Source organism: Salminus brasiliensis, chromosome 6 (assembly GCF_030463535.1).
Source record: "Salminus brasiliensis chromosome 6, fSalBra1.hap2, whole genome shotgun sequence".
In the NCBI taxonomy this organism is placed as follows: domain Eukaryota; kingdom Metazoa; phylum Chordata; class Actinopteri; order Characiformes; family Bryconidae; genus Salminus; species Salminus brasiliensis.
This window is the reverse complement of record NC_132883.1, coordinates 40832579-40976757: the sequence shown is the minus strand read 5'-3', so window position 1 is coordinate 40976757 and position 144179 is coordinate 40832579. Positions and strand designations below refer to the sequence as shown.

At 41.3% G+C, this 144179-nt stretch overlaps 6 protein-coding genes across 7 annotated transcripts; 2 read left to right on the top strand and 4 right to left on the bottom strand.

The window, feature by feature from the left end:
- The first annotated feature begins 13768 nt into the window (after positions 1-13768).
- nkx2.7 (NK2 transcription factor related 7) lies at positions 13769-17584 on the top strand. The gene is made up of 2 exons (XM_072681100.1): positions 13769-14033; positions 16962-17584. The coding sequence occupies exons 1-2, from the start codon at positions 13769-13771 to the stop codon at positions 17582-17584; spliced, it is 888 nt and encodes a 295-aa protein (XP_072537201.1).
- A 21561-nt stretch (positions 17585-39145) lies between these two features.
- On the top strand, positions 39146-40025 carry nkx3-1 (NK3 homeobox 1). The gene is made up of 2 exons (XM_072681099.1): positions 39146-39275; positions 39601-40025. The coding sequence occupies exons 1-2, from the start codon at positions 39146-39148 to the stop codon at positions 40023-40025; spliced, it is 555 nt and encodes a 184-aa protein (XP_072537200.1).
- A 13803-nt stretch (positions 40026-53828) lies between these two features.
- Positions 53829-75284, bottom strand: slc25a37 (solute carrier family 25 member 37). The gene is made up of 4 exons (XM_072682423.1): positions 75045-75284; positions 60789-61017; positions 60598-60654; positions 53829-59159 (listed from the first exon to the last, which is right to left on the bottom strand). The coding sequence occupies exons 1-4, from the start codon at positions 75225-75227 to the stop codon at positions 58612-58614; spliced, it is 1017 nt and encodes a 338-aa protein (XP_072538524.1). The 5' UTR covers positions 75228-75284; the 3' UTR covers positions 53829-58611.
- Positions 75285-83212: 7928 nt separating this feature from the next.
- On the bottom strand, positions 83213-97931 carry entpd4 (ectonucleoside triphosphate diphosphohydrolase 4). 2 transcript variants are annotated; one of them, XM_072682421.1, is made up of 13 exons: positions 97690-97931; positions 96740-96848; positions 95817-96014; positions 95300-95505; positions 94759-94909; positions 94560-94663; positions 94364-94423; positions 92013-92167; positions 90725-90891; positions 90268-90592; positions 89497-89582; positions 89226-89387; positions 83213-88954 (listed from the first exon to the last, which is right to left on the bottom strand). In XM_072682421.1, the coding sequence occupies exons 2-13, from the start codon at positions 96745-96747 to the stop codon at positions 88723-88725; spliced, it is 1854 nt and encodes a 617-aa protein (XP_072538522.1). In that variant the 5' UTR covers positions 96748-96848; positions 97690-97931; the 3' UTR covers positions 83213-88722. The 2 variants fall into 2 exon arrangements, with proteins under 2 accessions (XP_072538522.1, XP_072538523.1); XM_072682422.1 differs by having other exon boundaries at positions 92037-92167.
- A 1372-nt stretch (positions 97932-99303) lies between these two features.
- On the bottom strand, positions 99304-104411 carry chmp7 (charged multivesicular body protein 7). Its single transcript, XM_072681098.1, has 11 exons — positions 104203-104411; positions 103010-103300; positions 102369-102540; positions 102086-102271; positions 101307-101440; positions 101031-101079; positions 100801-100920; positions 100539-100637; positions 100377-100434; positions 99905-100121; positions 99304-99591 (listed from the first exon to the last, which is right to left on the bottom strand). The coding sequence occupies exons 2-11, from the start codon at positions 103294-103296 to the stop codon at positions 99579-99581; spliced, it is 1335 nt and encodes a 444-aa protein (XP_072537199.1). The 5' UTR covers positions 103297-103300; positions 104203-104411; the 3' UTR covers positions 99304-99578.
- Positions 104412-105943: 1532 nt separating this feature from the next.
- lgi3 (leucine-rich repeat LGI family, member 3) lies at positions 105944-130485 on the bottom strand. The gene is made up of 9 exons (XM_072682420.1): positions 129827-130485; positions 123416-123487; positions 120782-120853; positions 115938-116009; positions 114936-115007; positions 114656-114825; positions 113991-114155; positions 111451-111541; positions 105944-110047 (listed from the first exon to the last, which is right to left on the bottom strand). Exons 1-9 carry the CDS (start codon positions 130045-130047, stop codon positions 109318-109320), a joined length of 1665 nt encoding a protein of 554 aa, XP_072538521.1. The 5' UTR covers positions 130048-130485; the 3' UTR covers positions 105944-109317.
- Between the last annotated feature and the right edge of the window lie 13694 nt (positions 130486-144179).

The following is a 144179-nucleotide window of genomic DNA, read 5'->3' as shown; positions in this document are numbered from 1 at the left end:
ACTGAGAGACCAGTGTGACTAGTATGAGTAGTATCATGACCATGCCAGTTAACCATCTTATCCAAGGTGGTTGACCATCTTAACCAAGCTGGGTGACCAGTATGACCAGACTGATAGACCAGTGTGACTAGTATGACTATGCTGGTTGACCAGCATGACTATGCCAGTTGAGTAGCTTAACTGAGCTGGTCGACCAGCATGACTAGTAAGACCAAGCTGGTAGTAAAACTGAATTATACTAAGCTGTACTAAAATACACCCATATTTCTTCCAAATCTTTGTTCACAGGTTACAGCAATGTGACCTTTTCACCACTGCACACAGCCACACAGCTTCATAGTAAAAGGACATTTCAGGCAAACACACAGATCTCTATTCAAAACAAAAGGTGGCTAAACGTTGGCCAAATAAATCTGATTCACAAAGCAAAGAAGTAGATTTTCACTACAGCCAAGAGTAAAAAAGATGAGATGATTCAATCCAAGACCTGGTCACAGACTCTAACAGGCTTTTCATTACTGCGCTGCTATTTGTGGCTGAAATATCTAAACAAATATGTTTCGATTCTAAGCTCCCCCTAATCTAATATGACGGCTCCCACTTACCACCGCACAGCAGAGAGCCCATCTGCAGTCCTGTGTAGTTACTGAACTCTGTCTCAAAAATAACACACATGCACGCACACAAGCATGCACGCACACACACAAGCAAACTAAAATCTGTGTCCATGCTGGCACGTTTCCACAATTCAATCCATTTAACAGCGGAAGAACAGCAAGTAAACTATTTTGGGCCTTTTTTTTGGACCGGTGAAATTATGTAACTGACTGGGCCCAGATGTCCACAACAAAACCCCAAAAATGCTGACAAAAGTCCACAGCCTCTCTCCCTGGAGAAAGATGACTCCATTCAGAGGTGTGGATGTGCCTGTAATGAGACATATCCCTGGATATTGAACAACTTTAAACAGCTGGTTGCTCTCCCACTCAAAAAAAAAAAAAAAATAGAATTAGGTTAATAGACTGGATTAATGGATTTTACCTAATGGCAGAATGTAACTTTGCAAACAATTGTAAAGCTAATGCATTGTTCACATTTTTAGGAAAATTTAGGAGCAAAATAAGTATGAAAAGTATGAAAAGTAGTGAACAAAAGTATCACATAACTCCATTTACATCTACTTATATGTATATATAGACATCTATTTATCTATCTATCTATAGACATCTAGGTAGATAGATAGATAGATAGATAGATAGATAGATAGACATAGATAGATGGACAGACAGATATACACAGATAGATTGATAGATAGATAGATAGATAGATAGATAGATAGACAGACATAGATAGATGGACAGACAGATATACACAGATAGATTGATAGATAGATAGATAGATAGACAGACAGACACAGATATATAGAAAGATGGATAGATAGACAGACAGACAGGCAGATATATAGATAGATGGATAGACAGACATACACATATAGATAGACATATAGACAGACAGACAGACAGACAGATAGATAGATAGATAGATAGATAGATAGATAGACAGACAGACACAGATAGACAGAGAGACAGACAGACAGACAGACAGACAGATAGATAGATAGATAGATAGATAGATAGACATACACAGATAGACAGAGAGACAGACAGACAGACAGATAGATAGATAGATAGATAGATAGATAGATAGATAGATTTCTTGTGTGTGTTTACAGAGATAAGATTGGTGACAGTCAGTTGGTGTTTGTTAGCAGTGGTATAAGTTTGTTATAAGTGATTAATCATGTTCGTTTGATTTCTCACCTCATCTGTTCCTTTAAGTGCTCTAACTGCTTTACTACAACTCAAAAAAAGTCTCTGATCATTTACATTCATCTAAGACATGCCTTTCTGTGTCTGTGTTTTTGTGTCTCTTCTCTGTAGGTATGATGCAAGGTACCAGAGTGTCATCATTGCGCTATGCACACACACACACATACACACACAAGCACGCACACACACACACACACACTGCCACAAGAGTAAATGACTCGCCAACTCAGCAGTAGTGTGAAGTGGGCCGCAGGGGGAGACAGAGAGGAATAGATAATGTCCTGTTATCAACTAAATCTCTGGCATCTCGCTGAAACTGGAGAGAGGATTTCTCAAGCCGGCCTCTTATCTTCCCAATTGCTTTTTTAAACACATTATACTCTCTCTAACACTGTCAAGCATCTCAGCTCGGCTTTAAGCCTATGACAATGCAGCACTTCATCTGGGAAGTTAACTTGTGCAATAAACCATGAGATCTCACAAGTATGCGCTGCCATCTTCCACAAGGACTTAAATCGGAACCCAGTTACAACTACAGGATTATACAAAGACACCCTACTACTATCCCACTACTCATATATATTTAGACCTGCATGTTTTTATTTATTTATTTGCACATATTGCTGGGTGCATTTGCCTGGTCCTACTTTGCACTTTTGTATCCGAACAGTCAAATCACATATCACCTCATATCACGCCTGAATTTATTTAAGTACTGTGAGCATGTGGCTCCTTTTGTAGGACTTATATCATATCATATTATTTCATATCATGTCATATCATTTATTCATGCAGTTCCAACAAGACTCCAATTTCCCAGTACAGACAAGGCCACTTGGCCAGTCAGCAAAGAATGCTTTATGGAACTATTATTATATTGCAATATTATGTTTTGCAGTATTGTAGCAATTTCTTAAAAAGCAGTATTGGTTATTAAATATTAGTTTACATGTACAGATTGGTGGCTGGCAGTGGTTCTTTTTGTGTTGTGTTTGAACCACGATCACTAGATGGCAATGGCTCTTCTGAACTTTTATTCTTTTATTACTACTTTTATTATTTTATGCATTTGGTGGAAGTTTTGTTTTTGATTAAAAAACGCAATATATCGTTTACCTCATAGTATCACAATATATCGCAATATATTTAATTATGACCCCTGTATCGTTATACCTATCATATCTCCAGGTTCTCGCCAATACACAGCCCTACTTGCAGTTATCTCTCTATTCCCAGTTCTTATGTAAATCCCAAGTCTTTGGTTTATTTGATTCAGACTATTCCAGACTTTTTGTATTTTAGGTCCTGTCCATTTAATGTCCTGCCACAGCATTTCACTGGGGTTCAAGTCAGGCCATTCCGAAACGTTAGTTTTCTTTGTTTCTTTTTTTTCTATTTCCTCTTTTTATTTGTTATTTTGCATATTCCAGTTTGTACATTCTCATCTGCAGGAGATTCTGGAATTCAGGATTATAAATCATTGTGGATGATCACCCAAGCCCTAAAACTGCAAAGCATTCCTGAGCTACCACAATGCCACCACCATGTTTTGTTGTTTGTATGATGACCTTATCACGGAAAGCTGTGTTAGCTTTATGCTAGTTCAAAAAATACTCTTATCTTCCAAAAGATTCCACTTTCAACTCCACAGGACATTATTCCGGCTTTGGCAAATGTGAGACAAGCGTCTATGTTCCTCTTGCTTAGCGAAGGGCTCGTTTTGAAACTTTTTGATTGAGGCCTGCAGTTCCTTAGATGTTTGTTTTTGAGTTCCTTTGTTCATTTGACTTGCTGTCACTGCTGCGCTCTTTGAGGAATTTTGGTAGGCCAGAACCGTCTGGGTAGATCACTATGCTTCTCACTGTGCTTCAGAAATAGCTTTGTAGCCCTTTTCCTTCAAAAGGTTCTTTGAGCACTGAGGTCTAAAGAACCTTTAACTGGTGTAAACTGAAAGGTTCTTCACATTCACAAAGCTCTAATACAAACAAGTTTCGCTGGTAATAGTTTTTGACAAAAATGCAAACACTGAAGAAATGTGTATTTTTTCCCATCACTGTATGTTAATGGATTCTGAATTAAGATGTCATTGTTGGATACTGTTCTTTCATGTCTTCTGATCTTATGAAAATACTACAGCCGTAACTACAAAGTAAACAGCTTATTTTATTGTGGTTAGTAGTAAGTATTTTCCTCCACAGTAGCAAAGAGATTTTGGACAACACACAACTCCCTTATGCAACTGCCCAATAGCCAGTGGACAGTCTGCCAACCCCAGCCTTTCTCACCAGCAGGTGGCAATGTTTTATAAGGTTTTGTCATTGGACTGGCTGTTTGGGAGGCTACATTTGAAAGGCAAACAGAGTGTATTTTTGGCCTTAGCCAATTAGTTTCATGTGGCAAGATATGAACTAACATAGTTTGTTCACTGTTAATTGCTAAACTGAAAAAATCTGGTACATCAGGACATATACTGGCTAGCATGCTTAAACTAAAACTTTATGCTTTCAGGGACCCCCTAAAAATAAAGGTGCTTCAAATATTTCTTTGAGCAATGCCATAGAAGAACCACTCCCGGTTCTATAAAGAACCAATGTTTGTATTCGAGAAGTGTCGTAGTGAAGAACCTTCAAATTGGTGAGGAATCTTTACAACAACTAGATACTTTAAACCTTTTGATTGGTTCTTCACAATTAATATCTGTATAACAAACATCTTTCTTTATGGAAAAATTGGCTCTTATATAGTATCCTTCAAAGAACTATTTGAAGTACCTTTATTTTTAAGCATATAAATTATACCCTTTGCATTTTCGTGTCACTGAATGCAGGGATTCTCACAAGTGAAATTCTTCCCTGTTGTGTCTTAGGGAGAGAAACTCTGTAGAAGGACTTATAGGGACATCTAGTGGTTATGTGAATGGCAGGCAAAGCTTGAAATCAGCCAGTGACAGTGGCATTGAAGGTCAAGAATATGTTCTTAAAAATAAAAATACATTACTGCTATAATTATCAGTAGTTTCTTAGGTCCTAAAATACAATCTGTGGGACTGTATATGTTACATGGTTAACAAGCATTTCATTGCAAAGTAATAACAGCATTATAAACTCAGAGCTCAAAAGGGGTCAACTGATAAAATGAATCAGGTCTATTTGATCAGGTCAGTCTGGGGAGGGGGAGTCTTGGGGACTCTTGGGGAGTCTTGGGGTTAGGATGATTCTCAGGGCCTGTTAAAGGTCTCTCCTCAGTTAACAGTAGGGTGCGGGAAACCAACAAAATGTAGAGGACAGGGGGGCCCCCAGAATCAGGGTTGGGAATCACTGCTTTAGAGAACCATCAATTAAAAAATTATGGCATTGGTCCAAAGAACCCTTTTTGGAATCTACATTTTAATAGTATGGTTACAAACATGGCCACATTGATCAGTGTCAAAGTTATTTCCAACATGATAGAACGTCCATGGTCTGATTCAAACCCTCCTGTCTTCTTCCAAGCCATGTAGATTTAGGTTCGAGAAATTTAGGGCTCTAGGTTTAAAAGTGTGCATTTGGGATAAAAGTTGTGCAACATATTGGATCTGCATGTCTCAAACCCAGCAAGATCAAGCATATAGCAAGCAAAGATATTATGGAGCTCAAATTCAGATCAATAAACAATTGCATTTGTCACATGCTTGTCAAGATCTTGGGAAAGGTTTCTAAAAAACTATATTGATGAAGTCCTTGCTGACTGCTACCCTAAGATCACATAGGGGGCGCTCGTGTGCATCGTTTTGAATGGTAAATACCAACCTACACAACCTACACCCTATGACCTTGTAAGTAAAATAGAAAATGTAGAGAGGTGAGCAGTAAAATAACCACAGGTCCTTTCTTACTTGGTATTTTTACTGTAGGAAATTGCATAAATGGAGAGCTTGTAAGTGTCCTGATTCATTTATGATAAATGCATTGTTTCCAAAAAACTAGCCAAATGTTCTTGCTCTTTACAAAGATAAAATACAGTATATGAAGTCTTAAGTGCAATCATCTGCCTCTTTTACATTATCAAACTTTAGGACATTCTCCAAAAGAAAATCCAGGTTCCATAATTGCTAAAATGTCCCAAATTCGGGTATTCAAAAATGAAATGATTGCAGTTAAAAATGATGCTAACTCAAATGGGACTTATTTGTGTAAGTACAGGTGGTGCTTTAAGGGATGCCATAGAAGAACGGTCTTTTTTAGGTTTATTTACGTTAATGTAAAGGTTATTCACCAATCCAAAGGTTCTCCCCCTTCACATCACCTGTGAGTGGAGTTGTGAGCTGTGGAGTGTGAAGAGAAACCTGCTGAAAAATAAATGAGCACAACACTATTAGTGCTAGGATAATGAGGGTAGACTAACCTGCTGTGTAGTAATGATTCCTTGTACTCCTTATCTCAGCTGCTTTGTGATTGGTCACACACTTTTGAGCATTATCTTTACATTAGAAGGATCTTAAAAGAGAAGAGTAGCCTCTACAAACACCAGTTTCTATGCAGATAGATGCTGGATTTGCTATGAAGTTTTACTACAGTTCTGCATGTAAGTTCCTCAAGAGTTTATTTTTGTACCTTGAAACCTTTACTTTTTAGGAGTCATTATTTCTAGTGAAATAGCACAGGAAGATGCTGCACCAACTGGCAACTAATCACCCACCCTGCAAGCTCTATCAAGTAGGCACCTCCCTTTGTCAGTGTTTTGCTGAACTAAGCCCATTTTCCTTATCATCTCTCATTTTTCGGTGTTACTGTAGCCGTTTATGATCCGATCAGCCACATTTCCGTTATCACCTGTCGTTAAACATTGAGTTGTTTGAAATGAGGTAATAAAGAAAGTTGGAAATATTCTGCACCATGAACCATTAAGGTTACACATAAGGCCCAGCCATTCCATTCACCCATACTCTAATCACCCACTACATTGCAAGCACTTCACAGGGGTCCTCAGGCAGGCACCCCATGGTCAGTGTTTTAACTGAATTAAGACTATGACACCTCCAGAAGGCTTAACAGTGGGCCTGGCGTCCCAGACCCACTTCCCTCCAATCTCACTTCATGGGTTTTCACAGGATTCAATGGATTTAATGAAGTAACAATACTTTTGCTTGATTATAGGTTGAGGGTATGCTGCCCACCTCCGATTCTGATAAGTCCAGTTGTTCAACAGCTCCCAGACTTAAGTTTACAATCATTATATGACTCGGATTGATGACTTACTAATGTCTTTGCATATCTGAATTGCTAAAAATAATAATTCTCAATACCTTCGGGTATTTTGTATCAACCAAAAAGATACTGAGTTAAAAAATGTTAATTAAGCCATAAAAATACAGCAATTAAGTCCAACTATACCCTCACTAAACGTATAGTTTTTTTCTTATCAAAATATGGTTTTATATAGTACAATTTTGATATAGCCTAACATCTATTCTACATGGAGCATCTACTATTTTAGCCAAAGAGCTCTTTTAGTCTAACCTTAAGTTAGCATTTACAAATCATATGCTGTCAATTAAAAGGTTCTTTATTAATAACCAAAAAGTGGATCACCCCTCCGAAAGGCCCTCTTTAAATCTATTTGGCAAACTGCATAACTGCACGGTGTATAAATGAAAAGCTAAGGGTACTTCCTCCCTTACAATTTAGTCTAACTACACTCTCACTAAACTATTAGGATTTTTCTAATCAAAAATTGGTTTTAAATAGCACAAATTTGATAGAGTCTTTCATCATAAAACAAAATCTTGCTCGTACTATTATCTGATATTGAGCATTTGTGATACTACACCTAGTATGGATCTCAAAAATCTAAAGTTCTGAGATTTTCTAATTACCAGCAGCCTTAATGTAGATCTCTGAATATGTTATAAAAATATTGTTCTGTACTGACCTTCAGCTTCATAACTCCTCTGCCAACTACCAGATGGAGAGTGAATTCCACGTCTTTGTCATGCTTTCTCAGAGCACGTCTTACTCATATGATCTGAGGGATTTGTCCCGGACATGGTTGCCATTGGCTCATTCAGTGTGGCTTTCAGGCCTGGACCTGCAAAGCTGCTTTGGCACAATACCTATTGTGAAAGACACTATGCAAAGTTAGACATATGCTACATCTGTCTTACTGAATTTCACTCGCTTTCTCACATTCACAGCCAGGCTCTGTGAGACAGTCTGCTATAAGCTGCTTGCTCGACTGATAGGAGCCTGTTCAAAGTCTAGTGCAGGAAAGCATCTTTAAAGTGGTTTCTATGGACACTTGGACTCATCTTCATTTTAATAACATTTGAAGTATTGCCTCACGTTATGTTTTGGTCTCCTCTCTGTACACTTTGTGTAATTATTTTGGTCCTTTAACATACCTTGGCACAGTATGGACAGATGATTGCTGTTGTTATGCTTCAGTTTGATTGCATTATTTGTACGTATCATAAAAAAGACCTAAATTACATCGCTGCTGTCCAATGAAAAAAACATGTATATCCATTTTTGTCTGTTTTAAGTTTTCTCCATCCTTTTAACTTATAGCTGCTGTATACACTGTGTAAATAAATCTGGATGAATGGGCCAATAGAAATGCTCCAAATTGACTTTAATAAAATCTTTTTACATTGACTTCCATTTAAAGTAAGGAACGTTTTTTTCTCTTCCTGTAAAGTTGTAAAGTTTTGCAGATAGATATAGATATAGACAGCGACAATATTCAGAACTTGAATCAGTTTTATTTTTACATACTATTTTCAGAAATAATATAGAATAAAGACTTTTCATTAGTGAGAGGAAATGCATCTGTCCATTAACAGGCCTATATGCTTAAATAATCAAGAGCCAATACATTGACACTGCACTGATTCTGGGAATTATACCTGCACCATTGATGCAGTATATTATACAAAGTGCTCAAGATGACACTTGAGGATGTAGTTAATTAAATCTAGCTCTTACTTCTACAAAGTAATATTGTGGACCGTTCATTTCTGCCAAAAAATCGTTTTTGAGCTCTGTCAACCACATCTCAAAGATAAAGGTGCCACAAATGATTCTTTGAGCGATGCCATAGAAGAACCATTTTTCCATAAATCGCACCATGATCAAATCGGCATCACTTACCAAAGAAACATGTGTAGCACCTTAATAGTATCACTTTATTTAGAGTGAAACAAAGCACCTCATGGACCTGGCTTGAAACTCGCTCACTCACTCACTCATGTATAGCAGGCTGAAAACTTTCCAAAAGGGTTAATGCTATTAGCAGTCAAATAGCTTTTGGTGCTTTGCATCAACGACACTGTGTGTCCTTGTTATCAGTTATCCCCATATACATATTAAACATGTTTATCATGCTGAAGAATCATATTCATAGTCTCTCAATTTAGCCTATAGTACTGCAATAAAGATAAGCATTCACTATATAGTATGATGTGTTTACTGTACTGTATTACAAAGCATTAGGAAATGCTTGGGATGGGCAACACCACCCTTCTCTTCTCCTTAATATTAATAGAAATATTAACTATTAACACAAACAAACTTAAAAGACCCTTTTGTGACCATTTAAGATCTTTTCTACTTTAGTAATTATAGGGGGCTTAATTGGTATAGATTTTTTTTACACTGTGTGAAGGTTCTCTAAGCTCTAAAGTACTCATATTTCGTCACAAGCTGTCAATTAAAATGTTTTCTGGACACCAAACAGTGGATCACCCCTTAAAAAGGCTCTCTTTAAATCTATTTGGCAAGACTGTAAATATCAAGGTGTATAAATGAAAAGCTAAAGGTACGCCCCCCACCCCCACCCCATCATGCGTGCTGTCAATCATTCTTTAAGCCTACCTATACAGTCTGGCAATGCTGTATGAAATTACACGTCCCAGAATGGGGCTCAGACAGTAGAGGAGAATCTCAAATGGCGTTTTGATGAAGCTCTCCGGTGGCACGGCGTTTTTAAAAGAAGGCTGGGAGGCGAAGCCGAACACACTGCGGGCCGCTCTCTCCTTTCAGCAGCCATCAGCTCGCTCTTTTGCTCTATGATTAATTAGGGCCAGGCTATTTAGTGGTGAGCGTTACTTCACTGCCCTTCTTCTGTTACACACAGCGAGCGGGGGGATCAGGTCCGCCTGGGCTTCCACACAGGCCGGAGGAACTTCGTGGCCTCACGTTTTTGGGGAACCAGGGGCCCAGATCTGCTGCACCAAAAGACACCCGAGCAATTACAGTCATTAAGTCGTCAAAACGTGTTCAAATCCCCCCAGTTAGCCCTGCTCTCCAGCCTCTAGAGAACACTGTACAGACACTTCAAGCCTTAAGCAGTTTCAGAAGAGCCAACAAAGAAGCTTTGATGAGGTCTCAGGTAGTTACCTGTTTCAGGTAATTAGGTGGAAATACAAGTTTACAGAGGAAAATAATAAGAGTGTAAGAAAGTCATTATGGGACATATATATACAGTGCTGTTCAGAGGTTACTGGCACCTAAGCATAATATCGAAAATAATGTATTTCGGCAGGTGTTCTTCTAAAGACTCCAGCTCCCATTAGAACAGATGCAGGTCAACATAAATACAGTAAAAATGAGCAAGAATTTCTCATATTGAAGCTTGAATGAAGAACAAAGCTCAGTTCCAGATTTCGTCACCAGCTCACTTGATTTACCACCATTAGCAAACCAGATTTAGCAAACCAGGTGTTAACCAGGATGATTACTATCAATAATACTAGACTCCCATGAGGAGAGGTTTGGAGATTTTAATTAAAAAAAAAAGGTTATGAGAAAAGGCAACTTTTGTACTTTTTGACATTTTTGTTAATAAATGCTAATAAATTACTACCCAGATAAAAAAAATTTTATCTTTGAATTGTAAATGATGTATACAATTTTAAAAATAATACCTTTCACACAATCTACGTACGTACTTTTCTAAATAGACACTACTGCAGAAGAAAACATAAATAAAATGATGTTAAATGTAGGTGTCGGTTACTGCGTTTTAGCGACGCTGGAGACGTTAAAACATTTAAACTACACTGTAAACAAGGTTCGCCGCTTCAGTATGATAAAACATATTTTATCTTACACAAATAGGTAAGCGGGAAAATCACTGAACCTATTCATTTAACTGCACTTATTTGTGTTTATTCATTAAACAAAAAAATTTTTACAAGGTCTGATTTTAACACAAATAAAAGAAGTTTGGGTTTTTAATTATCTATAACATATATTATATATATATATATATATATTTTGGGTGTGTGTTTTTTTTTTTTTGCTACAGTCTCAGCCATAAACAGAACATTAGAGCTTTTGTAACTCTCTGTAAACAGTATTAATGACCTCTCTGGAGAACGAACACCTTACATGGAGAACAAGCAAAGTGGAGTAAAGAAAGTGAAGGGCATGACTTTAAAAGGCCAGATTACAGTCAGATTACATATTACACACCAAAACGGACCTAAAGGAGGATTTACCAAAAATGGCAACTTCACACAAATACAGTGAATACAAATATATATAGATATCTGACCTCATATTTGTAAAATCTGTTTTAAATTTTAATTGTGTCCATTCTTAAAATACAAGTATAAAATTAAATAAAAAGCGAAATTGTTTTTAGAAAATTAGATTTGCGTTTAAAAAACATAAAAAATGGCAAATTTTTAGTTTAGTGTGAAAGTGAAACTAAAACGAATTATTCGCGCACAATATATATATATAATAAAAACAAAAAATCCTGCGTTTTCTATTTTTAAAGCATTTAACTGACAGACAGATGCCTGCATTAGTGATGCACTGTGAAGCTGATTAAAGGAGATGTCAGGTTGCAGTGTGTGTGTGTGTGTGTGTGTGAGGACTGAGTGGCGCGAGGCGAGCTGCTGGCGCCTCTGCGCTGTTGAGTGTGTAGCTGTTTGGGTGTGTGACTGTGTGGGTGTTGGGTTACTGTTTGTTGTGTCCTGCTGCACTAATCACTAATAGATCTACTGGGGGTCCCGAACTCACACACACATTTAGCTCAGAAACACCGTGTACACACTCCTCTAACACTGACACCTCACCTCCAGTCAGAGAGAGAGAGAGAGAGAGAGGGGGGGGGGGGAGAGAGAGAGAGTCACACTACACAAGCTCTCTATTAAAGTAGGCTATTTCAGACGTCCTTCATGGTGTAGAGAGCTGTAGGTCAGCAGTGTTTACACACAGTTTGATGCTCCAAGGCGGGGAACACATTCATGGATCAGGTGTGTTTCAACAGAAACGTCCCCAAAAACCTGCTAGACACGCATGCAGACACACCACGTCACTAATACAGTTTTAAAAGCATATAACACCATTAAGAGTACTGATGTCAACACGCCTGTCACTGCTGTTACTAGCAGTATTACAAATACTACTACCGCTAATACCAGCAATGCTGTACTGCTACTGCTACTGCTGGTGATGCTAGTAATACTACCCTTCTTACTACACGTCAGACTAAGAATACTAATTTTACTGCTACCACTAGTTATGCTGCTACTTCTACTACTACTACTACTACTACTACTACTACTACTACTACTAATAATAATAATAATAATAATAATAATAATATAGTAATAGGAAAAATAACTGCTACCACTAGTTATACTGCTACTTCTACTACTACCACTACTACTACTACTACTACTACTACTAATAATAATAATAATAATAATATAGTAATAGGAAAAATAACTGCTATAACTAGTTATGTTGCTACTTCTACTACTACCACTACTACTACTACTACTACTACTACTAATAATAATAATAATAATAATAATAATAATAATAATATAGTAATAGGAAAAATAACTGCTATAACTAGTTATGTTGCTACTTCTTGTACTAGTATTACTAGCAATACTCTTTGCAATACTAGTAATGCTACTAAATGACTACTACTACTACTACTGCTACTACTACTACTACTAATATTAATATAGTAATAGGATGAATAATAACAAGAAGAAGAATCATATAATATATTTTATACTTCACATATTATGGAACATATTTAAAAGAACAATGTAATATTAGCGGATTGATTTTATTATTATTACTATAGGTAGTAGTAGCAATGGTAGTAGTACTGTCAGCAGTATTACCATCAGTAGTAGTAGTAGTGGTTGTAGTAGTTGTTGTGGTATTAGTGGTATTAGTACTAGTAATACCTAAAGGTAGTAGTAGCAATAGCAGTAGTATTGGCGATATTATTATTATTATTATTATTATTATTATTATTATCAGTAGTAGTAGTACTTACAAGTAGTAGTAGCAATGGTTTTAGTACTGGCAGTAGTATTACTAGTATTTCTTTGTTTTAATTATGATTATTATCGTTGTTGTTGATGTTATATGATATACATGTATGCATGTATGACATAAGGACTGTAGGACTGAATTCACTGTAAATATCTATGTACATTTCTTATAGTAAGTCTTGCTTAGCTGACGTCTTGCTAATTACATTTGAATAAAAATAAATATAGTACAATATAAATAATAATTTATTTAAATGAAGTGTTTTTATTGAATCTCTTTATTTGTCAATGTTATTCTCGTAACTGATCAGTAACTGATCAGAAGTTGTTGCACGTAAAATATGTTAAATCAGCTGCTTTCTTTGTGATCTGTGATCAAATGACACATTTAATTCGTTAAACACGTTTAAGAGCCATGTTTTTGTTGCACATCGTCCCATCCAGACTGGCTGCTGGTGTTGAAATGCCCAGTGAGGGAGGGGTCAGTGAGATAAGAGAGTACCTCCCTCGGTCTGGTTAAAACACTCAGCTCGAGCAGAGCTTCTCCAACCAGTGCGAGCACGTGCCCACGTTTCCGTCCGGCCGGATCTTTCCGAGACCTTTCCCTCCACTTCACTGCAGCTCTCCTCTTCATTGTTTATCTGGAGTAGAGATGCTGCCCAGTCCCGTGAGCTCGACCCCGTTCTCAGTGAAGGACATCCTGAAGCTGGAGCAGCAGGCTGGATCTTCACTGCACCTCCCCTGCATGCACAGCGCTCTCAGCCGCAGCCTGGAGCTGCTTTACAGCCCGGATTGCTCCAGCTTCAACCCCGCGGAGCCGGGTAGGGCGGCCAGGGCGGCGATGAGCCCACCGAGCCCTGAGGAGCACTGTCAGTCCACCACCGAGGAGGAGGAGAGGGAGCAGAGCCCGCTTTCAGGCAAGCTTTAGGCTTTATGTTTCGGAAAGGGAAGGAAGGGGTGTGATGTATTATGTATAAGTGGGGTATTAATGAGGGTCCATTTGTGGGTTGTTATGAATCTATTATTTAAGAAGCAAGCGTATGTTAGTATTGCTAAGAAAGGTGCTAAGTAAGGTTCTTACTGCGATGCAATAGAAGAACCATTTCTGGTTCCATAAAGAACAAAACAAAATCATGAATTGTGATAGAGATGTGTGAGTGTGGACCTTAAAATGGGAAAATAACGTATACATCAGGACCAAAGGGTCCTTCAAAGCGATGGCTATTTATTGTATCAATAAATAACACAGAGGTTGAGGTAGTCGATGAAAGTATTCTTTTCCAATTGAATTTTTTTCACACTTACATCTCTTACAAAAATATTTGATTATGGAACAAATTGTGTTTATTCTATAGCAGCACTCAAGAACATTGTAGCGCCTTCATTTTCAGGGAATTGTTTATGGCCCGTTAGGAGCAATAGGATTTTAGTGGGTTAATGTTTTAGGTTATTTGTTTAAAGACTATCATTGGTCTATTTTATGTGTGTTTTGACCTAATTTAGTATTGATTATATTATAGTTAAACACTATCATTAAATGGCTTAATAACAAAATAGTTCATTTTCTGGCCTAATTATAAACACAAATGTGGTCAGTTGAATGTTTGTCATTGGCCCATTTTTTCACTTGATTCAGTACGAGTCAGATAATAAAATAAAACAAACTGTAAGTAGAGGTTAAGAAGCTCTAGGAAGCTCGGTATAATTAGACGATAATTTATTGGCCAAGTCAATTATAGAAAAGAAATGTATATATAATAATAAATAATATATATATATATATATATATATATATATATATATATATATATATATATATATATATATATTCTATTAAAAGGGCTATAAAAATGCGAGTTACAGGAATAACTTTTCTTGGCTGTAAGAATATATTTTATAGGCTATACAAATATATAAATAATATATTCACCCATATGATAAACGTTAATTTAATACTAAAGGGTAAAGATTCTTCATTATTAGTTTGTTTTTATTGGGACATAATTTACAGTGTACAGTTTTCCTCTTTTCCAAGTCCAGATTCAATCATATTAAATAATTATTACCGCGACATAAAACGAGATTTTACCAATTCTTTATCTTTGAAACCGAAATCACCTGAACTCTTTAAATGTGGAGTTCATTTAAACACTTACATTAAAAGTGAAATCAGGTAATCATGGACACAGGTCACAGATCCTAAATGTTCCCCCAGTTCCTCCCGTTATCAGCATAATCTGATTTTGAGTTATTGTTGAATTCAGGTAACAGGAGGCAAACGTTCATAGCGCATTAATTTGGATTATTATTATTCTGGCATTTTAGCTTGTGCCATATTACCATATTACTTGATTCCACCTGCACTGAATATATGAAACATAAATGTACATGATTTGAAGGTGAAGTGTAAGCTGGCTCTTACAGGTGACACGCGGTTCCAATTAATAACATGTGCTACATCAACACAACAACTTTTTTAAATCAGTAGTTTTCACAGTCTATTCATTAGCAACTGCTGTGTGTAGTTTCAGTAAAATAAGCATGGAACATGTTTTACGATGTGTTGGTCCAATTGCCTAAAAGGAAACATTTATTATTTTAGAGACTCTGTCAGAAACTGGATCGTTAAACACAATGAGGATGTTCTCTATTACCAGACGTGTAATATCTTTCCATTGTTTGGGACTCTTGAATGAGCTGATAGAGGAAGGCTTTAGCTTGTGTGAGAGCGGCTCGAGTTACAATCAGACCAAAAATAACTACCAGCGTTTCAGCAGTTACTGATAGCGTTCAAAGAGTGATCAGAGTTTCAGAGAACAAAACAGAAACGTAGCGAATTAAACCATTAAAAACTCAACTCTACGCCACCAAGAAAACAACCCCTTAAAGAGCTGTGCGGAGGCTGCATGTTGTCGCGGGCATGATTTTGTTTTTAAAACTAAATTGGCAACTTTACACGTACAGGAAAATACCTTAACTTTTAGTGGGCGTTAAAGGATTCATTCATTCAATTCGTTCAGGCAATTCATTTTGGAGCATTTCTTTTGGCCCCTTCATCGTGGAGTGTAGACAGATTCACATTATGCCAAAAAAGGGCCAAACCGGCGAGACTGGCGACGATATAATCGGTTCCATAGTGTATGATTATATATATATATATATTATTATTATTATTATTATTATTATTATTATTATTTAAGCTGTTATTTAACATCTGGTTTGGTAAATCAGTGCTTAATGATGTTATGATCATTAAGATTTTTGTCTTCAAACTAGCTTAAACGATCTCAACTACTTTCATCCAAATTAGGAATTCTTATTCATTTTTACTCAGATATTTAAAACATCTATACACTAAACATGCATTATTATTATTATCATTATTATTGTTGTTGTTGTTGTTGGTGGTGGTGGTGGTGTTATTGTTATATTATTGCTATTATATATATATATATATATTTGAACCACGTTTATTGCAGCCGAATAAATGACATTATACACAAAACTTGCATAGAGACAGATATCCACTGACTAAATTAACTTTAAGCTAATTAAGCTAACTAACTTTTTCTTGTTGAGCGATCATCCTGGTTAACACCTGCTTTGGTAAATCAGTGCTTAATGGTGAGGAATCAGGTGAGCTGGGGACGCGTGGTTGTCGAGAACTCGAGATATATATATATAGTATTAAAGATAACATATATATACATACTGTGTTGAGTACTATAAATATATAGATATATATATATGTGTGTGTGTGTGTGTGTGTGTGTGTGTATATATATAGTCTAGGCTCGCTAGTAACTCAACCTAAACTTCCCGCTTCTCTCCGTTTTGTAATCCAGGAGCGTGCGAGTTTGACCCGTCCAGCTGTCCTGAGCGCAGGGTGGAGGATGAGGAGGAGGAGATGGGCGGAGGTCCCGAGAGCCGCGCCAGGCCGCGCGTGCGCAGGAGGCCCCGCGTGCTCTTCAGCCAGGCACAGGTGCTGGAGCTGGAGAGGCGCTTCGAGCAGCAGCGCTACGTGTCCGCGCCGGAGCGCGAGCAGCTCGCGAGCCTGCTCAAGCTCACCTCCACGCAGGTGAAGATCTGGTTCCAGAACCGCAGGTACAAGTGCAAGCGGCAGCGGCAGGACAGGAGCCTCGAGTTGGCCGGTGGACAGGCGGCCGCCGCTCGACCCAGGAGGGTGGCCGTTCCCGTGCTTGTCAGGGACGGCAAACCGTGCTTGGGAGGAGCCCACGCGCCCCCGTACAACGTCTCGGTGAGCTCCTACACGTACGGCAACTGCTACAATAGTTACAACACCTACAGCGGCTACGGGAACGGCCCTTACGGCTGCAGCCTTAACGGCATGGCCTCCCACCTCCCCAATCCCATGGTGGACATGAGCTTCTCCATGGCAACCGCGGATGGATCTCTAGGCCAGCAAGGACCATTTCAGACCACGTTACCCGGAATCAGGGCTTGGTGAGAGTCCCTCAACCAAAGACTGTGGACATCACACCACACACACACACACACACACACACACGCGCGATGAGGTGTGTTTGTGTGGTAAGACTGCGCTAGGCTGCGAGCCCCCCCTCCCTCTCCACCAAATCACTGAAACCCACTGAAGCAAAGGGCTTTCACCTTATTGGATCCAACGCAATGACGTAAACACTTACTGGCGTGTAATAATCATAAAATATTTAACATTTATTTCCACTCTTTCAGACATCACACACAATTTATCATTAACATCACTGTGCTACTCTCAAGAAAAGGGTTCCTCAAGGGTTCTTCAGTAACGACTATGCAGAAATATGAAGAACCATTTGGATGCTTGATTATTTCTTCGTTTAGGTGGATCAACTATATAGAACTATATATAAACTGTTCTATACAGCATCAAAAAGGGCTCCACTATTATTGATAGTACATATAATACAAGCATATATAGTACATACATACGTCATACAGTGCAAATGCCATGAGTACATGCTAAATGATAAAATGCTAAATAGTAGAACCTATTTAGTACATAGGTTATATAGGGCGAGCTGTATAGCACGAGCTCATATAGTATGGTTATATAATACAAATGACTTACATAGTGTGAGTGCATATAGTACGAGTATATAGGACGGACCCTTTTTGGTGCTTTATAGGACCTGCTTTTGCTTGGAGTGTAAAAAGCTATAATAGAGCCACGTTTGGACAATTTTGAAAATCATAAGCTTGTTACTATTTATCACATTATTTTTGAGAGTACATGAAAAACTGTTGTTGATGTAATTTATGGTATTTTATTCATATAAAACCAGTGTTCTGATTTAAATCAAGTCAAAATCCAAATAAAATGATAGAAATAAAGAAGGATCTGATATTTACTGTTCATTTTAGGACTTGCAGACTGTTACAGAGACTAAACCTGTGTCAGAGGTACGAGGTCTGTGCTTAAATCATGATGACACTTTTGGGGGAACAAACCGGGGCACAGCAGTGACGTGATAGTGTTGTAAATGTAAATGTCTGAGTATTTCAACCTTTTGTACATGAATGTTTAGGAAATAATAAAAATACTTTTGTTTACTTCATGATCAGAGTCATTTGTCTTCATACATCTTTAAACAAGCCATCAGCCAAACACAAACTGTCCTGAAAAATAGGGACAGTTAAGGAATATCATAATTGCAGCCAATCCTGGTGAACAATTTTCAACCAGTCAACAATCAACATATTTAATATGGTCGCTGTCACACTTCATTTTTGCTGTTTTTTTGAACATATATAAAACAATGTTAATCTAGCAGTTGTTCTGTACATCGTGTTTACGTATCATGATAAATGGGCCAATAGAAATTCTCCAAAATGACTTAATAATAAAATGACACTGACTTCCATTAGAGTTCAAGGTTTTTTCCTTCTCCTGTAAAATTGCCTTTTTTGGAAATTCGGATGTCTTGATTGACAGCGAGGAGATATTACTTCACACATCCTTCATTGATGCCTAACTCAAATGAACGCTTTTCACTTGTGCACAGTTCAGCACTGAGAGTATTTGGTGATGTGCTGCATTTTCCTAAATATGGGGCGGCACGAACATCAATTAAATTATTTTCTCAGATTGACTATAAACTCTCAATTGACAAGGAAAATCAAGTTATAATATAAACGGAATAGATTTAAATAAATACGCGAAATATTCTAAATAAAACATTACCTTTGTAAAACGTGTTTTTGAGGTTTGTACTGATGAGCTTTGCTTTCAATTTGGTATAATCAAACTATTTCCTTCATTTTAAATAAATAAAACCGGTAAAAATCGTTTCCAGTCAATGTCAAAATTACAAACAATGAAATTAAATTAAATGAAGACTGTACCGTCTAAAAGAAAAAGCAAAGTAATAGTATTTCTTATTAAAACTTTTGATTAAAAGTATTTATTTACATTGAATAAACTCACTTAACCGCAAGTATTCTTTTAATATGTCGTATAATAACCGTGTAAATAACAATTCAATAAAACGAAAAGAAACGATAGCTATAACACAGCAGTAAATATATAAATGAATGAGCAAAGTAACATAGACAACTATTGGTTATTAATATTTTATGATTTTTTTTCCAAATATTGCCTCAAAAGAAAATTAGCTGCTGTGAGAAAATTAGCTGCTGTGTTTTTCTACAAACATGCGATTTAGAAGAGCCATGCGCGATCAAAGAATATTAATTATTGAATTATCCATTATAGTCAGCTTACTTTAGAATGTCTAGAATGACCAGTATGAGGGATTAACTGGATTTGCGCGCTTAAGCGGAATCTGTTCGTCAAACCAAATGTAAAGCATTAAGTCAGCGCTGTAGGCCGAACACAAACATAACAACCTGTACAAATGCGCCCAAGTCCAAGCTTTAGCCTGAAGATAACACATTTAAAAACACAATTAACTGCTTTAAAATAAAGAAAGCTGATCTAAGCTACACCTGTCGACTAACTGCTGACTGTTTTATTTGCTTATTTACCGCGAATCCAGCGAATAATCTCAAGCCTGTAAAGAAAATAAAGGTTGAGATATCACGTTTTTAAAGCTGTCTCCATGTGCAGATTATTAACTGACTGTTGACTGAAATTATTTTGGATTATGTGATGGAATTAATTCATTTACAATGACTTAAAGCCTTAGCAAACATTTTTTATTCGTCTCGAATAATCCGCGGATAAACAAAGACATTTTTAAATAACGAAATACAACAAGTTTTACTTATTTGCTATGATTTAAATTTTACAGTATACCATATATTTCTATACTTTACATGCTCTACATTTTCGATTTATTTTATTTTATTTTATTTTATTTATTTATTTATTTATTTTTTGTGTACTTCTTCTGCTTTTCTGTTTTTCAAATTGTCAAATTGTCAAAAATGAAAATCTGGAGATACAATTTGTTTTGCTTGACAGTGAAGATATGATGTTATTATAACTTCTATCGTGGATCTCTATATTTCCCTGGAGTTCGGTTATATTCTGTATGGTACAGCCTAATGTTTCCTCATGATAAATGCAGTATTGATGGGTTATAATCACCGGGCTCATTGGCGAAACTGTGCAGTAACACCTCCCCTGCTGATGCGCTCGTTAAGTCAGTTAAGTCAGTGTAAAGCAGTAAGTGATATCAGTTAAAGGGGCTCTAATCTGTCAATCTTAATGCTGCGGAATGGGCTGCTCATTAGAGTGGCATTAAGGCCAAGAGATAAAGCAGAAGCCTGATAAGAGCTTTGGGCTGAAGCAGAGGAGCCCAGAGAGCAAACACATCCTCAGACACACTGACTCTTCTCCCTCACACACACACACACACACACACACATACACACACACACACACACACATACACACACTTCAAAAAGTGCTTTAAGTTAGTTAGTTTCACACTCTTTCATACGCAACGTATTTCGAGTTCATTCGTTTTTTAAGTAGATAAAAGCAACTATTTCTGTATGTACACACACACACACACACACACACACACACTCTGAGATCAGTCAGAAGATCAGATGCAGCACCTCAAAGCCTTCAGTAACAAAGTGAGGGAACCTAATAAAGGCGTAAAGAACCTTCACTTGATCTAAAGCGTTTTTTTAAATAATTAATTAAAAATTGCTTTAAAAATAAAGGTGCTACCAAGGGTTCTTTGAGCAACATCATAGACAGTCCCATTAAGGTTTTTTATGGAATAAGTGAAAGAACCATATGAAGCACTTTTATGTTTTTAGAGTGGAGGTACAGAAATGAATAAATAATTACAGCAAAAGCAAATATTTAAAAAATTAAAAAACAGAAATAAACTATGTTGGTTGACCTTAACGAAACAAATCATGATATCAAAAATGAATTAATTTGTGTAAGCAGAGTTTCTACCAATCAAATTAGAGTGTACATTTACCACCAATGTTTGTTGTAATTAACATTGTACAATACACACCTTAATAAATGAATAATGCTACAAAGGGTTCTACGAGCGATGCTGTAGAAGATGACATTTTTAGTTCCTCAACCCCTTACCAGAGAAAAGCTTATTACACACTAAGGCATATTATTCATTCTCTAATAACAGAAGTTTATAATAACACTTTCGGCCTGCCAGCGGACCACAGTCTGTTTAAGGGGTTAAAGAACCATTTCTGTAAGAAATTTCTCTGTGAAAAACCTTTGATGGGTTTTTTTTTTTACCAATTTAACCTCTTTAACCGTAGGCTTTTACATCGTTTTAATTTTAAAAGTGTTGGGACACCTGCTCATTCATTACTTCTTTTGAAATCAAGGGTATTAAAATGCTTTTGTTGGAGTAGCCGTCTCTACTGTCAAGGAAAGAAGGATTTCTACTACATTTTGCAGAATTGCTGTGAGGATTTAATTGCATTCAGCGACAAGAGCGTCAATGAGGATGATTTTGGATGATCACCACCCCACATCATCCCCAAGCTCCCAACTCATCCCAGAAATACTGGACGGAGCACCATCCATAATTCCAGAGAACACACTTCCACCACTGCACAGCTCAATGCTGGGGGGCTTTATACCCCTTCAGCCCATGCCTGGAATTAGGCAGCATGGTACTAATAGGTTCATGTTTATCTGCTGAAGAAAGTCCTATTCTATTGGCAGTACTTCTCTACAAGGACTAGACAAGCTGTGTGTGTGCATTTGCACATGTGTCAGCAATGGGTGCAACTTAGTATCCTGCATTGTTTAGAAGTTTGTCCACAAACATGTGGACATATTGTGTATGTGTGCAGAACGTTTAAGCGAAGGTTTAAAGAAGTTTATGTAAAGGTTCTTTACCAGTGTTTTGTACAGCTCCTACACAAATGGTTCATCATGGAACCACACATGGTTCTTCTGCTCAAAACAAAAAAAATCGTAGCACCTTTATAAATAAATTAAGGACAGTCTTTTATGCTGTATTCCTCAGGACCATGCATCATTTTTATTATTGAGCTCTTCTGGGACTAATCAATCCAATGATCAGTCACAAATACTGGCCTTAAACAGCCTCTCATTTTATTGGCAGTGATGAAAAGTGAAACTGAAGAGGGTTCTCGATGACCAATTCATGTCCTAGTTAAGTTTCGAACCCAGCTGCTGGGGGTTTCAGTGGATAGGGGCAGTGGGGAGATAGAAATGCTCTCAAAAGACTCATTAACACCCGACTCAGACTGATAAGGGAAAAGTTGCCTTCACGGCTTGGAGCAATATTTAGCAGACTGATAAGGGGACGCGTACGCAGCTAAGAGCAGTATTTGGCAGCATGCAGACAGAGTGGAGACTGTGGCCACTTGAGGAGATCAGATAAGCTTTGTGTGAGTGTGGGTGCGTGTGTGTGTGTCAGTGGCTCGGAATGTGTGTGTGTGTGTTGTGCATGTTGCATGAATGTAGGACTGTGTGTGTGTGTGTGCGCGCACATAAGTGAATGAGTGATGGTGGTTAAGTGTGTGTGTGTGGTGTCTGTGTGTGTTTGTGTGTCGGAAGCAACACTCAGCGCGAGCCACAGGGCAGTTCTACAGGAAGAGATGTGATCTGAGACAAACTCAGGCTGTCAGTGACAGACAGGGGCAGACAATAGGGCCCGGATCATCTCTGAACTCTCCAGGACAACACCTACACACACACACACACACACAAGCAGTAAGGCTAGAAAACACCATGCAAGATTGAGAAAGCTTGAAATGTACACAATTTTCGAATGACTCCAAATGTAGTCCATCAGCCAAGTCATGTTTGACATCTGAAGCTGGTTCTTCAGCTTCGCTCTGCAGATATGAGGCTAATGTAGCTTAAAAAACAGTGGAAGCCAATAGACACAAGTTTAGCTCCACATATTGGCCTCAGACTATGTCATGTTTGTTGAGTAATCTCAAATACACATGCTTATGTGGTTTCCAACAGGTTTCTAAGAGTGCAGAATATATCTGGAACATGTCTGGAACTCTCGTCCAGACGACCTGAGGGCACTCAAAGATCTAAATATGTTTAAAAATAAATGAAAGGCCTATTTATTCTGTCAGGCATGTAAATTAGTTTAGAAATAGATTTTTTTATTAGTTTTAATTTGCTTGCCTGTCTTCCAACTTCACGTTTTTTGCTAGATCTCAGGATGTCAGAAAGTTTAATATTTAGATTATTTTTTACTCAACTTCATCTTACATTAATCATCTTTTTTTATTTTTACTCTTTTAATCCAACAACTTATATGCTGTTGGACAATGTCTATCCTAAGTAGCATGAACACAGTTGGAGGACAAATACTAGCACTCTTATGCTAAGGTGTGATGGATACCGTGGAGGTTTTTTGTTTCCTTCATCCTACTCTTAAACACACATTATAAACTTTGGGTTTTTTTTAACTAAAAATGCTAAGAAATGCCTATATATTATTATTATTATTATTATTATTAATATATAATCATTATTATATTAATATATTTATATAATGTGTATTAGTAGTAGTAATAGTATACAAATATACAACTGCATCACATACATTAAATAAGCATTTAACAGGCACTTGGAAGCCAGACGTGATTTTACATCCAAAGTTATAGACAGCAGTTGTTGCAATACCCCAGTTTTTCATTAGTTAAGTCCTTGTATTGTGATTATCCCTTATAACATAATGGTATATAATTGCTGTGTTTGCATATCCCAGCTTAAAACAGCAATGCCAGCCATGCTACAGCATCCCAAAGGCAAACATGGTTAAATCCCAACAGTGGCAGCGTAGCAGACCTGGGTATTGAACCCACAACTTGCGATCAATGACCTAGTGCTCAAACCCCAGCCACTAATCTGAGACTTCACTATACCTGAAACTCGGATTTCTTCACTGTTCTAGATACACTGAATGTTTACTGCAAAATAAATATTGAGATTTAAAATTTTATTAACATTCATTCTTTTCAATATAAAGCAAGCAAAGCTAAATATGATGTCAGCATGGGGTCTATACTTAGATTCATCATCCAACACAAGTTGCTGAGTAGTTTCAGAGTAGTTACTGAATAATATGTCAGACATAGACCTATAGGGTCCAAGGGGTTTAAGTACTGAAAGTACTGAATCACTTGCCAAATTGCAGTATTGATAAAGTACTGGAATGCCAATTCCTCATGGAGCTCTGTACAATGTCAGACAATATGCATGTCTATTAGACATTATTATTTAACAATTAGAGGCATTTTGAGTTTGGTGGGGTTGACAAAAGTTAGTATGGCTTTCGTGCAACAGTGCAGTTAGATGCTTCCATTACTGGTTAGCTGCATTAGGCTTGTGGCTCTATGACAAAACAAAAGTAGCAAACCTCAGACACTTGGCTGATTGCCAAAACAAGATTTAAGCTTTAAGATAATAGCTACGATGAATTTATGAGGATGTGACTCTAAGATTTAATCCTTGAGCGAATGCTGGGATCTTCATTACAGTTCGTTCTGAACTCTCATTTTTTCCACTGTGTAACTTACACTAATCCTCTGCACTTGACTATACAAATGCTCTACACCAGAAACGCATTACTCACAGGGCCTTGTTCTACAAAGAGTTGCCAAATTTATCCACTTAAACTGTTTGCAGTATTTTTATCCTCATCATTGTGCAACTCGCCCTGGGTAACATTCGAAAAGTTTAAACAAAGCGTCACCAGGCAGTCAAAATAAACGGTTTTCCATCGGTAAATCACATGGTTGTGAGCAGTGCTTGTAGATTTCGGGCCAAACGTGTTGAAACAACCATGAAACTACCGAGAGAGGAGGCTGCCGTCAGAAGCTTCTGCTGGAACTTGCTGCTTCACAAGCGGTCTGAGAGGAAAAGTGGCAGTTTCTAACCAGACACAACAACAATTCATAAGCATAATGAGACAAACTGCAGCCCTTTAAACCATCACCCACATTTCAGGACTCTGGGAGAGGCGGCTGTGAGAAACTTGTGTCTTGGTTACATGTGAAAAACAGAGATGTTCTAAACCCTTTGTCTGAATAAAGGCTGGACGTCCAAAAAGGAGACACTTGGGCCCTGACAGAGCTAACATCACACATCTGTCCACACTTACGACACATCACTCAACTGTCCACCATCTATAAACACACTCTTGTCCTCTGGCCAAACATGCTCAAACCCAGCAAAAATACTGGCAAGACGACATTGCTAACGACCTCAATGTTGAAAATCCATTTCCTTTCGCCTGACCTTTCTTGCCTAATCGGGAGTGGGCCAGATAAGTGTAATCCCAAGTCTTTGCCTTCTGCTGATGAGCGCTGAGCAGACAGAAGATATGAAGATGTGTGTGTACTGCATTAATTCATTTGTTGTGAACTCACTGCTCCTTATGCTGCATTGAGAAGTCTTGCATTTCAGATGCTGGTATTTATCACTTTGGCACGGTAGACTCTGTGGAATTGATTATTCCATATGCTCGGGTGGTGAGTGATGAGAGATCCCGCCTCATCATTTAATCCTTATTTATCATGATGGATTCTTATGTAAACATACAAAGATCAGTCATAAATTTAGTACCATCTTTTTAAAGTTGTGTAGGTCCCTCTTGTACAGCCACAACAGATCAACATGACCATTTGAGGCAAGACATCTGAAGGCGTCTTTGTGGTATCTGGCACCAAGACTAACATTAGCAGTCCTGTAAGTCCTGTAAGTTGTGAAATGTGGCCTCTATGAGCATCAGAGAGCCTTGGGTGCCCAAGACCCTGTAACCGGGTCACCATTTATCCTTTCTTGGAGCAGTTTTGGTAGGTACTGACCACAACATACCAGCAAAACCTCACAAAACCTGCCTGATGTTTTGGAGATGTTCTGACCTAGTCGTTTAGTCATCATGGTTTGGCTTTGATTATTCTTCTGCTTGTCCATTTTTCCTGCGTTTAACACCATCACCTTCAAGACCTGACTGTGCACTTGCGGCCTAATACATCCCATCCCTTGACAGATTCTATAGTAGATAAAAATATCAATTCATATAATCGAATCAGTTTTTCACTGCAACCTGTATAAATGCTACTAATGTTATGACTTATCGATGTATATCTGTAGAATAATTTTACATAAACCCATGAGTCATACCCATATTCTTGGGCTCTGCATTCTAATGTGCTGACACTATGGCCTAGGGGATCGTGAGTTTGATTTGCAACACGGGTGGGCAGATAGTGCTCTCTTCCCTCATCACTCTTAAAGGGATGTTAGCTGGTGCGGTGGAGCTGGGGACCTGGCGCTTTCCTCCAAGCATATTCGTACATATTGGAAAAACGTGTTAAGTGCTAACCCTGCTAGTGTTGGGAGCATTGCTAGTACTGGGGGGGAGCTACAAACGAGTGGATTTACTGGCAACAATTCTGGGCTTTAAAAACCAATCTGACATAGACCTTTTGTTTTCTCAAGAACAAATTGAAGAACATTGACCTCATTTACCAATAACTTCTTGAGAATTTTCCTAAATTTGTTCTTGAGAAACGTCCGACTCGTGATGTGTTTTTATACCACAGAATTGTTTACAACTCTGCTCTTATAATGATGGACCCGATTGTCCTCGTAAACCGAACAAATTCCAAATAAGAAAACACTGGGGGGTGCCGGAATCTTGGTAAGAACTGCATATGTGGGTTTTGCATTGTGAATTTCCCCACTGCGGGACTAATAAAGGACTATCTTATCTTATCTTATCTTAAGATGAAACGTCTTCTTAAGAACAGTTGGTGAATAAGGCCCATTCTCTGGACAATATTGGGGAGTGAGGCCCAACGTTTCTTGCTGGGAGTTTTCCTCGACACTGTTGTCTTTGGCTTGCTCGTATTGTGACTGGGACACCAGACATCTCTGTTGTGTTGGTGGTGTGAGTGTGACCGCATGTTAGGCCGTGGAGGTTGTTGTTTTATAGGCTGCTGTTTTTGTGCTTTGTACTTTTCCTGGGTCGAGATGCCTAGACTGCTGAAAGTATCCTCCCTGAAGGTTGCTCTGTGGTGTCCCTTAGGAAATTGCAGAGGGGAATTTGGAACTTTGGTCAAGCCACCCATGATGCTTGGTGTACAATAGTAGATAACAACACAGCCTTCTCCGTGGCGGACTAGGGTTGAATTCCCCAGGTAGACAAACACTGTACTCCATTAACTGTCCTAAATGTAATTCACCCAGGATAAGAGCTTTAGCCAAATGCAGTTCAGTTTATTTAAAAAAATGAAGGAATCAGTTTGCATAGGTCCTCTTCTTTCCAGTCAGGGAAGCGGTGGGTTTAAAAGCAAGAATACCCCCCAGACAGGGCAGCAGTCCATTGCAGTAGCAGCAGCTGCACTAAATATGAAACAATGAACACACATAGTGTTTGGATGCTATAATCACGTTGCCAGATGTTTTCAAAAACAGCACTGAAGTTCAGTCTCTGAGCATGTTTACAGAAGGAGAAAGTTATAGCAGCTTGTAACAACTGTAAATAATGAAAAGCGCTCTGGTCTGACCACAACTGTGCAGAATTCAAATTGTCCACTGTCCAGCAGGGCAGGTCGCAAGGGCAAATAAACAAGGCTCTCTGACTGACTCGTTTATGGTGGAGATGTTTGTGGTGAGAGGATGACTTAACGTGTTTAGCATTAGCATAATGTGACTTGCTTATATCAGACTAAATCAACCTACATGCTTTGAGGAAACAGACATCAGGGAATTATAACATAACAAAATGTACAAAAAAGGTGTTTTCTGAAACAGAATCTGACATAGTTGTACTGTGTTTGACGTAGTGAACCGTGACAGGCTCCTGGTCAAATACATCAGGCTATACCAATGAGTGTCCTTGGGCAACACTCCTAATGTTACAGTGGTTCAGCCAAATTTACTGAATATCTCTCTTACTCAAAATGTAGTCGATTTGCCAAAACACCAAGATGATCAATTGATATGATGTTCTTGGTGCATAAACCCTCGTTTTTCACAGCAGCTAAAAGGCTAATGCAGCTTACAAGTAAACACATGCATTAATTCGTCCATTTGACAGGTAACAGTATGCTGTACAACCTTAAAAGCAGTTCTTCAAGGTAATTTGGTAAAGACAACAGGCTAGTTCTCAACGAAGCGTTGGATTGGATTAGTTACAATGTTTACTCATTCTTTTACGTCATCCAGAGTGACTTACATTTAAATCATGTTACACAGGTGGGAGAATATAGTGTTAAAATTCAAGGTATGCTTGCCTGACCTGGGAATCCAACCCCACTCTGCCTTGGGTAGGGCAGTGTTGTTATCCACTACGCTAACCCAACTACGATACTACGATAGTTCTTTAAAGAGCTTTTTGCTAAATGGTTCTGTTATTGTTCTGAGTCTAACAACATTTCCTCAGTATTATATGGAACCCCTGTGAATTGTAGCCAGCAATCCCATTACTTGCTAGCACATTAGCCACACATTAGCTTCAGTGCAAAGCTAAAGAAACAAACTTCCAAAGCCAAATCTGGCAAATCTCGGCTGATTTCAGGTAAAAAAGGTACACATATACTATATGTTTGTGGACAGACACCACTTCTGATGAATGCATTCAGCTACTTTAAGTTGCCCCATTATTGAAACAGATGTGCAAATGCACACTCACACACAGCTTCTCTAGTACTGCCAATAGAATAGGACTCTCTGGAGCAGATTAACATGGACCTATTGGCCCAAGCTGCATAATGCCAGGCAGGGGCAAGGGGCAAGAGGGGTACGAAGCCCCCCAACATTGTCCAGAGTTGTGGAGCAGTGGAACTGTGTTATCTGGAATGGTGGATGGTGCTCCATCCAATACTTTTGGGATGAGTTGGGGAGTTGAGGATGCGCATAATCCAGCACCCTGCCCTCACTAAAGCTCTTCCAATTGACTGCAATTAAATCTTCACAGCAATGCTCCAAAATCTAGTCCCTTGATTTCGGAAGAAACAATAAATTAAAACTGGTGTCCCAATATTTTTGGCCATATCATGTAAGCTCAGACATTTCTTGATTTTTGCATTTATGACCTTCATCTCTAGAGTGACTTATATGGGAAAACGTAGTGTTAGGAGTCTTGCGTAAGGACTCTTATTGGTAGAATGGTCTTCCCTGGCTGGGAAGATAAATCCTATTCTGAGAGTGTTGTTGAGAAATGCTTAACTACATATATGTATCTATAAAATTGTAAGACCTTGGTTTCTTCCAAGCAGTCTTAATTTTAGGCCTAAATTGATAACAAATAATCTGATGATCTCAGAAGGTTTCTTTTGGAATATTGAAATGTGTAGGTAAGTCTCGCTGTTGCTTAAACAAAATGGCTTAAGAAATGAGGACACGCCTTTCAATCAGAGTGAAGTTTCTGTGTGTGCTCAGGAGAAGAGCAGATATCCGAGGGCTATTTATTCAGTGCATGAAGACGTTCTGTCAATCAGGATTTGACTCGCTGTCTGTCTGTGTACTTCATCTGTGTCAGGCACCAATATTTCTGCCTCAACCAGTCCAACATCACTTTAAAAGCATCAGCATGTTTCAGGCTTACCTTATAACAGCTGCAATCATCTCATGGTGACACCACGTCATACTGTTATGATACCTATCTGGTGTCCTGCAGGCTTCCTAAAGAAAAAGAAGAAGTTTTGGTTCATACAGAACATATGTTAAGAGCTTGGTTTAGATTACATGAGAGCATTCATCAGGAATCATCAGGAATCAGGAGAAGTGTTTTCCACAACTCCATCCAAATATTGCCACACAGCACCCTCTACTGTGTATAGGATGAAATTACACCATGCACTTAAAGATCAAAACAATGCATCATCTTCATCACGCCCCCAAAGTGCTGGAGGTCAAACAGCTGACATTACATCATACCTTTAGACAGTGGCTGCTCTCAACATGTGGGCCTGCAAGTGCAAGTAGCTCTTCGTGCCTTTAAAAAGGCCTCTCAATGAGACTGTCAACTGTCACTTATGCATGTGAGAGGCAGCCAACACAAACTAAAGCCATGTCACAACTGCCTTTGGCCTCTGGCATACTCTGACAGATGGTAGTTAAGGCCTGTTTGGTCCCATTAAAGATAAGCTGTCTGTGCGTGGAATAATATTTTCGCTGCTTGACTACCATGGTGACTGCATTACACTGACTAAACAAAGATCAGGGCTTTTATTCATGTGCTATAGAGGATCACTCTTGTCTTTAAAGGGCTTACAGCTGAGAAACCTGAACCTCAGCTTGATGTAATGTGTAAAATTATGAAATTGCTGTTTTTGTGACGTTACATAAACAAACTAAATAAATAAATTAAGTAAACCATTGGTCATGCTGTTAGCCATCTGCAGACGGGGCTTCGAGAGAGCACAGCTGGCCTTGCTCTCTCCGGGGTGGTGCACTCCAGTGCAGTGCTGGCCAGAGCCAGGGTACACAGTGCTTTCCCCTGAGTGTGTTGGTTGCCCCGTGACGTTGCATTGGCGGTGGCTGGTTTCATTGGTGGATGGTTCATTACATGTGAGGGGAGAGTACTAATGAATGAGTAAGGTAATTGGCTATTTAAATAACTGGCTTTGTGGAGGAAAATTGGGGGAAATTAAAAATAAATAAACAAATATCCCTCTTTGACCAACTATATTAGCAGAAAATATTCAAAAACAATCTACATTCAAGCAAAATGGACATTAGAAATTTTTGGCTGTCATTTTACAGACAATTCCAGGTCCTAGCTGTTTCTGAAAAATAATGCTGTTTTAACAAAATTGTACTTTTCCTCCCCAAATGTCACTTTTTCCAGGACATGACCTTCTTTTTAGGAATAAAAAGCCTATAAAAGGCTTTTTTAAATGCTTTTTTGTCCCCCTGTCCCCTGTGCCCATTTTAACCCCCTGACCTGTTAGTTTGCTGTCTCAGCGTACTGTCTCATAGCCTCAATATAGTGGCTATGTCTAAAACTGGAGGCTAGCTAGCTGACTTGATGCCCTGCTGTCCACTCTGTCTCAGAAGGCAGTGTAATGATGAAGGTCTCTTTAACCGAATCACGAGGGCAACAATATGTCCTCACATTGCCAAGGTATCGACAGGTCACTGATAGCTGTGTTAGCATTAGCCATTAGCATCTTCATCCAATAAAACAGAAGGCTAGATTACTAAACTTAGAGTTAGACATAGCAACTCAGTTTGTGGCCTAAATGTCCCATTAGAAGCTCCATAGTTCAGTGCTTTCTATACCACATTTCTATTTCGACTGCTTAACACCTCTATAATTTAGAGGATATTTGCAAGGGAAAATGCACACAGGGAAAAACATGCTTTGGGACATACATTTTTGTTTACTGCAGGGGACAATAGCTATGATTTCTTAACACGTCATTCAATTTCCCCCTGAGAAAAACAAGTGTAGACCTGCAGTTCCTGAGAATGCAAATGCCGTGGCCTATAAAATGACCAGTATATTTAACTAAGTGATTTTTGACCACCAGAGGGCGCTGGGTTTCTTCTCTTTTTTTCAAGATTAAGCCAATCACCAACCCCAAAGCAGGTGCTATTTCACTAATATATACATATATATATATATATATATATATATATATATATATATATATATATATATATATATATATATATATTTACATATGTACTATTATTTACTAAAGTAAATAACAACTAAAGCACCCTTTAGTTCTTTATATTATTTTACACTTATTAGGTTACATTGTTATATATATATATATATATATATATATATATATATATATATATATATATATATTAGAAATAAATGAATAGATTTGTACATTGAAATACGATTATTGATTGAATTATTTATTATAAATTAATTAACCTCCTCATTTACAATTCATTTCACAACAATCGAAACTGCTCTTTATGAAAGTTTGGCTGCAGAATGTACCTCTATATAATACCCAACACTAGGCAGAGCGTGAATGTCTGTCTGAGCGTGAATGTGGCCTGTCTTAAAGTGAAGAGAGTTGTTCATGTCACGTAGTGAGTATGACGTACGGCTTCCTGTCGTCAGGGTCAGCTTCTAACTAGCCCACATCTGGCCCAGGACAAGCAAGCGGTGCCACAGCTTGCCTCCCCGTAGTGTTAGTGTAGCAGAAGGGGTCAGGGGACAAATGAGGAGTAGCATTACACAAGCTGCAAGAAATGCTCATCCAATTACTGCTGCTTGTTTAGCTCGGCCACAGGATGACATAGCCACCGAAAGCTGCTGGGCAGAGGGCAGACTGAATATGTGCTTGTGCAATTAAGATAGGCATCAGGAGATATAGAAAACAGGAAAAAGACTCGATCAAAGAGCTAGGGGATAAAGATGGCCCATGCAGGTAGTCTATTCTGTGTGTGCATAGGTGTGTGTGTGTGTTTGTTTGTGTGTGTGTGTGTGTGTGTGTGTGTGTGTGTGTGTTACAGAGAAAGAGGACAGACAGATTATTCAAGGTGAACTCTATCGCTCAAAACATCTAAAATGCAAAGTTTACATGACAACAGCGAAAATGAGGTAAACCCTCCAAAAATGCTTAAGCTTGTGTTCCTCTCACGGCTCATAAGATCCATTGACACACCATGCCTGACAACAAGATTAAAGGGCACAAACACATCCAGTCATGGCCATCATGTTTAGCCTGTATCACGAAATGGGGATTTCTGATGAGTATGGAAATTGATATCTACAGAAAGCAGCCCGTATGGGATCAAAGGCCAAAGCAGGGCTATTTAAAGGCCTTGACATGAGTCAAATGGGGCAAAACTAAAAAGCAAACCCAAGCCAAGCATGCCCGGATGTCAATTTGACATCAGAAAGATGTTCAATGTTGAAATTCAGTTGAAATCAAAGTCACATATACATCAAAAAACAACACTGGGTGGACGTGCAAGATCCAACATTAGACAGATGTTGAATTCTGATGTTGAAATCAAAGTCATATATCCATCAAAAAATAAAAAACCCTCTTCACATCGAATTCCAACGTTACACAGACACTGCATTTTGGTTGGAAATCAAAGTCATATATAAATGAAAACATCAAGCTCCAATGTTTGACAGATGTTGAATGTTGGTTAACACCATGACTTAAAACAAATAACATTTCAACATCTAACAACATCAGAATTTTACATTGTGAGGACGTTAACATAAGAAACTTAAGCAGTTGTTTGTTTTGGTCACCATACCTTGCGACTACATGTTCTTATTTACATCAGTATGATGTGACAATTGGAAGATGTTGGACTTACGTTACTTAACATCTCAACAATGAATTTTGGTCACCCAAGTTATGTCCAACGTTCAACCGAATAACAACGTCTGTTGACATTGGTCAATGTGGCTGACCTCTTTTATTGCCAAAAAACTCTGAATCTACAGACATGGTTCTTTGAACGTCTATCTACCAAAATGTTCTTCAGGGAAGCAAACATGCGCTCCTAAAAAAGGGAGGTTCTACAAGTTATCTTTAGTAAAAGCAATGCCTTTATTCACAACCCTGACAACTCATATAATAACTATGTGAATGCCTGAAGGCCTGGTTAAATGCTTCGTCTCTATTATGGAGAATGTCTTGCACATGTTTTCTTACAGAACCTTTTAAAATGGGTTCCACTGTTGTCATGAATTGTATAAGCAAATTTCATGACTAAATAGACCATTTTTGCTAGAGTTGCAAAAGTGCAAATGTTCTCATTTGCAAAAAGTACCATCATACTTTTTTGGCAGTTTTGCTTTTTCTTGTCCACCTTAAAATTAAGATTACCATAAGGAGATGCAAGGGTCACTCTTCTCCTAAGCAGAGATGGCAGGAATGTCCCATATGTAGTACAAGAATAACAGAATTGTGAGGAAATCTAAGAAGTCATGAGACATTGGAGAGCTCTGTATAGCACCATAATTGAACTCATTAAGTCATTGTGTGGATCTACCTACAGTTGTAAGGAACCTAAGGTTCCCAAGTGACTCTTGCCATGGGTATTTGGTTCTAGAATAAATAATAACTTTCATAGAACATTCAGATTGTGTGGAGGTCCTTTAGATCCTCATGTCTCATTCACAAAAAGAACCATGAACTGAAAGGTTCTTCAGACAAACAAAAGTGGTTCTTCATGACACATGAGTCGACTTTTTTTCGACTTTATTGGTCCACTCTCTTCAGATGAAACATAAGGACATGCAAGGGTCACTCTACTCCAGAGCAGAGATGGCAGGAAGTGTTAACTGATCTGAGTAGAGACTGTATTTTAGGGGATTGTGGTGGGAGGTCATGTCGGGGGACAATGGCACCGTTTGTCACCCTCAGGTTTTGTATTATTCCAAACAGACTCCCCACTCTCCTGGGGCCAATATGGCCCCCTCTCCCTCTCTCCTTCTCCGCAAATGTCTCTCTGTCTCTCTCCCGGTCCTCTCTCCTTAACATTGTGGGGTCAAACAGAAGCACCGGGGTGTGGGAGGGGAGGGGGGCACAACAAACAAACAGCCCCGCAACGACGTGTGTGTCAGGAGCAGGAGCCGCATCCAAATATGCTGAACGCATTAGCTCCATAGGGAGGGGGCCACCCACCTTGACCCTGCTTGACCACGGAGCCTCCCCTGTGGACACGAAGACCATTCCGTGCTCCCTCGGAGCCTGGAGTTTACCCGGGCTGCTACAGGAGAGTAAAAGTGAGATCCAGTTTCATAATAAATCTTGCCAGCTCCTCAGCCGGGGAGAAAGCAGAGTGAGAAGAGGCCAAATGGGAAACACCTGTAGGCTACTTTGGTCTAGAGTGTCCACACTACATCTGCTAATGGCTCAACTGTGCCACTTTCTAGGCATGCAAAGCAAGTCTAATGCATGTGAATAATCAAATTATTTGTACATATTATATTTGTTATTACATTATTATAATCAGGGAATATACAAGGAAATCAAGCCTGTTAATGAAAGACATCTACTACAGTAAGTAGTAAAAGTGAAATTATACTATATGCTTAAAAATTAACAAAGTAGAGGATTAATTGGTTTGGAACTTAAAATATGTTGATATTAATCACAATTATAACATATACAGGCAAGCCAAAGCTGTTTATGTGCCACTGCAGAGCCAAATAGTTCTGAGCACAGAGGTTAACCATTCCAGTGGCTTTTCCACATGGACACGGTTCGTCACGGAACGCTTGGGCTGGGCCCGGTAATCCTTTGAGCAATCTTAGCTAACCGCACTTGGGACCACAGAAGCGCTCAGTGGGAGGACTTAATGTAGTAGGGATCTGCTGATTGGCTCTATTATTGTAGCAGCAAGATCCTGGCTCTTTATATTTCCAGTGTCTAATAAGTACAAGAATTGCTGTTTTAGTTTAGCCTCTTTATCTGCACTGATCGTTAGTGTGGCGACAAGCACACTTTAACAGTGCTATTGCACAGTTAGTATTACTGGCAGGGGTAAGGATTTTGGGCCCCAAGAAAAAATATTACACTGGTCCCCACAACTCTGTATGACTGGGCCGAACTCTGCCGGCAGGCCAAAAGTGTTATTGCAAAGTTCTATTACCACAGAATAGCCCCACCAGTTTCTACAGACGTCCCTGTAGTTACTAAATAATACGCCTTAGTATGTAATAAGCCATGCTTAAGGGGTTAATCCATTTTTAGGGCCCTTCTCAGTCACAGGCCCTTCGAATCATCCTAACCCCCCTGCCCATTTGGTGCCCCTGATCACTGGGCTTTGTTGCTTTTGTCAGCCAGTGGCAACAAACACATAGGTCAGGGGTATTTAATTTAATAAGGTCCAGTTAGAGAAAATATCCTAGGTCCGGAACATCATAGTGGCTGCGTTCCAAAGCCTAGGTAGGGCGGGTCCACAGAAGGACAGTCCTATGAAGGCTGCTTCCTAGTAACCTGTCGGTCACACAAATGGAAGAGTCTAACCAGACGGCGTGGTGACGTCACCAGTAAACCTGTCACAAAAACCTGTGGTGCAAAACTTGTGTTTTTTAATTTCTTTGCATAAATTAATGATAATTATTTTAAAAATACATTTCAAATGAACTCTGCTCTGGATGGTTTGTTTTCCAACATTTTCGTGGTGCTGTTTTTTTGGGGGGGTTTTCACTTTTTTTCCCAACAACAGTTGCGTCCTCCAAATTACTACGAATTTAGGCAGCATTTCTGGGCTGTATACGAAGGAACACAGCCCTGTATGACATAGCAGCCGCAGCCTAGACTTTGGGACACTGCTACAGTCTAACTAGCATTACAATTCAGTGCTATATTCTGTATATTGACGTAGCCTAGTAGTTCGATCAATATTTAATTTAGTTAACAACTGAATATCTAATAAAATTACGAATACAATTCAATATATTTCAGTAATATTTATTGTCACTTTCAGACTGGACTGGACTAATTATTAATAAAAACACTCTAAATTAGTTCTAATTTCAAGTCTAATTTAAAAATCAAAATGTCCAGGTTTGTCAGTCTGGATTAAATACAGATCTTTTTGCTCCACTTTACTTCCCTCTGACTCACTTTCCTCTTTTTTACTTCCCTCTGACTCACTTTCCTCTCCAACTGCTGTTTCTCATCTATTCCCTGTCTGTGTGTCACTCTTAAGGTTTAGCACTTATCACAATGCACAGATCTGATTGGCTGAGTAGTGTCACATGTGATATTAACAACTTTTGCGATTGGTATGTGAGTTCCCAGAACCGATAAACCTGTACAGGTAAAGGCAAAAAAATTGTGCCTGTTAAACCAAAAATTAAATAGTTAGTTCTTAATAGGTTATTGGTTATAGGTCCAGGTGACCTCTGCCCTAGGTGTTACTGTATGTGTGCTGACTATAAATACACTATTCATCACTGTAAGTTCAAATGATACTGTAATGCTGTCATTTTACGTCATGTTAAATGTGTGTCAAGGTAGATTTTAAATAGTAGTTTGTGTGTAAGCCTTTAGTCGCTTCTGACAGGGGCTGGGTCAATCTCAGGGATGGCTCTCCTTTGTGAAGACAAAATAGTGACAACCATTTAACTGTGTAACAACCATCAACCCCATCCCATTAAGAAATGCCAAAGGGTTGAATGTGACAGGGTTGAAGGTTTTGTACTTGGCTGATGTCTTTCTATGCTAGCAAACTCTAATGTACAAAATTATGTATTCACAGCAGATGTTTCTGTACTTGACACTATGCCAAATAATTTTAAGAAACAGGGTTGGAACATTGAGCTTGACAAGCTTGCCATGAAAGTAAAAATGGTGCAAAATGTAGAGAAGAGAGAAAAGGGGAGACAAGACAAGATCAACAAGAAATATCAAATCATTATTTTTCACAGGGAGTGAAATTACAGTGTTATTGGGTTGAATGGAGTAGATGTCAGAGAATCATAGATATGTAGATGTATCTATACATATTTTTAGAAATAGAAACATATTTTGTGAAATATGAGATGTGAAATATTGATTTGAGTCAATGGGGATCCCAAGGTTTGCCAAGGATGCCAAGGTTTAAACGCTTATTTACCTTTTTATACATTAATTTATTTTATGTTAAAATGCTAAAATATGCTAAATACATGTTAATCTATTATGTAATGTAAGTGATATAAATGTTAATGATTTTCCTCATCTATAATATTAACCATATGGGCACTGAATCCTGAGGATTCCTTCTCAATCTAATGCAACATCCATAAACATTGACAAACTATCGATAAATCGAAAAAAAATTAGATAATCTTTCATTTAAATATTATTAATTGAATCACTTTGATCGCTGGTGGTCTGTTAGGGGTTTAATTATATGTCAACAGCTGTGACCTAAAATCGTATTATGATATTATTATTATTATTATTATTATTACATCGTAGCCACACTCCATACGTCATGAGATGGGTGATGGCAAAACAGATGAGATTTCTGGGAAGTAAAATATGATTTTTGCTAATTAAAAAAATATGTACTCTCCCCTGTCTTACATAATTAGCTTTACTTCGCAACCGTAAGAAGACTATTATAATATTATTAGAATAATTAGGATTATTGTTGTATAAAAATTCACATTTTAATTCGATTTCTAATTAAAATATCGCTTTAAATATTTCCAAAGTGTGTCTGAAGATATGAACAGGTAAAACAGATGATGTTAAGCAGAAAGAAAATGTATTAAATCGTTATAATATAATAAATCGAGATTAGAAGAAGGAGAGGAATCTCGTCTGCTTTTGCCATCGCCTACTCATGACGTGGCGCGGAGTGGGCGTGGCTACGCTGCGGCGCACCAGCGTTTAAATGAAGGGGAGAAAGCCGAGGAGAGAGCGACCCGGCCGGCTAGAGCAGAGTGGAGTGAGGGGGCTCTCAGACTAAGTCTAACCAGACTAGCCAGCTTAGCTATAACACACGGGCCAGACTGACCGGTCCTCAGACTGCTCTGTGCTGTTCGTGCAGTTAGCTAGCATAGCTACTTACTTAGCGATACTTAGCTAGTGTTGTTTACCTGGAGGAGGCACTGGGGCCAGTAAGAGACGCTGGTTTCTGTCAGCGGGGATGGCGACGTCAAACAAGCCGTTAACGTCTTTCTTCATCGAAGACATTCTGTGTTTGAGGGAGGAGAAGGGAGAGGAGGAAGGGGGCACCTCGACCAGAACTCGCACCGAGACGGCGTGGACCAACGACGGCGAGGAGGACAGCGCTCTCCTGCTGGCGGTCACAGCGGCGGAGTCGACGATAACCCGGCGAGCAGGTAGGCTAAACACAGACGACGCGGCTAGGTTTGTAAAACTGGACTTTTTATACGATTAAAGTGAAAATTTGTGCGTTTAAACGTGACTACAACGAAAAGTGCAGCTCTGAGGTGATTTAATAAGCGGTCTCGCTACAAAAACGTCGAATTAAAGCCAAATAATCCGAATTAAACGCAGTTGAACAGCTTAACGGTTTTTAACGGTTTTTAACGGTTTTTTTTTTAACGGAGTTTTTTTTTAAACATTTGAATTTTAAAGATTCCACGGACGCTTCCCAGCCAACCAGCCCAGGCAGCGGCAGCGGCACCGGCACCAGCGGCGGCGCGAAACAGAAGCGCTCGCGCGCCGCCTTCACTCACGTGCAGGTGCTGGAGCTCGAGAAGAAGTTCAGCCGCCAGAAGTACCTGTCCGCGCCGGAGCGCGCGCACCTCGCCACGGCGCTGCGCCTCACCGAGACCCAGGTGAAGATCTGGTTCCAGAACCGGCGCTACAAGACCAAGCGCAAGCAGCTGGCGACCGAGTACAGCAAGGACTGCTTCCCCAAGCCGGAGATGAGCGCCGTGGCGGAGGAGGAGCTGCTCAGGGCATCGCTGTTGGCCACCGTCTACAAGTCGTACCACCCGTACCGGCCTTGTGTTTACGACATACACGGACTGGGTGCGTGGAGGCCGGCTGTATGGTGACAGGGGACACTTGGGAGTGAATGTTGTGCCTGTTGATGTAGCTCAGTGTTTTCCAGGCCATCCTCATGGACCCCTTAGAGGGTCCACGTTATTTTGCCCCACTCCATTGATACAGTGGTACTGGAAGATGGTATGGAGCAGACAGTGCAGGCACTGCACGCCTTAGCCCCCCCAGTCAGATGGAGCGTGGGGGCCTAGTTTCGTGACACACAGTTATCAGGCCTATTAGCCACAGTCCAGCCTCAACAGACCTCCAAATGGTTCGTCATGCCAGCTCATAGCGCACCTGACCCAAACACAGCAGAACTTTGGTGTATCTGCTGGGAGAAATGGCAAATATGGCCTGTTTGGGGTGGGGTGGGGTACGGTGGTAAACACTGATGTAGCTATTATGTTATTATGTTTTAATATAACTTGTACAGCTTTATATCCAGCCAAATAAACCTATGTTTTTCAAAAGCTGGTGCTTTCTTTTCTAAGCAGGCTTTTCCAGAAGGTTGCTCTGTATACGGCATGTCTCAAAAATAAAGGGTTGTTTGAGCAATGCCAAAGAAGAACCACTTTTGGGTCTATAAAGAAAAGAACAATGGGCCAAACAAAAAGTCTACGTCAGATCAATGATGTGTTTTTAAAGCGTGGAATTCTTCACAGCTACACTCTTGGACCCCATTGTCCTCGTACATTAAACAAATCCCAAATAAGAAAGCACGTTTATGAATGTCAGAATCAGGACGTGAGTTTTAAGAAGGTGAATAAGGACCCATGTTTGAGGGTGAAGAACCTTTTACATGGGAAAAGAAGCCAAAAGTGGTTTTTCTATGGCATTGCTCAAAGAACCCTTTGTAGGACCTCTATTTTTAAGAGTCTACGGTTAACCCTGTAAGATCCAGCTTAACGTTATACAGTATAGTAAATAACACCTCATCAGTCAGTCAGCACAGTGGAGGATCTTATTGATTAGCACCTTTAACAGACTAGCTCTAGCTGCTGGTGGGTTTCTGATTGCAATGCCATTCAGCTTGTCAGAATGTAATGCTCTCCAGGCTTTTTTTCCCAAACTATCACTTTCCCCAAACTATATTGTTCCCTCAATGTCATCACTCTCCAAAAACACCTCTCAGAACTAGCAGACTACACTTCACTCAGGCGGATGTTTTCACATTAGTGTAAATCATTTCATTTCCCATCTTCATCCTCGGTTCAACAAAGGATCACGCTGTACTTAAACTCTTGTAATAGTCACAAACCCTCCAGTCCGATAAGAGCAGATATGGGTTCTTTTCTTGCGAAGCATGCAGGCTTTCTAAACACCGAAGTTCAAGATTGCTGCCGGAGATAGCAATCACAAGTGCCCCTATCATCCAGTTCGACTTTGGTTGGATTCAACATCATGATGTCTTTAACTGACTGGACTGAGGGTGGTATATTGTCTGTGAGATAAAGCCGCTGCAGGAAACTTGACTTGGTTTACTCAACTGAAAGATGACTTTATCAGTGCTGAGGACGTGGTTTTGAGCAGAGCTGGTTCTGCCACAGTGAGGTCAAAGCGTCCAAAGAAGTAGGTGCATTCAAAACAGCAGTTGTAACATTGTCGGCTGACTGATAACACAGTTTCTAAGGATGATATCATCCTTGGTTGAAGACTAGGCTGTGTTACATTAGGTTTTTTTACAACTTCACTTGTTACTCTTCAAAAAATGACTCTTCAAAGGTTATTTAGTAAAGGCACTGGTTCTATATAGAGCCGTGACAACTCAAATAACCACTGAGATGCTCACATGGTCCTCACATGGCTTATTATCCCAGAACTACACTCAACAAGAAAATGAAGGTGCTACAAAATGTGCCTCGAAGAACCGATTTTGTAGTGAAGAACCTCTAAATAGGTTAAGAACCTTTACATCCACCTCTTTAAACCTTTAAAAGGTTCCTCACACCCAACTGTTATTTACAAAAGTGGTTCTTCTATGGCATCGCTCAAGAACCCTTTGTAGCACCTCTATTTTTAAGTGTACAGTGACTACAATGCAAACAAGCATATTCTTAAGATAAGGAAGTGTGTAGAGAGTTTGGACCCAGCGGTGCATTCTAGGATTGTTACTGTGTTAAATGGGTTCTTCTTCAGATTAGTGGAAAGACTTTTGTAGTAGGTCTACAAAGAGGCTTTTTAAAAAATGCGTCTGCACAGCTCCTAAACCGGTTTCTCTATTGTTACAAGCCAAGGAACCGTTTTGCGTGAGTGTCTGTATTGTATCGGAAAGGTCTTTTTTTTTTGTCTTCTAAAGAAGCAGCAGAAACCCACCGTTTGCCCACCTTCTTTAAAGAGCAGCCAAGCATGGCCAGACCTCTTTAGGTGTTTCTAAGTGTCTAAGTGTAAGCAAACTAGCAATATGAATGAGAAGAGGAAGTGTCCACTAAAGCCCCATTATAAGCCTCAGTATGAATGACTGCATTGTCTCTACAATATACTGTTTGCTGGCTCTCATTAATCAAGATGACACTACCACCATGTCCCATTTGGCTTTGACTGGGTGAGTTTGATTGATTAGACTGTAAACCGGGGCTGAGTATGTAAACACGCGCAAAGTGTGCCACTTAGGAGTTCATGCTAAATGTAAAGAAAGTACAGCTGTCCACAATAATGCAATAAACACAAGAGAGCTGAAGCTATTTTTATTATATTGACTTCCATCAAAGAAGTGTTTATAAATAGTTAAAAATAGCCTATTTATTGATATAAAAAGTGGCAAATTGTGCTAACAATTGAATCCAGCCTATTTGACACAATTACATTGTAACCTACTTATAATTGTTATTATTTAACTCTATAATACCATTATTCATCCTGTCAATATCTCAGCCATCAGCCACTTTTAATATCAAATCAATCTGTCCCTTTGAACCATTGGCCAACCATCAAACTCTGTCTGGCCCTTTGTTTTGCTTGGCTTTGACATCACACTCGATGAACGAGATTTCACCCGGTCCCTTCAGTTCAAAAGGGCGAGGAGACCGACCCGACCAGGGCAGCCTCATAATTTTCCATCTCAGCACTGTCATGCCACTTAATAACAGCAATCTGTGCGGTGACATTGTTTTGGTTTGAGGAGATAAGCGAAGGGCAGTGATGTAGAGGCTCTGGGTGCGGGGATGGGATGGGATGGGCCGAGCTGGAATGCCACCCACTTGGCCCGGCTCCAGGACAGCTCTGGAATGCATTTCGCATGTCTGTCCGTTTCTGAGAGCCTTAGTGCCTCGATCATGTCTTGGTACTCTGAGAAACTTTCATTCATATGGTTCAGTAGTCTAGAATAGTTAGATAGGGGTTTTTAGGTCATGTTACAGTATTGGTAAAAAAAATTATACATAGCAACCAGATTTTTTTAAGCCTACTGTATTACTCGTTTTAAATTAAACTGAAAAGTGAAAATAAACTGTGAGATATAGGATTATACGTTAAAACTATTAAAAATCTAAATTTCAGATTGTTAAAGGTTACCCTGTGTGCCTTGATGCAGCTTATACACATTTGGCACTCTCAGTAAGCTTTACAAGGAGCCTCCTGGGATTACTTTACCAACAGGCTTGAATCTACACACATGCTGAAATGGCTTGACGGCTGCGGAAAACTACTTTTGGAGGGATTAAAAGAGAATAAGTCTAATAATGAAAACAGATGTTTCTTTATATATATATATATATAATGTATACAGTTTTGATGTGAATGTCATTGCGATTTTGGACAGTGGCTTCTTTGAACTGTTTGAAACTTACAACATACATTTTTACTAGAAAAATAAACAAGAATTATGTGCACAAGTTGTATTTTTTTTTCTTTCTGAAATTAGACATCAAAATGATACATACAGGGTCAAAAATATACATACGTCACTCCTAATATTTGGTTAAATGTCCCTTAGCAAGTTGTGTCTTGACCTTTCGGTAGCCCATCAACAAGCTTCTGGCAGAATTCTGGTTGGATATTTGACCACTCTTCTTCTTAGAGTTAAATATCTTGGTTTCCTGACACAAACCTGACACAGTCCACATACGCTACATATCCAAATGTTTGTGGACACCCCTTCTAATGAATGCATTCAGCCACTATAAGTTGCACCCATTGCTGACACTGGTGTGCAAATGCATACATACACACAGTTCCTGTAGAGAAGTATTAGAAGTCAATAGAACTTATTGGCCCCATGCTGCTGCCTAAAGTCAGATGTGGGCTAGAGGGGTATAAAGCCCCCCAGCACTGAGCTGTGGAGCAGTGGAACTGTGTTCTCTGGAATAATGGTTGATGCTTCATCCAGTACCTTTAGGATAAGCTGGGGAATTGAGGATGTGTGTGTGTGTGTGTGGGGGGGGGGGTTATCATCCAACATCCTGATCTCACTAATACTCTTATCAATGGATGCAACCAAATCCTCACAGCAATGCTCCTCCAAAATCTTGTAGAAAGCCTTAATCCCTGTACAGTAGAGACAGTTACTCTAACAAAAGCTGGATCAACTCTTTTTTTCATACTCTTGATTGCAGACAAAACAATGAATGTACAAGGACAAGTGTCCCAATACTTTTGATCTTATAGTTTAATATGGTTGAAGCCATATTAGCGTGATGTTAGCCTGCTTTATCTGCTTTGAGGTAGTCCTCCTTTTCAATATTTTATCAGCTTGGACCAGTGGGACCAGTTCCATGGGCAGCAAAACAGCCCCAGAGTATGATGCTACCACCACCGTGTTTTACAGTTGGTACAGTGCTTTTGGGGTTGAATGTCTCACCTTTACTCCTCCAAACATACCTTTTAGAGGCATTTAATCCTTGTGGTGGAATGTCTGGTTCCTGTCAACACCACAGTAAGCTTCTACAGAATGAAGCGCTCCACACCGAACCTCTCTGAATAGCTTTGTAAACATCTTTTTAAAATAATTATGCCGGCCTGTACGACCTAGCCTTGACTTAGTCTTGTTCACACCATGCTCTTCAACTCGGGTTCTGTTGCGGGTTGCTGCTGGAGTCCTGAGTTTGGGTGTAAACAGGATTAAGACCTCTAGGTCTCACTGCTACAGCGTCTCAGCCACTTTGGCTCCATCATTAAAGGATTATAAGAGTAGGCACCCCTGATAGACAAGGTCCAGCTCCCTCTCTGTCTAGGGCAGGTTTACATGCAGTCCTTATCTAGAGAGTGACAGGAGTCCTGTAAGGGAGAACGGTTCATCCTGAGTGGGAATTAGGATCTTCTTTTGTTTTGGGTGCTAACATCCGCAACAGCCAAGGAGTTCACGTCTATTTGTGATACAGTCGCTTTCACAGATAAAAACCATTAGGATGAACGTTGGGCATGCCGTTGCTGAGTAAGAATCACTCTGTCAATATTGTAGAAGGTTCTAAAGACAGCAAAGGATTTTCTGAAATTAAACAAAGCCAGCATCATCACATCACATAAAGTTGAGGAGGAAGTTTTAAACCTAGAAAATTGTTAATGATGATCGTGAAAGAAGTTTCAGATGCTTAACCTGTACCACCACATCAGATTTCACGTTACCTACACATACTCATAGTGGACTACCTGGTGTTCTGTGTCGTCTCAAGTTAAAAAGCTCTCAGAGTGATCCAATGCTCAATTTCAGGGGGTGTTTAAGTTAAAGCGTGAGCAAATTGTGTTGCAACAGTGGTATGAGAGACAGTATGCATGTTCAGACTGAAGGATGAAGACAGAATCCTGTAAACACGCTGATAAGACTGTATAGAGGTCAACAGGACAAGCTGGTGGGGCTGGGTAAGGCCTACAAGCAGGACAAATGAAGGGTATCATAAGGGTATCTTCATTCATTAAAGAACTCAACTGCTGAGCTGGATTCAGGGGTTTCCTTTTTGCTATCACTGGTGTCTTTCTTGTATATGAGAAGGGTTTTCTATCTCAGCTTTAACATTATCCATCTAAAATGAATAACAAAATTAGAAGAAATTCAATTTACACTGAAAATACGAGACTAGCGTAGCTAACACACACTGTAAAACAGGCATTTTAAGAAAAGTTGCTGCTAAACTAAATAAATCAGTCCAGAATGTCTCATTATGGAAACTGATTCTGATATTTTACCAAACATATTAATCAGCAGCTCATCTTAGCTAAACTGTGGCTGTTTATTGGTATGGGCTGATCATCAGCATTAAGAGACTCCAGTCGGCTCAGGGGGCAAAATAACCTAATCGTAACATCCCTAATTATATATAATTAGGGATGTATTAGCAGTTTTACTTAGCGATGTAAACACAGCGTCGCTACTGTTGAGCTCAGAGGGTAGATTACACTTATGAGTCATTTATGCTGAAATATGGATTAAATCTCATCACTAACTCCCATTCTCTTACACATACACACTCTCTCTCACACACACACACAGCTTAATCCAGCCCAATGATTAATCTCTTAAAACATTGGTAAGGCTTTTCTCTATTAAAGCTTCTGTGTTCGAGCTTCATCATGTTCGAGACTAAACTTCTCTAAATTACACTGAGAAATTAGAAGAAAAGAATGGGCTCCTCTAGCCAGTTTATTAGGCAGTTTATTTGTTCTCCTGCCCAAAAACTCAAGGATGTGCTAAATAGCATTTTATCTTGTGATTAATCATAACCACATAATAATGTTGTCATTAATGCCATTAAACTAATTTATATATATATATATATATATATATATATATATATATAATTCATGAGAATAAGTTAAATGGCTATACCCATATACACGCCCATGACCTCTCATAACTGTGTGGTTGAGTTCTAGTCACTGATGAGGAAAGGCTTCATTCTTTGTCATGTTGTTAATCAGATATCGCAACCTGACTGTCGGCATACTGCCAACAACGTTCAGCAAAACACCACACTCCTACTCACTACTGTACTATCAAAGTTTACCCTCCAAGCTCAGACTGTATAGAATCATTTAAGGCCTTAGAGATTCACAGCTGCCAGTGTCAGTCTAATCTAATTTTCATTAGATTTTTTAGATGCAGTTTACTATATTCATTTAAGTAGTCATTTAACAGTGAGACAATACTGATATATGTGAAAAAACATAAAAAAATAAAAGAAAAGAAACCAATAGATTTCACAATTTTTTGCCAGTTGATTACTTATATTGTTAAACAACTTTTAGATATTTAAAAAAATTATATTGTGTTGTATATTATATGGACATAAGATTATAAGTGTGTACGTGTAAATATATTTGCGTGTAAAAATATCTAGCCTTTCATTTATGTTTGTATTAAGTCGATTTTACACCAGATACTGGAACCAATCTATGATGACAAAGAGCATTTTCTGTTTACATTTTTCACATTTTATTCTTTAATGGTTAGGTAAACAGCCTGCAAATAAGGCTCTTTTAATTGCTTGATTTCTCAGTGATTTGATTGGTCTGTTGGTCTCCTTCAGGTTTGTTTTAGGGTGTTCACAGGCTGCTGCTTACAGGTACAATACATGTGATTTCTGGTTTGATTAAGGGCCTAGATTTTTTGAGGGTAGACCCCTAACCACTGATATATGTCCCAGTTATACTCAGCAACACGTTTGGTTGATCTACAGGGTTTTAGAACAGCAACAAAATACACAAACCAGTTACAAAACCAAGTGGACCAAATATTTGGAAATGACCAAATCAATCATCAGATCCATGTCACACACTTGTTCTAGCCTGGTGAACAGACCAGGGGGACTGAAAAGTGTCCAGTGAAATAGAGTTGTTACTAACCCCTTAAGCCCTAGGTTTCTAATCCAGCTATTATTCCTAATCCAGAAACTATTGTGAATTATTTGGTAAGCATTTGGTTTAGCATACTCCTCTGGGGTGCCACAGGGTTCTATTATTGGGCCTATAAAACTGATGTTAATTGTGACAGTAATGTAGTTACGAGAGTGGTGAAGTGTGGGCATACAGGATCTATGGGGTTAAGGTAGCTGATGTTATTTGATTTATGTATTTTTCATTGTCATGAACATGGAGAACAAGGAGATGATTTGGCCAGATATACTATTAAGGTTATTTTTTGTTTTTGGTAAATGAGTGTATGTTAATGTAATAATGTGGCTGGAATTAATGTTTTAAATGTGTTTACGTCCCTTCCATCCTCACACATACACATTGCTGTAGTCCTACAATTTAGGCCTACTTCAAGCCCTGCCAGACACAACATCCTAACCACGATGGGCGTCTGTGTGTCCCTTCTTTTTTGAAAACCAAAATATGCTCTTTCTAACATAGATCTATTTTGTATCTGAAAGATACGTTTATGAGATGATTTGAATTTCAGAATGACTCTTTTAGGTAGACCTGACTTTTACATGCTAGACTTCCTCAAAAGAACTCAGTGCATGCTTTAGAGAGAACGAACTATGAAAGCTATACTTTATCAAAACATTTTTTCCACTCCCAACCAGCAAGCTCATTGTCTGCTAGAGTGCCTGTGCACAATAGAACCTGAGAGCGCCCACATGCAACGGGAGTGAGCACATTTTTAAAGCTTCATTTTTCAACTTCTCCCAGCTTTGATGGGGGACAGAGGAATTCTACCTCCGCTATTGCTGTACGCTGATAAACGCTTTACGGTCTGGCAACGTTCAACATAGCAGACGGGCACATGGGTAAATGTGTGCGTATGAGTTTGCGTGCATGCATATAGGTATGAGCATGCACCCTGCCTGAACCTCTCGGCACAGAGCAAGCACAGGAACCTAACAGAGACCTCTGACCCCATCAAGGGTGACCAATTGTGCGAGGGCAGAGCCAGATAGTCCTTAGACAACCTTACTGTCAGCTTTATCATGACTGATTCACGCATAAGTCCTGTTAGAGGCCTTTTAGCAATATGGAGAACACAAGCATATTTGTCAGCTAAAATATGGGGGAGTGGACGATCAGACAGAGAGTGCTGAGCAGGAGCAAACCACTGAAACAGCAGGCCATAATGAAATAGAGTAGATTCCCCTTATGCTGCCACAACAAACCTGACCATTCGAGGCATGGACTCCACAAGATTCATATCCATAAAGTCTTTAAGTTGTGAGGAGGGACCTCCATTGGGCAATGCCGGTTTGTCATCAGCAGCCGGAGTCAGATAGAGCACAATTGGCCATGGTCTGTTCGGGTGGGCAGATGGCGCTGTTTCCCTTCATCACTCTTACACAATGTTGGACGCCCCAGCTGTTGTGGTGGACCTGGGAACCCTGGGGGCTTATCCTCCGAGCTTATCGTCTGCTGCATTGGCAGCAGTTCGAAAAGAGGCAGTACCTGCCTTCACAATGTTTTAGAGAAGTCAATAAAGTCACACAGTAATACAAATCTGATACACACCGATGAGCCATAACATTAATACCACCAGCCCAATATTATGTAGTTCCCCTTTGTGCCACCAAAACAGCTCTGCCTCGTCGTGGCATGGACTCCACAAGACCCCAAAGGTGTCTGTCTGTGGTATTTGGCACCAAGACGTTAGCAGCAGATCCTGTAAGTCCTGTAAGGTGTGAGACGGGACCTCCATGGATCGCATTAATGATTCACCGGGTGTCATTCTTTGGAGCACTTTTGGTAGGTACTGACCACTGCACACCAGGAACACCTGCCTGATGTTTTGGAGATGTTCTGACCCAGTCGTCTAGCCATGGTAATTTGGTTCTTGTCAGACTGACTCAGATTCTTACCATTTTTTCATCCTTTGATTCCGTTATACACTGTTAATACATTGTTCCTAATTTCCGAGAAGCCATAGTACAACTACTGTCACTGTAAAGACTACCGACTGGGACAGTTAGCCCTCAGACATCACTAGCATCAGCAAACAGCATGCATACAGGTTGTGTCTGTTTCGACTGAATCACGGCTCTTGAGGAATCTCATCTAGAAGAGTACGCTCATCTGATAAGACAAGGCACTGATGGGTGTAACCACGAGTCAGGACTATAATTACCCATCTGCTTTTGTCACCTGTTTTTCCGAGTGGGATATGCTAGACTGCCTCTAAATAGAAGGACTATCTCACAGAAGGAACTCTCTTTCTGACTCTCTCTTTCTGACTTTCATTTTCTTTTACAGAAGGAAAAAGCTTCAAAAGAATAAGCGCACAGAGAACCTTTTTTCCCCTCTCACGCATTAGGCCGACAGTTGGGGCGCCATCTCCAACACCTTGTCAGACGGGCTCTTCAGAACGACCCTACAAATTAAGTGTTGCTGACTTTCCAATATACAGACTGCGTAAAACGTACACAGGGATGCTTGGGCGAAGTTATGGAAGAAGCTGATAAAAAGTTTTGGACATTTTCTTAGTATCATGGATAAGCTGCTAAGGGTGTTTCTGTAGTTTAACCCCTTAAAAAGCATGTGGACCACCGGTGGGCCAGAAGTGTATGAATAGCCTATCTGAGTTGCGACAAAACGTCAAAAAGAGTCATTCAGAGGTTTGGTGTGAAATTTAAGAGGAAATGGTTCATTGTAGAGTAAAAAGGCATTTTACACAAACACTACTGAAGGAAAGCATTCGTCAGGCTACATAATACCTACATAAGCCTTTCATAACAACTGAAATAAACCTACCTTTCATACATGAAAATTTACATTTTGGAGGTCAGTTCACTGAGTTCACCTCAGAGTTATGACACCGGACGCTTGTGGAAATAGGCCTTCAGAAATATCAATGCAGATCTACATATCTTCCCCATTTACCTATATTTCACTGAACAGGTTGCACTGGCCTTTGACTAGAAGACCAGGAGAGAGATGCCAAGGACCGAAGACTATTTTATTTCTGCCGCGTATGACTGGAACAGAAGCACAGTGTGTGTGTGTGTGTGTGTGTGTGTGTGCCATTTCAGGCCTTTCCAATGGCCTTATCTGTAATCCTAGGGGCACAAAGTAGAGGGGTGATTCAGAGCTGATAGTGTGATTGCAGAGGGACAATTTTATGGAGGGTTGGTCAGAGAACTATGGAAGTATCTGTCTTTATACCACCCAGATAAACAGCTGAACATCTCATCAGACAAGAGAAGACAACAACAACAACAACAAACAAAAGGCAGTGCGGTGTGTGGGGAGGGTGTACGTGTCGTAGGACATGTAGGTTAACATCAGCTTGGAGGGACAGAAAAGAGGTTCATCACAGGTTATCGAAGCCTGTAAGGTTAGGAGGAGGAGCAGGTCAGGCAAGGCCAGGCATTCGACTGCATCTGATCCATGAGGAACCATGTTTGTAACACAGGTGCGAGCGAGAGGTGTAAGAACCTGTAAACTGGTAGAGAACCTTCACATAGAGCTTCCTCACACTCACACACTCTAGTGCTTAATCTTGTAGGTGCTTTAATGCTCACTAAAAGGCTCTTTTGACCAGGTTTAATACTTTCTGAAGCTGTTAAATCTAGATAGCACATTCGTCCAGTTGGATATTTCCGTACATACAGAAAAGGGCAATGTGATTGTAAAATCTGAACTATGCCTAAACTAACACCACCCTATGGACCTCTCAGCACCACGCAAGACCATTAGGGTGGTGTTTTATGACCTCTATGACCTTAAGCACTCTTATCCAGTTAGTTCAGAGCCAACATGCAGACCCCAGTTAATCTGTCTGAAGAGCGCCACAGAGCGTAGTTCTGGTCTTTGGCGCCCTCTAGTGCTCATATCTCGCATACAACAGTTCTCGACAGTCCTAGCTAAGTGAATCCTCAGGTTATCGATTCCAGCCGTGGAAGGACTGAAGGCTTTCAGTCAGGGGTCGAATTATTAACTGACCTGTATTTGAACTCTGCACCCCAGTCACAGTCTTCAGTTCAGTTAGTTTAGTTTTGTTCGGAAAATAAAGGGTTAAGAAACACCCAAACAACATTGTCCAATCATAATTAGCTATGCCGCGGTATCTAGGCAGAAACGGCCAAGCGAGCTATCCTATTGGTTCTTTAATTTCTTGACAGGAAACGTCACTCTGGGCCTTCAGGCTTCAGTCAGAAGTATATAGCAATAATGCTACGTAGTATAAAAGGGGCCTTTTACTAATATATATTTATTTACTGTAAAATACACTGTATGTCCATATAATTTGCTTTTTTGTATTTTACAAATTTCAGTTTAGCAAGAATGGCCGAAAAATGCTTAGCTAATATACTAACAGAAGTCCCACAGGTATTTGCATCAGCATGAGTATCTGAGTATTTTTTTTACAGGTTTTGACACTTATGGCCAAAACCAAGTATGTTGCAGTAGTCACAGTTCTTCCCTAGATCTTAGAGTCTTAGAGAGGAGGATCTTATGAATGTAGGGTAGCAGCACAGACCCCACTAAACTAACAATAGAACAGAATTTCCATATAAACAATTCCCATTAAACCACTCAGTGATTTCAGGTCCATTGTGCTTCACATTAACCCAATACCATAAAATCCAGTCACCACTAGACGTGAAGGTTTCAGCTGACGCTTTCTGCACTTTGTCAGGTTTTGCACTGCACTCCATGTCTCATGCTATAATGTTTATGCTACAGTAGAACCTAGATATATAATAAACATGTAAAACTACAGCAGAAGATTATAAATCAGGTCTCACAACTTATATTTCACTTATGTAGTCATAAGTGATGTATTAATGCAGGGTAATAATCAGACATAGCTTCAGTTAAAACACAAGGGTGAAGATGAGAGACCATTCTTTAAATTATTATTTTTTTTATAGCTGTGAATCAATTTGGACAATATGGAGTAGATTCAAATATTGCATGATGAGTTTGATTTCCCTTCTGTCTCTTGCCATTTCCTTCTTATGAAAGGTTAAATGGCGCATGCAGTTTATCCCCACTCCATCCTTTCTTTTCAAGTATGTCTGCTTAGTCGAATGATGAATCAAAGTTTGCACGGTTTACAACAAACGGTCATCCTGCTAAGATCCAAGATTTTCACCTAGTTCATAAAGAGCCCCAGACCTTTCCAAAAATGCTTTGTTTATTATTTAATATATTTATATATTTATATTATATGACTTTTTTCTACTAGATTTAGCAACATCTGTCTTGTCCAATGTGTAATATTTTGACACATTTGAGTTTTTCCCCTGTTAGTGTTTTAACAGAAATAAGGAATACTACATACATTAAGAGAATTTACTAACATGGAATTGCACTGGAAAACAGTTCATTTAACCAAAATGATTAAATCATTTGGTTAAATGATTTTGGATAAATCATTTAACCAAAATGATTGAATTCACAGTTCTACAGTTTTTACTCAACTCCAATACTAAAAGGTCAGATCAATAATGGCAGTATTTTCCCATCAGTCCTGATCACTCAAATACTTTAGTTTCTTTCAATCAGTTTCTTCCCTGAGCCACTTTTTACACTGTAACTAAAAAACTAGAAAATAAAATGGATTTTACTATTGTATTTATGCTAAGCTTTGGCTCAGTGAGTGTATTTCATATGCAGGAAAATTCTATATTTAAAAAAAATATATTAAAACAAATATATATTATATATACATATATAAATAAAAAAAACATTTGTATAGCAACTTTAATTCTGCTTGAATATTTTGTGTATATATATATATAAAATACATACCCACATTTTCCATAGAAACTTATGATTTGACCTGACAGGTCCTAGGTGAGTTAGGGTGGTGTGTGGTCAATGGCCTAGAAAGGTGATTGAACCAGTCCCATCAATTTGTCTTTAAACAAATGAATAAGCACCATTAAAACTCAAACTCTCACACACACACACCCCATTAGACAATAAACATGGAAACCCCTGGAGGCAGGTCAGTTAGGTCAACTTTTTTATTTTTTTTATTTCAGCTCCAGTGTTATAAACTGTAGCAGCATTTTCACAAATCAATCAACGTTTTGCTTCTACATTATTTCTCTCCATTGTAAAGTATCTTTAGTACTCTAGATGGCACTCTGTGCTCAACGTTCCTTCTGGTTTTGTGCGCAGAGAAAGCAGCGGTGTCAAATGTTTGGAGAACTCTTCAGTGGGAGTGGGGGTGGTGGTGGTGGGAGGGGGGAGTCGGACATCAGGCCTAAACTTGTACTTTCCTACAGAAAACGTTGTAGTGGTAAAGTTCACACAATGAAACGGCCACAGAGAGCGCCAGAAGAGAAGTGCAGAGCTAGAACATGGCTAAGTCAACACACAGCCTGCTTGCCAGCAGAAAGCCAGCAGCCGACAGCCAATTACAGGATAAAGGTGTAGAGTAAGGAATGATCGGGGTCTGTGCAGTTCTGACAATAAATAAAGGAGCTAGCTTAGGTTCCTCCGGGCAGAGCCACATTACACTGGCTAAAAAGCGGTGCTATGGTAGGGCCTCATGGCCACGGCGATGCTAGCTAGACACACAAACACACACACACACACACATCTAAAGGCAATTTAAAGTCTCCTATATTAGGAGGTCACACACTGGTCAGGACTATTGCTGATGAAAGCATCCTTAAAAGAAGGATAAAAATGCTAGTGCTGCTAACAATGAATGGGCGTGAATAGTCACCAATTACCAGTAGGCAAATTCAGACATGCTAATTGAAGGCTGGTTGTTTCCATTCATTGTGAGCAGTGTTAGCATGTTTGGTCATACCATTCCTTTAAATCTGATGATGGTTGTTTTTTGGGTTTTTTTTGGAGTTTTTTATTTATAATATAAATATTATACTGTGTGTGAGCAACCAATGGACAATCTTTGGGTCTTTGAGTTCATAGTAATCCGAGTGCTTGAAAAAGGCATTAGCAAACGAAACAATAAACCCAGTTAGCGTTTAATCAATAGGCAAACAAACAAACTGGGGGAAAAAATCTCGGAGATTTCGATGGAATTTGGAGGAACGTCCAACACTTCCGAGTTGGTTCGGGACAGAAAGTCTGGGAACAGGAAGTGGACAGAGGAAGGATCCTCTGCAAAACCAGCTAAACCAGTCTCAAACATAGCCACCCATTGCTCACAAGCACGTGTGCAAAAGAAGGGGCATCCCTGCTAAGAACCCTTAGCTGTAATGGGCTGAAGCTGCATAGATCATAAACACACATCTGATCCAGATCCACATTGTCCACAAGTCAATGGAATGGCTGCATCATGGTGTGCTGAGAAGGTTATAGTACTTCTGACTTGCTACAAGGTCAGTTTCAGGCATTATTTCAGCATTAGTCATTTTTTACTAAATATATACACATTAACAATATCTCAGAATCTATGAATGACAATTCATATGAAAATATGAAAAACTACGGCCCGGCCGATAAATCAGCTTGCGGATAAAAGTCAACCATTGTTGACTTTTGAAGGTTTTGCAAATTTAACGTTAAAAAATAAAGGAACTGCATATAAAGCCTCAATGTTTCTGTGTATAGCATTTATAACAACATCCAGCTCCTCAAAATCAGTGTCTGTGATGGGAATGTTCATATCGGCCGGGCCATGATAATAATAATAATAAAAACGTGAGATGTGTTGAGCTGCGAGATGCATCCATGCATTTGGTGAGTGCGTTTCTCATTGCGCTCATGGTGCCCCACTGGGACGAGCATACACACATGCTCTAAAATAAGAGCTAAAAAAAAAAATAAAAGAATAAACAAAAAGCTGCCAGTGCAGACACCTCTAATTTCTATTATACAATATTTACAATATTTTTTTTACACTTCCAAGGACTTTAGATAGTTGTGCGTTATTTCAGTGCAAAGCACTCCATGCTCAAAAGGGGCAAACTCTTGAGCCAAGTCTACATCCATTACGAATGGGAGAATAAAATCTAGATGCAGGATCTGAAAACACACAGGCTTTGCTTTGCAATTAGGACTTGCAATTGGTCTTGTTGTACTGCATATTTACAACAAGGCCAATGTACCTGACTCTGGAGTGTGCTATGAAAATCATATGAAGATCGTTCAAGGCTTGTAGTTTTGAGGGGCAGTGTTGGGGCTCTGAGAGAAAAGGACTACTGCAAGGCCACGAAAAGGGACACTTTTATATCTGATGTTGAAAAAAGGGCCAGAGAGGGGAGGGTAGTGTAGTGGTAGTGTGGTCCCAAATTGAGCAACTGCTGACCATCTACACAAGAAAAGCCCATTAGTGAAGCTGTTGGTGGTCAGCGCAACCCTACGGAAGAAAGGAATCGAATAATCAGTTTCAGTCCAGCACAGTTTACAGCTCAAACACACCTGATTTAACGTTCAACCAGGTGATAATCAGGCTTAGAGCAGAAAAAATGGACCACCTGTCCTTAAGTTTAAGCTCCAGGTCATTGTTCTGTCTTGGTGATGGACACTTCAAACAAGAACACATAGAAAAAGAAAAAGAAAAAAAATACATGTACTATATAGTTGAAGGACCCATATTGAAAGGATCATCGTTCAATATGAATGTACGAGTTAATTCACCGAGGGCAGTGGTTCTCGATCCTGACCTCTGCTCCAACACACCCCAGCCAACTCATCAGCTAATTAGCTAGCTCTATCCTATTGAACTGGGCATGTCAGGACAGAGGAAGCTCTAAACTATGCAGGAGTGCAGTTGTACACAGTCAGACCAAGGGCCTGCATTTAGTTTCCATGCTTGTTCTTAAAGGGGACTTACAACGACTTTCGAAAATTCAGAGTAGTTTATGCGAAATTCGGCACATCAAGTTTGAACTGTCCACAGTGGTGGTGATAAGAACCTCTATAGCACCTACAGGCCTAAAGGCTACACCTGGAAGCCGAAACATCATCCAGAGGAAACATGTTTTTAGACTTTAGACCACTGTTTTACCATCAACATCACATATGCTAAAAATAATTGGGTATATTTGTGTCGCAGAAATCACAACCCTTCCATTCCATTCACCACCACTGTAAAACAATCTTGGAGAGTTGGCAAGTTTCTCTACAAAGAAGCATTCCACAGCAAACCCACATTCTGGATGACTTCTTCATCTGGACCACTGATTTGTGTCGAAACTTTGGATAGTAAGAATCCCCTTTAAGTTCTCAACATCTGCATACAGCACACTGGGACTCTACAAAACACTGCACTGATCTATGCACATTTTAACCTTCATAACTCCTTATTTGTAAACGAGAGATTGAATCTGAATCTTATAGAAATGAGGCCCCATGATTGGCCCATCACTGGCCTAGGAAACACTATAATAAAAGTCATCATTCTTATTTGGATCGGTCGAACGTCTCACGTTGATCCAGAAAATAAATGCATCACTGAAGTAAAAGCAGTCTGTTGCCAATGAAGAGCACTTTTCTCAGAAACACAGTGGTTCTGTATTTATCGTGCAGCAGAACCGGGGAATGTGTCCTGTTAAACAGTCCGTTATAAATACTCACAGGAATGAAAGAGAGATCTCTATGGACCTTCTAAAGTCTGGAGAAGCGAAAAAAGCTGAAAAAAGCCCTGGAAAGCTGAACAAACAAAAAATAAATACAAATTTCCTACTTTGAATCTATAAACACAAGGGCAAGGCTAAGCATACTGCTGGCTGATGTTACCATGGAAACGGAAACCGAGGGGCTGGAAGGATGCGACTATGGGTCTGAGTTCAGCGCCACACCCACCCTCATAGCATCATAGCACAGCCGCAATACGGTCAGTCCAGTGGCGAGGACTTGCCTCTCAATGCAGTGATGTGAGCTGAAAGGGTGGCAACAAGGCCAGCCTGGTGGGTCGACAAAATCAGACCCAAGAGCAGACTTTAAGTGACGTGAGAGAAGAGCTGAATTTTGTTCTCTCTCCTACAGGGACATTTATGCTTGTGTGTAATTGGGCACTTTTTTTGTCTAAATATATTTCCTGCCTGTAACAGCAACAAATTCTTTGAATAAATAAATATTCAGCAAATAGAACCAAAATGACAATGAGAAGCACTTGTTCAGTCACAAGCAGATGGCTACATTCTTCTTTTCTGTTTGCGCATGGCAATTTGATGCAGTGTTGGTCTTCACACACCTTTTCTGTGTAGCACGGTGTCTGCCCTGAGGGGCTTAATTGAGGCCCCCAGGAGTGGGCAGTGTAGGCAAACGTTAACCTTCACCTCTAGTGGCTCACACCCTTGCTCCTGGAGAACCCCCATCCAGCACTTTGTAGAGCTTTCCTGATCTCAAACACATCCCACTTCAGCTCAAGAAGGTCTTGATGACCAACCGATCCAAACTCCGCCCACAAATGCATCCTTTTGATAGCAACTCTTGCAAGGTTGGACAAAAGCTTTAAAGCCAGACTACAGAAGCTAGTTTTAAAGACATTAGCTAGCTCACAATGCTAAAACTGCTAATGTTGGCAAACATCGGTTTCAGATTTCCAAAAACACTCAATCTTGTGTTATTCCAAATAAGTAGCATAGCATGCTAACGGTTCTCAGTTTCCTATGAGCTTGAATGGGATTTTTCTGTAAATGCTCCGGAAAGTTTGCCAAACCCAGCAACAGAATCTATAAAAAATGCATTTGTAGGGAGAGCGTGGATCCGTAGGTCCATTAGCTGCTTGTTTGGACCAAAGAAAACACCAAAATGCGCAGAGAGCAGGTCCCCCCAGGTCCAGGATTAGAAGCCACTGTCCTAGCCTCATGTTGGGCCAGTCTTGTCCGCTTCCCTCGAAAGTTCCAGGATGTGCTGCTCGTGCTGGGTCAGGAAGTACTTGAAGAACTCGTAGACGGACCACGCGATGGCCGTGGAGGGCATCTGGTAGATAACCCTCGCTCTCACCCCTTTGAAGAATGCCGGCAGACCGCCCAGCCGGTAGACCGTCCTGAAGGCGTTGGCCATGCCCGAGAGGTGGCCGCTCACGTGTGCCGAGCTGAGGGCCACGTTCTCCTGCGTGTTCAGCAGGGTTTTGCACACATCCAGCGGTGTGGTGACCGCGGCAGACACCGCGCCGGCCGCAGCCCCGGACAGGATGTGCGTCCCGGGCCAGTATTGCCGCTGTGGGTTGAGCCACTCCTGCATGAACTCGTACGTGATGAAGTGCACGGCCTGGAAGGGAATGTTCATGGTGAGCTGAGTGCTGTAGCTGCGGTAGAAGGCGGCCAGGCCCTCCTTACGGCTGATCGTCATCACGCAGTCGTATAGGCCTCGGTAGGGGGAGTTGTACATCTGCATGCGCTGCTTTACCACTGTGGAGAAAATGAGGGGAGAAAACAACAGTTAAACTATAATAATATATAATAATTTTGCACCTGTAACCCCTGTGCCCTGTACACATCAGTTATTTAGTCTCGTAACTGCATTACTCAGTTTCATAGGGCCTAAAATTGAACCCTGTGGGACTCCGCAAAAAGCGCTAAACTGTTACCAAATAATTCATAGTAGTTTCTGCATTAATAACAGTAACAGAATAATAATCTGCGTTTTCAAAAAGTTAAGACCATATACGCAAATGACCTCTGATGTTTTGATTGGCTGCACTGACAGTTCAGGACGTTTGAAAACTCCAACCACTGTTTTTCAGATGCTTTGGAGGGTTACAATTACTCTTTTGCTGCCAGACAGCCAGTAACAGTGCACACGTTTAACCATCTACTCCAACATTTTAACAATGTTTAATTCTGCATATCTATTTAAAAAGCTCCTACAGCTGCATGGTCAGTTAAAAATGGGCTTTTGTTACAGTGTTGATTTCAAATACGAGGAGATATTGGTATACTGTAAATCCTACACAATGTTTACAACTCATTTCTGGTGATGCACCCAAATGAAAATACCTGGTTGAAAATGAAACCAAAGCTGAAATTCTAGACAGCTGTTTTATGGTTTGTTCTGCAAACTAAACAAGAAACTACGAGGAACACAATATAAAGAACAGACACATATCAATAAAATCTGCTTTTAGTAAGACGGAACAGACCCAATATTAAATAAAGACTTAAAAACACTAAAAGTGTTACGGGAGGCTACAACAGCGGGTCTTAACCCTGCTCTCGGAGGATCCACCTGTCCTGCACTTATATACTTATATAGTGACTGCCTTAAACTGGGAGGGGCTTGTTAATAAGCAGATCAGCTGGATCAGGTGCACTTGGAAGGAGGGTAAACATTAAAATAAGGGGTTGAGAACTACTGAGAACTTATTTTTAATAGAATTTATTTCTAATTTAACCCCAATTTGGAAGGTCTGCAGAACTGCACAATCCCTCCTATCACTAGCAATGCTCCCAACACTAGGAGGGTGAAGACAAGCACGGTTCCTCCAACACAGTGAAGCCAGACACAAACATTCTTCAAAATCTAGGCAGCCAGCGCGCTCAGAGGAAAGCTCTGCTACAACAGCTAACAGTGACCTGTGCTGACCAACATCACACTGGGAGTTACGTGGGGAGGAAGTGCCATAAACCCAGCCCTAAAAGAGCAAGACCAGCTGTGCCCTCCCAGACTCCGGCTGCTGATGGCAAGCAGCATGACCCGGGATTCGAACCCGATTCTTTGATCTTAGTGGCTTTAGTTCTTACTCCACTGGACCGCTCTGAGGGCCTCTATTAGTTCTTTCTTTACTTCTTTCTTTCTCTCAGGGGAACACTGAAAAATGAAATAATATGATAAGCATAAGCGCGATACCTTCAGCAGGGTTCATGACCGCATCATGGAGGACCGTGGCTAGACTTCCTGCCAGCCCTAAGAGGAACAAACATGAAAAAGAAACATTTTTACAACACTGCCTCACTTCTCCAAGTTTCCTTCACCTGGAGGATCAGCACTGTAGCACTGTGTTTACACGCTGGCGTCAGGACCAGGCCGTACATACATACCATTGGCAATGTGGCTGTTCCCTCCGTTCTGAATGACTTCGCTGAGGCTGTGCTTGATTCGTTCGTAGCAGGCAAAGTACAGGGCGTGAGCAGGCCCGGCCCCTAGCACTGTGATGTTGAGACCCCTGAGCGGCCGCAGGAGGCCCTCAGTACGGACGATCCTTCGCAATGCTTCATACACACTCCGGTACTGAGCCTTCGGGTCTGGCTGTAAACTCTGCATGCGGGTCTGCGGAAACGACACCAAGCCAAGATATGATGGAACAGCTTATCGCTTATAGGCTGAAACAACTAGTGCTGTTTTGCTTAGTATTTTAATGTCATTAATAATAAATAATTAAAAACTTCATTTAAATGTGATTTGCCCTCAGTTTCCACATGTTTGAGTCTGCAATTTCAGACTGTTTACAGTTTCAATGAGCTGCAAGCTAAAAAAAAATTCATAATTAAAAATTACAAAGTGCTTTCTTATCGCCAGCACGGACTTTTCAGAGAATGAAGATTGTCTAGCCATTTTAATTAGAGTTAGCTAGCTGTCATAGTTCAAAATATAGAAAGTAAACAACGGCCATGAGTTTGGGAACAACCTCCCAGAACATGAGGAGACTGGAAAAGAGGAATCCCAGAGACTTAAACGGACACTTACAATAACTTTGGACATCATTATCTAGGTTTCAATCAGGGCCTGATCATACCTGTGAGCATACAACACATGGACAAAAATATTGGGACACCTGCCCATTTACTGCTTCTGTTGATATAAAGGGAATTTTAAAAAAATTAAGAATTGATCCTGCTTTTGTTGGAGTAACTGTCTCAACTTTCCAAGAGAAGAAGAGCTTTCTACTACATTTTGGAGTAACATTGCTGTGAGCATTTGACTGCATTCTGCGACAAGAGTGTTAGTAAAGTCAGAATGTTGGATGATTGATCACCACCCCACCTTATTCACAACTGCCAAAAGTATTAGATGGAGCACCACTCATCATTCCAGAGAATACAGTTCCACTGCTCCACAGCTCAATGCTGGGGGGCTTTACACCCCTCTAGACCATCCCTGGAGCCTTTAGGCAGCATGGTGCCAATAGGGTCATGTTTACGTGCTTTATGAGTCCATTCATTCATTAGAAGGGGTGTCCACAAGATTCCGGGCCCAATAGCCCGGCCCTAGTATCCGTTTTAGGGCTGATCTGTACCTACGAATATAAAAAGGTGCTTTTCTTATCGCTGTCATTGACTTCTCAGGGCAGTAAGTCAAAGATGAACAGTACAAAGGTGAGCGGCACTTTCCCAATGCCCAAACTAGTCAACTCACGGTCAAGATAACGCCATATCAAGCTTTCAGCTGATCCAGAGGAACATCAGGACAAAACAATAGAGACTTTGCATGTTCTTTCAGGCGGTTTGGTAAAAATCCCAAAGCGATTCAAATCTAAATGTCCATTTCCTGCAGTGCGACAGAATGTCTGCAAGGGCTTTTCTTGGACACAAATGTTTAATACTTGAATTTCCACTGATTTCTACAAAAAGACTGTCCATGTTTACTTGGGGAATGAAAGAAGGAAACGGAAATCAACATGCAGAGAGAGACAGAGACGCTGCCCATCTCTGTCTGCACCAGATTTCTCTGCTGTAATAAAAACATGCTTTGTGATGTGTGAACGATTTGACACGAGGGTGGATAACAAGGGCTAAGAATGTAGACCGGGACTGAGAATGCCAAACACTGCGGAGAGGGCAAACAGGCACAAACCGCTCCTTCTCCAATTCAAATCCCAAATTAGCCCCTCAAAAAAATTCAAAACACACTAGAGCTGGGCTTGATTACCGCCCCAAAAGGCATAAACCTGGATGCTCTGGAAATGACAGCAACTACAACTTCCAAATCACCTTAAATGGGATGAAAAGCTTCAGGGTCAAACGTTTGGTAGTACAAAATAATGGCAAGTTTAGGTTTGAACAATTTCTTAATGATAAAATATTATGGATGTCCCGATCAGGTTATTTTTAACCAGCCCCCAGATCTGATCAGAGACTCTTAATAACGATTATCAGCCGATTCCGGTCCGATGTGTGTGTATAAGATGAGCTGCTGATGAATCCGATCATTAAAATCCTTTATTTTCAGGATCAGTTTCTATAATCAGACTTTCTGGACTGACTGATTTAGTTTAGTCGAGACTTTTCTTAAAATCACTGTTTTATAGTGTTCAATATCTGATAATCCAGTCTGACCTCCTCTCTGACCAATCAGCTCCCAGCTCCTTTACAACACTGCAGTCTAATCACTTCCTGTGTGTGTGTGTAAGTGTGTGTAGTCACGCTGGACTGATATCTGTTATTGTTGGTCTACTGATGTGTAATAGCTGGTTTATAGTGGGTAAATGTGTTGTGTGTGATTTGGGTTTCTATAGCTAATGTGTGTGTGTGTATTAGCATTAGCGTTAGCCTCCACTTGGTTCTGATTGGGTTCTTCAGTGCTGGTTTAAAAACAGAGAAAGCCGAGCGGGTTCTCCGGTTCTCCCGCTGGTAAAACAGAGCGTTTCAGTGAGAGTTTTATAAAGGGTCAGATATTATGGTCTGTTTTCATGTTCCACTGTAAAATAGCTCCACACTGCACACTACAGTCTTTTATTTATCTCCTGAGAATGTCCGCACTGCTGCCGGCTGGGTGATGATGTCTGTTAAGGGAGATTTAAAGGCCACCAGATGGCGCTCTGAACACCGCGGCATAAACAAAAACTCTGGATACCCGATCCATTTTTAAGCTATGCCTGGACCAAAAACAAGAACATGCCTAAAAAAGATGACCAATTCTTTCAGGCAGCTATAGTACAGTTGGTGGATCTGGCTGAGATCACGTCTATTCAGCAAGGCCGGTCAGTTTATTGCCGGTCAGCCTAAACACGGAAGGGTTACAGAGTTGTCCAGCCCTAAGTGAAGAGACACTACCAGCATCTTGGTCTCAGAGAGCAGCAGAGCACCAGTTAAACATTTCTGTGGTACTGACACAATGTCACATTTGAGGTATTTTGGGCTAAATCACCATGCAGTATAAGCAGCAAAGGATAACACCATTCCTACCAAGAATAGCTGGAGATGTTTACCTTTGACCTACTAGACAGGCAGGGAGAAGAAGCCTAGCCGTTCCCTCACAACAGCACAAAGCAACATGGCAGACAGCAACAGATGGAGGCGGTCATTGTTGAAAATATAGAGTAAAAAGGCCACGAAAGGTCTATTGTGAAGATGCTGGCCCTATTTGGCCCAATTTTGTGGACACCCCTTCTAAGCAATGCATTTAGCTACCTTAAGTAGCACCCATGGCTGATACACATGTGCAAATGTATGTACAGCTTGTCTAGTCCCTGTAGTACTGTAGAAGTACTGCCAGTAGAATAGGCCTCTCTGGAGCAGATCAACATGAACCTACCCTGTGCTGTCTAATACCAGGTGTGGGCTAGAGGGGTATAAAGCCCCCCAGCACTGAGCAGTGGAAAAACTGTGTTCTCTGGAATGTTGGTTGGTGCGCTATCCAATACTTTTGAGATGAATTGGGAATGAGTCAGAGTGGTGATTATTGATTAGTAGAAAGCTTTCTTCTCTGGACAGTAGAGACAGTTCCAACAAAGCAGCAAAGCAGAATATACTCTTCTTTAATAGCCTTGATTTTAGAATAAGCAATGAACGAGCAGATGTCCCAATACTTTTGTCCATACAGCGTATTCTTTTCGGGCACTGTCTGGACTCTGAAAAGCTGTCACAAGGAAACCCAATATATGGCTCATCATGTTCAATATGACATCGATATTAGAGCAAATCAGATACCTGAATTTTAACTCCCTAAAAAATCCAGCTACAAACGCTTGGGTGTTTCTTTCAGAACCCAAAACAGCGGACTGCAGGAGCAGGTTTAAAACTGATCTCCTACTTTGTTTCCAGCAATCCACGCAATTACAGTAAACATCAGGCCAAGTCAGAGCATCTTCCCTATTCCATAACTCCACAGCCTAGATAACGTCACCACAGTCCGTGTGAAGCAAGATCAGCTCTACATAAACAAACAACAACCACTTCAACCACTGTGCTGTTCTCTCTTATCCCCTTAATTCCCGTTTATTTGCAGCTTTATGCTAGCTCAACTCTTCTGTGTCAACAAGTCTGAATCTCCTGAAGATGGCAGCCCTGCCGGAGCACACCTCACCCATTTAAGAGACGCTGTAATGTCAATTACAGTAGAACTATAAGTACAGGGTGACCGTTGAGTGAGGCGAGTGTGGGCCTTTTCCAAACTACCGATACATGTTTGACCCCTCTGCATCTACAACCTTCTTTCTGAAGGCCTCAGAGAGCTCTCTGGATCTGGCCAGAATCCTCTCTTACCATGTTCTTCTAATCATCTGCAGCTGATGTGGAGCACCTGACTCTGATTTTAGACATTTTAAGTAATATATTTTTTTTTTCTCCTAATAAGTATAGTTCAAAAGATGATTAGATATGTTAAAATAAAATGTGTGTGTGTGTGTATGTGTGGTGTGTTGGTAAACGTCACCACACATTGGCAACTACAGCCAATAGCACAGTAACATGGGCAGGCCCTGTACCCTGACCTGGATTGGAATACTGCCCAGATGTGTGTGCGTGTTATCCTGATCTAGACTGGACGGACGCCTAGACTCTACCCTCTCTGCATGCCAGCCTTCATTCAGTGATTAGTAAGGTGTGGCCTCCACCCTCCTCACTCCACGGTCTAGCAGAAGAACCCCAGTCTCTCCGTTTGGGGACGCTAATGACGACAATTCTGCTACACAGTTTCTGTTTCACCACTTAGAGGTTGACCTGATTAATCCCTATTGGCGCATCCTTGGCGAACACTCGGACTGGAGGCCTTGAAGGGCTGCTCCTTCATTTTGGTTGGCTGATCTTGTGGTAATCCAGATTCTGATTGGTTGGTAGCGAGATGGCAGTTTTGCAGACATGTGACAAGCATTGGCAGTTGTTTCGGGTCGCTTGGGTAAACATGGTGCCAATGGATTATTCAAAGGGTCGACAGGAATCCAAAACACACCGCCTTCTAGGGCAACGATCGTAGCCTAGTAGCACTAAACCAAACGGGGGGCCTTTGCCCAGAGGTCCTGTTTCTGAACTTGTCATAGCAGCATAATTAGGGAGGAGATTCTATAAATGTGAATGTTGACATCATTTACTGCAATTATTTCTTATTTATAATCAAATAAAAATAATAATTATTATATATTTGCATTATATCTGAATTATATCTTTGGCACATTTAGCAGAGAGTTAGAAAAACTGTACCTTTGGAAGAGGATGGCTTAGGTGGGCCCTGAAATGAATTCATGCATTTTCGAACATAGCAGCACATGTAGCAGCACTGTCTCGATGTTAGTCATCTGTACCAAGAGCCCATGGTCTCATGCTGGAGCCGATGCAATGCCGGACAAATGGAAAAACCAAGAGAGTCACCAAGGCCTAATTATACTGCAGCACATCATACAGTACTGTGACTAGCATGTCATCTTGTGACTTGAGCGCTTGATCGGAACTCTATAAAGCACAGCTTTTGTTTCCAATGTTAATTTAATACCGTCAGGCCGCACCGGACACGGACAATTAGAGCGAGCTCTGTTCCCAGACCCCCGGCCAGACCGACCGCCGTATTAATGTATGAACAAGTATGAGTTTAACGTCAACCAGGGGAGGAAATCCAGCTTCAGGGCCGGAGCATACAGTTATGACCATACCGAGAACCTGTAGAGATTTCCCTTTTAAAGGGCTTGATAATCAAGTCTAAGCCGGTAGTGCTGGACGATATGACCTCAAATCAGTATTACGATTAATTTTACGTTGATTGTAATTAACAAGCGATTATATTAGCTGCTCGAGTCGCTCAGTGTGCTCTGGGTTTGATTTCTCCTCTCTGTTGCTTCCATGGTGTAAAAGGGAAGGCAGTACATGAACTACATAAAGTACTAATAGGAATAAATAATAATAATAAAAAATAAATAAATAAGTTAATTAATTAATTAATCACCACAGGCAAGATTACATCAATTATAGATTCTAAAAATGTAAATTTCTATCAATTTTCCATTAACTGCTCAGACCTAATAGCATGTTGTTCTAACTTTTTTAAAGAATATGTGTGGGCGGAGCATGAAAAGGCCAATTTTATGAGTACTGACCATGGTCAGTGGTCTGCATTTTCTTTTCAGGTCAAAGCTCGCTCTCTCTGCTCCAGCACATTTAGCAAAGAGTTAAAAAAACTGTCCCCTTCGCTTCTTTGGAAAAGGTTGGCTTAGGTGGGCCCTCAAAGGAACTCTGGAAGTGTGAAGTGAGCATTTTTGAACATGGCCAAAGGATCCACGGTTTACTTTAGCAAGGCTGTAGGACTGGACTTTTAAACCTGACTTTTCTGTAGCTTTAAGTCTGCAGAAAAGAAGAACTGGGGTCCTACTGATTTGAGTGCAGATCTACAAGGACTTAGAGCTGCCTGCTGTAAACAGGCTTTAAATGTGACTAGCTGTATGGAGTGTTCGTAGCTAATAGGCTCCAAGAACAGAGCAGAAGGAGTTAAACTTCAACCATGCACACCAGAGGTCAGAGTCTCCATTATGTAGGCTGTGTGTGTGTGTGTGTGTGTGTGTGTGTGTGTGTGTGTGTGTGTGTGTGTGTGGCGCCTACTTTACATTGCCGCCCAGGCATGTGTAGGGGTGTGATTGAGCCCACAGTGTTTTACACACCTCTGGTCCAGCGAGATAAAGACCCACGCCCTCACCCAGCCCAGCCACTCCTTCCATCTCTCCAATAGGCTGATTACATATGCCATTCAGCCTTAAGCGTATACTGCAAATGGGTGACAAAAGTGCCGTATTGCGTAACGGTTTGACGGGATATATAAAAGGTTTCCAGCATTTGCCATTACTGTTTTGGTTTACATTTACCAAAATATGGCAAATATTTGCTTTAACCAAGCCAGTCAAAAAGTTTTGTCCAGTCAAAAATAAAGACAATAACAACTCAATCAGAGCACAATTCATTTTCTGAAACACAATTAACTGAAGAGAAACAGCAAGAAAAGGTTCTCATAAAACAATAATATAATGGTGTATATATATATATATATATAATTTTTATTATTATTTATTTATTTATTTTTACATACGTCTCCATGTAATATACTCTAAGATACTAAAAATCAATGTTTGGCTGTTAAACAAGTTCCATTAAATGTTTATTTGATGTCAGTTTCATCTCAATAAACTAGTAATTTTCATGATAAAGCATTTTCCCAATATGAATATCACTGTTGTATCTTTATTTTGTACCTGTTTATTTAATTATTCTTATATTCATTTAACATACTGTAAATTCCCGCGCTAACGCGATGGCAGAAAACACTGGTCAGAACGACGACTGCGAGTTTTTTAAATTCTCGCATTTAAAACAAACAGTGTCGCTCAATAGGGGGCAGCAATTCACCTCACGATAGTCTGCCAACCGCAAAAAGCCCCAAAAAAGCACCGCCTAGTGCACCTGATCTGCCTTTAAAAGGTGAGGCGAGTCGTAAGGCAGCAATTGTTTGTCCTGTTATGTTGTATGATGCTCGTATAACTATTTATGACTGTCTTTTACTAGTTGTTTAAATGTGTGGTTTCGTTAAAAATATGCAACAGTATTTTAACTATATTTGAGTCGCTGTCCAATGAACAACGTGGATCTCCGACATGGTGACTTCACAGAAGAAAGGCAAAAAGTCGAGTATTTCTATTAGTCTGTTCATGCATAATTCTTCACACAGTGACCACCACAGCTACGGAGTTTAAACCATGGAGAAAAGTGAAAAATGGACAGAATGGAGATACATGTCTTTTATTGGACTGCACATCTAATATGAGTGTGAGTGTAGGTAACATTTAATCAGTTATTTCTTCAAGTCTTTTTTAAGTCATGTAATCTTAACCTGCTCAGAAAACAGCCTCCAGAACGAACCGATACTCCTATCCCCTTTCCTAGCCCGTGAGGACAAAGTGTCAGAGTGACACATTCCTGGACGGAAGAAGCTCTGTGGCTCTTTTGTTTAAATCCAAACCACCAACCAACTGCTGCCAAACAGTAGTTAGTCATGTTTAATCACTCCAATAAGGAAGCTGCTCCTCACAGTCACCTGAACTCTCATACTGAGGTATTTAAATACCGTGAGGAAATAGCACCGCCGCCTTCCCGCCATCATACAGCGCAGAGTGTGTACAAGGACGACATCAAATCTGAGTCTACAAACATCTGCAGAACCTCTTTATGATCCATGGGGTGTGATCTTGTGGTCTTGGGGCAGTCACAATTACTCGAGCTCAATAAACTAGTACATTTCATGATAAAGCATATTTCAAATATGGATATTCTTAATGCTGGATCCTCATTTTACCTGCTTATTTATTTATATATATATTTATTTAACATACTTTAAAAATCCAGCTCCGACAAGCTGGTCAGACCCACGATTGTACGTTTTAAAGTATTTGAAATAAACAGTGCCGCTCCATAGGTGGCAGTAATGCACCCGACGATGGTCTGCTAGCCCGTATACCCCCTTGTGGGGAAGCCTTAGCTAAGGCTAACAGCTCACACAACAGCACACAGTATACATCTCATTAGGTATACATCTCCTCAATCCATGCGTTCTGCTGGTGGTACAAGCCAAGTCGGCTGCCACTCTAGCGCCCCCTTGTGGCAACAGCCTGAAACCCAGGCTGCGTACGGCGAAACTTCTACGTTCGCGTCCCCGCGATGAAGTACGTTTCCAGCCTTACTGGTATATATAAATCGTTCATGTGATCACAGGCAGATCATGAGCAACGGTCTGAAGAAAAGAACCGTGACTTTGTGGCGCCTTCAAACTGGTTTGTCTTATATATGAACTGAACACACTCCTGTGAGTGTGTCTTTTTTGTTCCCACTCGGGTGAATGAGGTCAACATCTGAATGTGTGTGTGTGTGTGAGCGTGTGAAGGTCAAAACTTTAAGCCATGTTAATTTAGGCTCCAGAAGGCTTTTCAGTCGTACATGCACACAGATAAGAAAGGCATTGCCCAATTTTTGGTTTAAATCATTTCCGCCATACTGGAATTCCCAGTTTCGTTATTCTGTACTTTTACTACCAGCGGAAGCGCCGTCCGTCACTGTCGAGTTACAACACGCTTGGGTTGGCAAGAGCTGCCAGTCTGATGTGCCTGCCAAGCTCAAAGGGCCTCAAATATGACTTGGGAAGGACTGTACAATGAAGGGTCTGCTCACTTCTTCTGTGAAACTTTGATGTTTTCCTTGTTCCTCTTCCTCTTGTTCCTCTTCAGGACAAACTCAAACATGACACAGGGTTTTTTCCCCCTTTTTTTTTTACTCAAACACTGTTTGTTTAAGCAGCTAGCGTGTCCCCTTTTGCCGGACAGAAGATGTAAACTCAATGACCCTCCAGCTCTGGATGCATTAAAATGACAATGAGGGAAATCTGGGGCCGACACACAGGACGCTTTCAGAGCCGCCTTAACACAGCAAGGGCCATAGAAGCTAACAGATATCAGGCCCATCTCTTCCCTCAATGAACTGACTTACTGACTGCACTTCATGGTGGTTTGCTTTCCAAGTGGAAGGATCTCCCAGCGTATAACAAGCTTTATCTCCATTAAACAGGTTTCTATGGTTGTACTAAGCAAGCGAGTAGTTTTAAGAGGCTTATTACTTTCAGTTATGGAACTCATTAATAGTTGTCAGACATGCTGTGGGCCACAGAGCTGCAAGTGCTACACAGAACAATAACAGGACTTTAGTACAGTATATGTGTGTGTGTGAGAGAGAGAGAGAGAGATCGCTCAGAACAGTCCAAGCGAAAGGTTTGTCATAGGTTTTCCACTCATGTGAAAAAAACATTTAATCAGGACAAGCAAGATTTAGACATCCAAATAATTCTGTATAGAACCATTGCCTTTACGAAAGCACCCTTGAAGAACCCTCTTTTACTCTCAGAGCTATTCACAGTAGCCAATATTATGACCTGGGATGCCCAAATATTAGCATGCTTCTGTTTGTGAATTGACCATGATGGTGCATGTCTAGTAGCAGGCAGTATACAGTCTTATATATATATATATATATATATATATATATATAATATAAAGACTGTATACGGTGCCTTATATTATATTATTATTATAGCGGTTAGAGCACCGGGATATCGATAACAGGGTTGTGGGTTCGATTCCCGGGCTCGGCAAGCTGCCACTGTTGGGTCCTTGAGCAAGGCCCTTTGGAGTTGGCTGCCCACCGCTCTGGGTGTGTGTGTACTCACTGCCCCTAGCTCACTAGTGTGTGTGTGTGTGTGTTCATTACCACAGATGGGTTAAATGCGGAGGTGTACACTGTACAGTGACAAATATGTGCACCTTTTTACCTTTATTATATTCTTGCAGGTGTTGCTGCACAGTAGAAGAGTGCACCACCACTCCAGAGTCTGCTAAATCTTCCTTCATCTTCATTTTACAAAGGGGGGGGGGTTCTTTACAGACTGAAGAAACTGCTGCCTGAGTATTATGTACGTTGTCAGAGTGTTAGGCAGCTGCTTAGAGGAGCCCATTGCTGCCGATAACTGGGACAAGCATTGAGGAGTCAGAAGTGTTGATGTCTGAATCATCTGGCCTTTCCTAACAGTGATTAGAATCAAGCAATACCCTTGAAGCTAATGAAGCTCTGAGACTAGTTATCTGAGAGCTCAGGTCTCGTTTGATTGGTGCTCCATCTTTTTAACTTTTTTTGAAATGTCAGAGTGGTGCCCAAGCTTTGTTTTTTTCCATTTACAGTGCTATTTTGATTGAACTCATTATGATACAGCAACAATTGTGCTTTACAGTGTCATTTCAACGCTCTAGCTACAAGCTAATGTGTCTCATTTAAACTTCTCGTGAGTCCTTAAGATAACACAGGAACCACAAGCCAACATGCCAACCAATTCTTTCTAGTTCATCTTCTCTAAAAACCTCTTATAATTCTCTAGAAGTTTGTTAATGTCATCAGCTGTCATTTCACTTGTCAACCCCAAGTCCTCAACCACGCTCACCATTAGTCTGTCAATTTCTCAAGTACAAATATAACTGATCAAGATGAGCCTAATTTCGATCCCAGTCTACTGCAACTCAAGATTTCTCTGCATACTACTCTCAAGGATACACACCGGCCTTCTTTCTGTCACTATTTGGTCAGCCCAAACATCCCACGTCCCTCTGTTTCTGTCCGCTTCCTACCGCGTTTGTTTGCCTCTCCGAAACATACACCCACACGTACGTGCGGCCCAATTACAGCCCACTTCCTTCCAGGTGAAGTGCGAAGCTGCCGGTTCGTTAGGCAATTCCTCGTGTCTGTGGGGCTATGAGCCGTCCAGACACGTAGTATGTGCCTGTCAAATGTGTAGCAGTACAGTGGCCGGCACAAAAGGGGCGAATGAACACATTCTGGCAGCCCCTAAGGAAACGGTGACAATGGCCTACGCAAGCGTCCACTGAATAGCCCTGGAGGCTTATCTGGCAGCATGTCAGATCATTTAAGTTCCATGTATTTTGGTATCTTGACAGTGCTGAGGCTGGGTGATGGTCCACTCTCAAGAAACTCTTATCCAAACGAAGGAGAATAAGGACGTCTGGTCCTTGTTTCATTCGGACTCACAGGTCCGAATTGGGGGCTCACACAATAGACTCTGGTTACAGTGCAGGAGAGACACTACAGGCCTCACATTCTCCCCCCAGAAAGTCCAAACACTGCTCAGCTCAGAGTTATCAGACAGGCATGAGTCTGTGAATGAACTGTTGTTTTAGGAGGCCGGGCCGAGGCTAGTCCGAAGATTAACGCACACTAAACACTCTGGCATTTTCATCATCATCATAAGACTATTGGTTTATATCCAATAGAGTAAACATAAGAAATGAAAGCCGGCCTTTCTCAGAATCTGCTCGGAGAAAAGAAATAAGCCACGCGACTGTGAGTGACTTCATATAGTGAAGCAAACTGGGACAGAACAGAGAGAGGGGTTTCTTCATTCAGGAAAAAGACAGAGGAGTGAGAACAGATAGCGGCTGTGGGTTTGGTAAGACAGGACGAAGACAAAGTCCACTACAGTACGACACGGAAACTGGGGGACAACTTCGTGGACAAGGTTTAGAAGTAGGGGTGGACGATATGGGGGAAATATAAGCACAGCGGGCATTTTCATGATGATATAGAACTATATAGTCGTGATCATGCAAAAGTATTTTAGCTTTGTATATAAAAATAATAATAATAATAATAATTTTAAAAAACCTAAATTATTAATGAAAGTCAATGCAAAAAGATTTATTTTGAGTTGGATTTCTATTGGCCCATTCATCATGAAATTTGAGTACAATTGCCATATTCCAATGTTATAATATTTATATTTTTAATATAATTTTTATATTCAGAGTTTTGAAGTTAAAGGGTAAATATACAATAAATAATACAACTAATAAAAACATTCATTTTAGGCAGCGTTTGGTTAAATTCACGTTTGCTAATGAGGCTATTTTCATTTAGCATGCAGTAACTCTGTGTTTAAGTACTAACTAATTCTCAGAAAGTATCCTATAGCATGAGGTAATTCATCATAATAAAAAAAGGTGGTGTAGTTATAATTATGCATCAGTGATTAGTTTTGCACTGAGTACTGAACGTTTGACGCTTCTTCATTATTGCACTTTGGCAGACAAATAGAATCATGGTCAGTTCTTCATTTAAATAAGCTAGAACAAGGGTAATACTGTACTAAGGACTTTTATATTGATGGAACAAAGTCAGCTGTTATCATTTCAAAAAATGTAAATAAAATGGATATACTTTGTGTGTGTGATGACATTTCAGGACGAACGGGCAACCATAAATACTGCAAAATGACTTAATTATTAAATTACTGTACATTGTCTTTAAATTAACTTACCTTAAATATTTAATCACCATTTTTGAGATTTTTTGGACAGCAGAGCTCATTTTCTTTGGTCATTTTTTGTCAATTTTTTTTTTTTTTTTACATTTTCTTTTGCCACAGCATAACTTGCCATCAAGCACAGGAGTATTTGGCATCGATACTGGAGTGAAAACTCTGGTATCGTGACAGCCCTACAGGGGTGCAACTATATGGGAATTCTGGATCTGGGCCTGGACGTGTGGTATATAGGCTTTCATCAAATTACAGAACGTGTGCTTTACTTTAATTAGCATTATAGAAAATGATATTTAGTCGAAATATAAAATCAGAAGTGCTTAAAATAAAGAAAACAGCAGACATCTGAGTGTAGCAGCCTGGCTTCAACCCTACCGTTTCTGGTTTGGTCTGTTTGAGGTCAGTGCAAGTCCTACAGGACGGTGCATCACTATAATGACATCGATCATGGGTACAAAAGATATAGATATAATATTAGACTCATTACAGTTATAATAACATATATAAAGAACAGAGTGGAGATTTTCCAATATCTGCCCACCAGGTTGTCCATACATTATGTAGCCTTCAAGGTTATCCATGACGTTTACTAAGACAATGTCTTGCATGACTGTGCATCCCTATTTTCATACATAATGCATGATGATATATAATAACACACCCCTTATGATTCAAATATTATTAAAGAACATTACTGGAGCAGAGATTTGGACTAAAGTCCAGGATCTACACAAGTTCTCCATACACTACTTGGCCTTCAAGGTGAACAAGTGACTGTCTTCAGAGTCCTAGTACACAGGAAACTCTGTCTCTCGACAGTAAAGCCCATTTTCCGCCCTGAATAAGTTCTCCACTGCATATTTTACAGTCCTGGGTCAGTGTGCGGTGTGGTGCCGTGACCCTGCGGTGCAGGACCAGGCAGGAGCCGATCTAATCTACCTGTGGTTTCTCACCAGCTCGCTGAAAAACCAGTATCCCCACACCAGCAGACGTCCTGCACGGATAGCAACAGCACAGCGTGCAGAATTGCCCCAAGTCTGAAGCCTAAAGTGTCCCAAACTGCCCGAACTCCCTGCCCAAACTTTCTCCCAGCAAGTTTAGCTAGCGTAGCCGCCAGGCTAACCCACCGTCACCGGGGCTCCGTTAGCCAGCTCTGCTACCGGATTAGCTGGCAGTCTTAGCCAGAGCTCTGCGAGCCCACACGGGCGCTAAGCAGCCGCTGAGGCGTGTGTGAGGCTTACTTTGACCGAGTCCACCGGATACATGACCGTGTGCTCCAGCACTCCCGCCACGGCGCCCGCTGTCATGTGCGTCGCCAGGGAAGCGTGGGGCGGCAGGCTTTCATACTCGTCCGCCTCGGAGGTCCCGCTTTTCAGCTCCGACATCTCCAGATTGGCCACGACCGGCTCGGCTCGCAACTCCATGCGGGAGAGACTGGTCCGAAAATGAGTTTTTCGCCCCCTATCTCTCACTCTCACTCACACGTTACTAACAGCCTCCCCGAATCGGCGGCTCCGCCACCATGGCCGTGTTACGGAACGGCCGTGACGTCACGACGTCATTAACGGGGCGGCACTCAAAACAAATCCTGTTTTTGTTTTTTTGTTTTTTTCTGGATATTAATTATCAGTTAATTTTTTGGACATGTCAGCATTCCGTAAGACCCCCCTTTTTAACCCTCGCCTCTCTGTAGCTGCATTTTTTTACGCTGATGCCACCACGGTACTTTCAACAAACCCGCTGAAAGATTCAGTCTAGCGATTCGGAACCGATTCTTTTGCACAGCGCGTTCCAATGAATGGAACGATCGAATCAGTCTGACAGCGATTCAAGTCGTGTCAAGATCTGCAGCCAAGTCAACTTTAATACAAGAGTTTAATAATAAAACATCATAATCCACTTCAGCGGCTCCTTATTCACCCCTCTCTTTTTATTTTTATTTTTTTAATTTTATTTGTCACGTTTAAATAGTTTCTACGGAGGCTCTGAAGTATCAAGTTAGAAAAATGACATTTAGAGTAATTTACAGACATAAACCGTTCCCTTAATTTAATAAATAATTCCTTATTTATCAGTTTGTTCTTTCAGATAAAAACACCTGAGTTAAACCGAAGGAAAGATTTATTCAACTAGGAGAATGATTTATTAAATTATGTGAGTTATTTATTATATCATAGTAACAATTTATTGAATCGAAGAGATGATATATTAAATTTAAGAATGTATTTATTAAATCGAGGGAACAATTTATTAAATTAAGCTATTTATTAAATCGAGAAAATTATTTATTACATTTATGGAATTATGTATTATATCAAGGGAACAATTTATTAATTATATATTAAATTGAGGGAATGATTTATTAAAATAAGTGAATTATTTTTTATATCAAGGGACCAATTTATTAAATGGAAAAGAATGATATATTCAATTTAAGAATTTATTTATTAAATCGAGGGAACAATTTATTAAATTAAGCTATTTATTAAATCGAGAAAATTATTTATTAAATTTAAGGAATTATTTATAACATCAAGGGAACGATTTATTAATGATTTATTAAATTAAGGGAATGATTTATTAAAATAAGTGAATTGTTTATTATATCAAGGGAACAATGTATTAAATCGAGAAAACTATTAATTACATTTATGGAATTATGTGTTATATCAAGGGAACAATTTATTAATGATATATTAAATTGAGGGAATTATTTATTAAAATAAGTGAATTATTTATTATATCAAGGGAACAATTTAATAAATCAAGGGTGATATATTACATTTATGAATATATTTATTAAATTGAGGGAACAATTTATTCATGATAAATTAAATTAAGGGAATTATTTATTAAATTAAGTGAATGATTTATTATATTAACAGTTTATTAAATTGAGAGAATATTTTAAGTGAATTATTAACTGAGGGAACAGTTTATTAAACTGAAGTAATATTAGTATTATTAGTAGTATTATTTTTCTACATTGATACTTTAGGGTTCTCTTTTACCTGGAGACCAGTCTTTGACATTGCTGTGGGGGCATTACGGCGCTCTCCTCTTTGCAGAACTGCTTTAGTTCAGCCACACTGAGGAACTGCCACAGAATCTCAATGGGATTCAAGTGAGGACTTTAATTAGGCCACTCCAGAACCGTAAACGTCTTTCTTCTTAGCCATGTAGAGGAGGACTTGCTCTTGATCACTGGAAGGCTGAATAATTCAATTCAAGAGCTTGAGCTTTAAACTAGACTGATAACCAGACCAGCATTTTCTGGTAGAGAGCAGAACGTCTTAATTATTATCAATAATTATCAATAGCAAAGCATTCCCATACCATCACACTACCGCCACCATGTTTGACTGCTGGTATGCTGTTCCCATCGTGGGAAGCTGTGTTTTAGGGCAGATGTAACAGAACCCCTGGTCTTTATATGGTTCTCCAACAACGCATGGATATCGGTTCGGCCCAGTCTCTTTCTAATTATGGAATCATGAACACTGATTTTATTTTACTTAGGTGAGCAGCATATGCCAGGATTTCATAATTGCATATTTTTATACCATGGATTTCAAACAGTGATTGGTGTAACTGGACCAACTTCATCATTTACAGTCCCACCACTGACTAGGCCTACGTCTTAGAGCAAGCCCACACCTTCGAAAGAGCTCTGCTCTTGAAAACAAAAGCTGCATCATCATCTTCATCATCATCAACATGAAAACTAAAGCAGTACCAACAAAACTAGTTCTGCCTCATTTGCTAAGCAGCTTTCAAGTGCAACACCAATGACGGTCATCAAGAGCAGGGCCTAAAGACCACTGCTGTCATGCTGGGTGTGTTGGGTGTAGTACCAGCTCTGTTCAAGGGTGGACCCGCAGATTAGTGGGGCTGTGCTCTGCTAATCTCGCAACATCTGCTGCTGTGAGAGCAGTTTGTGCCCTCCCACCTAAACGGTTCTGCATTGTTCTACTGCAGGGCGGCACAAAATGCACAAAACAGTGAATACTAGTACTGCGGTCCTACTGCATAATGCTGCAGCTGTGGTATATCATAGATATAGTGATGGAATCAATAACAAGACATTGTTTGATTGCATGATTTTAACCAGGCATGAATACCCTGATTCACTTAAACAACCACAGAAACAGTCATTTAGGACCGTTGTGACTTCTATTACACAGTAAAAGCACTGTGACTGGTTCGAGGGCTCATTTGCATAAGAGAAACAAATAAGGGTCAAAATAAGAGGTGCGATATTTGCTTTTCCGAGAATACCGTATACAGCAGCATGCTTTTAACAGCATTTATATTAACAGAAATGTCATATCGAACCTTTACTAGGCCTTATTTATCATTATTAAAAAATTAAACCAGCAAAATCAGCTCCATTTTTGGACACCCTGTGACTCTGGCAGGTGTCTGTTATATAATTTCTGAAATGTCATGACGAACAGACCAAAAGAAATGCTCTAAAATGCCTTAAGGTAAGTTAACAAGTTTTACAACCTTCTGTAAAATTGCCATTTTGGCCAAATGAGGCTATTTAGGTGATTCCACCATTATGGTGTCGTTTGTGTCCCGTAATTATGACATTTACAAATACATGTGTAAAGTGAATGTAAAAGGCATTAGAAACATGGGATCTGTGTCCTTCACAATAACCTACATGCATGTTTAAAAAAAAAAAAAAACATTAATAAAACATATCTACAGCCATAGATGCCAACTACAAGGGGGAATTGGGTCATTTGGCCTTCCAAAACTAAAGAAAGAGGGGCAAAGCCACTCCAAAACTAAAGAGGAGGCAACTTCCTTGCACCAAGCACTAGAAAAGTCATGGTAGTGAACAGTGAAGAGACAGCGACCGTGAAGCTGTATTAAACAGTTGGAAAACAGAAGGGGTTTTAAGCTGCAGGGCCGCTACAGCAACCAGAAACACTGCACTGTTTTCATAGGGGTTTGGATCGTCCCCCTTAGGGTTGCCAGATTCACAGTTTTCCTGGCAAATGAGTGGGAGAATTGGCAAACGACAAATGGGCATTTCTGAGAGTACTTTCTAAATGAGCCGTGCTAAAGATGTAATACTTTGACTTCAGAGAGTAGAATATTAAGTTTGGTGTTGAATATCTGGCAACCCAAGGGCATACAGACACATACAGTGACAAGAAGGGGCAGAATAGCAGTTCTATGACACTGCACTGATAAGCACTGACACATCCTGACCATTCTTTAAAATGGCTTTAAATAGTACAATAATTTTCTATATATATATATATATATATATATATATATATATATATATATATATATATATATATATATATATATAAAGGTTTTGTACTATTTAATGATTTTTTTTTATTATTTATTAATAACAGTATAGAGTGAGTCAAAACAAGGATAAAATTAGTGACCTCAGGACCTCAGCAACAACGGCCTGCTCTTGGTCCTGAGACCTGTTCTCCAGTCCTCCATGTAGTCCTCATCATGTCTCACATGAGCAGACCATATGATTTAGCCCAGAGAGAAGACAAGAGCCACACAAAGCAGCTCTTTGAAACGGCGGAAATGGTGTATCAGAGTATTAGTCCCCCTTTTTAGCCCCAGATGCACTGGAGCTACATGGCTAATGTACCTAGCAAGTAATGGAAGCTAATACCTCACAAATCAGCACTGTAGTAACTAGGTGGCCAAGTCATTACATGCTGTAGAGTTGCTTAGTAATCTCTAACAGACTTGCTAATGTGTGTTTTGACACTGTATGACACTGCTGTCTGTCAAAAACTGCAACTGTGTCCATTTATTTTATAGCGTTTCTGTTGTCAGAGCAAGTCAATTGATTCAGCTTTCTTTTTTCAAGCTGCCATATGATCATTTTCATAACTGGTCACAAGAAAATGCGGCTATTTTTTTTTTTATCACTGTATGTACATTATTAGTGTGTATTCATTGTAATATCTGACAAAATATATAAGATATATGAGGTTTTTACATGACAGAAATGATACCTTAATTTAAAATACATTGTGATTATGGTTCTAAAGATCTGACTGTACCCACGTGGTACCATCATACACATCATGTGTATCACAGCCTGTACCATTCGGCCTGTACCAGACTTTGAAGCTGTGGAGCTTTGCTAATGCATATTCCCAGGCCTCGTCTAGTACCAGATCTGTACTAGACCTGAAGTATTGACTGTTCGTGAGGTCTGGATGTTCATCCCAAAAGCACTGGATGGAGCACCATCCATCATTCTAAAGAACACAGTTCCACCGCTCCACAGCTCAATGCTGCTGGGGGGCTTTATATCCCCACTCTAGCCCACGCCTGGCATTAGGCAGCATGGTGCCAATAGGTTCATGTTGATCTGCTCCAGAATCAGAGTCCTATTCAACTGGTAGCACATCTGTGTCAGCAATGGGTGCAACTCAGATTAGCTGAATGCATCCATTAGAAAGGGTGTCCACAAACTTTCGACCCATTTACATTTTTCTTTAATTTTCTTGTACTCTTGTTCTCTCTCTCTCTCTCTCTCTCTCTCTCTCTCTCTCTCTCTCTCTCTCTTTCAATACCCTTTCTCTCTCTCTCTCTCTCTCTCTCTCTCTCTCTCTCTCTCTCAGGAAGCTCACCTCCTCCAGTGCTCTGCTTGCCTCTTAGTTCGAGCTGTTTTTTTCCACCTGGCCAAAACTAACAGGCAAGCAGAGCACTGGAGGAAGTGAGCTACCTGAAAGAGAGAGAGGGAGAGGCTGTGTTCATTAAGTACCCCTGAATCCCACCTGTATCTACCTAAATGCTAAACACACTCTCTTTAATCCGCCATGAACCTGTAGATCCTTCTCTCTGTTGTGGCAATTTCCTCTCTCTCTCACAAACACACACACACACACACACACACACACACACACACACACACATGTACGAGTAAACCCTTAAAGTGATAGTTCAAAACTCGAATTTACCCCAAATGCAGTTAGTCAGCCAAGCCATGTTTGGTGTGCAATGCTACATTCACACGCTAGTCAGATGATCCTACTTCCCACTTGTGTAGGTTAATAACTCGCTATGTCACTATGGATAAATGATAAATAATTTAAATGCACATTGACTGCAGATTAAAATAATGAAATATCAAATTGTGCACCATCATTCTTTCTTCTCCACCACGTTAAAAAGATCACCTCAACTCGGGAACTCGGATATCAAACTTATCTCTGAATCTCCCAGTAGAAGTGACCACTTGAGGGGGTGTTCATGTGCAACTTCCATGGATTTCACTCGTATTTACCATAATTCCGATAGCACGTGAACGAGCACGAGCACTGGAGCAAGGAGGCCAATGCATCTGCTAAGTAATGGAGGCTAACACCTCAGCAATTAGCCCTGTGTTAACCTTTTTTCAGACCCTCGCCTCAAACTGGCTCCAGCTGTGGTTTCTGACCACAAAACTCCAGACAGTATTTTAGACAGACAGACAACCTTTTCTAGTTACGCTTTTCTTGCAATATCTGGCAACCCTGCATACAAGCATGCCAGTAACACAGGGTGTATTGTGTTCAGAGCAGGGAGGGCAGTGCTGACTCATGTTCCAGTCCCCGAGAGCTCGTCTCGGCTTGGTTAAACTCTGAGATAAATGGCCTCTCGCTGTCCAAGCCAAACAGGTCAGCTAGCTAATTGCTGTAGTTGTAGGTACTACATCAAGTACAGCAGCAGAACCCAAAGCAGCAACATACAGTACATGTCCAGCAGGCCCTGGTCCAGGTATTGGACACCAGTGGTTGAATCATTTATAGCATTACTTCATAAACGCTTCATTGCGGTGATGCCGGTTCCTCAAAGAACTTTTCAAAAGGTTTTAGGTATTATTTTTTAAGGAATCCACCATTAAAAAGTACCGTAAGGAAATGGCAGCGATCTGGGAAGCATGATGTGTGAAGGATGGATGAAAATGACATGATTGTGTAACAATGTGCTAGATAATTATACAAAAATATTTACATAGTATTACAAAGGTATAATCCCTGAAGATCATACCTGCCTGTATGTAACTCATGTAAACAGTGACATTAGGCTCCGGGTGTAGATTGTTTCCAAGCCAGGCTGTCAGGTCAGCTTCACCAGGACTTCACTCAGCGTATTTCTTGGTCCTGCCCCCCCCCCCACAGCCGGGAAGTGTAATTCACGCTTTGTGCAACACTTAAAGGGCACGCTTTACACATGCATTTCTGGACAATCTGAGAGGTACAGTCACTGAAAGTGAAAGGATTGTGCAAAAGGATGTCCCGCCCACTTCACTTACGTTAGCCCGGAGTAGCGACAACAGAGACGTTCTCACTTTTACAGGTCAGGGGAGCATCGCAGTGATTTAGAGGCTGTTAGTTTAAGGTAAACATGCTACAAAATTTTGATTAAAGCGATAGTTTGAGATCGCCAAAATTCACCAAAATCCACCAAAATCCAATTCAGACAAATTCCCTGTTACCCAGCCAACCAGCCAAGGCATGTATGTTGTTGAAAGTTTGCTATGAGGCTAATGTAGCTAATGAGATGGAAACACATAGGTTACAAACATAGGTTAGCATCATTACCATTACTTGCTAACTACAATAACCTTGTAGCTCCAGTGCATTGCTGAAACAGACATGCAAATGCACACACACACACACACAGCTTGTTTAGTCCCTGTAGAGAAGTACTGCCAATAGAATAGGACTCATGCCTAATGGAGTGGGCTAGATGGGTATAAAGTGCCCCCCAGCATTGAGCTGGGGAGCAGTGGAAGAACTGTGTGTGTTCTCTGGAATGATGGATGGTGCTCCATCCTACACTTTTATGATGAGCTGGGGATGAGGTGAGGTGGTGATTATCCAACATCCTGACCTTACTTACGCTCTTGTCGCTGAATGCAGTCGAATCCTCACAGCGATTCCCCTCTATAATCTAGTAGAAATCCTTCTTTCCTGGACAGTAGAGACAGTTACTCCAACAAAAGCAGGATCAGCTCTTTTTTAATACCTTTGATTGATGAGTAAATGAGCAGGTGTCCCAATACTTTTACTGATTTTTAACTAGACTTCCGCTCTCCAGGCTTCTCAACTCACTTTCTCAGTGCCATCAGGAATCCGGGCTGCTGTAAAAATGCGGCTGTTTATTTACTCTAGCCTGATGTCGCCAGAAGACGCTTCACAGTCTGTCCTCAACCATTTCCTGAAGAAACACGAGGACAGCGAGGAGACGCTAAGCCTAAGGAGACTCATAGAGCCACCTCTACTTCTACCATGACTACAATGAGAAAAACGAATGCACTGATTACACTGCATGCATCATTTGCCTGTGAATAAACTGTACAATTACTGTAAAAACCTGATAAAACTGATGTCATGTTTTATTTATGAGGAAATTAATTAAATAAAGTCAATTCAATACACATTATTCCACCAGTAAAGTAACAGGAGCCAGTACAATACATCACACACACAGCAAGGCCTTCAGGATTATCACAGGACATTATAACATCAGGGGAGGATGCGACCAGGGTTCGACAGAGGTCAGCAGAGGAAAACAGAGACGGAGGAAAACAGAAGCTGAGTCATTGCAGTGAGCATTCATATTTAAATGTACTAATGTGCTGTGCTGTGAGTGAGTTCTGGCATAGCCGAGCGTGTGTCTATGAAGGCTGCTTGGCCAAGTGCTCGATTCTACACACCGGTACGAAACAGCTGATAATAATTAGGAGGAGTGTCTACATACTTTGGGGCATATAGGATAGACGTTCCAAGGCCTAGGCTGCAACCGAGGTAAGGCGGTCCCGGCTGCTTGGTGGCATCACAGGAAAGGTCCTGCCTCTGTTAACTGCCTTTTGTTTCTACAGACATGAATTACTATTATATAATAATAATTTTTATGACAACTTTTTAAACTAACTCTGCTCTGAAGGCCTCATTTCCACCATTTCTGTGGTGCTGTCTAATTTAGATTGAACAAAAACGTCATCCCAAATATTTGATGCCTCACTATCTCGTTAAAGTATGTGGACACCCCTCAAAATGATTCAGTTCAGCAATTTCGGCTACACCCACTGCTAACAGGTGTATAGAATCAAGCACCTAGCCAAGCAGTCTTCCTAGACGCATACTGGCAGCAGAACTGGTCATCCTGAAGAGTTCAGTGACACTCAACGTGGCACTGCCACAGGATGCCAGCTTTGCCAGAAAGCAGTTTGTGAAATCTCTGCTTCCACATGGTAAGCATTTCAACCGGTTCTTTGAACGGTGCCAGTTTTGGTTCCACAGATGTGTGTGTATGAAGAACCCTCACTTCACACCTGCAAATCTTACAGACGTGGTTCATCTATGGCAATTGCTCAAAGAACCATTTGAAGCAGTCAATGGACAAAAGTATTGGGACATGGTCATTACACCTTTTCCTTTGACAGTGTTTCTACCCAAGTTTTGGAGCATTACTGTGAGGATGACAGGAGTGTTAGTGATGAAGGGATGTTGGATGATCAACCCTCACCTCATCCCTAAGATATTGGGTGGAGGACCATCGTTTCAAAGAGCTCATTGCTGGACCCCTCTAGCCCGTGCCTGGCATTAGGCATGGTACCAATAGGTTCGAGTTCATCTGTTCATTAGAAGGGGGTGTCCATAAACATTTGGACATGTAGTGTACATCACTAGTAAACAAGCAAACTGTCGACTCAGCTGTTTTTAAAAACACTTAGCAGTTGCCCCTTAACTCTTTACTAGACACCAGCAGCGGTAACACAGCAGACGGCTGCAGAGATGGTGCTTCCAAGGCCGGTTCCACTTGGCGACGTTTCTGTAGGTTTGGTGCCACAGGCGAACTGTAGCTGGTTTCTGATAAGGAGTTTAGATAATTTAACACAATCATGGTCACCTGGACACTACAGATGGCAGAAATGCACGTCAGGTGAGAAAGAAAAAGGGGTGGGTGGAGCTCATCTCCTTAAATTTATTACTGTACAAGCAGTTGCAATGGCAAAAACTCCATAACCTTTGCACATGAATATTGCACTGGTTCTCTTCTGATTTCTATTACATGTTCAGAGAGAAAGAAAGAGAGGAAGGAAAATTTACAAATCAAGACATTTCTATTAAATAAAACTCATTAAAAAAATGAATGAATAAAAGGATGCTAAACATAAATGGTGCAATAATAATGAAAGGAGGAAACAGGTACACACACTCACACACTCATACTAACACACAGTTCATCTCTCTAGCTCATTCTCTCAAACATAGGCCCAGTCCACACCCATCCGGATATTTTCAAAAATGATTTTCCTGCATTTTTGTTTTTACATTTTTCCATCCACACGCTTGCATGAGCATGCTAGCCCTGTATGGAGCGACCCAGTACCTCATGAACCACCACGAAGAAAGAAGAAAACACTCCCTATGCAAATCAGGAAATCACGGATGCTTGGCCCAGGGGTCGCAGACTCAAAACCTGAGCCACATCAGGCGCTTTGCCATCGGCGGCTGGAGCCTGAGAGAGCACAACAGGTTCTGCTCTCTCCCCTCATCAGTCTTAAGCGGCGTTGGCTGCCACAGGCGTACTGCTGCTGCCTTTGCGTGTATTGGAGGTGACATGTTAAGTCCTTGCCCTCCTAGTGTCGGGAGAACTGTTAGTGCTAGGTGGAGTTACGAAGGGGTCGGTCAATTGACAATACCAACCTCAATAAAATAGAGATTTCTAGATTTGTAGTAGAACAGTCTCTACATTTATTTATTTCTCGAAATCTGAGATCTAGGGCTATCTGCGTGCAAACGCTTGTAGTTTTAGGACTTGACTTGTGTAGTTCACTGTATAGGGAGTAAGGAGGGATCTGAGATCCAGCCAGAAACATGCATGCATGCCTTCTGACGCCAGCGTTTTCGTAAAGCTTCCATGCGACAACACTGAAGACCAAGCTTTGGAGAGCTTTTTAAAAAAAGATACATTTTCAAGTGACCAAAAACTGCATTTCCATGTGGACTGGAGGCCAAAACACAGACAGAAATCTCCGGATACGTGTGATCGGGGCCACAGACTGGCACCAACTGTAAAACCGAAGGGAAATCAATAATATTAAAACCCATAAAGCTAGAAAACAACACTTTCTTCAACCATCTTGAACAGTACATGGAGAAAGTCAATAAATATTAGTACAGTGTCCTCTACAAAACAAAAGTACCCTCCCACGTCCCTGTACCTCACATATGCTGCCTGTCTGTGTGTCTGTGGCTCTAAAAGAAGGAGCTCAAGCAGAGAGGGGATTTCAGTTAATGTTTCTAAGCAATGGTTAAAGAAATGGTGAAATGCTGAAAAATCTAATTCACCACCAAGTTTTCCCCCACTTACCCCAGACAGAAGTAGCTGATCAGCCAACACATGTTTGATGTTTTACTTAGTTTAGTGCTGAAGCTACAAGGCTAACACTACTAACACCGGGAGTCAATATTCATCCAAAGCTTATCTGCAAATAATGCATGTCCACACACTTCTCGTCAACCCTGTCTAACTGGACCTAGGTCTTCGTTAAGGGCCTGCAGACTGGGGGCCAAGTATGACCTACTATGTGCAATAAAAAGGAAGAGCCATTCTGGACAACAAGGAGCGACAAGGCTAACTTTGCTAACGCTGGAAGTCAACCTAGGGCTTTATTAAAGGCCCCACAGCGTTATTAATGAGGCTTAGTGGGACAGCACGACCATCCACGATAAAAATGCTAGCTGAACACTAAGAGAGCAACTTTGGGGAACGTCAGATTACAGCAGTTCATGTTCAAAGTCTGTTCATTTCTACAGTTCACAGCAAATTATTCTGTGCTCTAGACCACTGGTTCCCAACCATGGTTCAGGAGAACTGCCTGCCCTCAACGTTTTAGCGTTTCCCTGCTCCAAGACACCTCAGTCACCTGAGGAAAGGCTTGTCAATGAGCTGATTAGCTGGATTAGCAGATGTTGGAAAAGTAGGGTAAATGCTAAAATGTGCAGAGCAAAGGGTTCCAGGAACCATTAGCGGTTTGAGCAGCCTGGGAGGACTTTGGGGCGACTTCTAACTTCTAATGTTGGTGAGCTAGGTTAGCCTCAGGCTGCAGTGCTGAACTCAAGAACAGCAAAAATGTCTGGGCTGGTCGACTACTGTTCCATGAAGTCACAGTAAGCGAGAAGAAAGCTCAGAAGTGATCTGCAGGAGCTCTAAACTGATAACCGAATATTCTGAAGTGCCACAGTTCTTAACCACAGACACAACTAAAAACACAACTACACTAAAAGGGATGAAATCGCTGGTCCAAAGCGAATATTTTTAAGCAATTTCATGTCTTAATCAGCAAGGCTCAGCAGCTTAGCTATGGTAATTAATGCCATGCTTTCCCCCACAAATAGATAGCCACTTCTTCATTAACCTAGTAATGCCTCATAGCGGCACTATGCATGGGTCAGATTGTAAAGGAATACTCTGTACGATGTCGTTCATAACCACAGACAGTAGTTCTGATTCATTTCCCTGCAGTTTGAGGAGAACAGAAAACCTGTCGACCTAAAACACAGTCCTAAGAGCAACTATTGGGCAGCGAGTTAACAGAGGGTTAACTCGTGGAGTTTTATAGAGGGAGCAACGTGTGAATTTCCTGTGTAAATGGTTTATCTGTGGCCGCTGCGAGCTCTGAGTGGCCCGGCGGACTTAGTCGCTGTCACTATGATCAAATCCTGGGTCATGTTGGTGCTGGGTCAGCACAGACATCTGTTAGCTGTTGTATCGGGGCTGGGGATCTGCCGCTTTCCTGAAAGCACGTTGGCTGCCAAGCGATGCTGCATCAGCGGCAGTTTGAAAAGAGGCGGTGGCCGACTTGTGTTGGGAGGAGACGTGTGCTAGTGTTCACCCTCCTAGTGATAAGGGGGGAGTTCACATGAACAGGGCATTAGGTAATTGGCCTTCCAAATTGGATCGAAAATGGGGTAAATTTAATATGAAATTTCTAAAATTTAATTAAGAAGCTTTCCAATGGCTACTAATAGGTCAAGCTTAACAGATTTTCAGGTTTTCGCTACAGAGAAAAGCATCTGTATTGTGGTAACTGACCGAATAGCACACGTTCAGGTGGAGATCAGGTTGAAAAGAAAAAAACAAAAACATCAGAGTATTCCTTTAACGTCCAACCCAGATGGTGGGCTTTTTTTTTTTTTACTGTCCGTCAGTACTAACAAGCCTTCTCTTTGGCACCAAAAACAAAAACAAAACAAAAAAAACAACAAAAGTGTGGAGTGTGTGCACGTATGGGCGTGAGGCAGCTGCCGCTTAATCTTATCACACAGAGAGGCTCTCATATTTCACCATGAATGAGCATACACACACACACACACACACACACACAAACATCATGCTCACCTTGTATTCAGTCCTCCCTTCACATTAACATTAATGTATAAAAAACTAAAGGCAGCAGAAAACATAGTCTTTAAATTATTCAAGACAAAGACTGAGCCTCATGGCTGAACTGAGGGCATCCAGAAAGGGCCCGGCCTGTCCATCTGTCCAGGCACTCTCTTTCCCAAGCGTCCTTCCACCAGCAGCTTCCACTTGTAGTCCGAAAAATACAGAAGTCGTCATTTTTCAACATATAATGACACTTTTTGATATGAAACGTTCCTAATTGTAAGGGGCCGGGAAGGAAGGGAGGCATTCAGTTAAGACTGGTAGGCCTGAAGCCATGTAAGGTGATAGTTTTGAAGGTTTTGAAAAGTACAAGCCCTCCTCACGCTAGTGGACAGGTGTGCTGATTCACAGGGGCCAAGGTGTACAAAATCAAACAAACAGAATTGTCCAAAGGAGGAGCCGAAGCTCCCCTCCAGCTACTGACTGGACTGATTCAAAAACAGTAGGGCCTATAACCAAGCCAAGGCCCTATAGGGTGACGGGCAGATCTGGAGAGACCAGCCCCTCCTCCAGCCACTGAACAGATGACCCGCGGAGCAAGGTGGCTCTGTTGTGGATGCGTCTTAGACGAAGCACATACAGCAGGATGGAGAGCAACACCACCAGAAAGCAAGCCAGGAACAGGTAGTGGTTATTCATGAAGGTGAAACCACGGTGCCAGTGCGAGTGAGTGCCCTTCAGACTCTCCTGCTGGATGTCCCTGAGAAGAAGAAAGGAAAAAGAAAAAGAGAACATCAGACTTCTACTGTTTTTTTTTTGTTTTGTTTTTTTTAACACCCCCAATTTAGCTCAGTAGTAGAGTTAAAGAAGCAGCTGGCTATGAGCTTACCCTTGTAAGCCTCATTTACACAGTGCTAAACTGATGGGTACATGCTTTCATCACTTGGACACCACACATCTTGGCTTATTTAACAAATCTGAAATTTGCTTTAAGAACCAAATGGGAACTATGCAGTGTTCTGTGTAGGTACCTCAGAGGTAGGAAGCGTGTGCGGTACAGAATGGCTCCAAGAGTCCACTGGACTTCTTTGTCGTACACGAGCAGCGCAGTCTTCAGGTTGTCGTAATCAACAGGGAAGGAGAAAGCTGAGTGGAACACCTCGTACACCCACGCAGACTTAAAACACTGGTACCTGTCCAAAAAAGGAAGCGGGAGCCTGTTTCACCTGTACTTCGGAGCTTTAGAGCATGCTATTAAGTTAATCTGATGTGTGGGTGGAAAGGCATGCAGCTGGAACCTACTTGAGCCTGTGCAGGTCTGCATGGGAAGCATAGAGGCCGCGGTCAAAGCGTTCTTTGAGAGTCCTCCACTGGGTGGCACAGTAGTCCTGCAGACACCAAAATCAATGGATTAGACAGTGTTACACAGCATTTTCCACCTTTTTAAACAAAGTATTTGTTAAAATACTACAGCATATCACAATGAACAGCAAAGTGAATGAGAAGTGGAAAGCTTACCCTGCAGTAAAACTGATATCCATAAATCATCCAAACCATGTGGTCTGGCAGCTGTTGCAAGGCTGGACAAACTTTACAGGACACTAACAAAATACTATTGCATAAAAAGGGTCAATGATCCCTTTTCATTGCTCTTACCCTTAGGTTGGTGATATAGAGGACCTATACGGTTTATAAGAGACCATTCATTCCTATTGCTACTAAATACACTATATGGACAAAAGTATTGGGACACCTGCTTGTTCACGGTTTCTTCCGAAATCAACGGTATATGTTTATTTTTTATGCAGCATGGTGCCAACAGATTCATGTTGATCTGCTCCAGAGAGTCCTATTCTATTGGCAGTACTTCTCTACAGGAAGTGTGTATGTGCGCACATTTTTACATCCATGTCAGCAATGGGTGCAACTTAAAAGTAGCTGAACGCATTCATTAGAAGGGTTGTCCACAAACATTTGTCCATTGAAAATTAAGGTTTTGTTCTTGTCCTGTGAAGCTGCAGTTCTGCAGATACATCTAGTAAAATTGGTCATCCACCAAAACACTGAGCCTACCTTAGCAGCGTTGGCATACTTTGTGGAGTTGTAGTTGCCCCCCATGCGCAGCACGTCCTCAGTACAGTAGTAGAACTCAGAGAAGCCGTAGAACTGGCTGTTGGTGAAGTCTATAGGGGGCTGGTAGACCCCGTTCAGTGACGTGCTGGTCTCGTTGGTGCGGTTAAGAAATGGCTGGAGCAGCAGGCGGCAGCGGTCGAAATCTCCAGTCCCACGGAGATGAAGCTTCTGTCCGGGGGGACCCACCTCATCTTGAAGGTCAGTGGGCATGCAGGGGTCAAGTAAGGGGGAGTCAGCGCTCTCTCCACGGTGCTGATCCAAGAGCCTACACAAAGCAGAGAAAAGGCCAGGTGAGATTGGGAGTGGGCAATGTTAGTTTGAAGAACAGTGAACTCTGATGGAATACAACACTCCACAGCTGCATTCTCACGCAGCTAGTTACCACTGAGGCTCTTACTTGTTCTGGAGGAGAGTGCTGCTCACAAGCTGTTCCTCATATCTCTGTCGAGCTGCGTTCCCACCGAAACCCAGAAAGGTGGAAACGTAAACGCGGTAAACATGCTCTGTACGATGCGCATCGCAGCCCAGGTTAAACTCGGCCAGCAAGTTCTTAGCCACCTCCTCCTGCAAATGCATAGGGAAGCACACATGCGGGCAAATGGACATGTCAGAGCTTGTTTGGAGTCAGATAAAAATGCATTAAAAAAAAACCCAGAAAACATTTAAACACGTTACTGTATGCACACTACAAGCCATTAATCAGCAACATGGTAAAAGCTTTTAATAGCAGAGAAAATGTGTTAATTCATCTTGCCCTTCAGTAAGAGATATAGTCATGTAAAAAAATTAAGGACACCCCATGAGACCCTTTAGCTTGTACATATTTAAACATCTGGACATTTGATTTTCATTCTATCAATATTGAGAGATTGAGACAATATAATTAAACACATATCTGAAGAAATATCTTTAAAATATGTATATAAATGCAAATGAGGACAAAAAAACAAAACAAAAAAAAAACACATCCCCACATTTATTATAACTTAAAAATGTAGATGATTAAAAGAACATGGTTCGCGAGGATTCTGGAGGAACCTCTCTTATTTAAACCTCAGACATTTAGTCTGGTTTGCTCTGGATTGTTGAAGTGAGTGGTGAAGATCACCATGGCCAGATCCAAAAAGCTCTCAGAGGCCTTCAGAAAGAAGATTTGGAGATGAGTAGTTGTTTAAAATGATCCAATTATATAGACGGGGTGTCCTGATCTTTCCTTTCTAAAAGGGCCTTAAGTACATGACTAGTCCAACCTGGTCTTAGGAGAACAGATGCTGTGTTTAGTGAAATAACCTACTGTTAGTAAATGGAGGGGGGGAGCAAACCTTAATCAAAATTCTGGAAATAAGCCATGAAATCTCTCCCCATCATCAACAACAAAAAGAAATAAAAAACACAACAAACACACCACAAACATGCTGAATCAGAAAAAGCAGATCGCGCCACTGATTCAGGTTTTTTTTTCCTGTGCGGCTTTAGAAAATGATTAGGCCTAGTGCACCCACACGCTGCCGAGCCACCATGCAGCAGGCTGATCTTAACACAGAGCCTCACTTCTATGGGCCTTTTCTGTCCGTGGGGAAGGGCAAGGTGAGATAAATCAGGTACCAGAGAGGTGGAAGGAAAGGGTGTGAGTGACCAAACCAAGCTTTTTGGCTTTAAGAATGGAAATTGTTGTAGATAATAACCTGTTGTGGAGAAGCAAAGCTTACAGTTTTGGGCACTTCGTATGCTATCTGAGTGGAGACGCCCCCCATGTCCAGCACTCCAGCTGTGCGTCTGCGCACCAGCGTCTCCTGCTGGTCACCACCAGGGACTTGCACCTCCACCACGGCCTCATGATCTGTGAAGACAGCAGGCCATGGAATAAGAGAAGTACAGACAAGGGGGAGGAGGGCAAAGAAATTACTACTTACCTCTAAAAGCTGTTTGGTGATAATTACATAGAAGCAACTACGGGGACCAAGCACCATAATATAATAATAATAATAATAATAATAATAATAAAAAATAATAAACTTCCTTTATAGAGCACTTATCATACAATAAGCAGTTCAAAGAGCTTTAAACACAAAAACACACAAATATATGTGAATCTGGACAATTGTTATTTTAAATCTAGCATTCCTGTATATTTACTAAAGGTCACATGCGACTATTTCAGGTTCTATAAACACACATTATAGGACGTATCCCTGTAACACACGACTATAGTAAGCCAACAGAGAGAGAATCACTATCTAATACAACTTTAATATTTCAAATATTTTTGAGAAACAAATCCCAGCTTTCCCAAGACATCAGGACAAGCTTTCCAAGATCACGAAACATTTCAATCAAGCATTAAGTTCCTTAACAGCCTCTCACACACACACATACATACACACTTCATTGCTAAAGCTCAGTTGTATTATTATATCTCAAAAGATCACACAGCCACCCTATGTGAAATCTGACATATGCCTTGCCCAACCACTAAGCCGGTCTATAGGCAAGCCTGCCATTTACTGACACACTTTAAATAACAGCAGAGTCATAATAAGGCCTGTAATCCTCTAAATCCATTGAGCTTAGTAGTGAGAGGTTAACATTTATAGACATGGCCAAAAAAAAAACATGTTCTTATGACATTAAGGCCAAGCAAAGATTAAGTAATGCTGACATTTAAATTTCCTCCTCCGAAAATAAAGCACGGTACACAGAAAGTAGAGGCCAGTGAAGGATGGCCTTGGATGCAGCCGTGTTCAAAGCTTCAAAGCACTGCGCTAAGATAAGACCAGTGTTCCACACACACTCAGGGTTCTCACAACCAGGAGAAAAGTAAGGGTTATTATCACACAGGTTTCAACAGTACAGGTCATAGCAGACATCTCTGTGCGTGTGTGTAATATATATACATACACATACATACATACATACACACACACACACACACACACACACACACACACAGTGCTGTTACTCCAGCTGTAACCATTTTTTTTTTTTATGGGGAAACTCGTCTAATCAACCAATGTGTAAAGCGTTCTTGCTTGTCAGACTGCAATGTGAACTGCAACTGTGTGAAGGTAACAGATGCCACAATGGCAGAGTTTTTCCGTTTGCACCGCAAAGTCACAGGTAATGCAAACCAGTTTTATGACACTGGAAATGCCCCCAGACAACCACTCCTGACAACTGGACCTTCTGAAAGTCACTTAAAGCAGGCAGCCGAGAAGTTGTGCAAGCTACAGCATGCAGAAATGAACAGGGGTGCGACAACTAATCGATATCAACGACCAAATCGACTTAATTTAATAGCCGATTAGCCGGTGACTTCATCATGCATGTTTCTCGCGCTAACTAGGAACAGTTCTGGACGTAAGCGGACCTCGGATTAAAAGCCAAAGCGTAACCATAACAGTGTGGAATACTTCTTACAGTTGTTAGCCCTTTAATTTGGACGCAGAGCTGAATAACATACAACATACACACTGAGCAGCTGTCGGTCATGTGAAGGGAGCGTGTGGATAAAAGCGATACAGAGCCCGAAGGCAACACAGCCACACATCTCACCGCAGCGACATCTCTGTGTGTGAGTGGAGAGCAGAGTTCTGTTAGTGTGAGGCGTGGGAGCCTAATATGGAAACGGGCTGAGTGTAAAAGGTATAACTTACTAGTTATAAGCTAAGGGGGGCCGACAATATTGTGGCTCCAGTCACACCATGTCAAAATAAAAGTTACTGCTTTGTTAAGTTTTAAAGCTAAAATGACTTTCACATTAGTCTAATTATGTTAGTTTTGCTATTATTTAGTAATTTATTGCTGCTATTTTGTGCATCCTTGATATCATAGTGTTATTGATTTCTTATATTTGCAGGAAATTCTTTAAAACTGAATAAAGTAAAGTATTCACCTTAATTGTCTTCATTGTTAGTTAGCAAATGCATAAAACAACCTCAAGCTAAAAGCTGTACAATTGAGGTTATCTGGTAATTTAGCGATTCATAATCAGCACAATCGATTATTTGTTTGTGTGACCTTCATCAACTAAACTTACCATCGTCTACATGATTGAACCTCCCCAGCACAAAGTTAATTCCAATCCAGGCATATACACCTGTAAAAAAAAAAAAAAAAAAAAAAACAGAGGGGGGGGGGTTAACACTTTTAGTCATAAACTCAACTTAATCTGCTCTTCAAGACTGAACTCAACATCCCAGATCATTAGCAACAATCTATACAATCTGGCTTACCTTCCTGCTTTCCTGAAATGACTTCCACATGAGAATCAGAGAAGAGGAAGTTAAAATTCACAGGAATGTCAGTCCGCAAGTCTTCCAACAGGGCCTCCTGCTGGCTATAAACATAATAAAAAAAATGGGTACAAGTTAATACTGTTGAAGTGGCCTCATGTATTCACAGGAGCTGCCACAGGCATCACACTGACAGTACCTCTCCGGCAGAACCCTCATGCCTGCAGTGCACAGTATATACAGCGGAGTTTCTTGGTGCTTGGCCTTGGGGATGTGTTGGGCAGCAAAACTTAGCAGAGGATACATGTAGTCACTGGCTTTTCCTGGTGTGGTTGCATATTCGGAGATACCTGCACAAACATGCAAAGTGTAGTGGTGTTTTGATCTCAGCATTTGTTTCTTTGCTTGTGTTTGTGTATGCTGATATATTTGAAAATGGAACGACCATCATAAAAATCTTTAAAAATGTATCATTAAGTGAGACATGCATGCCTAAAGATCACAACACAGGACTGTTCATCATACATGGCACATATGACAATGTTATAAAAGGTATGCGTGTCTCTGTTTGGCACATTTTAATAATAATATCAAAACCTATGATCTTTAGTTCATGTTTCACACACTGTGCTGGTCTGAACGTCATGCAATAAAATATAGCATTGTCCAGTGCAGACATTCACTATAAGTTTAGACCAGCATTTCACACATTCCTCTTCATTCTTGTTTGTAGCACTCACCTGGTTTGATCTTCATGACTACAGGCTTCCGGTGCTGGTCTCTCATCTGCCGGATGTCCAGCAGGTCGTGAGGGTTGCCGTTGTGCCGAGGCCAAGTGTACACAAACACGCGAGAGCCGCTGCTCCCGCAGTCCACCACCACACCGTAATTCAGGTTGGGATTACTTGTGTCCGTGGCTTCCACGTCTGTCACGCGGGCCAAATGTCTGGAAAACAAAAGGACACGAGTGGAGGTAAGCTGGGAGGTATGGATGTGGTCTGGCACAAGGAAAACAAAATATCTCCAGGTGATCAAACACAGATTATTAGAAAAAAAATCTTTTTTTATTTTTAAAGCAATATTTCAGATGCATCAAGTGTATGCTAGAAAGAATCAATGGGAACCCAGTGTAGCACAGCTGTCTGAGCAAAATCATGATATTAAAAATCAAAAGCAAAAGTCTACTCCTTTACTGATAATCCAGCTGCCTGGCACAACAGACTTGCTAACTGCTCTTACAAAAGCAGCAAGACCGACCTGTGATAGTGCTTGTCCTCTCGGACCCAGATGTTCTGTCCCTTCCCTGAGACTAGCAGCAGATACAGGAGGCCGAGCACTGCTGTCAGGAGCCCGAGCAGGAGCAGCTGCCTGAAGGAGGGGAGCATGAACCGGGGAAGCACGACCGGAGACAGGCTGAAGTGCCATGATGCTGGAAACAGGCAGGAGATACTGATCCTGTGGGTAAAATATGTAAAGAACTACTGTCACCATTACTGTCTAATTTTTAGTGACGACCATTTTTATTATCTCATATATTTGTATTATATCAGCATTTATAATACATTTATAGGGCAGTGGTGGCTCAGCGGTTAGAGCGCCGGGATATTGATAACAGGGTTGTGGGTTCGATTCCCGGGCTCGGCAAGCTGCCACTGTTGGGCCCTTGAGCAAGGCCCTTTACCCTCTCTGCTCCCCGGGCGCTGGAGTTGGCTGCCCACCGCTCTGGGTGTGTGTGTACTCACTGCCCCTAACACATGTGTGTGTGTGAGTGTGTGTTCACTACCAGATGGGTTAAATGCAGAGGACACATTTCGCTGTACAGTGTACACTGTACAGTGACAAATACGTGCACCTTTAGCATAGTACAACCAGCAAAACCAGTGTCTGCACTTTTAAGGATTGGCTATATCCACAATATGGTGCAGACATATATACAGAGATACCTAGATATTTAATCCCAGAGGGAAATTCACATATTACACCAGCATAAAGACAGAAAAGATAACGATAAAGCAATAACAGGAGCAAAAGCACATTATTTACACAGAGATGACATATAATAGGAATATAATTAAAATACATTTTAATGAACTGTGGGGTGGGAAATACTGTACGGCCCTGTCATACTGCCCAGCCTTGTACTGCATCCTATAGGTAAAAAGTAAAACAGCTGGACCTACCTTCCCATTGTTTCTAGGGTCCAGTAATAGCCAATGCTGTAATGCTTCACGCCTTCAACACTCTCCCCTCCTCTGAACAGCTGTAAAGCTTCTGGAAGGCATCCTTAGCCTAAGCATCAACAGATGACAGTAACAGTAACAGATCCGTACCTTGAACTTGTAACCTGGAGTAATAACCTCAGCCACGTCGAAGGGGACGTGGCAAAGCCTGCTGCCCACATGATTAATCAGCATAGGGAAGACAAACTTCACTGGTACGTTGACCACACGACTTGTTGGATTTTTTATTTTTTTTTATTTTATTATTTTTATAAACACGTGTCAACGTCTTCTTGACATCTAGCAAGTGTGTTTTTAAGGAGTTAAAAAAAAAAAACCACACACAAATACAAATACTGTATAGTACTGTAACACTGCTCTTGGCTTATTGGTTATGAGCCACGTAGCTACCCATAACATTTCTTCACTACCACACTGTAAGCATTTATAACGATATAAGTAGTTAATTAATAGTTTAGCAATTTAGGAGTAGAGTGGTATGATTACATAGCTAGATAGCTAACTATTTCTTTCGTTAGCCAGCCAAGACGCCCAAGTTAACTAATAAGTAATCGTGGCAAATCCAGGTCCGGAAAGTAAAAATCCGCCTCCGGGATTTAGCTCCGACTGCGCTGAGCAGACCCGCTGCAGCTGAGCTGCCCCGGCAGTTGGAACGAAACCCTGGGGTGGATTTTTACAGTCTGGACCTGGAGCGGATTTTCACTTTCCGGACCTGGATTCTACATCAAGACTGGTAGCTAGCTAATGACAGCAAAAATGACTCCAGCCCCTTCACAACTTTAACGACAGACCACGAAGCATTAGTTAAACTCAAAAGGCCGTGGTTAAGCAGCTAAACGACTGGCTGAACGACGTTTTAGCGTAGCTTAGTGCTGGGTTTATCTACCTACCGTGAGCTCGGCTTGTGGCTAAGTTAACTCTTCCGTCCATCCCCGGCGAAGCTCGACCACTTAAAAATATAGTGATAATAAAGTGATAAGAAAGTGATAGACGTAACCATCTACGCACAGAGCCGTGGTGTTAATGTTAAGCGGTGGTACAGGTTGTTAAGCTAATGGTGCTGAAATATAGGACCACAGGCTAATAGCCTGATGCTAACTGGGCTAGATAGCTAGCTAACTACTACTGAGCAGGTAGGCGAGGAGTGATGGAGTGCGCATGCGCAGCTCTTTAACCAACGTAGTTCCCTATCCACAGTTTAACCCCTCTGCTGCAGGGCTGAGGTATCAGTGCTGCTTCAGTCATTCCTCGACTGCAACATAAACACACATCTCAGTATTTGCTGGAATTGGTTCAGTAAAACTTTTGATTATTTGAGAAAGAAAAAAAAAAAAGAAAAACAGAAAAGTGCATTTACAGAAGAAATGCTGTGCAGCTTATGTGGTTTTGCTATGTGGTCACTAGGGTCAAATTATTTTATCAGAAAAAAAAAACCCTAAGAAGTTGCTGTGGTATTTCAGCTGGTAACTTTGCAGTTATTATGGTATTTCAAGTGGCTGCAAAGGAGATGCAAAGATGTTTGATGGTGGTTACTAGGGTAGTTGCTATGGTACTTAAGGTGGTTGATGAGGTTCAAAGGTTTGGTGCATGCTAAGTCGTTTCTTGGTGATTGCCATGGTATTCCAGGCGATTGCTAGTTGGTTGGTATAGTATTCCAGGTGGTTATTAGGGTGTTGCTGCGGTACCCCATGTAGTTGGTAGGGCATTGGCTGTGGCATTAATGCTATAGAGAGCTGCAGGCCTGGACCCATAGTCAAGTGACTTATGTAAAATAGAGACTGAAGTAAAAGTATCTTTACAAAAAAAAGTTTGACAATGAAAAATGTGACCAATCACAGAGCAGTAGACTAAAAAAATAAATAAATATATATATTTATATATCATGTTAATGACTAAAATGAGTGAAAGGTGGATTCCTTTCCTTACAAACTTTCCTTATTATTTGAAAATATTTATGAGTGTTATTTATACCCAATAAGTCTGAAAGCAGGGATTTTAGGGGAGTCCACAACACCTCAAGATTGCCAGATATGATAGTAGCCCAGCAGATTGCCTCCTACAGTTCTGACCTCTGAGTCTCTGGCAAGAGTAAACTGAAGCATCTGTTGACTAAAGCTGGGTGAATGAAGTATCACATACAGTTGTAATCATACATTTTTGGATTTATGGCTCCTTTAAACGTCTTCATACGCATGATAGGGAACAGTTACTGAAAGTGAAAGAAGCATGTGGACGGAGGTGGGACAGTGATTTTACTGGCTTTTACACTAATAATGCAGCATTGCGCAGATCAGGCATCCTGCCCGCTTCTCCAGAGTTACATACTGCAGTTTCTGGCATGCTGAGCCTGAAGCAGGAACCTATTACAGCTAAATGGAGAATTAACATGATTCTGAAGCTGCTATTTTTAATCCGAAGCCCCAGCCTTAAACAAGTACTGAAGGAAAATTCTAAAATAAAAGAACTATGAGTCAATAAGTGGGAGTCCGTTGTGATATACCCTGTTAAGCATCATAATCTGTCATTTTTATTAGAATAATGAATTTTTACTTAAAGGCCACTCTTAAAACTTTCTTTTAAAAGAAAACCACAAACATGCCATTACAAACAAGAATAAAGACAAGAAAAGAAAAAAAAAAAAAACATACACTGTAGGCTATAAGATTGCTTCCTCTGTAGACTGCACTCTTTTACAGTCAGCCTCTTGAGTGGTTATTTGTGCCATCTATTGTTCACTGTACTGCCTCAAGCCTTGCCTCGCCTCGCCTCGATATCAGTCTTATGTTGCGCTCCTGAAAAGAAACAGAGAAATCTCCCATAATGTTAAACAAGGTGAGCTGGTGATGGAATTGACTTGCTGTCATGCAAAAACCTTGGATCTCCATTTTTTTTTTACTGTTTTTCACAATGTGAAATTGTGCTGTGACGAATGGATCAATAGAAATGCTCCAAAATGACTATTTTGGAGATTATTAGAATAACAATAATAATAATGATAATAATATAATTGACTATATTATTAAGAACAGATTCCCACCTTTACCAACAGCGGTGTACGAGCGCCAGTAGTAACTGACGTAGCAAAGACAGAGGAAAGACACTCACATCCTCAGTCGACCGAGCTCCCTCTCCAGCTCCTCGTCGGTGATGCTAGAGTCAGGCACAGAGGGCAGGGAGAGGAAGAAAGCGTCGTCCAGCACCCCTGGTTCTTTAACTGCGACAGGGTGTGATGGAACTTCTGGTAGTGTTTGGCTTTTGTCTGGAGCGTTGTCTTCTAATAAAGACTTCAGCTCCTCCTCCAGCTCTTCAGAGTCCGCTTCAGCTGAAACACAAGCAACACAGTTATTGGTCTTCAGCTACTCGGACTGTGTGGAATAAGGTCATATTACTGACAAAGCAGAAACGCACTCACTCTCTCTACGGAAACCTAAAAAAACATGATTAGACGTTCTGCCTTTCCTCAACTGGATTTGTGATATTCATCTCTCAACCAAGCAGTAGGACACAAACATTTGTTCACAGACTAAGATCTAACCATTGAGCCTTGTTTGCCGTTATGATCAGAAAACTGACTTACTTGAGTCCAAGGCTCCTCCAGCCAGAGTCTGATTGACTTCATCCTGCGTGTCACACAACTGAGAAAGAAAAAGAAAAGGAGGATCATGTAGCTGATTAAGTAAATAAACACAAAGGTGAGTTCAGAAATCTGTACCTCTCTGCTCCTAAACCCCATTCTCACCTCCTGAATCTGATCAACCAGGTTCTCAGCTCTCTCAATGGTTACACCCTTCAGAGAAATCCTCAGAGCTGCTACACCTGCCTGGTATGCCTGCATCACCTACAGTAAACAGGTACAGGTTCACTCCAACATCATGTTAATTATCCTTACATTCCTAAACAGCATCATAACAGGAATGAGGGAAGTATTGGCTGACCGTAGAATGACAAAACAACAACATGACTAAAAGTGGACACCAAGTCATTTTGAAGATGTGTCTTACCAGGCGGTCAGTCTGAGAGCTGGCTATCCTGTCCAGGATTCCCTTAACTGTCTCGAGCTGAGCGTACAAACGATCTGCTTTCCTCTCCACGTGCTTTCTCCCCTTTAGATATCTCAGAGCCTGGGAGAAGCAGAAACAGAGGACAGAGCAGTTCCTAATGTTTCTTCACCAGGTTAATTGAAATATACAGGATAAACATATTATTTTATTATTTCATAAGTTGTTTTTACCTGTGATTTCTTTCCCTCCTTCATCAGAACCTTCGCCTGTTCTTTACATCTACAAATAAAACAATTATAAAATAATAAATAATAATAGTAGAATAAAAATGAATAATACATCTAAATGATCTAAATACAATTTAAATTGAAAAAAAAAATAATAATTTCATAAAAAAATAATAATATAATAAAGAATTCTAATATAATACATCATACATCTAAAGTATATAAATATAATATATAATATAATCTATGCTGGTTTCCTATGCAACTGAACAGACTTACTTTTCTGCTTCTTGGCCCAAGGCCTCCACTCTCTCCTCCAGCAACTTCTCGCTGCGCTGGAGCTGATAGATCCCCAGCTCCACCTCACTGACTGGAGACACACGTCCATGACCTGGCTGACTGAACTTCACCAGCTGGCCATGAGCACAAGCAAGTTGATATACAGTCAATATTTATTCCATTTATTAGACTCATAAAAACTATGTTAACGCTAAATAATAACAATGTGTGTGAGACATTTTGTGAGCAATAATTTGGCCAAAATCTAATTAACTTTTGGGGACTTTACTGCTTAACTAGCACAGCAGTGCCATCTGCTGTTGTGGGAGGCACAGTGCTTTGCCAAAGTTGGGATTTAAACCAACAACCACCTTTCTTTTTGGTACTGGAGCTACAAGGCTAAATGTTTTGAACCTGGCTTTGCTGGCCCAAGTTTACCCTTTCTCGGGCCACACTCCAGTTTGGGTGTATGACTGAGAACAAGCAGGATAAATCTGAATTACATTTTGGCCCAGCATTCATGGCTGAGGTGCCCCCGAGCAAGACACCCATCTCCTAATTGCCTTTAGGCACAGAGGTGGCTGCCTACTGCTCTGGGTGTTTTCGCTTAATTGTCTTAAACCACATCCTGATAAGCAACCTCAGATACACTGGTGTACTGGGGTTCTGCCATTGTACGACACACTAGTCTGACTTCAGGATGGCTGCAATTTAATTATTTTTAGTAACAGATCATTTTGCAGTTACTAGCTTCTGTTATTTAACACCCACCCACCCACCTTTTCCCCCTCATGTAGTGAGACTGTGACGTGTTTCTCCCTCTGCAGCTGCAACAGAGCCAGACACAGTGTGGTCTCGTCTGGGCAGATATGAGAGGAGAGAGAACGCAGCTCCTGGAAGGACAGCAGAGATCGTCCCGCCAGAGGAGAGTTCCGATACGCAGCCAGCAGCGCTGCAGCCTTCTCCTATGACACACACAAACACACACGATCTTTAATACTACATGGCACTAGATGTACTGTGGGTGTTACTATACAGTGCCTGACGTTGTCAGCAACTTACTTTAACCAGTTCGATCACCACAAATGACTCCTCAAGGGGAACTCTCCCGCTGCCCAGCAGAGCAGACAGGGTCCATTTCAGAGGTCTGACCAACAGCAGCCCGACACCCCAGGACAACCAGCCAGAATCTACATTTGCAGCAAAATCGGACTCCTTCTGCACTTTTCCACCCCTAGAGGAAAACGCAGGAACAGCATACAATTATAAAGAGAAGTGCAGCAGATCTTGGTAGGTCTCTGCTACAACTGACTGGTGTGCTCGCTTATTTATACCTGCAGCAAACCCAGTCACACGGCACCTGTAACGTCCCGGGCCGAGTTTATTGCAAACCAGGGGTGATCATAATATTCTGATATGCCTGTGACAGTGGGAGAAGGGTGGCAGTCTCTCAGAAACTGTTACCTTTGTGTGACTTCTCGCACATAAGAGCGCCTCCCAATACCATTGGCAGTGGTGCCCCACAGGTCACTGATGCCAGAGGGGAACGACGACTCCAACAAGTGGTACACATAAATCAATGCACCACTGTAAATGAGCCGTTAACCTCTAGGCCCCAATCGTAAGGGTAAGACTGAGGGGTAGTTTCTAAAGTCTGACCCATGCCCTGTATGTTAAGAGGATCTGTACTGGTGCCAGTGTACCTGATCATGGTCTGGACGACTGTGCCCAGGCCCAGAGGAACGGCCCCCTTTCTCCGAAAACTTCCATTCAGCTCCTGCAGGCTCACGCAGACGGACCCTCGCCTTCTGCAGCTTTCCACTATCAGCGGGGTCCAGAAGTTCATTTTCCCATCCCAGTCCGTAATGTCCACCTCTCGGTTTTCCTTGAAGGCCGAGAACAGGAAAGCCATCCGCTCGTCATCTTCCCAGTCCGGGGGGAGCTCGGAGCAGGAGGACGTGCTGACCTTCTGCTGCAGTGACACTGGCATTGTGCTGCAAAATAAAGGGGACATTTACTAACAGGCTTCAGCCAGCGCTGCTTATAGACGTGGACACAAAAATAAATGACTGTGATGTTAAATTGTGCTAAATGGTGCAGCAGTTACATTATGGCTGTGTATAATTTGTAATAAACGCTGCCTACTGAGGAAGCATTCTGATGCAGGAAGCCTCATGCCAAGCACGAGCTAGAGGGGTATAAAGCCCCCTTTCTCCCCTACGACGAATTTCCTGTGCGCAATTTGGATCACCAACAGTTGAAACTCCAATGAAAGCAGGATAGACTCTTTTTTTAATACCCTTGATTTTGGAAGAAACAATGAATGAGCAAATGTCCCAATACTTTTGTCCATAAGATACAGCTATTTATTTTATTGTGTAAAAAAATGCCAAGTACTGATGCCAACACAGCTGAACACTAGCAGACAGCAGTGGACTGTCAATATCATGACAACGTCAGGACGGGGACAGAGCCCTTCATTACTACACTGCCTTCTGAGGCAGCTACCTTGGGATTGGGACACAGCCAGTGTATAATTGCTCCACCTAGAGAAATCAAATGAGAAGCTAGTGAATAAATCTCAAGGTTTTAGCATTGTAAAACATTAAAACACTAACGGAAATGCATGTACTAACTAAAATAGTGGGTATTTATTAGATATTTACCACGCTACGCTGCTACTAGCCCCCCATTCACACTAGCTATACCGCGGGCTGTGTCCCATTAGCCTGCGCTTCCCTACAGCAGGCCGAACATCTTCCCACAGCACAACCACACACCGGACAGCTCTACCTAGCTAACTCAGCCAGCATTGACCCGTGGGTATTAGACGTGTCTGGACGCAGTATGGGGTTACTAGCACTAGCGAAAACCCAGCAGCTCAGCCTTCACACACCTCGGTTTTAATGCCAGGCTAGGACGCCAGGAAAACGCCTCCTCTCAGCATATCCGCTCAGATGGACGGTCAGACTTCTTCTTCATCCTGTGGAGGCTCTTCTCTGAAATGTCCTGATTGTTGACTGGAGAAGAAGAGCGAAAGGAAAAACACGCTTCAGCTGTTTTGATCCTGACAGACGTGAACAACCCGGAAACACAACGAGGAGGGTTTTCCCCTTTAGTCATGAGGCGAGGCTGCCACCCTGCGGCGTAGGAGCGCACTTCACCCCTTAAGCCCCCATAAGCCCCCCACCCACCCTATTATTATAGGACCCCTGCTGAAAAACCCACTTCAGGAGCAACTTAGGATGGTAGATGGCTTCAGATGGTCTTTGATGCTGGTTGGTCTTTGATGGTCAAACTGGTTGGAGAGCTGGTCATCATCCAAGCAGAGACATACCCAAGCCATTGTTTGGACTAGCATAGCGCATGTGTTCAGTTTGAGAGTTGGATGGACTGGCCGGTCTATCAGCTTGAACAACGTGAACAAGAACCCACCTAGAACCCACCTGGAACCCACCTGGAACCCACCTGGAACCCACCTGGAACCCACCTAGCCCACCTTCCACCCATGTTAGAATGTAGTTTTAATCACCGTACTATAATTAAGAATATGATCTAAAATATTATATTTACATTTATGGTATTTAGCTGATGCTCTTATCCAGAGTGACTACTACAGAGGAATGCCAATGTAGTGTTAGGAGTCTTGCCCAAGTGCAGGGAATCGAACCCCAGTCTTCTACGTGGTGTGGTAGCTCACACCACATTATTCCACCAACTTATATAGTCAAGGTGCGAAATGCAGGGGGTCCTGAGGGGCTTCAGGTCTTTGTAATTAAGAACTTTATAAGAGCCTTATATTTACCTGTTTATGTGGTTAAACTGTTCAACTGTTACCATGTTATTTTACCAGTGTTTCCCCCTGAAATGGCAAGTCTGTAATTAGTGTTACCAAAGCTGCAGCAACGGCACACCATAGGGTGGCACTGCCCCCAAATGCCCAGTTAAACACCAGCTTTCCAAGTGTAGCTGAAACTGTAGAATCTCAAACTGTAAAATAGCATCACCCAATAAACAGGTTCCCAAGGACCACAAAAACACTTCTTTATAATAACAGCACTTACGGTTGACTAGGGCAGCTCTGCACTCCTAAATTTGTAATTCTTGTAAAGGCAGTGGTTGACCAGTTTGGTCAGGCTGGTCATGCTTGTATGACCAAGGTGGTCTACCAGCATGACCAGCCTGACCCAGCTAGTCAGCCTGTATGACTGAGCTTGTCGACCACCAAGGTGGTCTACCAACATGACCAGCCTGACCCAGCTAGTCAGCCTGTAGGACTGAGCTTGTGGACCAAGGTGGTCGACAAGCTCAGTCATACAGGCTGACTAGCTGGGTCAGGCTGGTCATGCTGGTAGACCAGCTAAACCATCAAACACAAACATACCCTTAGCTGGTGAAGAGCTCAGCTGACCGACCAGCGTAACCAGCTTGTCCTTCTTGAGCTGGCCAGGCTGCTTTTTGGCTAGCAGGGATGTACGTGTACTTGTCAGAGGGTGTCTGTAATTTTGATTCTGATAATAAACAGAGCCTGAGAGGCCTGGCTTAAAATAATACAAAAAATAATCATGTAAACAGTGGGAGAGTGGGATCGAATGGGCGATTAGAGAAATACAAGACAGACACAAGAATTTTCTTTTTCTTTTTTTTTTCTTCTCATTTTTCCTTCATAAATCACAAACAGTGAGGACCTTTCTCCTGTGAAAACCTTACAAAGCAGAACTGATGAGAAACAAGAAGCACACACTGATCCGTTTCTACAGTCTAAACAGAACTACTACGGTATCAGAGTGAGAAAATAGTGTACAAAGTCATTTCAATACTGATGATGGATGAAAAGTGATGAAATTTCACATTAGTCATTGCTTCCATACAGTTTAGCTCCACATGCTCAGTCAAACACGGCCCAAATAGCAGCTACGCTCAAGCAGCTGTCAGAGCACAGCATGATGCAACTTTGCAGCAACTGGGAGTTGGGATTTTACCATACGACACAATATTGATGATGTAAACAAGTGTTTTGCAGGGGCGGGAATGCATTGTGTAACATGGAGCCGGAGACTGGCGATAAACAATGCGAAAGACCATAGTTATTACCGAGCAGGCCGCACTGAGAGAGTCGCAAAAAAGCAAAGCCGGGTCTCTAGAATAGCGTCGAGCAGGAAGGGCACAGATAAATCCGCATGCATTTCAGCTTCTATAATACAAGAGTATAAAATCTCTTCATTTGAAATATAGCCATTAATATTGCACACAGGGTACATACTGGAAATGCCTGGTAAGGAGCCTGTAAAGGAGCATTAGTCATAAGATCCAAGAAACTCAATGACCCAGGAACCATTTTTGGATCACCCTTTAGTTCCACTTTTCATTGAAATATACCTGAAATATATTTTTCTGAGAGAACAGACCATAATCACACCTCTAGTTCATTAATGCGGGCGCATATAAATAGCAGTGTTGTAATCAATGGCTGAGGCTGCTGACCTTTCCAAAATACACCCATAATTCAACCAAACACACTGACCAGTCTCAGCATGTCCAGCTGAAAATCGCAGCTCATCATTTTGAATTTTTAATCAATAAAATGAGAGTTAAACTGAGCCAGAGTGAACGCAGGGCTGAACAGTGGGACAGATTCACTCAGATTTGTGTAAAAATGCTAGCACACTAATCTCGGTGAACAACGTTAATTCTTTTAACAACTGTTCTGAGCAAGGTTTGGCTGAAAACCTTGAGAAACAGAGCTCTCACTATGACATTTAGCTTCCTGATAGTGACATGATAAAGCTATAAAGCACTCTGATTACAGCTCGTTATGATTAGCTAGCTGCAACGAGAATAGCGTAGTGTATTCGCTGTCCGATATTTCTTTCCCATGAGTTTATCAGTCACTACCTGTGTTATAGATTATAGGTAGCATCGTTAGCTGCAGCTGACCAGTATTATGCTTATGTCTTTGAAGGAGGAGAGAAATTGACTAATGCTCCTTTAATAGGATGGTGTTATTGTTAGACGAAGAAAAGATGGTGTATTAATCTGGATCATCAAGTCTTAGAAACAGGTACTCCTATGAACTGTTATGACGTCTTGACCTGTAAACAGCTGTGTCTGTATTTCCTGGACCGTCCCCTTCATTTTCTGAGTTGAGTTGCAGAAGATGAACGACGGCAAGATTTTGGGATTCGTACAGACGTTGTTTTAGGCCGATGTATGCAGCTTGAATTTGCGAGCACTTACAAGCTTATATCCAGAACTGATTTGTCCAGTAGTGTCCAGGAGAGTCCACTTTTGAAGGGCTGGTAGAAATGGTGGGAGAAATGCTCATGATATTAAATGACCACTTTATAGTAAATCAGACAGAAATTAAAGCTGTAGTTTGGCAAAAGTGAATAAATGAAATACAGAACATTTCTGTTACCACTAGTACGGTTAATCAGCTAAGACGTGTTTGGTGTTCAAATCATCATACACTTCATACTGCTCGATTTCACTGTATGACATACCGGTGAGATTTACTGGATCATCACTAATCCTGACCATTTTAAGCCAACCCTCATTTAGTATTGTTGATTAAGCATGGCTCATTTTTTAATTTATCGAAATCAGCACTGGGAGAAGAACTGGCTGAATCTGTGCATCCATATACTGTTATATAGGGTATATAGTGTTTGCAGTAGTGGGTAACAACACTGTCGTCCCTGTGGTAGACTGGGGTTCAATTCACTGGCCAAGCAAGGCCACACTATACCAGTAAGTCTTTGGGCAAAACTAACACCACATTCTCCTACCTGTGTACCATGATTCAAATGTGAGTCACCCTGGATAAGCGCATCAGACAAATGGAGAATATTATAAATTATGGTTATATGGAAAATGGGTTCTATATAGCACTGATAAAAGGTTCTTGACTCATAAAAAAAGAAGTGGAACCCTTTTTAGTACTATATACCCTTTTAACCGGGTTGTCATGATTCCATATAGAACCATTGCTTTAACTAAATAACTCTTCAAACACTTCATTATTAAGAGTGCAAAGACGAAATTCAGCTGCTGCAGGTTTTATGAAGTCTATGTTATTAGAGATGTCCCAATCCGATCCAGTGGCTCGGTATCAAGGCCAGTCTATGCACATTTGAATGGATCGGGTATGGGCTACTTTAATCACAATCCAGTTCTGAGTCTTTGTTTTATTCACGGTGTTCAGAGCGCCATCTGGTGGCCATGATGTGCATGCACCATTAATGGACATTAATGGACAGAAGGTAAATAAAAGAGTGTAGAGTCTGCACTGTGGAGCTATTTTACAGTGGAGCATGAAATTATACCATAATATTTGAACCTTCATAAAACTATCACTTAAACGCTCTGTTTTACCAGCGGGAGAACCGGAGAACCACTCACCTTTCTCTGTTTATAAACCAGCACTGAAGAGCCTATTCAGAATCGAATGGAGGCCAACGCTAACGCTAATACACACACACACATTAGCTATAGAAACCCAAATCACACACAGCACATTCACCCACTATAAACCAGTTATTACACACCAGTAGACCAACAACCACAGATATCAGTCCAGGGATGTGACCTGACTGCAGTGTTGTAGAGCTGATTGGTCAGGGAGGAGAGTCAGACTGGATTATATTAAGATATTAAACACTAAAAGAAAAGTCTCGACTAAACTAAATCAATCAGTCCAGAATGTCTGATTATAGAAACTGATACTAATAATAAAGAGGTTTTACTGATTTTGGCTGATACTCTGCATTAAGAGACTTAGATCAGATCAAGGGGCAAAATAACCTGATCGGGACATCCCTAATGTTTAACACCAAACACGTCTTGGCTAACTGACTACGTCTGCAGAAGAATTATGGACATACAGATTAGATGTTTTTGCCAAACTGTGGCTTTAAAGTCATTATAAGTACGTGACAACAAAGCATGACGAAAGCCAGCTGACACGTCGATCCTCCACTAAAACCAAACAAGAACGAAATCATACAACAGTCTACTTGGCACTGAGGTCCACCACTAGGTGCTGATAGGCCATGGTCTTCCCTTTGAAGCTGGCAGCAAGCAGGATGTCCTTGTTGTCGATGGAGACCAAGCTAAATCCGCGGGGCGCTAACATGTTGAGCTCCTGGAAAGGCTGGAACCTCTGGCTGAGGTCATCCCACAGGTAGACACGGGAGAAGGAGTAATCGCTGCCCAACAGTAGGTACTGCCTGATCCCTACGCTGAACGGGTACACGGCCATTGACCCGCGGGACGGCAGGGTCTGGACCTCCACAAAGCGCTGGCTCTCCCACCGCAGGATCTTGGAGTCTCCTATGAAGCGTGTGAGGCACAGGTAGAGCGCCTTGCGCACCCAGAAGTGCTTGACCATCTGAACGTCGCCCGTGTCCATGAGCTGGGAGTGGTAGGCGAATTGCCGCAGGCTGCGGTTCCACTGGTACACCACCGGGGACTGCGAGGTGCTGGAGAGAATGAGGCGAGGCTTGCCATCCACCTCCAAATACTCGATGTGGGTGTCGCGGTGCCACGGGTGGAGGGACTGGTGGGAGTAGAAGCCGTTGCTGTTCCAGCGGTAGATGCTGGTGGAGCCGGCCTTGGAGCTGTCCACCACTGCAAAGTACCAGTCGTCCTCAATCTGGAAGGTGGCGATGAAGTTGGGTTTGCGCACACGGGTGGTGTCGATGTCCTGGATTTTGACGAAGCGCAAAGGCCCTTCTTCCCACCTGCAGACCAGAGGAGGAGAGTGTTAGGACAGTGAAGCTGTGGTGCTGTGCCAAGTCTGAGGACACTGGGTGGTGGAGAACGTTGAGTACTTTAGGAATCATCTGGGCATGGTCTTAAGATTGTAACGAGCCCTCTGTCAGTGGCGAACAAATATGTTTGCGTTACCATGCCAACGCACACAGCCTTGAGACAGAGATGATGTATTTTTGAGCTTTTTACTTTACTTTACTGTGATTTCACAGATCTTCAGGGTTTCTTGAGGTTCTGATTTCTGGAACCAAGTTACCTGCCCATATATAGACACAAGCTCGAGCCACGACTAGGGAATCTCTCGAGTCCGACGCACGTCGCACCCCCACTTTAGCGGCTGGCTACACGCTGTGCCAATGGCTACGGAGCTGCGTTGGGACCTCCTGTCCATCTCGGCACCCAGTTGCTCAATTCCGCAGTGAAGCGGACAAAAGACGGGTAAGAGACATGGGGGACAATTGGGCAAGCACTCCCCCAGTCGCTTTAGCTCGTTGGGTTCAGCATCACCTCTCCAGGTTGCTCAGGCTCGATGAGAGGGCGGAGCCAGGTTAGACTTGTGATTGGTCAGGGTTATGCTGACGTAAACCTGACCCACTTCTGGGACCGCCCATTTCACATCAAGAAGAGAGCAATATAGGGGGTGTGTCTGCTTAAGTTAAAGGCAGAAGGACTCAACAGTAATCCAACCAAATGACCAAAGTACTAATGGCCTACGGTCATCAATGTGTAGCCAGGAATGTCCAGATAACTGTGGCTGAAATCACATCCGAGGCAAAAACCTAGGAGTGTTTTCGACTGTTTTCCGGCTCACTGAGTAGACCGGCTCAGCCAGGTTTGGCTTATTTTCACGACTATGGTGAGCTTGTTTTTATCCCCGCCTGTATCTGTATAGTTTAGCATCTGACCAAGACTGCGCTTCTCTGCCACCCTCTGCTAAATGATCCGTTCATTCGTGTTACAGCGTAGGACTAAATACAGTTTGTTTGTCTTGATTCTGGTGCATAGAGTTAAAATCGAGCCACCCTAAATTGATCTAAATGGAAAAATCTGAATCCCATTTTTTAAAGGTTTTTAAAGATGCTAATACTGAATATCATGCTTGATTTATGGTCAACCTTGGATATTAAAACATTCAAAAGCAATAAGTAATCTTTTCTTAATATAAATTGATCCACATCATAGCTTAAGGTATGAGGAAGGTCCTTGAGGCAACATGTAAAGCGCCTTACTGCCATGTTTTTAAATGCCTGGTAGCTAACAGTAGCCACCTAGCCGCTAATTCCTCTAAACGGCATCGCGGTGTGAAAAGGGTCCACTGGAGCACTCCTCCTAATGCATAAGTATACTTTCACTGTGAATATTAATATCTCACTTATAAATATGGGATCCTCCAAACAGTTGGGCTACAACCATGTAGAGAGTGTTGTTGATGACCACAGGCTTGCAGTACACCGCAGAACGAGCTGGAAAACACACACACACACACACACACACACACACACACACACATTATACATTTATATGAAATAAATGAAAGCATTTTGAAAAGAAAACATTCATCCTCATCAGGAAAAAAAAACTCCTGAATATTAAACATGTAAAATGGGAAATGCCATCTTTCACTTTCTCTAATGCCACAGATGCCTCCCCCTCCCCTCCCCTCCTCTCTCCTTTGTTGCTAGTTTACCACTCCCAGCGAGACAGGAGAACCTGCCTTCACCTCCCTCACCTCGCTCCTCTCCGTAGCGGCCTGGTCCATTACTTTAAAAGCAGCCTGAGAGGAGTAAGAGTAAGAATAGCTGCTGCTTTTAGATGCGCTGGCGCTGGGAGAAACAGCAGGAGCCCAGGGAGCTTTTATGCCGGAGCTGTTGGCAAGATTTGATTGACTGATATCTTTTTTACCCAAAGCATTGTTTCAGACAAACCCCCTCATGTCTGCTAACATCTTCAAAACAAGTGACTAATCTTTCACAGCGAGCGCCAGCACCGCCAAGGCCTGGGTAAATGAAGCTATTAATTTTTTTCAACCTTTACTTTTTAATATGTTTTGTTTTGCTCTTCGTTTTGCAGTTTAGAGCTCCTGACTGCGAAATGCGAAAATCAGTCCGTCTGCCTGAGTGTAGCGGCGAAAGCCTGTTTTGGAAATTCTACACTATTGCAAAAGGTCACATTTCTTTCTTTATTACATATATATTACTATAATCTCTCACCCAGCAATTTCTAAGAAGGACTCGTATACCTGCTCATCCATGCAGCTATCTAATCAGCATAAAATCATGCGGATATGGCTCAGCAGCTTCAGGCAGTGTTTACTTTAACCATCAGAATGCGCAGCAGTCTCTGGAGTTCCCTCTGAATGGTGCAGTAAAGAAAAAAGCTGTTTCAGCTGATATAGAAAGGCTACAGTAACTCAGATAACCTCTCTGTCCAATTGTGGTGAGCTAATAGGCATCTCAGAAGGTACAGCACATTCAACACGAGGCAGCTTGGGGCTACAACAGCAGAAGACCACGTTATGGTCCACTTCTGTCAGCCAAGAACAGAAAGCTGAGGCTGCAGTGACTCAGCACAGGCTCAGCAACACTGGGCAGCTGAAGTCTGGTCGGATGAATCTGGAGTTCTGCTGGGGCTCACAGGTGGTACGGTCAGGATTTGGCTCCAATCCATGGACCCAACCTGCCTTCTCAGACAACATGCCCATGTGGGACCTGTATGGGTAGCTCAACTGGGAACAAGAAAGTTTTGTCCATGGGTTCCATGTTGTTCTCACATGGGTCAGTGCTGGGACCTGGAGGGAGGGAGGGGGGGGGGGTTATACACTGCATATGGGGCCTAGATGGGACCCATGTGAGATTAAGGTGGGCTGTAGCAATGGGGTCCATTCGGGAAGCCCAGCTGAGACCCAGTAACAACACAAGTACAAATCCTTATAGAGCCCATGCCCACCTAGAACCCACCTAGCTCACATTCAACCCATGTGAGCCCCAAATGAGCATGTTGGCTAGGTTTTGTCAACAGTCCAGGCTGGTGGAGGTGGTGTACTGCTGTAATGGTGTAGGGAATGTTTTCTTGGCTCGCTTTGGGCCTGTTAATACCAGTCAATCGTGGCTTAAATGCCATAGAATATTTGAGTGAATATTGTTGCTGACCATGTTCATCCCTTAATTACCACAATTTAGCCATCTTCTAGTGGCTACATCCAGCATGATGATGCACCATTTAATGCAAAGCAAAAAGTATGACAACGAGTTCAGTGTTCTTCAGTGGCCTTCTCAGTAACCAGATCTGAATCCTTTAGGATGTGGTAGAATAGGAGGTTCCGAGCATGAAGGTGCAGCTGAAAGATCTGCAGCATGGAGCAGGATCTCAAAGGGATGTTTCCAGTGTTTCTTGTGAAATCCGTGCCATGAGGAAGTGAGGCTGTTTTAAGGCCAAGTAATAGACCCAGTGATAGTATAGTCATCCTAATAAAGGGCTTGGTGATATATCTGGGGCCCTATCTTACCGCCTGCGCTCATAGCTTCTTCTTCCACCCCGCCAATAGTCCATTTTCACGCCTTCTGCCTGCTTCGTTTAAATAGCAACGATGCTTGCGAATATATCTACGCCGATGGGCGTGGTGGTCTCGATATGAGGTGTGGTCAGGTCAATTTCTGGCGTGTTGCTGTGTATCTTGGCAAAGCAAAAACACAGGAGCTCCACTGACTGAAAACAACCTAGATGGACGTCAACGGTCAGATGTTCATTGCTATCACTGCCTAAGGGCCGCAAAAATAGGGCTCAGTGGCTTATAACATACATTTTTAGACTCACTAATATATATTATTTTCTATAGCTGAAGATATGGTTTTATTTGTGATGCATGACATCAATCTGGCCTGAAAATCTAAAATCTGACCATTTTTTACTCACATGTGATATTGTAGTGGCTCTTGAAGAGCATGTTCACATGATCCCAGATGAAAACGGTGCAGATTCCTGTATTTGGCTGAGCGAACACCACATACAGGTCATCGTTGAACTCATAGGACTCCACAGAGAGGGACTGGAATGGGTAGGTTTCATATACTGCAAAATCTGTACCAACAGAAGGGTCAATACCACGGTCAATACAGCAACTCACAGGAAGATGAATGGCCTAGTGCACGGGATCCTAATGGCAGCAGTGCCCAGACACGGACAGGTAATATTTAGTAAGGATGTCTAATTAATAATTAACAATTCATACACTGTGTACATTTGATTTTTGACTTTTTACAATTCTCCAAACTACATTTTAGCATCAGCTTCATAAACCCTAATACAGAACCATGTGGGATGCCACAAAATATGCTAAATTGAACCATTACCAAATAATAATGGGCTAATACCTGAATAATAAACCTAGTGAGTTCAGTGTGTTCACTCAGAAGGGATGTATCCATACGAAGGTCTGCAGCTCAGTTTAGTGTTATTGCTAAATAATGCACATTCCCTGACCCTCATATCCTACAGCTTATTTAAGCAGGGGAAGCTTCTCCTAGACCAGAGCTCTTCTCCCGAGGAAGTCCCAGAATAGCAGAGTGTTTCTTCAGTACCCGCACTAATACAGTTGAAGTCTCGTGGCGTCAGGTCATGGATGCGTCGGCCCTGGAACTCAAAGGGACTGGCGCAGTAGATAGCTGGAACAGAGGTGTTGGTTTTCTCCATCCAGTCCACCAGCCACTTAATCTTACAGTCACAGCGAAACGAGTTCCCTCGCAGGTCTCTGAGGACAAAAAGTGGAACAACTTGCTTCATTTACTGGAATACATTCAAACTGTTCAAAAGCACAAAATATGCTCAGAATGAAGCCTATAAACAGACAAGAGTACTCACAGGTCAGTGAGGATGTCCAGGTGTTTGAAGAGTTCTCTGGGTAGAACCTGTAGGTTGTTGTTAGACAGAGATCTGCCAGATGATAATGGAAATAAGTGAGATACAGATCATGTTGTGATTATGGATATTCACTGAAAAAAATGTTTAGCTGTCCTTTAGCTCAGATTCTAACTGGATCTTGTTGGGTGGTGGTCCCACTTCCCACCTATAAAGCACTCTGTAAAAATATATGATCAGCATTAATGTAAAATTCAAAAGCTGCCTTAAAGTTTGAAGTTACATTTTTGACTTTAATTAATGGCTTTATGTCAGACTGGTCGAGGAATATGTGGGATATGTCCAGTTCTACATACTGCCATAGCCATAACTCACAGTGCCAGGGTCATTTGACTCATTAATTCCACTCATTACACAAAGTTGCTTAGCAGTGCTAATGTGCTACCTCTTTGGCCCAGGGGTCGCCAGGGGAATGCACGACCGACCCGAGGTTGGCTGGCGCAGGCGCCTGTTGGCCTCTGCGGTGGAGCTAGGATGCTAGGAGGGTATAGGCCTAACACATGGGAGTCTCCTCCGATACATGTGAAGCCAGCCATGGCCTCTTTTCCGGCCAGTGTGTGTGTGTGTGTGCACCACTGAATACCGGCAACACCCCACAAGATCTGCCTGATGTTTTGGAGATGTCCTGACCCAGCTGTCTAGCCATCAGAGTGCCATCAGAGCTGGCCCATTTGTCCTCCTTTTAACACCTTCTTGATCACCTTCAAGAACTGACCGCTCACTTGCTGCCTAAGATATCCCACTCCTTGACAGATTGTAGGCATTGTAACCACATAATTAAGGGCATTCGCATCACCTGTTAGTAGTTTTAATGTTATGGCTGATTGGTGTATTTGTCTGAATCCAGTGTTTGTTAGCAACGTTAGCCTAGCATCTCCCGTTCTACACTCATACAGTTATACTATATAATTTTTTCTTGCTAATGTAGTGTTGGTGGATACGCACAGATGCGTGAGTGACTTCAGCCCTCTGAAAGTGTGCTTGGACAGCGCCTGGATGTCATTATTCTCAATGAACCTGCAAGGCAGAAGGAAAAAAAGCTTGGTTGAATGAATAAATCAGCAGAAGCGCAGCCTCATCCGTCTAACGGCTGCCAATTTCTACTGGTGGTGGGGGGTATAATGAAGAAGGGCTAAGCCAGAGAGGCTAATTTAAAGGTTTAAGAGTGAGAAATCAAAGAGCAGGACGCAGTGATAGCAGTCGTATATCTTTTTGCTCTTTCTGCTTATACCTAATAAGATGGATGTATTTGTATACTGTATGGACAAAAGTATTGGGACACCTGATCATTCATTGTTATTTAAAAAAAACTGTCTCTTCTGTACAGGATTTTATCGGGCAGGATATTTTCGGGCAGCATTGCTTTGAGGATTTGATTGCATTCAGGAGCAGAAGCGTTATTGAGATCAGGATGTTGGATGACCATCACCCCACCTCATCATCCCTAACTCCCCCAAAACTCATCCCAAAAATATTGCATGGAGCACCGACCATCATTCCAGAGAGCACAGTTCTTCCACTGAGCTGGCGGTAGGCAGCATGGTGCCAATAGGTTTAGGTTTATCTGTTCAGGAGAGCGCTGTTCTATTGGCAATACGTCTCTACAGGGTCCGGAGAAGCTCTATGGGTGTGCATTTGCACATCTGTGTCAGCAATGGGTGCAACTTAAAGTAGCTGAATGCATTTATTAGAATGGGTGTCCACAAACATTTGGACATAAAGTGTAGTTGTATCTTGTCCAGACCCTTCCCACATCTCTCCACCCCCCCACCCCCCCTTTTCTCTCTCTGATGGATTCATGAGTCACCATCATGTGGAATTCAATTAAGATTGCATAATAGATTGAGGAACTGCACGCGTGCTCTACGTGTTCCATTAATCTTCTAAAACCTTTTAGCTTAATGACACTCGAGGTCAGTGCAGCATCTTCCCATTTCTCTCTCGCCCTCTCTCACTCTCCCTGTGTCTCCCCCCCACGTCCCCCTGCAGTCATTTCACAAGCTTTGCATCGGAGAATGGGCCGAAGACGCTAGCTGAATCTTAAGTTGGGTTTTAGCGGTAAGCAGAAGACCCTGCTTACAAAGGGATGGGCAAAACACATACACACACACACACACACACACACTTCTCTGTCTGTACAAAGCCTTAAAGCACGGTTTGGTTAACACTCTAATTTACTTAGCTAATCAGAAAATACATGTTTAATGTGTAAGGTTTTGCAAGTCTAATGTAGCAAACAAGAACTGGAAGCTCTTAAGCCATCAATTAGCATTCTGCAGATCCTCACACACATTCCCCGAACCCTGCTGAGCTGTCAAGGGATCTCATACAGACTGGCTTATGAGCTGTCTGGCACAATGACATAATGTATATGTATATATGAACACTGGCAATAGTACAAGCATAAGTCTGGCCTAATCATGGCTAACGCTGCTGTTTATAGCTATACATTAGCCTAGCAGCTCTAGAACTACCCTTGGTGCAGCAATAGACAGGACTAAATCTAGACTGTCTAGAACCAGTTCATGCTTTCTGTTCTTTGTGTTCTTTGTGTTCCCACAAAGACTTTTCCCCACCCACACTACACTGGAACTCACACCCATCCAGTGCCTTTGGTAAATAATGTAAACATTCAGATTATATCAAACCTGTACATTTAAACTGCTATACAATAGTGAGTGTGTATGATGTGTGTATATGTATAGCATAAGTTAATGCATAAATATAAAGTATTTCTATTCTGTAAATATGTGGAATTTGTTTTGTACTACTGTGGGGGGTGACGCACCCAAGTTTTTCACACCTGTGTAATGTGACGTGACAATAAAAGTAATTATATATATATATTAGAATGGGACGATGCTGCAGGAGAAAACGTGTTGCCCAATGCGCAGGAGGCGCTAAGACTAAGAAATATATATATATGTACTGTATATAAATATATATATATATATATATATATATATATATATATATATACAGCTCTGGAAATTAAGTGGGAAAGAGATCACTTCATTTTTTGCAATTAATCTGCATATCTACGTGTTCGGCAGCCAACTGAGTTACCTGATTTTGCAGACTGTGAATGGCATAAAGTAATGGCAGAGCCTGCCAAGATGAAAGCTGTGATTGGCCATCAAGGTTATTTCACCATAGTGATTTTTTCATTGCTCTCAAAGTCCAGATAGTAGCACTGTTTACATTTCAATAATAACTTTTTCACATTATATTTATTATAATCATTTCTTTGCATTACTTGAGCAGTTGTTTTTGAGCAGTTGTCATTTCTGCAGATAAATGCTCTAAATAGTAATATTTGTATTTGGAAATTAGGGGAAATGTTGTCCATGGTTTATGAAATACAACAGAAACGTTAATTTCCCTAACTAATGCAAAGAGAAACTAATAATGTAGGGTGGTCTCTTCATTTGTTCCGGAGCTGTATATATACCCCTTCTAATTAAAGCATTAGCATAGAGAAGTAATGCCAATAGAATAGGACTCAACAGCAGATCAACATGACCAAGAACCTATTAGCACTTGGGCTAGAGGGGTATAAATCCCCCCCAGGGGCTGTGGAGCAGTGGAACGGTGTTGGAATGATGGGTGGTGTTCCATCCAATACTTCTTAGAACAGGAATGAGTTGGGGTGGTGATCATCCAACCTCCTGATCCAATCCTCACAGCAATGCTCCTCCAAAAACTAGTAAATAGTAGAAAACCTTCTTCCCTGGACAGTAGCGACAGTTACTCCAACAAAAGCAGGATCAGCTCTTTTTAATACCCTTGATTTAGGAAGAAGCCATGAATGAGCAGGTGTCCAAATACTTTTGTCTTTCTAAACTTAGTAATACAGTTAGTAAACTTCTGTTCCTATCGGGAATTCTGGACAGATCTAATGGAGTAGAAGTGAATAGGGGAGTCGGCCTATTTTTAGCTGTGTTGTTAGCAGCACTGAGCGAGTGTATCGTGCACTCGTGGCCTGGAGGAATGGACTTGGACTTTAGCTTATTATCACAATTCCATGAGTCTTCTTTAAACTGATCTAACGAGAAGTGAGCGAGTGTACGTAGCCTCAGCTGAACAGGAGACTTAGTCACACAGCTCTGCTGTCGCTGCCTCAGGACTGCTGAAAGCTAGCGTTCATTAGCATTGCAATCTAGCCATGTATCCGAGCTACAGGATGTTTAAGTATACGGTCGCGTGCAAAAGTTAGGACACTCTTGGTCAAATGCCACTTTTGCACATTCTAAAGCATAGTTACTGTTTATGTGTATAATTGAACATATTGGAAATATAAAGAACATAAAATGTGGCATGTGGAAAAGTTAAGGCTTATTTTGTATGATATGTGAAATTCAGTAAATAAATAGTTGAATTGATATTGGTTTAATTGATAAAAGTAGTCTATTGAAACTATTACTAACTTTTAACAGAAGTCAATAGAAGTTGCTAGTCATTTTGGAGCATTTCTATTGGTCCGTTCATCATATATCAAACATTTCCCAAGATTATGCAAGGACCCACTGGTGATGCCGAGGAGTTTAAGAGGTTCAATCTCACCAGAAACCCATTTTATAATCCATGTTTTTTGGGCTTGGGCTGGAATAACACACCGTTTTTGGTCATTCTGGCTGGCCGATTACCCTAAAAGATTCAAAAGTTATAAAAGTAACTGAGGGCTGCTCATGCTTGTGTTTGATTTAAGGAGGGCCTTCAGCAGAATGATATTCTTCATCAATTAAGTAAATGGTTGCCTCAGCATTCTGAGTGAATGGGTGAAGGAGGAAAGTGCTGCCTCTTGCCGTGGAAGAGCAGAAAGGTACGCCGATCAATAGCACTCTACCACAGCTGCCAAAATGACCCATGTCCAGGCCACCACTTTCTTTCTTTTGGCCTTTCTTTCTTTGTGCTGAGCTATCAGAGAACCAGAAGAAAGAATGTAAAGGCGAGGATGGTTTTTATTATTTCAGCAAAAGTTATTGCTGGAATGTATCCAGCTGTTTTCGACTGACTTTTATTTTTATGACTTTGACATTTTGTGCCTTTAAAGCTGATATGTAAATGACCTCTATTTTGACTGGCTGGTCTGGGTTGCACCTCATTCAAAAAACAGGGTGCTCTATAATGTCCTCAGGGGCACTGTTAAAAGTAAACTTGTGCTGCTCCTCTTGAACGTCTGAATTTGAAAGGCTGAAAGAATGCAAATAATTAAAAAGTCTTCAGAAAACATTTTTAGAAACTCCTGAGAAAAAAGGTATATTAAAATTAGATATTATTTAGGCAGAATATTAAGAAAATAAGACTATTTTTTGTCAAATAAATAAAATATTTGGATCAAATTACAAGAGGAAAAACAAGAAGAAAAACATTATTTCGACAATATTTAAGAAAATAAGCAACTATGTTATGTAAATATTAAATTATTTTGACATCGGATCAAGAAAATAAGACATTACTTTGACAAAATATCAAAACTAAGCTAGATTTGACAATTTTAAGAAAGTAGTTTTTGCCCAACCTTTAAAAAAATATAAGACTTTACAAAATTATTTTGACATAATGTCACAAATATGAGCTTTTATCTTGACTCCATAATCTTTGGCAAAATATCAGGAAAATAAAACAAAATAATATTCTTTATGAAATTCTATTTTTCTGTCATTTATCCAGCTGTTTTCTAACGACTTTTATTTTTGGCCCTTGTGAATGAAGTACTTATATGTGAGCACAAGCCACTGGTGGAAGTTATCGCCTTTTATTTTTAGGACAGTAAAGTACATACTCACAGATACTGCAGATGAGAGAGGCCAGCGAACGCATCGTCGGAAATGAGGGAGAATGTGTTGGAGTTCAGGAGGCTGTTGGAGAAAGAGAGAAACGTTTATGGACACGGATTTACTGTCTACTCACTGACGTATTACGCTGTAAATGATGCAAAGTCAGGCCAATTTAACATGATGTTACAGTACATGAAGTACACTCTTAAAAATAAAGGTGCTACAAATGGTTATTTGAGTCACGCCATAAAAGAACCGCATGTGATAAGGGGTGTATGAATCTGAAGATGGGACTAAACAGTAAACAGTAGGGTTATATGAACTTAAATCCAATGGTTGGTCCAGCCATCTAAGAGTTGGTCCTTTGGCCAGGAGGATGTGAGTTCTAACGCCAGTGATGCTACACTTAGAACTCACACTTTCTGACAATATGAGCGATGTTTAGACTAAGTGTTGGTCATTTTATGAGGAGGTTGTGAGTTGTAATCCCAATGATGCGAGTTAGAACTCACAACCTCCTGATGGTATGACCAGTTCTCAGATGGCTGTAGGAGGCTGTGAGTTCTAACCCCAGTGATGCCATAGATAGAGCCCGAACCTTCTGATGATATGACCAAATGCTCAGACAGCTACAGGAGTTTTAACCCTACTGATGTGACACTTAGAAATCACAACCTTCTGACAATATGAATTATGTTTAAAATATGTGTTAGTCATTTCATCAGGAGGTTGTGGGTTCTAACCTCAGTAAAGGTACAGTTAGAACTAACATACCTCCTGATGATATGATCAATGCTCAGACAGCTGCAGGATGCTTTGAGGTCCACCCCCAGTGTTGCCATAGTTAGAACCCACAACCTTTTGACGATATGACCAACGCTCAGAGAGCTGCATGAGGTTGTGAGTTCTGACCCCAGTAATGCCATAGTTAGAACTCATAACGTTCTGATGATATGACCAATGCTCAGGCTGCACTGATGCTACACTTAGACACTACACAACCGTCTCACAATATGATTCATGTTTAGAATACGTGCTAGCCATATCTTCAGGAGATTGTAGGTTCTAACCCCAGTAATGCTATAGCCTTTTCAAGCCTTTCTTAAATTGACAGATGTTGAGATAAGACTTTTTCTTGTACTACAAATCAGAGCTACAAGGTTTTTTTTTTAAGACAGCTTGGAAATGCTGAAGCTGTTTTATGGTAATGATCTGCAGTATCTGCAAAGAAACATGGGAGAAGTTGAAGAGGCTCTTACACACTAAAAGCACATAAATGTAACTACTGACATCTTATTACGCTGAATAAACGTCTCTCAGATTTACTGAAGTGAATTCCCTCTCTCAGCCACACACACAGACACACAGGCACACACACAGCTGAGACAGAGCAGCTATTGTTGGTAAGTGTGAGAAGTGTGTAAGTGCAGGCTGCTGGCTGTGTGGACTGCAGCAGTGACGCTGACCCTGTCACTGATACACACCGAACTGCACACTGTGTTCCATTGCTTACAGACACACACACACACACTCTGGAACACACACATCTGCTCGGAGACAAACTGCTGATGTTATGTGTTTTTGAAAGTTTGTTCTCCACTTTCCAAGAGTAACGTTGTAATCAGGGAGATTTGTAGATGTTGTTAGAGGGCCCATCGTGGTTTTCTGGAATTTTGCCTCATTATTTTACCTCTTGCCATGCCTTGAAACTGGCGTTTTTTTGACTGTGCCTTTAAGGCTGATATGTAAATGACCTCTATTTTGACTGGCTAGTCTGGGTTGCTTTAAAATAAACAATAAAAAAAACTTAAAAAGTAATAAGTAATTAAAATGTCTTCAGAAAAACATTTTGTAGAAAATCCTGAGAAAAAAGATACTTATTATAACAGAAGCAGTAAAAAAAATATATTAATATAATATATTACTTTGTCAAAATATTAAGAAAATAAGACAAAAATATTTTGACAAACTTTTTAATAAAATAAATAAAATATTGGGATCAAATAACACAATGAAAAACGTGATTTTGACATTTCATCAAGAAAATAAGACTTTGACAAAATGTAAAAAATAAGCTAGTTTTTGCCCAACCTTTAAAAAAAAAAGACTATACAAAATTACTTTATCATGTCACAAATATGAGCTTTATATCAGGAAAATAAAATAATAAAAAAATATTCTTTATAAAATTCTATTTTAACAAAATTTTAAAAAATATAAGCTATTATTTTGTCAAACTTAATGTCAAACATTAATTTGAGTTGCTTTAAGATATCACTTTGGCAAAATATAAAAAAAACATATTTTAACAATTGTTTTAAAAACGTCAAGAAAATAATAGATTTGAACACAATATCAACACAATAAGGTATTGTTTTGACATTAGATCAACAAAATAAGTCATCATTTTGACAAAATATTAAGAAAATAAGTCAATATGCAAGGAATTTTAACATTATAAATAATTATTTTGGCATTCTGTTACTTTCCGTGATTTTAGGGGAAGCTGATGCTTGCTCCTAACGTTACAACCATGATGAATTTTAAACAGGCTGTGACCACAGCTTATTTTCCATATATAGGCCAGAGAATGACAAAGGAATGCAGAAATGGTGTGCTGTGTGGGCTGTATGGTGTACTCACAGAAACTGCAGCAGGTGGAGGTGAGAGAAAGCTCCCTCAGGGATTTCAGTGAAGGCAGCGTTCACCATGGTCCTACAAAGAAAAAGAGTTTCTATTAACAGTCCTAAAACAGAGTGAACACATCAGCCACATAGAAACGCTGGACAGGCAGAAGACATTAATTAGAAGATAGCAAACTAGCTGTTTTCTCAGGTTGCGATGTAATTAAGAAGCGATGGAAACCGAGGACCTAGAAATCTTTCCAAAAGCATTGCTAGAACGGCAAATCTGGAACAGCCATTTTTTATTTTAAGCAAACTCTGGAGTGATGGTGGGCTAAACACACCTCAAAATCCATAGCAGACTACTCAAAAGGCCCAAGCTAAAGGTTATCCACACAGGCCCCTGACCAAAACAAGAGTACTGAGGCAAGACGGCCTAAGAATCTCCCCAAACTAGAAAGAAGTATGGGTAAAAAGTCTGAGATCAGGAAGCCCTCCCCTCATGTGATAAGGGGAGTTTGAATCTGAAGATGGGACTAAGCAGTAAACAGTAGGGTGATATGAATTTAGAACCAACTAAGTGTTGGTCAGGAGGTTGTGAGATCTAATCTTAGTGATGCTACGGTAAAAACTCACAACCTAATGATGATGTGACCAACGCATAGATGGCTACAGAAGTTGCTGCAGGAAGTTCTAACCACAAGTAATGCAACACTTAGAACTCACAACCTCCTGACAATATGACAGATGTTTAGTCATTTCCTGGTGATGGTGATTTCATGGTGATGATGAGCTAAACACACCTCAAGTCCACAAAGGACTACTCAGACTCAAGCTAACAGGCTCAAGCTGAAGGTTTTGCCCTGGCCCTCACAGTCCCCTGATCTAAACAAGAGTAGTGCAGCAAGACGGCCCAAAAGGACGGCCCTTTCAAAAGGTCTGGGTGAAAATCCCAAAAGCTCGAAACCCGAAGCTGGGCCAGAACTGCAACTGCAACATCTTCCATTGAGAAATCCCATTCCTGCAGTTGAGTGCCCTCATGATCTATATATTGAGCTATTCTATGAGGCCCTTCCCCTTAAGTAATTACTTTCCGGACCTGGACGCATCTTACGCTGCTTTCTCATCTCGATGAAGGATTAAATCTGTTGAAAGTAGGACACCAGCTCTCTTTCCATACACTTTCAATTCTTCTCTGTGTGAAAAACCAGGACACCTCCACCTTGTGAGACTTTATAGATTGCCATTAATATCAGACCTCATCAATGGTCTGAATCTGAAGCACTTCAGACTATGCGATGTAGCTAACACAGCAGTCCCGTTTCATATTTTCACAATGGCCACAGCTCAGCTCATTGAGCCCTGATCAGCACTGATCAGCTATAACATTAACACCACCTCCTTTCTTCTATGGCCATTGTTGCCTTGCTCCGTTGTCCATTATATCAGCTCCACTTCCCATATAGGAGCACTTTGTAGTTCTGTAATTCCAGACTGCAATCCATCTGTAGTTAACTTTGTTAATTAGCTTCCTTTCACCCTGTCAGGCACCCACAGGACTGACCACAACAGAGCAGGTAGGTATTATTCGGGTGGTGGGTCATTCTCAGCACTGCAGTGACACCGACTGGCATGGTAGTGGCGAGTGTGTTACTGTGTGTTGCGCTGGTGCTACGAGTCGATCAGACACAGCAGTGCTGCTGGAGTGTTTAAACACTGTGTCTGTCCACTCACTGTCCACTCTACACTCCTACCCTGCTGGTCCAGAAGCTCTTTGATCTGTTGTTGCATAGTTTATTAGGTTGTCATCATTGCTCACAGGACGCTGCCCACAGGATGCTGCTGTTAGCTGGATATTTCTAGTTGAAGGACTATTCTCAGTCTAGCAACAACACTGCTTGGGGTTTAAGACCTCCAGCAGCACTGCTGTGCACGTCGCCCAAATACTACCTGCTCTGTGGTGGTCCTGTGTGGACCATTGAAGAACAGGGTCATGGCAAATTCATTTCATTTTTGGCTTCTATACCTGGTTTTAAAGCATCAGTCCGTACGTTTGGGGGATTTGGAGATTTGGAGACCTCTCTGGTGAGAATGTGTAATTGCACAGAGTACTTCGACCTTTCATAGGGGATGCTCTGTGGTGGTTGCTCAGGTAACCAGCAAATGATGCTGGATCCTCATTTACATACGTAAAAGCCTGACATGGCCAGAAAACTCCCATGAAAACCTACCAGACCACTCTGTCTGTTTTTAGAATTAATATATTAGGCTTTTTCAGGGATGGTCACGCACCACACTGACACCATGTATTACAATTATATTGTCTTTGTTCCGCCCCACTAAGAAAGACAACTGCTATCAACTAAAATGAAAAAAATCTTAAGGAATGCTGCTTTAATTAAAATATAAACTTTTTTACAAAAATATCATTTCATTAAAACTGAATGCACTTTTGACCAGATACCCACATGCACATAATATTCCAGTCCTGACAGAGTGCTTTTTCTCTGCTATGCGATACATTATAGACCAGCCAGCATAAACTAACAAAGAGAATGAAGTCAAGCTTTCACTGAATGGCAATTATTTATGTGATCTGAGAGTTCAGATTGGGTAACCCTGCTGAGAGTGAGATTTCACTGTGTGGCCTACATACACACACACACACACACACACACACACACACACAGACACAACCTTTATGGACCAGATTAATAAAACTCTACATCATGCTAAATGTGCAGGACAGTGTGATGGTGATGAGTGAGTCTTTCCTTACTGCTGTGGTGGGCCTGTCAACCCACCAAAATGGACATGCTACAATAGCACACATGATTCAATCCACATGGCAAATCAGGTTTATTAGCAACATAAAGAGACTTTCATCTGTTTGTAATAAACCAATCAAACAAAACCAATATAAAAAAAATCAACACAGCTAAAACAACAAGTGCATTCGAATGCAGTCTCAGAATTACTCAACCCCTTCCTCACAAGTACTGTTGTGACCTGCTGAAAGCATGATGCATATCCAGACTCCTGCTTCTGACAGCATTCCTGAGGAATCTTAGCCCATTCTTAGCCCATTCCTCATGAGCAGTTCACTAGTATTCTTGGGTTTGCTGCTGCAATCACCTTCATCAAACCCTCATCAAATATTATTTATAGGGTTCAAGACATCTTCCAGGACTTCTTCTAAAACCAAGCATTGGTGAACTTTCAGGTATATTTGGGATCATTGTCCTGTTGCAAGGTCCAATGATACCCAAGCCTCACCTTCCTCACAGAAGGCCTGATGTTTTCTCCTAGGATTTCCTGATACTTGAATGAATCCAGCCTCAGAGCATCACTGAGCCACATCCATGCTTCACTGTAGGCAGGGTGTTCTTTCCAGCATACGCTTCATTCTTTCTCCTCCAGACATAATGCTGATCTATAGGCCAACAAAAATTTCCACCTCTCCAACTTCTGTGCTGAGATTTCTCAGGAACACTGGCGGAAGCTGGTGTAGGAAGGGGAAGACTCCGGATCGCAATGAGCAATGATTACTGGGCAACTTCTGCTGCTGCCATATCAACACTGTCAGTGTTCACTGGGTCCTTCATGTTCCCTAAAAGCATGACTATTCCCATCCCTCATCAACAGAAATCCACTAAACTAAACATCAGGTTGGTGTTAGCAAGAACAGTGGCAGCAGACCACAATAAAATTGGCCTCAAGGTTCTAGCAAACAAGGCTATAAAGTTAAAAAAGCTACGTCTGGTTACTAAGCAGCCTGATTCTTCAAACACAAGGCCGAGGAGAGCTCCAGACAGCTCCAGGAGACATAAGAAGTGGAGAGTCTGGACATTGTCAGTAGGATAGCAGAAAGGCCAAGAGTCAAACATCACTGGAGAAGAGCTTATGCTTCCATTCAGTAAATCCACTAAATGGACAAAAGTATTGGGACAATAGTTTTAAAATCAATGCTATTATAAAAGAGTTTATCCTGCTCTTGTTGGAGTAACTGTCTCTACTGTCCAGGAAAGACGGCTTTCAAGTATATTTTCGAGGAGCATTGCTATGAGGATTCTTATTGCATTCAGCGACAAGAGCGTTAGCAAGGTCAGGATGTAGGATGATCATCACCTCACTTCGTCTCCAACTCCTCAACTCATCCCAAAAGTATTGGATGGAGCATCTTCACCATCATTCCAGAGAGAACCGATCCACTGCTCCACAGCCCAATGCTGCTGGGGGGCTTTTTACCCCTCTAGCCCACATCTGGCCTTAGGCAGCATGGTGCCAATAGGTTCACCTGGCCAATAAGCCCATAGGTTTATCTTCTCCAGAGAGCCCTATTCTATTCTGTTCTATTCTATTCTATTGACAACACTTCTCTACAGGGACTAGACAAGCAGTGCGTGTGCATTTGTACATCTGTGTCAGCAACTTAAAGTAGCTGAATGCATTCATTAGAAGAAGGGGTGTCCACAAAAAATATTGGACATATAGTCCATGATAGTGCTTTGTTAACTTTAACTATGTTGACTATGCTAGCTTCCATGATTTGGGACCATGGAGCTCCAGAAGATCGATTACATTTGGGGGGGAAATGGTGTACATTAGATTTCTCAACACATTAAAGCTTTAATAAGGCACATACAGAGAGAGAGAGAGAGAGAGAGAGAGAGAGAGATGTGCTAAGACTGTCTAATCTTTTATTAGCCAGGCAAAGCTGACCTCATCTACTCAGTCTGTTCAACCACACAAGAGAGTGAGACGGAGATGGAGGGCGTGCAAGATTCTCCATCTGTTCTCCGCTGCCATCCATCTGACAAATAATACTCACAGCAGTCACAGTCCATGTTGGAGAAGCGTTAAACTAAGCAAATATAACTGGTGGATATTCGAGTCCAGAGCAAAGTGAATTAGACCAGTACTAAACCAGACCATCAACTGAAGCACGCTGTGTCATTAACAGACTCTAACACCCATCCCTGGCCTTCTCCTGAAAGCATTCGTCATCGAGAAGCACAGCATGAACGATTAGAGCTTGTTCACAGACAAGGAAAGCTGTTCTTTACTGTAAAGGCCTTATGCAACACAAGAATGGCATCATCCATCACTTGACGCATTGGCTGCCACGTCTAATAGCATGCATCAGCGAACCTGGAACGTCTGCTAAAGCGATAGTTTGATGCAAATGCAAAACTTCAACTGTAGTAAAAATGGGACAGAAATGAAGTACAAGTCTGAGAAAAATGGACCAATAGAAATGCTCCAATATATATAAGTTGGAGCATTTCTGTATGTATATATATATATTAGAGCATTTCTACACACACACACAATATATATATACATATACATGGCATAATTTTATATCAATATATAAGCTTTTTACTTACCCCAATTATAGCAAAATATATAAAATATCAGTTCTGTTGCTTGTCTAGGTGAACATAAGTTCACAAACCTCTTTACAACAAAAAAATAATGTCTTATTTTTTTTCAAGGTGAATCTAGATAATATATTTTTTATTTTTATGCTAAATTTAACATATTGGGAACAAATACAACATAAAAAGTGTGTCATAACCTTTAAACATACTGCATTTTATATTCCATTCAGCAAAGAAACAGTAATTGTGTGTTCATTTCCATTTATGTGATAAATGCAACATATTGGGAATAAATCAAACCTAAGAAGTGCATCCTATCTTTAATACATACTATATTTTACATGGAAATTAAGCAAATAAACAGTAACTGTGTGTTCATTTCAATTCATGCGTTGAAGTTCACATACTGTAAAGAAATTAAACAAAACAAATATATCAAATTACAATTGGGTTTGAATTTAACATATTGTTAACAAATTAAATATAATAATATATAATTTATCAAATAAACAGTAATTGTGTTTATTTCTGTTTGTGTTGAATTTAATGAATTGTAAACAAATAAAAATATATGAAATATATAAAATAAAACACTAATAAACAATAATTATATGTTCATTTTGACTTTTCTGCTGAATTTAACATATTGTGAACTAAATTAAACATAAAAATGTATCAAATTAAGCAAATAAACAGTAATTTATTGAATTTGACTTATTGTAAACAAGTAAAATATATAAAATACACAAAATGAAGCAAATAAACAGTACTTATATGTTAATTTCTATTTATCTGATACATTTAACATATTAATCAAATGAATGAATGAAATAAACAGTAATTGTGTGTTAGAAGTTAGAAGTTAGAAACACACACACACACACACACACACACATAAACTGAAGGATGGATGGTGATAACACAACATCCAAATCTTGGTCAGCTTCAGTACAGCTTCGCAGTCTGACAGACAGACAGACTAGTGATAGTGATGGGCTGGCAGGACAGCAGGACAGCAGGACAGACAGGTGTGTGTATGTACTTACAGTGAGATGATTCCAGGTGGGAAGCTCTTGGGAATGGCTTTGGTGTCCACGCAGAAGGCGCTGTCCTTGGTGCAGGAGCAGGTGGGTGGGCAGCGGGGGATTTTGGGTGCCCGGCGCCCCTCGGCTGTGCCCAGAGCGCACAGCAGCACGCAGAGAGTGGTGGCCATGGGCAGAGTCCAGCCTGGCCACCTCAAAACCCTCCGGGGTCCGGCTTCGGACATGTTCCCTTCAGCTGAGGCTCGGTGAGGAGTGGCAGAGGGGGGCTTCCTTGAGAGAATGTGGTGGGTTATGGGGAGACAGAAGAGGTGACAGTGAGAGAGAGAGAGAGAGAGAGAGTGTGTGTATGAGTGAGAGAGAGAGAGAGTGAGTAATGGTTAACGAAAATGAGACACACACACAGACACAGCTAGAAAGAGCAGTCACTGCTTCCTTGGTGCTCCCTGCACGAGTGGGTTGTATGTGTGTGTGCCTGTGTGTGTGTATGTGTGTGTGTGAGCGCACTCTGCAGCACCACCGGATCTCGCTGTTCTCACTCTCAGTGGTGCAGCTGTCTAAGCAGAGACTGCAGGACGGTGTGTGAGCCAGCGATTCCACACACACACACACACTCTATCACACACACACACACACACACTCCCCGAAACCTGTGCACAGCAACGCTGACGCTGAATTATTAACCAGCATGGACCGACACTTTCAGCAGCAGGGTGGGAGGGTGGAGGATGCTGGTGGGGCTGGGGAGTGAGAGGAACCAGCCAGCAGACTGCTACAGAGTTTTAGAGAATGAATGTGATTGGTTGATGAACAGGCCAGTGGACATTTACATTAAATCCTCATTATTTTATAATATTGATATGAATCCTAATGAGTCACTCATTATTAGTCTTAAAGTGACCATTTGGCCAAACCATTTGAGCCATTTTTGGCAGGTGCTGACCACTGCATACCTAGAGACCAAACCACAAGACCTGCCTGATGTTTTGGAGATGTTCAGCCCCAGATTTTCGTCTAGCCATCCCAGCTTGGCTCTTGTCAAAGTGTCTCAGATTTTTATGCTTTATAAATTTGTGTTTATTCATAAATAATACAAAATATTGTCTTGTGCAAAAGTTGGAGTACCCCTATCAAATTAAGTGTTTAAGTAATTTATTATAAATTAATATTAATAAGAATTGTGCTGAAATATGAAGAAAATGTTGATATTTTATATCATACATTTATTTTCCACCTATTCTCACATTGAAAATCAACAAAATGTGTCATTGTACCAGGGGCACCTACACTTTCACTTACTATGTTTGCCTTTTGGACATAATTTATGAATTATGATTATAATTCATGAACGGCTCCAAATGGACTTGGAATAAAAGTATATAGCTGATGGCAATGAAAAACCTAATAATTGAAATAATGTGGGGAAATCCTCCTAAAAACGTCTCTCTCACGGCAATGTTTTAAAATCGATACACTGATCAGCCATAACATTAGTACCACTGACAGGTGGCAGCAAGTGAACAGTTCTTGAAGAGGGAAAAATGGGCAAGTATGAGAATCTGAGCCACTTTGACAAGAACCAAAATGACAAGAACCAGGTCAGAACATCTGCAAAACATCAGACAGATCTTCCCGGTATGTGGTTGTCCCGGTATGTAAGGGTCAGTACCAACCGCTGAACCAGCGACAGGGTCATGGGCACCTGAAGGTCACTGATGCTCATGGAGGAGCCATGAGCTCACAACCTACAGGACTTACAGGATCTGCTGCAAACGTCTTGGTGCCAGATACCACACACAGACACCTTCAGAGGTCTTGTGGAGTCCATGCCTCGAATGATCAGATCTGCTGTGGTGCCACAAAGGGGAACCTACTAAATGTAGGGTTATCTGCATTGCCAATCTTCCAGCCCAGCTTTGGCCATGCCTATTTCCCAGTGTGAAGCGAGATGCAAATTTCTAGTGTGGGTTCAGCTTTAAACTTATACTGAGAACCAGGATTTATGCCATAACAGATGATGCGGCCTCGCCTAGCATAGTTAATGCTGCGTTAGCATTAATATTCTGACATTAGCATCAGAATCGCAGCATTAGCATTCCTAACATGGTGTTAGCATCACTACGGTGGCTACCGCGTCAACCGCTGGCCTTGCCCAGCATCGCTACTTCTGCATTAGTATGCTATCGCTGTGTTTTCATTGGTACCTCTGTGTTGTGTCTTCATTGCTATCATGGCGTCAGCATCACTACCGCACTGGCTGCTAGCCTGGCCCAGCATCGCTTATGCAAGCTAATTACTAGCAATTATGTGGTCTACATCTTGAAGCTCTGAGGGCAAGGCTTAAGTCCTTTACCAAGGCAGGGTCACATGAAATGCTACACAATAAATCATAACAGAGGTCATTTTCAAACTAAAAAGCAGACGTTTTGGTCCCAAACTTCCCAGCGTTAAAATGCTGTTGACGATTCCATGCAGCCAATGGCCGGCCCGGCGAAACTAGGCTTGCCTGGTTGTTCTTGCATGACCCATTAATCGCACTTCCAGTTACTTTGAGGTGTACTGTCAAGTCAAGTCCTCCAGTCAAGTCCTCCAAGTGTTATATGGCACAGGGTTGATATGACTCGGACAGAAGCAACCAAGGATACTGGAGTTTGTATAATATCTACTTAAAAAGAGGAGAAGAGTCTTTTGAACACTCTGCTTTGATGGCAGCACACTAAGACACACTGCGGTATGCCCTGCATACAGAATGAAGCTGCTGACCCCATTTCAAACTTCAGAGCAAATACAAACAGCCGAAACACTGTTGCTGCCCAAGAACAGCAGCAAGCGGGTCAAACTCGAGGCCTATTTTCTATTACATGCAGAAATAAACAACACAAAATATCTCACATACATCTTATACATGCTTGAGCTTGGCTGTAGTAAGATGGTTGAAAAGCTGGTCATCCAGGAGAAGATATACTCTAAACAGATTAACCAGCTTAGTTCTTGGCGAGCATGGCATACGTTGTCATTTGAGTTTGATGGCCTGTATGGGTAGCTCAACTGGGTTCCACACTGGCCCACATGTGGATGCCCACCAGGGTCAGTGATGTGATCAGGAAGGGATAAACATGGGCCCCATCTGGATTGTACATTTCTGGATGATGGACCCATGTGAGATTAAGGTGGGCTTTAACAATGGGGCCCATTTGGGAAGCCCAACTGGGTCCCATTAAAAACATATGTACAGACCCACTCAGAGCCCACCTGGAACCTACCTAGCCCACGTTCCACCCATGCGAGCCCCACATGAGGATGTAGGCTGGGTGGTCTACCAGCATGATCAACGTGACCAAGCTGGTTGTCAAGCTGGTCAACCAGCTAGCTTGGTCAGACTAGCAGACTAGCTCAACCATCAAACTTTAAGGAGAATAAACACTATGCTGGTCAGATGCTAAGCTTGAACTGCCCAGGCTGGTGTGGTTTCAGCAGGGTAATCACTGACATGTAGCAACAATCACTACCGGATGCCGTATTGGTCGTAGCATGGTTAGCATGTTGAAGCAGGCCTAGCATGTTGGATTGTGGCTGCTGAATTAGCTCATAGCTCGTCCACATTAGATTAGATTAGATTTTCAGCACCATAGAGACACTAATCATGATGCTAAGTCTGATCTAGTCTAATCTAACATGCCGTGTATAACATAATATAATATGATTCAAATATTAAGATTATGAGGCTGGACATGGTCTTATACCTATAGAGCAAACGAATAGTTTCAGCACTAACAGATCCATGGGAAGTTGAGGTTGATGGGGCTGGGGGTGGCAGGCATATATCAGACCAGTAGAGATAGGTATTAGGGGGGTTTGTAGCAAAGTCTGCCACATCTTTGTGGTTCAGAGGTCAGAAATAGTCAGAAGTAGTGGAAACATTGCAGCACTAGGGGGCAGTAGAGTATAATCCGAACAGCACAGCAGCCATTCAGAGAGAATTGAACACTACTTTTACATTCTCTCCCCCGCTATCTCTCTCTGTCTCACTCTCTCAGAATAGCACTCCTGTGCCAGGCACTGTCAGCTCCCTGATGCAAGCCCACCACTGTCACCAACTGACACACAGACACACACACACACGACCAAACGTAGGCTGTGAGAATGACTTCCTGTCCATCAGGGCTATTCAGTGACCCCACAAGACACAGGTATCGAAACGTAACACTGCAACCTATTTTCAAAGATGGGAGAAAACAAGTCCGACAGCTAGTCTGACGCATCAGAAAAGGCATAATAATAAAAAAGAGTGCGGTAGGGGAGAGGAGGGCAGCACGAAAAAGTTTTACGAGCTGTATTCCTCTCTCTGCAGAGTCAGCACTTTTCCCACAGGCATAGTATTACCAGCTGTGCTTTTGGAGCCGGGCCGTTTGATTCCCAAATCTGCCTTTCCGCAACCTTTTCAGAGCCAGAGATTTTATGGTGCTTTTTAAATTGGCTGTAACAATGCCAGTGGTTGAGGGGGGGAAAGGCCTGCTGGGCAAAGGCCAGGATCCCCCTACACCCCCCCCCCCCCCCTCCCCACCCAAAAAATAACCCAAAAGCCCCATCTTTGGCTTGCTATCCACCTTCCAACAGACTTCCATCAGTCACTCAGCCTACAAATCTGTCCGTCTATCTGTCTCTCTGTGTGTGTTATCGAGCGTCCTCGCTCTCCCGTTCTGGCTGCTGTTCATCGCAGGTGTACTCTAAATCACGGTCCCCCCTGCCTGCTCTGGAAAGCGGCCACTCGCTGCTTCCGCTTAGCGGCCGCCATGCGTCACTGGCCGCGGCTCACACGCGGCCATTCGTTAAAAGAGGAAAACACGGGTTTGGGTTTCAAAACCCGAGGCCACTTCCCGACTCGACTCCGAAGCCAGGCACCGTGAAAGGCTCTCTGTCTGTCTCTCGCACATCTGTTTGAGCTTCTCTCTGGGGTTCTTGGCCTAGCTTGTGGCTGAAACAGGAAGCGCCATGTTTTCGGCCTCTCCTCAGGTACCATGTTTGCGGGAAATTCCCCACAGCACTGATGTGTCTGGAGGGGGCTTAGCATTTGCATTAGCACATGGCTCATAGAAGTCCTTCATTCCAGGGATCAGACCAGGCGGAACTACACAACACTGCACTATGCTATGTGTCCAAATGTTTGTGGACAGACAGCCCTTCTACTTGAAGTTGCGCCCATCGCTGACACAGATATGGAGATGGAGAAAGAATAGGACTCTTTGGAGCAGATAAACATGAGCCGATTGGCACTATGCTGCCTGATGCCAAGTGTAGGCTAGGCACTGTGGAGCACTGTGGTGCTCCATTCAATACTTTTGGGATGAGGTGGGGTGGTGATCATCCAACATCCTGACCTCACTAATGCTTTTTTAATGAACTGTAATGCTTCAAAATCCAGCAGAAAGCCTTCTTCCCTGGACATTAGAGACAGTTACTCCAACAAAAGCAGGATAAACTCTTTAGAATACCCTTGATTTCAGAAGAAACAATAAAAGTAGGTGTCCCAATACTTTTGTCAATATAGAGTAGGTTTTTAAAAATGTATTTTGTTACCAAATCACCATATGATTTGTTACTAAAATAAAATAAATGTGTGTGTGTGTTTTCTTATTGGGTGTGGGTATAGGTAGTGCTCAGACAGGCCAAATTAAATGGCGTTGTGGGCCAGCTTTGGACCGCAGGACGCATGTTGGGCAGCCTTGATTTAAACAAACAAACAAGCATTGATTGGCTCTAAGTAAGGAGTTGGATGGACTCTGTGCACTACAATACAAAAAGCCTTTCAGTGTTTTTACTCCGCTGAAAGATGGAGAGCCTGTAATGATGGACTAATAAACTAAAAGACATTGACGCACCAGACACAGGCTAACGCTGATATGCTTATTAGGCACTAGTTAGCTAAATTAGGGTGACCATATTTTGGTTTTCAGAAAAGAGGACACTGGGGACACAAAGGAGTCTCTTGTTGTTAGGATGTTGTGGCTGGGGGGCGTCAAATAGGCCTAGGTTGTTGGACTAGGGTGCTAGTGTGTATGCATGGGGGGCAGGAGGGAGGTAAAGCGGCGCTTTAAGGCACCGCGAATGGACACGTTTTTCTGGACGAGTTGAGAGATGCAGAACTCTTTCTAAGAGTGAAAGAAGCACATGGATTGACGTGGTACAGTAAAATGACTGGAGTTTACATGGATATGACCCGGATTCCCACCAGCATTGTCCTGCCTGCTCCTCCAAAGTTACATACTGCAGTTAGCAGTGTGTCGAACCCGGAGCAGCAGCGACAGAGAAGCTATTCTCCCAATTTCACGCTTTTTATGTCAGACAGGGTCAGCCAACCACCCCGTCATGCAAAATAGATAAAGAAAACGATAAAGAAAAGATTAAGAAAAGATTTTTGGTATTTCTTGTTTGGTATTTCTTGTTTGCAGGCTTTAAATAGGTTCCATTGGAAATATTTTATTTATCTGAGCTTTCTGTGTGGTATATACTTGTTATTATAAATATTTATTTATAAGTAGATATTTATTTAGCATGTGTACTAGAACAGTCATTTTAGCATGACATTTACCACCCTGTTACGTTTTAATGCTCCCATGTCTGAATAAAAAGGATGATACAATTAATCAAATTCAATTTTTTTTTATTTTATATATATATAAAAAAAAATTAAAAAAAATATGGCCGATGTGTTTTTTTTTGGGGGGAATTAACATATCTTTAATATTGTGATATAAGTCAGTAGCTGCTCACCGAATGCATGTGACCATGCTTACTGTGAGCAGACGTCAAAAATGGCCGTGCTGATAGCACAAGAGCTCTGCAAGCGTCCCTGGTGTAGAGGTGGAGTGGTTTAAACATGCTTCATTTAGCTCTGCTCTCCTAGACACTGCAACTGCCACACTTCCACTTACCGGTGGGTCGTGACCCACAGTTTGAGAATCACTGGGTTTTGCCAGTGAAAGATAAACAGTGGTGTCTTTAGCATGTAAATGGAGGCCTGTGACTCAATCATTAACCTCTCTCAGTGGAGCGGGGTTTACCTTGGTCCTGGTATGATCGTGTGCTTCTTCACTTATGCATTTCAGAAAGATATGCAGGCTGCTCCATGCTCTGAAGTCCACTGAGGAAGGCTTATGGATTAGGTTTAAGGTTAAACAATGGGGCCGCTGTCATTCTGGCCAATTCAATTAAACAGAGCACAGAGACATATGGTTGTGGGTCAGTGATATGATTAAAAAGCCTCAGACAGACATGAGTCCAGTGAGTCATATCGTCCTCCATCACGCCAATCAGCTACTGAGGGTGGCCACAGTGGAGGCGCAGGCGCACACTCACACTGCTGTGAGTTCAGTACTGTACAGTGTGCACCAATGGCCACTGTGACATTAGAGTTTGGTACAATATATATTTAGTCATATGAAATAATTACAATAAAAAAAAAAAAAAAAAAAAAAAAAAAATACATATATATATATATATATATATATATAAAGAAAATACTACTGGTGCTGCTGCTTATAATAATTAATAATAATAATAATTAAAAACTGTTATTATTTCAACAAATATAATTAATAACTATTATTTGTTATTAGTTATGATTAGTAATACCAATAATAGCTTTTAAAAAAGGTGTAGCAGTAATTGTTACTTATATATTATTATATATTAAATATTGTTTTTTATTATTTTTTATTACAGAACTATTATTATATATATTGTATATTAGCCATAATAACAATAATAATATTTTACATTAGTTACTAATTTATATTAGTTACTGAATAATCAACATTAGTTACTAAATAATTTATATTAGTTACTAAATATTCTACATTAGTTACCAAATAATGTATTAGATACTGTATAATCATCATTAATTACTAATTCATATGAGTTATTATTATACTTATACTATACTTATAATGTATTCATTACTTTTATTATTTATTAGTTTTATTATGATTTACTTTTATTACTTTATTATGATTTATTAGTTACTAATTTATATTAGTTACTGAATCATTTATCTTAGTTACTGAATAATTCATTAGTTAATAATAACAACAACAACAACAACAACAATAATAATAATAATAATAATGAATAAATCATACCAGTTACTTAATTATATTAGTTACTGAATTTTAAAATAAAATATATCAAGATTTAAATTTTAATAGTAGTGGCCTATTAAATTGTGGTAAAATAGCCTATTAAAAACTGTCTGGAGTGTGGGTAGGCTCACTTTTTGACATTTCTCTCTTTCCTTAATTGCCTTTCTCTTGCTCTCTCGCTCTCTCACCCCCCCCCCCCCCCTCTCTCTCTCTCATTCTCCAGAAGAGGAAGAAGAATTAGGGAGGGCAGACGAGACAGGAACTAAGCAACAATGCGACACTACTGATTGATTGACAGGTGATGGCCCTCGTGTGACCTTCCTGTCAATTTCACCGGGGCACACCAACCCCGTATGGACCCCCTGTCATCAGCGTTCACACACGCAGCCACTGACCCTAAACAGGCTTCAGCAGGCTGTCGAAGCTCAGAAATTCCTCTTTCCCTTTCCGCATCTGTCAGATGCAGCAAGCTGTGTAAAAATATGTTGCGCAATCTGCAAGAGAGAGCATAGAGGGAAAGTGGGGGACTGTGGGGTGGGGTGGGGTGGGGTGGCTTCCAGACATGACTACTTCTCACTCGATTTAGTTGTCTCCTCTTGTTTCCTCTGCATGTTCGACCAAATATTACCAGGCACAACAGCAAATCCAGGACAAGTTATAGGAGGCAGGAGGTGGACATGCAAGTCAACCAGCCGGTTGACTTGCCCAATTAGGGCAATCCTATACATAAACTAACAAGCTTGTGAGGCAGTTGTGGGAACTTTTGGGACAGGATGGGCACTCTAACCAGTCTGAAGCTACACAAGCTACATAGCAGATGCTTTCTTGAGGTATTCCTCCCGTAAGCATCAATAAAGAATTCGTACCCTCATTGCCCTCAGACTTCAATAAGTCCTGGGCGCCCAACACTCTGTGCTTCCTTGGACCACTGTCAGTAGTTACCCATCACAGCTGACCAGGAACCAGCAACAATCCTAGGCGTCCCGACATGCTCCAACCCAGTCATGTGACCACAACAATTCATTAATTTAAGCATTTGATGTGCATTACTGGATAACTGTGCAAAACCACCCTATGGGTGATCTCTTCCCAGAGGATATTCATCCATTTACATTACATTTACATTTAAGGCATTTAGCAGACGCACTTCTCCAGAGCTACTTACAAAAGTGCTTTGCTATTTACTTAAGAAAAACCTTAGCTAGTTTAAATAGACTAATAATTCAAAGATATCTCTAAGTTTAGACACTACTAGACACAAGTCAGTAAGGTGACCACTCTGCTATTCACCCAAGTACTCTCGGAAGAGGAGGGTCTTCAGTCTGGGTTTGAAGACAGCGACCGTTCAGACACCCAGGGGAAGTTCGTTCCACCACTTTGGTGCAGGACAGAAAAAAGTCTGGACGCTTGTCTTCCGTGGATTTTGAGGGATGGCGGGTCGAGTCGAGCCGTACTTGAAGCTCAAAGGGCTCTTGGTGCGGATCGGCTTTTGACCATTGCCATCAAGGACGGAGGGGCTGGCTGGTCCAGTCTTGGCTTTGTAGGCCAGAGTCAGGGTTTTGAATCTGATGCGGGCAGCAGCTACAGGAAGCCAGTGAAGATAGAACGCAGCAGTGGAGTTGAACATGGCTGAATTTAGGAACGCTGAAGACAACCGGTGCCGCTGCATTGTGGATAAGTTGCAGGGGCCTGATGGAGACCAGCCAGAAGAGAGCATGGCCAGGGATTGGTCAGTGTATGTAGACCAAAAACAGCCAGTACTGGCTTATTAAAAAATGCTTTCCTGCAGAACAAAGCTGTCTGGGACAGAGCGAGTGTCCAAGTTCAGTGTGATGTAACTCCTGGAAGAGGAGAGCAGTCTAGGAAAAGGATTATATTTAACCATATTCTCTTACATAAGAGCGGTTGGTGTCAGAGAGCAATTTTCAACAGGAAATAATGCACCACACCCTCGACTTCAGCGGCTTCCGCCAAAGCAGAGACGCTGCCTCTGAAATGTAGCTTCATCTGAAATGTCTGGTTCGAAGACAAATAAAATGCCAAAAATATTATGCTTATTATCGCCACGTAATCCTTTCGGCACTGGGGTGTCGTGACGGAAAGGGTGTGTTGGGATGTGCTGGAGTGTATGGAGTACGTCTGTCAAACCCAGAAACCACATAATGGTCTAGAAAAGCCCAGGCAATGGTAATCCAGGTGGTTTCGTTGGTGTTGCTAGCTGGTTGCTAGGTCGTTGCTCTAGGGTTGTAAAGTGATTGCTATGGCATTTCGGGTGGGTGCTATGGTGCTGGCAAATATGCTGCTAGGTGGTCGTTAGGCAGTTGCTATGGTATCTCAGGTGGTTGGTTTGGCAACTCAGGTGGTTGTACAGGTGTTGCCAAGAGGTTGCTCTCATACCCTAATGTGGTTGTGGTTATGGTTAGTTGGGTACATATATAAATATACAGCACTCTAAGTCTATAAGTATTCTCTGAAGAGGAGGGTCTTCAGTCTCAGTTTGAAGACAGCGAGCGTTGGACTCTGCTGTTTGGACACCCAGGGGAAGATCGTTCCACCACTTCGATGCAGGACAGAAAAAGGCCTGGACGCTCGTCTTCCGTGGATTTTGAGGGATGGCGGGTCGAGCCGAGCCGTACTTGAAGCTCAAAGAGCTCTTGGTGCAGATCGGCTTTTGACCATTGCCATCAAGATCAGAGGGACTGGTCTAGTCTTGGCTTTGTAGGCCAGAGTCAGGGGTAGCAGCAGCTACAGGAAGCCAGTGAAGAGAACGCAGCATTTTACATAGTAAAAGTGTAATAATTTCACCCCATTTAAAGCGTATGGTAACTACCACAAAGCAATTCTGTTCTCAGAACTACAGGCCGATGTAGATTCTCACCCCCTAAAACACTGCCTCCCCTTTCAGCTTAAAAGCTCCACTGAGGCCTACACTCGCTCTATCTCTGATAGACACAGATAGAGTCCAAAGACTACAGATAGCCTAGAATACAGACACTACTTCTGGTCCTTGAAGATGTTCCCTTTTAGCCAGAGAGATAACACAATCTGAGCTGCTTGTTTTACGTCCTTTAAAAGTCACCAGCAGAAGCTGGCCCATCCATTGCTTGTTACTATGGCCATGGCTAAGCTTCATGCTATAGCTAGTTAGTGCCGCTGAATGAATGAGCGGTGTCCTTGTGGTTCTATACTGGTATGGCCCAAATTAGCAACCGGAGCAAATGGAGTGACAGACAGCCAGTCACGAATGGCTCCTCACCATGCAAAAATCCCCAGCGCTTGACTACTGTTGCCAAGTCTTGAGCAGCTAAAACGATGACGATCTCCTCGTTCCACCCATGTGAGCCCCACATGAGCATGTTGGCTGGGTAAGCTTCCAGATACTACACTTCCTGGAAATTCCTTAGCCATAAGCACTTAAAGCAATTGTGGAAGAGTACACCTTACCAACTGTTAAGCACTGGGCTGGATTGGTTATGCTTCGGGATTGTGGGGCAGCCAGTGGCACATAGCTGTAATCCTTTATCCAGGGTTACGGTACAGTAGCTGTTGTTCACATTTTCTTGTCTCATGTGTAGATACCCCCTGACGACTACAAGAGCAGCCTTGAACATTTAGCTTAACTTAATATTAGCAACTTGTTGCCCCCTAATGGACATGTATGGTATTGCAAACACCAGGATATGCAATTTGGCTGGTACGGTGTATGTCTTTGAGGTGAAGGGCAAATGATCTGGCAGTCATGACTGGATGAGTGATGGAGGACGTAAAGAATGACACACACACACACACACACACTGAGAGCAGCTGCCAGATTAATCAGCCCAGCTTGGGGAAATAAGTGAATCAAGCAATGAATCAGCCTGTATTCCACCCCATCATTAAAGATGCACAAGCTGATCGTCTCAACATGCCAGACAATCTCCAATACTCCGTAAACACAGTGAGGGAAGGACAAAGTAAAGAGTAAAGCCGGGCGAGAAAAGGGGATGGAGTGGATAATTAGATTAGCACACTGAAGTGGAAGAAGTCTCAAAAACCCAAAGTATGCCACATGTCCAAATGTTTGTGGACACCCCTTCTAATGAACGCATTAGCCTATTTTAAGTTGCACCCATTGCTGACACAAACATGTCCCTGTAGAGAAGTACTGCCAATAGAATAGGACACTAACATGAACCTATTGGCACCATGCTGCCTAAAACCAGGCGTGGGATAGAAGGGGTATAAAGCCCCCCAGCATTGAGCTGTGGATTCTCTGGAATGATGGCTGGCGCTCCATCCAATACTGTTGAGATGAGCGGGGAAGCTGGGAATGGTTAGGTGGGGTGGTGGTTTTTTTTTTGCTTCTAGTCAATCACACACACCTACAGAGTCAGACAGACTCACCCGTGATGAATCAGGCAGATGCAGAATCAGGCGTGCCGTTGGTGGGGCGAGCTGTCGGGGTTGCTACTAGAGTTTACGGGCAGGAGTGACCCCATGCTTGTGACCTCATTCTTCAAACCAACCGCACCAGGCTGGTGGGCCCCGGCCCGCTAGATTGGTGCGCAGCAATTGACCCAGAGTTAATTTGAATTATAAACACACCCTAAGACGCTGACACTCTGGCCCAAAGGGGCGCGAGTTTGAATCCCTGATCATGCTGCCATCAGCAGCCGGAGCCTGAGAGAGCACAACCGGCCCTTCACTGCTCCCATTGTGATGCTGGCACATTAGTGAGTGGGTGTTTTTTTAAATTTTTAATAAAAATAAATGCCTTTTATTATAATTATTATGTTTGTTCTTTGAGGTCCACTTTCAACAACTATGCAGCTTCATTATCTAAAAATGTGACGGCATCATAAAATGTACTGAGATTCCTGTCCATGGTAAACGACTGTACAGATGCAGCAGACTGAGCTTAGGCTGGATTGAGAAAGCTGGAGTACTCCTCCTAGGCCTGCAGCCACGTCGGCCTAAAACACACATGGCTCATCACTGATCCGGTTGCTGGGGACTTGAAGACACTTTAAAGTGGAATGTTGATGTGGATGTTAAGTATTAACACGTCCATTGCCTTTCTTTCACTCCCTCAGCACCACCACCCCCTGCTGCACCTTCAACCATCTGTCCAAAGCAATAATACAGCCAGCCCACTTAGTGTCCCACAATTCCATTCAACTCTGACGTTACATGGAGGGCTTGTATCTACACATACGACTCTCTGAACAGCCATGGCAGATGTGGAGACAAAAGGTCGGTTTAACCAGTTGCTTCTGCTGGTAGAGATGAATGACATTACTGTGACTTTAAGAGGGATATGGGAACGTCATCACTGTTGTGACATCACAACCATGGTGGTCTCAGAAAGGGCTGTTTTTGCAGATTCCTTTTCAGATATGGATAGTTTGGACTATGGACTTGGACTATCTCCCAGCATTGCTTAAGCCCCCAAAGTTGATTCGAATGGCGACAAAAGTGGAGTAAACAGCATCAACACATTCTGGGAGGACTACGCCCCAAACTCCTCCTCCTGGCCCTCCAGACCGTTATATACGCCTACTTCTCTGTTCAATTCCTTGCTGAACAAACGCAACACCCACCTCCCACCTGCCTCCTCCCTTTCTTCCATCACTCACCACAACAACGGAGGTTCACGTGCAGACCAGAGGAAAGCCGACCCGGACTCCAAGCCAACAGTATTCTCAGAGCCCGGCCTCCTGCTCCAGCTCAGGCTGTGGCCTACCCCTACAGCTTTCCCAGCTTGGTACTGCCCCAATTAACCCATCCAAAAAAAATCCAAAATTTCCCTTGCCCCCACCCACTCCATCTCCCGTCCATACAATCCATATTTAAAAAAAAAAAAAAAAAGGCCCATTTTAAGACCATCAGTCGTGATGTCATGATTTTTGTACCCCATCTGTTTTGGTGTGTGTTTAAAGGGCTTGTATGGAAAATCCAAATTTCTTGTGCCCCCCTGTAAAATCCCCATGGCTGTGAGGTCACTACTATGAATGAAAAATTGGGATCTTCCCCTGATCTTTCCCCCTGAAGCAAAATGTGGGATTTCCCCTGATATGAGTCCTTTAAATCAGCCTTTCAAAACTTTCCTTACCCTTGTCCCACAGAAAGCCACGTTTTATGACAGTAGGTTATAATATACAGCTGCCGTCTAATAAAACACCTTGTATATCCACCACTTGTTAAATTTAAAAGGCACTCCGTTGCTCTTCACAACCTTC

Excerpts from the sequence above, each read along its gene's own strand:
- nkx2.7 (XM_072681100.1), top strand. The coding sequence starts at position 13,769 with ATGCTGCCCAGTCCCGTGAGCTCGACCCCGTTCTCAGTGAAGGACATC. Across the intron at positions 14,034-16,961 it reads GGAGCAGAGCCCGCTTTCAG|GAGCGTGCGAGTTTGACCCG; the intron begins GCAAGCTTTAGG and ends TTTGTAATCCAG.
- nkx3-1 (XM_072681099.1), top strand. The coding sequence starts at position 39,146 with ATGGCGACGTCAAACAAGCCGTTAACGTCTTTCTTCATCGAAGACATT. Across the intron at positions 39,276-39,600 it reads GACGGCGTGGACCAACGACG|ATTCCACGGACGCTTCCCAG; the intron begins GCGAGGAGGACA and ends TGAATTTTAAAG.
- slc25a37 (XM_072682423.1), bottom strand. The coding sequence starts at position 75,227 with ATGGAGTTGCGAGCCGAGCCGGTCGTGGCCAATCTGGAGATGTCGGAG. Across the intron at positions 61,018-75,044 it reads ATCCGGTGGACTCGGTCAAA|ACCCGCATGCAGAGTTTACA; the intron begins GTAAGCCTCACA and ends TCGTTTCCGCAG. Across the intron at positions 59,160-60,597 it reads GGTCATGAACCCTGCTGAAG|TGGTAAAGCAGCGCATGCAG; the intron begins GTATCGCGCTTA and ends TTTTCTCCACAG.
- entpd4 (XM_072682421.1), bottom strand. Across the intron at positions 94,664-94,758 it reads ATGAGGGTTCTGCCGGAGAG|CCAGCAGGAGGCCCTGTTGG; the intron begins GTACTGTCAGTG and ends TTATGTTTATAG. Across the intron at positions 92,168-94,363 it reads GTTCAATCATGTAGACGATG|ATCATGAGGCCGTGGTGGAG; the intron begins GTAAGTTTAGTT and ends CTGTCTTCACAG.
- chmp7 (XM_072681098.1), bottom strand. The coding sequence starts at position 103,296 with ATGCCAGTGTCACTGCAGCAGAAGGTCAGCACGTCCTCCTGCTCCGAG. Across the intron at positions 100,638-100,800 it reads GCTCTCAGACTGACCGCCTG|GTGATGCAGGCATACCAGGC; the intron begins GTAAGACACATC and ends TGTTTACTGTAG. Across the intron at positions 100,122-100,376 it reads TGGAGGAGCCTTGGACTCAA|CTGAAGCGGACTCTGAAGAG; the intron begins GTAAGTCAGTTT and ends CTTGTGTTTCAG.
- lgi3 (XM_072682420.1), bottom strand. The coding sequence starts at position 130,047 with ATGTCCGAAGCCGGACCCCGGAGGGTTTTGAGGTGGCCAGGCTGGACT. Across the intron at positions 120,854-123,415 it reads CTCCACCTGCTGCAGTTTCT|CCTCCTGAACTCCAACACAT; the intron begins GTGAGTACACCA and ends TTTCTCCAACAG. Across the intron at positions 116,010-120,781 it reads CTCTCTCATCTGCAGTATCT|GTTCATTGAGAATAATGACA; the intron begins GTGAGTATGTAC and ends TCTGCCTTGCAG.